Source organism: Rosa rugosa, chromosome 2 (assembly GCF_958449725.1).
Source record: "Rosa rugosa chromosome 2, drRosRugo1.1, whole genome shotgun sequence".
NCBI classification, from domain to species: domain Eukaryota; kingdom Viridiplantae; phylum Streptophyta; class Magnoliopsida; order Rosales; family Rosaceae; genus Rosa; species Rosa rugosa.
In genome coordinates, this window is record NC_084821.1 from 29,164,346 (window position 1) to 29,308,524 (window position 144,179).

General features: G+C 38.6%; 1 protein-coding gene across 1 annotated transcript; it reads right to left on the minus strand.

Moving 5' to 3' along the window:
* Positions 1-98,475: 98,475 nt before the first annotated feature.
* LOC133731261 (villin-3-like) lies at positions 98,476-99,007 on the minus strand. Its single transcript, XM_062158678.1, has 3 exons — positions 98,913-99,007; positions 98,726-98,794; positions 98,476-98,609 (listed from the first exon to the last, which is right to left on the minus strand). The coding sequence occupies exons 1-3, from the start codon at positions 98,985-98,987 to the stop codon at positions 98,481-98,483; spliced, it is 273 nt and encodes a 90-aa protein (XP_062014662.1). The 5' UTR covers positions 98,988-99,007; the 3' UTR covers positions 98,476-98,480.
* Between the last annotated feature and the right edge of the window lie 45,172 nt (positions 99,008-144,179).

The following is a 144,179-nucleotide window of genomic DNA, read 5'->3' on the forward strand; positions in this document are numbered from 1 at the left end:
TTTTTTGTTTATCTATCATTGATATGTTGAGCTCGATAGTTGGGGTAGCTATTGGTTATGTTTAATTAGCTGTCAGCTCCATTGAGTATTGGGTGATATTTCTGTTTTCTGCATGATTTTAGGAATTGTTAATTTGCTGAGCATTTTCCTTCTAGTATTACCGATGTTGGCTTATCATCTCTTGGTTCAAGTATCTACAAGCATTTGATATGAGTGGCTAAGCCTGTTTTGATATTCTGACTCTTCCCGCGTTTGACACCCTAGCTGAACCAGTGGGGCATTTCATGATTTTCGAAAAACCTATACTTCTTGTTTTACTCTCAGTTTTTGATATCTTAAAGGAGACTCTTCAATGATCATTTTGAACATGGTTTTGTGAAAAAAGGAGTTAAAATGAGATACTTATGCTATTTTGAAGTTACTGCACTGTTTCAGGATTTCTGCAAAATTCAGCATTTCAGTCACTTTGGATTCTTGTTTGACCATCCATTTGAACTGCGAATAGCATGAAACTATGAAAAATAGTAGCTTTGCATGTCTACTTGAAATATGGAAAGTTGTGCTTAAAATCACTGAAAGAATAGTTGTTGGTGAATTTTTCTTTCTTGTTACCAGATTTCTGAAACTGTCTCAAGCTTGCAGCTTATTGTTACTCTTAGAATGCTTATGAGTATGTTTGTAGGATTTTGGGTATTTCCGGCAATTTTTATGGTTTTAGTTCGTGTTTTTTCAACTTAGAAATCAAACTCTTTTGATTATTTTTTGTATAACTGTTTTAGATTTGAAAGGGGTTTTCTTGGTCTTCATAGATGCATTTAAACACGGTGCATTTTTAGATGTTCTGGTGCTATACTTGTGGAGTTCAGTTTGTTTTCCAAATTATCCTTTGTACTATAAATGAAATTTTAATCATTCATGCTCTTTTTTTCCTAATGAAATTACCTTCTACTAATGTTTACCTTTTAATATGTTTTGGTGCATTTTTGGGTTTGTACCTTATACATGTGTTATAAATCAACTTCACTTGACCCTAAATCTAATGTAAGTTAAGCGCTTTCTCTCTCATGCTATTTAGATGATGCACTTTTCCTTCTCTATAGATAGAGAAAAAGTTGATGGTTTGATACTGACTTGTGTGTTGCTTTCTTTGCAGATCATATTGTTCAAATAAAGGATGGTGCATAGTTGGTGCTGGGAAGGTAGGTGGAGAGCTAGATTTGATCCCACATCCCACCACTTCCTGATATTAGTCCTGATTTCTCTCAAGTATTATGTACCAATTCATTATCAAAGTACTAGGTCGATCATTTTACTTTTGGGTTTAGTGAACATATGCCACTTTGGATTTTAGGTTTCATGATTTTGTGGAACAATGACTAATATGAATGCATCTTGGTGGATCCATTTGATGATTTGCAGTGTGTTTTGTTTCCAATTGATCACTGTTCATTAGGTAAAATGGAGCTATGCTCAAAATATAGCAAATGAAATTGATCGTACAACAGTTTTATAGTGTGGCAATCCAACGTTGTCTGAATACACAAAACTGGCCATTCACTCAATGCATTCTTTACATATCACACAATGGTTTTAAAGAAAAAATGTCTTCTCATTTTACAATCACACAACGATAAAAACTGAACTAATGTTGTCCAAAACCAATTCACACAACAAACAGACATTAAAACTGAAATGTGATAGTATATCAGACGACGATGACATCAAAGAACACGTTGTCTGACTAGGCTTTCCAACAACAGTTTGAAAACAAGTTCTGTTGTATGAATGATGCACCTGCCATGCTGTGCAGCAGCTCTGCCTAGCATCTGCCGAGAGAAGATACAACGGTGATAACGAAAATCTGTCGACTGATTGCATATCATACAACGGTGTTGCACCGTTGTGCAAATTTTAAACACACAACGCTCCGATACACAACGGTGAGCGTCCAAATCAGACAACGAATTTTACCCGTTGTCTGTTTCATTTTTTGGTGTAGTGAAACAACCGGAAAACTACATTGATGTGTACTTGCAGCCTTTAGTTGATGATTTAAAAGCTTTGTGGGATGGGATAGATGGAGTGTATGATGCATTTAGAGGAGAATACTTTAAACTCAAAGCTGTCCTGTTTTGGACAATTAATTATTTCCCAGCTTATGGGAACTTATCAGGCAATGTTACTAAGGGTTACAATTGTTGTTCTATATGTTGTGAGAACACAAAACCTCATTGGTTGTCTCATGGACAGAAAATGAGCCATATTATTCACCGGAGATGGTTACCACGCCATCATCTATATCGGAGGTAGACTAAACAGTTCAATAACCTACCAGAGTTTGTTATGGCACCTGAACCTTTAAGTGGAGAAGAAGTCTTAAAAAGGGTCGAGGCTATGAATTGGCCATTCGGTAAAAAATACCCTCCTCCAAGTTACAAGGGTTTAGAAGATGAAACTAGACCATGCTTGAAGAAGAAGTCCATATTCTTTGAGCTTGAATATTGGAAAATTTCTTCCGTTTCGACATAATCTCGATGTCATGCATATTGAGAAAAACGTATGCGATAGTATTATCGGTATATTATTCAATATTCCTAGAAAAACAAAAGATGGAGTGGCTACTAGGATGGATATGGTGGAAATGGGTATCAGGACTGCTTTGGAACCAAAACCTGGGGGAAAAAAAGGACAAGGTGCCTTTGGCAAGTTGGAATCTGCTTCTAGAAGAGAAGAGAGCAATCTGCATGTTTTTTTTCAACATAAAGGGTCCTTATGGCATTTGCTCAAATATAAGGAATCTTGTTTCCTTGGATGACCTAAGGCTGGTTTGTCTCAAATCACACGATTGTCATATGGTGATGTAGCAGCTACTACCTATTGGAGAAACCAGTCCACATTGCAATCATTCAAATTTTGCCTCTTCTTCAAGGCTATATGTAGTAAAGTTATTGCCAAGTCCTATATTGCTGAAGAAGCAGTTGAATTTTTCTCAGACCGTGTACTTTCTAGTGAAGATACAGTTGGCATCCCATCAGTTGGCATATTTTGTGAAAGCTACATCAAACTCTTATCTGGTGCCACTACTACAAAAATTGAACACAACACTCATCACACAACAGAACAAAAATTTGTTGTTGTGTGTTAACATGAACTCTATCATACAACGGTACAATTCTGTTTATGTTGTATGAATGTAAGTAAATTGAAAACTTTTTTTTTAGGAAGCTATTGCACAACTTATTTAAGACGATTCTATTGTGTAAATGGGAGACCCAAAATGGAGGGAAATGAGAACATAGTTTCCTGCCAGAACGAGCTCCCTAAAATGGAATTTGAAATATCCACACAACAATTTTTTGTTATCTATTGTGTAACGAAGTGTTGTATGAACTTAAAGAAATCCTACTAGGTACACCTAATGCAAGAAAGCAAGATTCCAACTATGTACAACAGATTGTCATAGTTCTGTTGTCTGAGCACGAAAGCAAGTTGCACAGCGCGACAAAGTTTCAATTTTATGAAATCTATGTATAGGCACAGGCGGCAAATTTTCCCTTCCAACCTGCTTTATCATCATACACTCACACAACGGTCCTCTACTTATCCGTTGTTGGAAAAACTCAAAACAAATTGTAGTCTCCCACCAAACCCGACAACCACTCTTACTCCTTCCAAAACAACCCCATTTACTCCCTCAAACCAACAACCCATATGCTCGAAATCAAACCCTAACCCCTCTCTCGCTGTGCTCCTTCTCTCTCTCATTTCACTCCATGCTCTCTGTGATTCTCTAAGTCGCAAAACCTAACCCATCTTTTCTTCGAATCTGCGATTTTTAAATTTCAAGATGAGTGGAATTCTCCACATCCAAGGCGGCTAGTGCGGCACCCATATTGGAGCCAAGTTCTGGGAGGTGCTCTCTATCGAGCACGACATCAACGACGTCGGCAGGTATGAAGGCTACGCGCTTTAACTTGAGAGGATCAATGTCTACTATAACGAGGCCAGTGGCGCTAGCTAGGTTCATGCCCATGAATAGCATCAGACCTAGACCGTACATCCGGATCTTCAAGCCGGAAAACTTCATCTTTGACTTATACGCGCCGAGCACAACTGGGCTAAAGGTCACTACACCGAAGGGGCTGAGTTGATCGACCAAAGGTTTCGCTCCCAAACCCTATAGTTGGTCTAAAATCTTTTTATCTATCCAATTCATTACTTGAAATGAAATTGATGCTCAATTCTAACCTTTATATCTGCCTGGGTTTATGCTGAATATCTTGAAGTGAAGAGATTTAGGATCTTCTGTCTAGCATGGAGGTGGAGGCTTTGGGTTTGGATGACCTAAAGGAATGACTGCAATTCTAAGGTAATTTCATGCTCCGGGTCTCTCTCTAGCTTAAGTTTTTATGGGTTTTCATTAATTGTGCTTTTTGTTAGAACTGTAAGTTTGGATTTGGAGGTATTGGTTTTCATTAATTGTGCTTTTGTTTTGCTTCTACACCTCTCCAGTTCTAACCAGCAACCATATATAATTGAATATTGTGCTACTTGTTGTAAATAGTTATGGTTAATATCATGTAAATAGATGAAGAGTCATATATGCCTCTCACTATAGATTAGTGATTGATATGATTGTGAATAGGAGTAATTGACGTTGCTATTAAATGTTGCCTATTTGTATACATCATGTACTCCTATATAAACCCCCTCATGGTGAGATGAATAGACACACTCTATCTCCATGCGTCCAAACTCTCTCTTTTTCTGAAACACTTTTGGTTTCATTTTACAACACGTTATCAACACGATACTCTAACCCAAGCTCTAGCCAGGAAAAAAAACTCCCTTGCCGCAGCCTCCCTGCAGCCCCCACTGCCCTTGCAGCATCGTCGCACGCCTGCTGCCCCTGCAGCACAGCAGCACGCTAGTTCCTGTGCAGATCAGCCTTTTTTCACGCCCCGAAACCTCTTGATCGGGACCTCAGATCAAAATCTTTCCTTCAGAAAAGTTGTTCGTCTCTGCCTCTTCTATCTGACCTCCAAATTTCAACCCTATTGGAGTCGTTTTGAGACCTGTACACCATTCGAAGTGGGAGCTGTCCAAAAGAGGCGAATAGCTCTTGGATTGGCTGAGAAGACAACATTCTTAGTTCTGCACACATAAGCTGAAGATTCATCCGTCCTTCATCAAGTAATGTTTTCCAAAACCTAATTTTATATTCATGCTTCTTGCTTATTGAGCCTATTGATTGAATATGAAAAATCACCATAATGCATGAACCCTAGCAAATCCTACATGATTTATTTACTTGGTATACGTATTTGTATATATTTGTTCATATGTTTGGGATTGTTTGATTGGAAAAGAAAAGAGAAAAATTTATGGACTGCAACTATATATCTGTAGTACATGGTCCAGTAGTACCAAATCAATATCAGTAACATCAATTCAACAAGAAAGAAAAAAAAACAGATTGTGCAGTTGCTGAGGTTCGAACCCAGCTAAAATAGGTACCAACTCAACATGTTGTCCGCTGTACCACTATGGCAAGTTAGTATGTATTAACACTATTTAGTATTAATTCTGCCAGAAGCAGATTTGAGGCCAATTAATTGGTGATTGATCAATCCGTGTTTTGTTTTTGATTGATTTTTTTATCCAAAGCAATTACTATAGTAATTTATGCTCATTACCACAATCACTCCATAATTTATTCTTTCTTATTTCATTATTCATTTTAATAACGTATATTGCGTTTATTACTATAATGATTTTGTGGTGTTACTTGCTTATCTATTTGCTCATATTAATTATATGAATATTTTAGTGGCTTAAAAAAATTCCTTGCACTAGAATATATATGAATAGAATGCAGGTACTTAATGAACCAGAAGTTCACACATAAATATTGAACCAGAAGTTCATACATAAATATTGAACCAGAAGATCACACGTATCGAACCCGTAGTTTCGATAACATTGAAAGGTTATGAATCTTTCCAAGTAGGCGCACCCAATTCGATGTGATGTCTAGGCAAGATACAATGAGGCTGTGTACTTAAGAGAGCCTCGCTCCACCCAAACCTCATACTCTTACCTGGTTGTATTTAATTGGAGTTACCAAAAGGGTTGAGTAATAACTTTTCATTCCTTGGCAGACCAGCTTGAGCCCAGCAGGCCCACTCTCCCTCTGCGGGACCTAGCAGCCCAGCATGCCTCACACACCATTTGAATTACGCATGAAAGGCCGGGTCACAAGCCCGCAGACTAAGCCCGATAGGCTTCACTATCAAGCCCACTCCTTTGGTCCAGCAGAATCAAATAAAAGGAAAAATGATTTAATATTGTAAATAGATTCACCATATTTAATATGTGTAATTAATTGCTAGAAGCATTTATTCACATAATTGTGTGATAATTAATATGTTATTTTACTAGCATGCAATTAATATCTCAATTGATTTGTGATTTTTATTTATCCAATTTGTGAGATTATTTCAATTTGCTCAATTCAATATTATTGTGTTACTTGTCTAAATTTTCGCACTAGAATATATGTGTAGGAAATGCAGGTACTCAATGAACTAGAAGTTCTAAATGAACCAGTAGTTCATACATATATCGAACTTGTAGTTTCGATAAGTTTCGATAATGCCGTTTTAAGAAACTTGAAGTTTCCTTCATAAATTCACCACACACGATAAAACCAGTAGATTTTACATGTCTAATCCGATTTTTCATACCATGTTATAGAACCTGAAGTTCTTATTACTTGCTTATGGATGATATTACCCAAAGCACTAATATTATTTGTTCATTTCCTGTAAAAAATGTCAAATCTCAACATGTTTGACTTTGTTGCTTTGGAGGTCTCCAGAAGAAACTATCTAAAGTGAACTCAAGATGTGAAAATTCATCTGATTGCAAAGAAGATGAGATCAACAATCAATGCTAACAATGTCGTCATTGAGGCTTTTAATATGAGTGCCATAATTTTCAAAGGAAACATATGGAGAAAACACTCCAAGTTGAGTATCCGATGAAGAGGATACACAGACTCTTTGGGTCGCTCTAGAAGAGCACTTTCACCATCAAATGACCATTTTCTTGCTTGAAGCAAGACATGATTGGCAGAACGAAATTAGCCCATATGTGATAGGAGCATTTTAATGCGACGTTTTACTTGCTTTTCCCTACATTTCTTGCGTTATTTCCTTATTAAAACCCTGTTTAGGAAAGTTAGGAAAGTTTCCATTCTTTGATTGGGAAAGTTCCTATTTGTAGAAAGTTTCTATTTTGTAGTTTCTATTTTTCATTTTTAGAAAGTTTCCATTTTCAGTTTAGGAAAGTTGCCATTTTTCATTTTAGGAAAGTTTCTATTTTTCTTAATAGTTTCTATTTTCAGGACCTCGGAGCTAAAAAGTGGAAATGAACTCACAAATGGAAAGAGGAGCTTGCAAACGTTAAGAGGAGCAAAAATGAGGAACAATGGACCACAGAAATGAGCAGAAATGAAGAAAAGAAGTTTTCCTGTTTCAACCAGGAAACTCCGCTCAGAAGAGGAAACCCTGCCAAAACAAGACTCTTGAGCCAACCAAGAAAGGAAATCGGCAAAATGATGTGTCATGGCATGAGAGAAGCTTCTTGAAGACATTTGATGATGACATGGCATGAAGGTGGCGCATGGAGGCCCAAGAACTCTCAAGAATGACTTGGATTTTCGGCAAATGGATAAAAGCCCAAGGAATTAGGGTTTTGTGATGCATGTGAGATATTTTTGGAGACCTAAGCCATGTTGCCGTGAAAACCTAAGAGGAAGAGAGAAAGTTGGCGTCAAAATCAATCAAGATAAAGGTGATTGACGCCATACAAGGAAGGATATGTCTTGGAGATATTCTTGGAAGATTTAATTGGGAAATTGCTGTGTAAATGGAGAGAGAAAAAGGGGAATCAACGTGAAAATCAAAGAAACCCTAAGAAGATGACGCCAAGAGAGATTCAAGGGAGAAATAAAAGGAAAGAGAAAAAGGTGGAGACCACGAAAAGCTAAAAAGGTGTCTAGGTTCATTCCTACATTCTCTAAAGGAAGTTTGGCCGAAATAAAAGAGAAAAATCAGAATATTTACAAGGAATTTCGGCAACCATATATTAGAGAATTAATTTGGAATTTTGTGATTAGTTGGACCACATCATAGGGCTTATGTGGCAAGCTCGCATTGGAGGAAACTATGTGGCATTTTCAGATTAATTCCATGTGGTTTACACGGCTTGGAGACCAAGACTTGCGTCCCCTATATATACTCCTTCATTCTCAACGTTAAGGGGTCCTCTCCCATACAATTTACACATTAGAAAAAATCAGAAAAGTCCTTAGCATAGCCGTGAGTTTTTCCATCCTCTAGAGCAAGCCACGAAGTTCAAGCAAGGAAGAAGAAGAAGAAGAACCAAGCCGTGAGCATCACCTTCCATTCTCCACCTTGAAGCTTGCTTTCGAGATTCAAGACTCCATACGTTTTATCCTTCATCCCCATCTCCATCTCACGGTGTAATTCAACCTCTTTCTTTGTAACCTTGTTTGTATTTCGTTGGTTTTGTTCTAGTTGACATATGTGTTTGAACAAATATTAATTTCTTGAATTTTTATGATTAATTGAGAATTTTCAGATTCTATTATTGTGATTCGAGAGTTGCTTATGTGGGTTTGTTTAATTAAATTTGCGTTATAGATAACTTTTGTATTTTAATCTTATGTGGTTGCAAACACTTAGGGTTTCGATATGAATGGTGCTAGGTTTAAGAACATGAAATCAACTTTTTGTTTTGTGTAAACTTGAATCAAAGTAGTAAGTTTTGGACAAAGATCGAATTTAATTCAAGAGAATTGCAATTAGGTGGACTTTTCCATAACTAAGTTGTACACTTGAGTTGATAGCCTTTCTATGTGTTTTATGCGTTGAACATGTCATGATTGACTAGCTTTCTAGGGCTTGATTACATGTTTAATAGGATTGATCTAGGTGCTTTCGGTTAGGTTAATTAGCATTGAAAAGTAAAATATGGGAAATCATTTGCTTTCGAATGTTTCACATGATCAACTCCTTTCTCATGACTTAGATGAACAATATTAGGGTTTGAATCAATTTTAATCATAGTTTCGGTTTTGATCTTTGTTCTTTCATTCCATTTGTTTCCTTATGTTTTTGTGTTTTAATTGTTTTCTTTACTTAGTTTATTTTTCGAAAATCAAAGCAAAATCCCCCCTAATTTCGTAAATAATGTCTATACTTGTGAATATCTTTGTGAATATTATACTTTGTTTTAATTTTAATTGTTTAATTGTTTGACAATGACAGGTGTACCCTCAATCCCCGGAATAGAACGATCCCTACTTGCTTATACTACTATGATATTTTTAGGGTTAAATTATGCGCTTGCTACTAGCGTATCAATTTTTGGCGCCGTTGCCGGGGATTGAAAAATCATTTGCCATATTGTGAATATTTGTTTTGTTTTGTTTATATTGTGACCGAAAAAAAAAAAAAAAAATTTACTTGTTAATTATTTTGTAATTGTCGAACTTAGTTTAATTACTTAGGTTGTTATTTATATTATTGAACACGAGTTTAATTGTGGGTTGTAAATTAAAGAAGGAATAGGTGAAGTCGTGTTTATTAATATTGGCCTAAACCCCTTATTGGTACCTAGTTCAGGTCCCTTAAGGTTGAGGGCGGCCTTTATTAACATTCATTGAACTGTCTTCACACTTAGGACCTTTTATATCCAAGTAAGTATAGCCTATGTGAAATGGTGTCTAGGAAGGGGACAACGTTCATAACGGGTTCCGGATTTAGAAGTGCTTACAAATGGGCGTAAACCACTATGTGGGAGTAGCCTATGCCAAAATGGATCCTACCTCTTGTGTTCGTCCTCCCCTACCTGGCCATTTCAGTAAGGTTGCCCAAAGGATGTAGGAGGGACTTAGTGTCTAGACGATTATACTTGGGCCGCACGTCCACTTGATTTACCGCTTGGAATTAGATTTGATATCAATAATATTTATGACAAAAGAAAATGTAAGAATATGTTGTGATGTATTAAGGTATATTGGATTAAACATAATCTTGGAAAGGTAGCTGTTACAGCCCATTACACTCCAAGATTCCCTGTTCCCGTACTTAAATGTTGAAAATATTTGTAAAATAAAAGAGAAAAAGAGAAAAGAAAACGAAAAAAAAAATGAAGAAAAAAAATGTGAATTGTGACGTTTTGTGATTTGTGTGAAAATTTTGTATATTTTTGTCTAATTATACTTGTAAAGAATTAGAATTAAAGAAAATAAAATGGCGTTATGAATTTTGTTAAATACTTAATTGTTGTGAGTGTGTAAAATCGTATGAGTAGACAAGGGCCCTTTTGTTAATATTGGCCTCAACCCTTCATTTGTACCTTTCTAAGGTCTTATGAGGTTGAGGGCGGCCTTTATTAGCACTTGGAGAACAGTCTAACACATGAGTTAATTTCCAAGCTGAGTAAGGGGCAATACAGATGGTGTCTTAGGTTGAGACCCTAGGTGATGGGTTCAAATTGGATCTCAGAGGTACTATAGACTGTGCGTAAACCACAATGTGGAAGTAGCCAATAGGGGCGTAAACCTCAATGAGGGAGTAGCCTCCGTAGTATCACCAAAATGAGTCCTCCCTCTCACTTACCTCTTAATCTGGCTATCTGGCCTTCTGAAACAAAGGAAAGTAACTTCTGTCTAGGCGACTATCCCTATATCGTAGTTCACCAATAGTAGTGGTTTCTATTGGGCTCGACTTACAACTTGGAATCAATTGAGATATTACTATGTTTATAACAATTCCATGTAAAAGTAAAATACTTGTACATACCCTTCACATGTAAATTGGTTCGTTTTATACTTTTCTTACTTGTACAAACTTTTCTCTTTTGTATATTTGTGATTTTTGTGAAAGTTTGTACATTTTTACTTCTAATTATACTTGTAAAAAAAAAAAAAAAAAAAGTGATTGGTGAATAGTGTCGTTTTCTTGTATAAAAAAATTAACTTGTGTTTCTTGTATTTTGTAAATGGATTAAATACTCGTTACTCCTCATACTTTTGCATGAAAAACAGTTTAGTCCAAAATTTTAAAATTAAACAGTTTAGTCCTTATTCTTTCTAATTCTCACACAACAGGTCCTAAAATGACTATTATACCCCTCACTTTTTATTTTTTTTTTCTCTTTTTTTTTGTCTCTCTCTCTCTCTCTCTCTCTATATATATATATATATATATATATATAGAGGCCAACAAATAAAAAATAAAAAGAGAGAAAAATAAAAAAAATAAAAAGTGAGGGGTATAATAGTCATTTTAGGACCTGTTGTGTGAGAATTATAAAGAATAAGGACTAAATTGTTTAATTTTAAAATTTTGGACTAAACTGTTTTTCATGCAAAAATATGAGGAGTAACGAGTATTTAGTCCTTTGTAAATTACTAACTTGTGTAAACTTTAATGTTGTTCAGGATTTCCATGAATGATCGAGCCCTCTAAAATCCCTAGTGCACGAGAGATTAAAGAAAGACTTGCTCGTTTGAAGAATCCTCCACAACTCGAATACAGAAGACCTTCTCCTTTGCAATTCAAGCCATATACATTCAACGAGCAAGGGAAGAGAATCTTAGATCCTTCAGAGGAATCCACATCACCTACACCAACTCCATCTCCACCACTTTCACCATTACCTTTGATTTCGCCTAACTTACCATCACCACAAATCACACCACCTCTTTCACCTTCACCACCACATTCACCACCACCTGAAGAAGCCAAGGAAGAGAGAATGGCATCTATTAGGGAACTCTCTACAGCAGCTATCCAAGGAGGACCCCCTACGAGCATTATATACCCTGCCCCTGCAGCAGGAAGACAGGCAGAGTTTGAGCATAAGAGTGGATTGTTGCACAAGCTCCCTATGTTCCATGGCCTTAATATGGAGGACGCTAACAAGCATATCAGAGAATTTCAGTCTGTGTGTGCAAACATGCAACCACAAGGAGCAGATGAAAACATTCTCAAGATGAAGGCATTTCCTTTCTCCCTAGCTGACAGAGCCAAAGATTGGCTATATGAGATTCCTGCTGGACGTATCACTTCATGGGAAACAATGAGGAAGGCCTTCTTGGAAAAGTACTTCCCAGCTTCGAAGGTCATCACACTCAGAAAGAAGCTCAGTGGGATCAAGCAAGCCCAAGATGAGTCCTATGCTGCCTACTATGAGCGGTTCAATTCCTTACTTGCACAATGTCCTCAACATCAGATGAGGGATGAGAACCTACTTACATGCTTTTACGAAGGACTCCTACCTTTAGAGAGGCAAATGCTTGATGCTGCAGCTGGATGAGCTTTTGTGGATAAATCACCTGCTGCTGGGAAAGAACTGATTGATAATCGTGCCTTAAATACTCAATAGTATGAAGGTGTGAGACAAACCACTCGTAGGGTAAATGAGGTGAGCACTAGTCCTGCTATTGTGGATCAATTGAACAAACTCACCCTTTGTTAACGTTAGTGACCGAGGGGGTCTCTAGTTAACTTTAGAGAGAGAGAGAGACACACACAAGCGAAGTATAGTGGTTCACCTCCCGCCTTAGCGGGAGACTACGTCCACTTGAAAGCTTAACTAGTGTGTGTAGAGCCTTGCGGCTTAACAAGATTACAAAGTGTGTTGTAATGGAGTGGTGTTTAAGTGGGAGGAGGCATTCCTTTTATAGGTGAAGGAATGCTTCTCCTTTACATGGTTTTCGATGTGGGACAAGCAAACAACTATTCTAGTATAGAAATGCCATATTGTGGAGGCAACTTGGCAAGGCCGGAAAGGTGGCTTCCCGGCGACGGATTTGCCACTTCCGGATACCGTAGCGTAGCTTGAACATAGAGCTACAAGATGCAAGTAGCGGTTGTGCCTCACCATGTCTCGTGGGTGTCCCAAAGTGGGTGTTACTTATGCTTGGTGATGTAGTAAATACGCCATATTGTTGGAGGTATGTACAAGTCCCCGAAGTCCCCAAGTAAGAGGAGCTTCTTGGTTGGGGAGTTATAAGCATGAAGTCATCAAGCATAAGTAACCGGGCGGTACGGAGCCCCTACAAGTCCCCGAACTCCGTCAGCAAGAAGGGACTCGTTTAATCTTGCACAATGAGACAAAAAGAAACGTGCATATGTAGAATGCTTGTTGTATTGGTTACCGTTCGTATTAATGGAATGCGAAAAAAATTTGATTTTTAGTGAGCAACAAATGGTAGAAGAATTCAATATTCCATTAATATGTATGAACATGTAAAATGTTGGTAGTTGTATATGTGGATCTTATGGTCATATAACACGCACAATAGATAGTGGCAAGTGTAATGCGTGTCCATATAAAATTGTGGGAGTAGTCCCGGTGACATCGTATGAAGCGTTTGTGAACTTGGGGCTTAAGTAAAACATGTTGGACATGATCGAGCAAGTTGGGTGTAGTTGAGTGTGTAGGCGCTGTGCGAGCATGCGAGGCGTGGCCCAAGCGCAAGTCGTGGCCATACTCGATACCCAAGCGAGTCGTAACCCGAGCAAGTTCTGTATCCGAGCATGTTTAATTAAGTCGTAAGTGTCACAAGCTTCTAGATGAATGTCACATGTTTATTTAATTGAATTGCAATTAAAATAGAAGCATGACATATGTGTATAGCATGTACTCGTAGTAAAGTTGCTAATATAATTTTTGCACTTTTGTAGATATGCTTTAAGGATCATTGAGATCGGTATGTGAAGCATGGCATATCTAGTATGTGAGATCTAGAAAGTGTGGCCAAATCTACGAAATGTTGTTGGCATGCTCAAAAGTTTATGGAAGCATGTAAAAGCATATCAAGTGTGATATATTGTAGGCATGCTTAGAAGTAGTAAAAGCATGGTATTGGCATGGTAGTAGCTCTAATTGCAAGAGCGTAAAAGATAAGATATAGTGACTTATCTTATGTCGAGCATGACGGTCCATGTAATCAATCGATGACCACAAATAGCCCGCTTTGGCCTTGCTCTCGTGAAAGGTTGTCCGGTTGAATGAATGTTCATGTTTCCTCCTAACAAAATAAATGATTAGTATTTGGTTGAAATAGTTTAATTTAACCAAGAAAGATTGGCTTCTTTGTACGTACACATAGATCAACAAAGAAAGAGTGCACACCATATGATGATTACTTGTGCCTCAAAATTAAATTTTGAATTAGCAATGAAACTTGGAGAAGCATTGAATGATTTGAATAATAATATAGGTGTACCGGAGCTTACATGTAGAGTGTTATGAAGAACTAACTTCTTATGCAAGTTGGTTTTTGGGAGAAAACCATTGACCAAAGGTAAGAATGCGGTTGAAATATAAAGTAGAAGATCATGTGCTTTATTAACCCAGTTAGGTCATACACATCAAGAGATTTATAAGTACCTCGTAAATTTAAGCAAAGTATGGAAGCCATGTAGTCAGTTAACCACATACATAAATCTGTTTTGAATTTCAAGTTGGTTGAATGAATGTTCATGATTCATTTGTGTGATGATGATACCGGAAGCACAGCAACTATGCATGAGCCATGAGCGTGTCAACTGTATATGCCATATCACATGTGAGATAGTCACATGATGTATACATGCAATAGCTAATCTCATGCAAAAGCGTATTCAAGAGTAGCGTTAACAAAAGGCATGTGTAAGGCATTGTACGTGTGAGAAGACGTGTGTATCATGCACTTGATATGTGGCGGGATAGACACTACACAACAAGTCAAGATGCCCTGAGGTCATGCTTCACAGTTTAAACAAGTATACGAGGCATATAAAGCATGTTTCTACTTTACACGAAGAAGGCTGAAAAACTTATCTCGTTGTCAGCTTGGCTGAAATTCTTTGAAGAGCTGTCTAATGGTTCGAGGACGAACGCCCGGATGGATGTCAAGGCTAGTTGCAGCTAAATCAAGATCCTTCTTCTGTTTTTGGTGAGTTATGATAGCTGGGTTTGCTACAAAAGTGTAAATGAATGCAGTGCAGTGACCAGAGCACAGCGGGAAAGCTCAGCGGGGGTCGTCCGGAGGAGAATCTCGGCGGGGGTCGTCCGGAGGAGAAGCTCAGCGGAGGATCGTCCGGAGTCATTCCCAAACTGTGGGGACGTGTGGTGGAAGGAGCCTTGCTCGGCGGAAGATATGGCCGGCGGAGCGGAGGTGCCAGAACTAATGGCCAGTGCATCAAGATTGCCTTGAGGTTGTGTTCCGCGGTGCTGTGTCCGACAGAGGTGGAACTGCCCAGCAGTGGATGCCTTGGTTGGCGGTGACGCTATCCGACGGAGCGGAGCTTTCGCTAGCGGTGGTGCTCGGCGGAGCGGAGCCTTGGTGAAGCTCAGGCTAGCGGTGAAGCTCGGCGGAGATATGCTCAGCAGTGCTCTTGGTCAGCGGAGGAGTGCCAGCAGAGCGTGGTTTTTGCCAGCGGCGGCGGAGTTTTGGTGCTCAGCGGAGGAAGGCTATCGGAGTTCTTGAACGTCGTGGGGGCTTGGTCAGCGGTTGTAGAGCTTTTGGCCGGCGGAGGAGCTTGGTCGGAGGTTGCCAAGCGGAGATTGTCTTGGTGGGCGGAGGTTTTGCCGCTGGTGCTCAAGAGTCCGGCGGAGACGGAAGAGTTCGGCGGTGGCTGAAGAGTTCGGCGGATGCTCAAAGTGTGGCGGAGACGCCGAGTTAAGCGGAGGCTCCAGTTCGGCGGGGCACCAGCTCGGCGGAGGAGTGCAGCGGAGCTCTGCAGCGAGCGTGCAGCGAAGCGGTGTGGCCGAGCGAGCTTGCAACGGAGACACCTGGCGGAGATGGTTCCCAGCGGAGGAGGAGTTCTGGCGGAAGTGGCTGGGTGCCCAGAGCAAATCTCTGGGTGTCCAGAGAAGTTTGCCGCCAATTTTTCAAATTTTTTTTTTTTTTTTTTTGGAGGTTCAGCGTTGACCCTTCTTTGACCAGCGTTGACCAAGCCTTGTTCGTCGTTGACCGGCCCTAATTTGATGTTGAACGAGCGTTGACTCGACACTTTCGGGTCGAAGTTCGTGGTAGGTGACGAAGCCTTTGTGTTGGCTTCCCACAGACGGCGCCAATGTTAACGTTAGTGACCGAGGGGGTCTCTAGTTAGCTTTAGAGAGAGAGAGAGAGAGACACAAGCGAAGTATAGTGGTTCACCTCCCGCCTTAGCGGGAGACTACGTCCACTTGAAAGCTTAACTAGTGTGTGTCGAGCCTTGCGGCTTAACAAGATTACAAAGTGTGTTGTAATGGAGTGGTGTTTAAGTGGGAGGAGGCATTCCTTTTATAGGTGAAGGAATGCTTCTCCTTTACATGGTTTTCGATGTGGGACAAGCAAACAACTATTCTAGTATAGAAATGCCATATTGTGGAGGCAACTTGGCAAGGCCGGAAAGGTGGCTTCCCGGCGACGGATTTGCCACTTCCGGATACCGTAGCGTAGCTTGAACATAGAGCTACAAGATGCAAGTAGCGGTTGTGCCTCACCATGTCTCGTGGGTGTCCCAAAGTGGGTGTTACTTATGCTTGGTGATGTAGTAAATACTCCATATTGTTGGAGGTATGTACACCCTTCTTGTGAACAAGGTGGCGACTACTCAAGGCCATGGAGGACCCTATGTTTGTGGGGTATGCTTTACCCAAGGACACCCTACGGATCAATGTCCTCAACTAAGTGAGAATGGTGGTTGGGAATCTGTGAATGCCATAGGAGGATACCAAGGAAATCAAGGATGTCCCCCACGTCCAAGTGATACGCTCAAAGCAAGCGCATAATTTAACCCTGAAATGTCATTAGTAGTATAAAGTAAATAGGGATCGTTCTATTCCGGGGATTGAGGGTACACCTGTCATTGTCAAACAATTTAAACAATTAAAATTAAAACAAAGTATATTATTCACACATGTACACTATTTACGAAAAAGGGGGGTATTTTTGATTTTGGTTTTTCGAAAATAAAACTAAGTTAACAAAACAATTAAAATGCAAAAACATAAAAATACAAATGGAATGCAAGAACAAAGATCAAAGTCGAAACTCATGATTAAAATTAATTCAAGTTCATCATTGTTCATCATAGTCATGCAAGAGGAGTTGATCATGTGAAACGTTAGAAAGCAAACAATTTCTCATATTTTACTTTTCAATGCTAATTAACCTAAGTGAAAGCACATAGACTAATCCTATCAAACATGCATTCAAGCCCTAGAAAGCTAGTCAATCATACATGTTTAACGCAATAAGCACCTAGAAAGGCTATCAACTCAAATGTGCAACTTAGTATGAAAAAGTCCACCTAATTGCAATCTTCTTTGATTAAACTCGGTTTTTGTACAAAACCTTTACTACTTATTGATTCAAGAACACAAAACCAAAAAGTTGATTCATGTTCTCAAATTCGTAGCAACATTCACATAAAAACCCTAAATGTTTCGAACCATTCAAGATTATCATACAAAAGATTTCTATCATGCAAATTTAATCAAACACTCACACAAAAGCAACCATAAATCGCAATATATGAATCTGAAAATTAACAATTAATCATAAAATTTCAGAAACCAAAACTTGTTCAAACATATGTGTCAACTAAGGCAAAACCAACGAAAATACAAACAAAGTTACAAGGAGAATCGGATTACACCGTGATGAAGGTGAGATGAATGAAGTGATGATGTGGTCTCTTGAATTTCGAAAGCAATCTTCAAGGTGGAGGGTGGAGGTGTTCACGGCTTGTCTTCTTCTTCCTTGGCCTTGCTTGCACTTCGTGGTTGCCCTAGAGGATGGAGAGGAGCACGGCTAGGCTAAGAAGATTTTCTGATTTTTTCTAAGTTGTAACTTGTATGGAGTGAGGACCCTTTTGCGTTGAGAAGAGGGGAGAATATATAGGGAACGGCCCCTAGGTCTCCAAACCGTGCAAACCCTAAGAATCCTCACGGCAACAATGTGCTAACTTCACATAATTTCCTCCAATAGAATCTTGCCAAGTAAGCCCTATGAGGTGTTCCAACCAATCACAAAATTCTCCTTTAATTCTCTAAATAATCTTGGCCGAAATCCTTGAGATAATTTCTGATTTTCTGCTTTTAAATTCGGCCAAAACTCTTTAGGGAATGTAGGAATGTATCTAGACTTCTTTTGAGCTTTTCTTGGTCTCCACACATACTTTCTTTCCTTAAAACTCTCTAGAGGATGACATCTTGCCGAAATCTCTAGGGTTTCTTCTTTAATTCACGGCTCATTCCTTCTTTTCCTCTTGGCTTGGACGGCAAAAGATATTCTAGGGTTTATCTCTTGATGTATTTCCATAAAAATAGCCCTAGAAAATCTCCCTAGAAAATCTCCTTTTAATTTCTGATTTTTGGACGCCACTTCCTTGTTTCTCTCTTCATTTTGGACGGCAAAACTCCCCTAGGGTTTATTCATGCGTCATAAACCCTAATTCCATGGGCCTTGATCCATTTTGCCGAAATTCAAATCAATCCATAGAGTTCTTGGGCTTTGTTGCTTCATCTTCAAGCCTTCTTATTTTCCAACGCAAAACACTTCATTTCTTTCATTTCTTTTCATAGTTGCGTTGGAAACTTCATTGGTAAGCTCTCTTCCATTTCGCAGGGTTTCCTGGTTGCACTAGGAAAGCTTGTTTCTTCATTTCTGCTCAAATGTGTGGACCGTTTTCTCTCATATTCGTTCGTCTTGATGTTCGCAAGCTCCTCTTTCCATTTGTGCGTTCATTTCCACTTTTTAGCTCGGAGGTCCTGAAAATAGAAACTAGTATGAAAAATAGAAACTTACCTAATTTGAAAAATAGAAACTTACTAAAAATGAAAAATAGAAATTTGCCAGAAATGAGAAATGAAAACTACAAAAAATAGAAACTTTCTAAAAATAGAAAATAGAAACTAAGAAAAATGGAAACTTTCTACAAATAGGAACTTTCCCAATCAAAGAATGGAAACTTTCCTAAACAGAGTTTTACTAAGGAAATGACGCAAGAAATGTAAGGAAATGCAGTTAAAACGTCGCATTAAAATGCTCCTATCAAATTCCCCCACACTTAGCTTTTGCTAGTCCCTTAGCAAAATCAAACAAAGACACACACTAAGACTCAACGAAAATTAAAGACTCAAACAAACAAAGACTCTATTGCCCTTCAACTATTTGTCTCAGCAATCTCTTACTTTCACAACACCAAGATTAGCACTTCACCAAGAATCAATGTTTAGACATTCGAGAGTTAATTAAAACACATAATTCACATATACACAAGTAGGACATGGTTGTAACAATGGTGATGGTTTTAAGCTTAGCATGCTTCAGACAAGTATGATTCAAATCTCACAAGTATATCCCTCTTTCTTCTCTCAGATCATGGCAATGCTTAAAAGCTTATACACTCAAGTATATGTGAAAGATAGCAAGTATATCACATAATGCAAGAAACGAAAGCACAAGTATAATTTTCTTTAAGGATCTCATGAAGGATATCAACTACTTGCACGAATGGACTGCCATAGGTTCAACTCTTGTAACTCATCTCCACATCAAAGGCTGTCCCATCTTAAGGATCAAGAAGGTCTTCTCAAGGGTTGTAATGGGGCCAGGGCTCAAGGTTTAAAGAAATGAAAGGTAAGGATTTATCAAAGTGTCCTAAAAACCTAGCAGAGCTCATGTAAATGTAGAGACCTCGAAATATTCCACCAAGGCATTGCAAAAACGTCACTTTCCCCTAGAGGTAACATAAAAGGGCCAAATGTCTTCATGTTGGGCCCAATCTTCAATGTAAACTTCCCTTGAACTCTAGTGAAATGGACAAAGGCCAAATTTTTCTGTAGTGGGCCTTCAATTTAAAGTAAACTCCGAAATCACTAAGTATGGGGGACTAAATCCATAAACATTTCTTTCTTTTCTTTTCTAGCCGTATACATTTTTTTTCTTTTCATTTTTCACGGCTTTCTCACAATTTTTTTTTCTTTCCATGGACAAGTCTACCCCCACACTTGAACTTTCACCTCTTCTCAATCTTCATCCTTAGCGCCAAACCCATGTAGTATGTCTCAAAAGATAGCTCCACTAAGTTCTTAGAACAAAGGGTAAGGTTGTAACTATACTAAGCTTCATGGTTAAGGATATTAAGGTTGATGAATGAAAAGGCTTAATGTAAGCTCAAAGGGTCTTATCTAGGGGAGTCCCACGACGGGCACAAATAGGGACACAAGTTTATATGGCAATGGTGGTAATTCCTAGGGTGCCTCTATCCCTTCCAGAATCAGGGCCATGTATTGATATACGTCTCAACAAGCACAAGAGCGAATTCTAGCATTCTCTAGTCCATTAAACTTAATCTATGGCAAGCAGTCAATCAAGATGAAAGAATAATGAGATCATCAAAACATCGCCAAGAAATTAAGAATATATTTTTCATTCACTCCAAGAAAAGGGACATGGGCACAAGTATCTCACATGGGCTTATTAAATCAAAACTCATCTTAACCTGCTCATATTCTGTACCAAGGTCATGCAATCCATATCCACTACAAGGCATATATTTTTCATATATCTCAATTAACCAAAGAATACCATTTTAAGTCATCTCAATTTCGTGATCCTCTTTTAGTCATGATTTCAGAGATATAGAATCATCCTAGACAGTTGAAAGGGCATCCTAAGACTCAAAACAGAAACAAAAGCAACGAAATTTTTTTTATTTTTATGACATTTTTCGATTTTTTTGTATTTTTCAATATATGACTCAAAAATAAAAGACTCAAAATATAAATCTCTTCCCCCACACTTAAATATTGCATTGTCCTCAATGTAATCAATCCTAAGCATGCAATGAAACACTTAAGCATAGAGGGATAAAATTTACGAAAACAAAGTTCAAAGAAAAACAAAAGGCATAAAATAACGAAGTAGGGAGGAAAAAGAGCAAATCTGCGTTGAAGGCTCCTCCACAGCTACTTCTGAATTGGGTTGCCTCCCAAGCAGCGCTTAATGTTTATAGTCTTTCAGCCTAGACTTGTACCTCCTTTTAATCCTCAAGAGGTGGAACGTTTTGGAGGGGTATTTCCTCCACTTCGTGTTCCACAAACGCCTCATAGTAAGGCTTCAAGCGATGGCCATTCACTTTGAACTCGTTACCTGTTTGTTCACTCTTTATCTGCACAGCTCCATGAGAAAACACATTAGTGATAACAAAAGGTCCAATCCAACGAGAACGAAGTTTACCTGGGAAGAGTTTGAGACGAGAATGGAAGAGAAGAACTTTTTGACCCACAACAAAAGTCTTCCTTCGAATCATTTTATCATGGAATGCCTTAGTCTTGTCTTTATAAATGTTGGCACTTTCGAAAGCATCATTCCTAATCTCCTCTAACTCTTGCAACTGCAGCTTCCTATGAAGCCCAGCTTCATCAAGATCCATGTTGAACTGCTTCACAGCCCACCAAGCTTTGTGCTCTAACTCCACAGGTAAATGGCAAGGTTTGCCATAGACAATTCGATATGGGGACATACCTATGGGAGTCTTATATGCAGTTCTGTAGGCCCACAAAGCATCCTCCAAGCGTAGGGACCAATCCTTCCTGTTAGGGTTCACAGTCTTTTCCAATATCCCCTTGATCTGACGATTTGAGACTTCGGCTTGCCCACTAGTTTGGGGGTGATAAGGTGTAGAAACCTTATGTGTAACATCATATTTCTTCAACAAGGCCTCAATCGTCCGATTGCAAAAGTGGGATCCACCATCACTAATGAGGACTCTAGGCATTCCAAACCTGCTAAAGATGTTAGACTTGATAAAATCTGCAACAACCTTAGAGTCATTAGTTCGAGTGGCCTTTGCTTCCACCCATTTGGAAACATAGTCCACTGCAAGTAAGATATATAAACACCCAAAAGATGAAGGGAAAGGTCCCATGAAATCTATACCCCAGACATCAAATATTTCAACAGTTATGATATTAGACAATGGCATTTGATCTCTAGAACTTAGATTCCCGGTTCTTTGGCATCTATCACAAGTCAAACAATAAGCATGTGCATCCTTAAATAACGTTGGCCAAAAGAACCCAGACTCTAGCACCTTAAACGCAGTCTTTTTAGACCCAAAGTGACCCCCACATGCTTTAGAATGGCAAAAAGAAAGTATGGCATTATGTTCATGTTCAGGCACACATCTCCTAATCAGTTGATCAGAGCAATATTTCCACAAATAAGGTTCATCCCAAACATATTGCTTAACAGTTTTCTTAAGCCTATCTCTATGAGCACGTGACATGGTATCAGGAATCTTCCTAGAAACAATATAGTTCACAATATCAGCATACCATGGTTCACTTACCTGAAGTCCAAAGAGCTGCTCATCTGGAAACGTCTCCACCAGAGGGAGAGGGTCTTCTGCATGGACCAAACGACTCAAGTGGTCAGCTACCACGTTTTCACTACCCTTCTTGTCCTTGATTTCAACGTCAAACTCTTGTAAGAGTAGGACCCATCTGATAAGCCTTGGTTTCGCCTCCTTCTTGGTCATCAAGTACTTCAAAGCTGCATGGTCAGTATAAATAATCACCTTGGTACCAAGTAAGTAGGAACGAAACTTTTCAAGGGCAAAGACAACTGCAAGGAGCTCTTTCTCTGTGGTGGAGTAATTCATTTGTGCATCATTCAGAGTCCTTGAGGCGTAGTAGATGGCATAGGGTCGTTTGTCCTTCCTTTGCCCCAAAACAGCTCCAACTGCATAGTCAGAGGCATCACACATCAACTCAAAGGGCAAGGACCAATCTGGAGGTAGCATGATGGGGGCTGACGTCAACAACTCCTTAAGCTTGTCAAAAGCATCTTGACATTCCTTGTCAAAGTGAAACGGGACATCCTTCTGGAGTAGTTGGCATAGAGGTCTCGAAATCTTGGAGAAGTCCTTGATAAACCTCCTATAAAAACCTGCATGGCCAAGTAAAGAACGAATCTCTCTCACAGAAGTGGGAGAGGGTAAGTAACGCACAATATCCACCTTGGCCTTATCAACCTCTATTCCCCTAGCAGAGACAATATGTCCTAGAACTATTCCTTGTTTAACCATAACATGGCATTTCTCCCAATTAAGTACAAGGTTAGTTTCCATGCAACGTTTTAGGATTATTTCCAGATTATTAAGACAATCATCAAAATTCTTTCCAAAAACTGAAAAGTCATCCATGAATACCTCTATGATTTTCTCAATATAATCTGAAAAAATACTTACCATACACCTCTGAAAGGTACCTGGGGCGTTGCAAAGTCCAAAGGGCATACGTCGATAGGCAAACGTCCCAAAGGGGCAAGTGAAGGTTGTCTTCTCTTGGTCTTCATTGGCTATGGCAATCTGATTGTAGCCTGAGTAGCCATCCAAGAAGCAGTAGTAATCATGGCCAGCCAAACGCTCAAGCATCTGATCAATGAATGGAAGAGGAAAGTGATCTTTCCTTGTTGTGGCGTTGAGCTTCCTATAATCAATGCAAACTCTGTGGCCTGTGACTGTCCTTTGGGGCACCAGTTCGTTCTCAGCATTCTTCACCACAGTTACCCCAGATTTCTTGGGCACAACCTGAACTGGAGAGACCCACTTTGAGTCTGAAATAGGGTAGATCACCCCACAATCGAGGAGCTTGATGACCTCCTTCTTCACAACTTCCATCATAGGAGGGTTGAGACGACGTTGAGCCTCTCTAGTGGGTTTTGTCCCCTCCTCAAGAAGTATTCTATGGACGCAAGTAGTAGGGCTTATTCCCTTGATATCCGCCAATGTCCATCCTATGGCGGTCTTGTGTTGCTTCAACATCTCCACCAATCTCTCCTCTTGAGACGAAGTAAGAGAGGAGGACACAATCACTGGTAAAGTCTCCTTGCCTCCTAAGTAGACATACTTCAAGTGGTTTGGTAGAGGTTTAAGTTCGAGTTCTGGTGCCTGAACCACTGAAGGTAAAGTCTTATTAGCAGATAACTGAATGGACAAGGGTGAAGTAGACTTACCTACATAGGGTGAGGCTTCAAGGAATGAGACGTTTTCAATGATCTTTCCTTCACAAGTGTCCTTCAATTCTTCCTCTGAGATAAGGGCACCACCTTTCGTGTACCCTACTCCTTGTTCGAGTGTTGTGGCTAGGGTATCCTCATTCATGGCATCAAACATTTTCTGGGCAAGATCATCCAAAATGTCAATAGAATAACAATCATTTATATCAAGAGGATACCTCATGGCTTCAAAAATGTTGAAGCCAATAACGTCACCATCAAACTCATTGGTGAGAGATCCTGCATACACATCTATCTTCGTCCTAGCTGTCCTTAAGAAAGGACGTCCCAAAAGCAAAGGAGTGGAACTCACAGGGGAGTCCTCCATTTCCAACACATAAAAATCAGCTGGGAAGATAAGATGGTTAACCTGCACAAGCACATCCTCCAACAAACCTCTAGGGTATGCATTGGATTTGTCAGCTAACTGAATGATAACAATATCAGATTTAAGTTCCCCTAGACCTAGGGTTTCATACACAGAATAGGGCATAACATTAACAGATGCACCTAGGTCTAGCATGGCATTCTTAAAGCGAGAGTTACCAATAGTACATGGAATAGTAAAGCTTCCAGGATCCTTACACTTTGGAGGAATTTTCCTCTGAATCAAGGCAGAGACATTTTCACTTACCTTTACCACCTCCTTTTCACGGTTTACTCTCCTAGTAGTGCAAAGCTCTTTGAGGAACTTGGCATACTTAGGGACTTGCTTGATGGCCTCTAGGAGGGGTAGGTTCACTTGCACCTTCTTGAAAGTTTCCAAGATAGCTTGGTCACTCTCATCCTTCTTAGATTTGGCAAACCTGCGTGGGAAGGGTATGCAAGAAGAAGAGGGGTTAGCAATAACCGAATTTGATAAGTTAGAATGAATACCTTTAATTTCCGGTTTTGCCTTTGGTGAGGACGCCTTGGTTTCCTCTGTGGACGTTGCAGGGTCCTTCTCAATACCCAACTTGGTGGGTTCTTGGTCTTCCTCAATCTCTATGCTCACTTGGGCCTTCTTGGGTGGCTCAGGTTGATCCACAAATGGCCGTCCACTCCTTGTGGTCACAACTGATGCATTCTCCACATTACCCTTTGGGTTAGGTATTGTGACACTAGGGAGCTTCCCAGTCTCATGGATCTTGCTCATGAAGTCCACAACTTGGCCCATCTGCTTCTTAAGGTCTGCAATGTCCTTGGTATGGGTCTGTTGTCCTTGAATCAAAGCCTGAGTAGAGTTTGTCAAGGCTTGTGTAGAGCTAGTCAAGGCCTCCAACGTTTTATCATAGTGAGAGTGGGAACTTCCTGAATGCTGTTGAGGAGGCATGTAGGGCCTTTGAAAAGAAGATCCTTGAAATGAAGGCCCTTGAGGACGTTGGAAGTTCCCACCAAGAGTATTCTGAACGTTTTCATTGTTGGTCCACTTGAAGTTGGGATGGTCCCTCCATCCTGGGTTATACGTATTTGAATAAGGGTCATGCCTAGGACGTGAAGGTCCTCCTTGATATCCCCCTTGATATCCTCCAATAGCATTTGCAGATTCCCATCCTCCATTTTTATTGAGTTGAGGGCACTGATCTGTAACATGCCCTTGCATAGAGCATACCCCACAAGCAATGGTGGCACTTGGTCCCTTGGAAGTGACGACTTGGTTCATTAGGAAGGTGAGCTTATTCAGTTGGTCCTCAATGGCAGTATTCTTTCCCACCTCATGCACCTTTCGAATGGAGTGTCCTATACCCTCATATTGTTGATTGTTTAGGGCACGATTCTCAATAAGTTCCCTTCCAGCTGCAGGTGACTTGTCCACAAAAGCTCCTCCAGCTGCAGCATCAAGCATTTGCCTCTCTAAGGGTAAGAGTCCCTCATAAAAACATGTAAGCAGGGTTTCATTCTTCATCTGATGTTGAGGGCATTGGGCAAGTAAGGAGTTGAACCTTTCATAGTAGGCACCATAGGACTCATCATGGGCTTGCTCAATTCCACTGAGTTTCTTCCTGAGTGTGATGACCTTTGAAGCTGGGAAGTATTTTTCCAAAAAGGCTTTCTTCATTGTTTCCCATGAAGTGATACGTCCAACAGGTATCTCATATAGCCAATCTTGGGCTCTGTCAGCTAAGGAGAATGGAAATGCCTTCATTTTCAGAATGTTTTCATCTGCTCCTTGTGGTTGCATGTTAGAACACACAGCCTGGAATGTTCTAAGATGCTTATTGGCGTCCTCCATATTAAGCCCATGGAAGATAGGGAGTTGGTGTAATAGTCCACTCTTCAGTTCAAACTCTGCTTGTCTTCCTGCTGCAGGGGCAGGGTACACAATGCCTGTAGGGGGTCCTCCCTCGACTGTTGCTGTGGATAGTTCCCTAATGGATGCCATTCTTTCTTCCCTTACTTCTTCAGGTGGTGGTGAAGGTGGTGGAGTAGAGTTGGATGAAACTACAGGTGAAGGTGAGCGTGAAGGAGGAGATGGAGTAGGAGTAGGTGGAGTAGATTCCTCAGAAGAATAGACCCTCTTCCCTTGCTCGTTAATTGTGTACTCTTTGAATGTCAAGGAAGATGGTCTTCTGTACTCAAGTGTAGGAGGATTTTTCAAACGAGCAAGCCTTTCTTCAATCTCTTTCTTGCTAGGAAGTTTAGAAGGCTCGGACATACATGGAGATTCTGAACAACATTGAGATGTACAAAAGTTAGTAACTTACAAAAGACAAGAAATACAAGTTAATCTTTATACAAAAACGTCACTATTCACAAGCAACAAAAGAAACTTACAAATTTTGTACAAGTAAGAGAAGTAAGAAAACAAACCAATTTACATGTGAAGGGTATGTACAAGTATTTTATTTTTACATGGAAACGCTATAAACAAAGTTAATAACTCAATTGATTCCGAATTGTAAGTCGAGCCCAATAGAAACCACTACTATTGGTGAGCTACGATATAGGGATAGTCGCTTAGACATAAGTCACTTTCCTTTGTTTCAGAAGGCCAGATAGCCAGATTAAGAGGTAAGTGAGAGGGAGGACTCATTTTGGTGATACTACGGAGGCTACTTCCTCATTGAGGTTTACGCCCCTATTGGCTACTTCCACATTGTGGTTTACGCACAGTCTATAGTATCTCTGAGATCCAATTGAACCCATCACCCAGGGTCTCAACCTAAGACACCATCTGTAATGCCCCTTACTCAGCTGGGAAATTACTCATGTGTTAAACTATCCTCCAAGTGCTAATGAAGGCCGCCCTCAACCTCATATGACCTTAGAAAGGTACGAATGAAGGGTTAAGGCCAATATTAACAAAAGAGCCCTTGTCTACTCAGACGATTTTACACACTCGCAACAATTAAGTATTTAACAAAATTCATAACTCCAATTTTTATTTTCTTTGATTCTAATTCTTTACAAGTATAATTAGACACAAAACTTTCACACAAAACACATAAACAAAACGTCACTATTCACAATTTTTTTTTTTTTTCTTCTTTTTTTTTTGTTTTTTTTTTTTTTTTTACGATTTTTTTTTTTTTTTTTTTTATATTTATTTACAATTACTTTCAACACTTAGGTACGGGAACAGGGAATCTTGTTGTGCAATGGGACTGAAATAGCTACCCTTCCAAGATTATGTTTAATCCAATATACCTTAAGTGTCACAACATTTTCTTTACATTTTCTTTTGTTATCAATACTATTGATATCAAATTTAATTCCAAGCGGTAAATCAAGTGGACATGTGGCCCAAGTATAATCGTCTAGACACAAAGTCCCTCCTACATCCGTTGGGCAACCTTACTGAAATGGCCAGGTAGGGGAGGGCGAACACAAGAGGTAGGATCCATTTTGGCATAGGCTACTCCCTCATTTAGGTTTACGCCCATTTGTAAGCACTTCTGAATCCAGAACCCGTCATGAACGTTGTCCCCTTCCTAGACACCATCTCACATAGGATATTCTTACTAGGATGTAAAAGGTCCTAAGTGTGTTAGACAGTTCAATGAATGTTAATAGAGGTCGCCCTCAACCTTAAGGGACCTGAACTAGGTACCAATAAGGGGTTTAGGCCAATATTAATAAACACGACTTCATCTATTCCTTCTTTAATTTACAACCCACAATTAAACTCGTGTTCAATAATACAAATAACAACCTAAGTAATTAAACTAAGTAAATTTCGATAATTACAAAATAATTAACAAGTAAAATATTTTTTTTTTTCGGTCACAATATAAACAAAACATTTAACAATATAACAAATGATTTTTCAATCCCCGGCAACGGCGCCAAAAATTGATACGCTCAAAGCAAGCGCATAATTTAACCCTGAAGTGTCATTAGTAGTATAAAGTAAATAGGGATCGTTCTATTCCGGGGATTGAGGGTACACCTGTCATTGTCAAACAATTTAAACAATTAAAATTAAAACAAAGTATATTATTCACACATGTACACTATTTACGAAAAAGGGGGGTATTTTTGATTTTGGTTTTTCGAAAATAAAACTAAGTTAACAAAACAATTAAAATGCAAAAACATAAAAATACAAATGGAATGCAAGAACAAAGATCAAAGTCGAAACTCATGATTAAAATTAATTCAAGTTCATCATTGTTCATCATAGTCATGCAAGAGGAGTTGATCATGTGTGTAATACCCCGAAAAATCCAAATTAATTTCCGTGGATTTTTAGAAATGATTTCACGATAGTGGGAGCGAGTACGAGGCTTGGAGAAGTTATGGAATTAGTTCGAACGATTAATTTTCGAAAACGAACGTTATTTAGGAGGTCTCAAAAAGTGACTTTTTATACATTGGGAATTTGGGAAAACTTCATTCATGAAAGTTGTAGAGCGCGTCGATACGAGTTCGTGGACATATGGAATGCGAAAATCGGAGTTCGTATGAGAAAGTTATAAGCGATTGAAAATCGGGAAAATTCTATAAATACAAAAAAAAGTTCCGGAAATTGCATTGGAGGACAGAAATTTCAGAAACCTATATTTTCTCCCCAATTCTCTCCCGAGCCCAGATTTGTTCCTCTCTCTTCCACCGGCCATATCTCCCTCCACAGACCTCCGATCGACTTGATTCCAAAAGTATTTTCATTCGCCTTGAAGTCAGTTAAAACTTCCTAGAAGACATCAAAGTGAGAAAAGAACCATGGAAGGTGCTAGGAGGCCGAGAAGCTGCACAGCTCGAGCTGGAATTCGCCCGATGCTGCTCTTCCTTCACCGGCCGATGTCTCTCTCATCCAACCTCGAATCGAGTCGATTCCAAAAGGGATTTTTCTGGGCCTGAGCTATATTACAACTTTGTAGAAGACATCGAGGGGAAATAACCAACGTGGTAGCCGCTACAAGTCGAAGAACACGGTGCAGTCGAGCTGGAAATCACCTCCTTTCCCCACCGTCGTTCTCCCTCCTCCGGCCACCTTTTGCCGTGATTCTTGAGAGGATTCTGCACTTCTGAGGATGTAGATCATTTCCCCTAAGGTGGATTGCATCGATTTCATCTGTGGAGATCGAATTGGAACGAATTCAAAACTAGGGTTCTTCGGGTTTCAAACCTTATAAGGTAAAATTCTACTTTTTGGCTTATAATCTGACTTTGGTGTAGTTATGAAAGTTTCAATTCGAGTTAAGATGAAGAACTTTCGTGTTGGGAGTTTTGTCTAATTTTGACTTTGGATGGGTGGCGGTGCCGCCACTGTGATGGTGGTTTCCGGCGACCTCCGGCCACCCCAAGGACAGTTTCTGTCCATTTTTGTGTTCTACGTGTCGATACGATCGTTTGCATATATAATTCATAATTTTTGGATATCGTATGATTAAGTTATGAATTTTTAAGTTTCGATCGATTTCGATCGTTCGATTTGTGATCTGTGAAGATCAGACCGTCCGATGGACTTGTAGTTTTGTTATGTTGATCTTATGACTGTCCCAGTGGCTTTGTGTGGTCATGGGCGAAGATCCGACCGTTGGATCTTCGTATAATTGTGAAATAGTGATTCGGAAGGCGATTCGTGAGAATCTAACCGTCGGATTTTCGTATAATTTTGAGGAGATGTTTGTTAGAGTGATTCAAGAAGATCTGACCGTTGGATCTTCGTGATAATTTTGGAGGATGATCCTAAGGGCGATCCGTGAGGATCCGACCGTTGGATCATCATATAAATTCGATCTGGCCGTTGGATCATCATTAAATTAGAATCCGACCGTTGGATTTCCGTATATGTGTGGTTTATGAATGATTGCTAAGTTAAGATCGTATCTGACTAGGTGATTGACGGTTTGAGTTAGTGGACGATTGTGGATCGTATTTTGAGCGGAATTGAAGACGCAGCGGGATTATCGAGGTGAGTAAACCTCACGTGGTTCATATTACGAACCGAGTACTTTTAATTAATTTATTTTTTGTCGTCATTGTGTGAGCTATAGTTGGTATTAATGGGCATTCCTGTGTGAATGTCTATCTATATATATATTATTTATGTGAAATAATATGTATTGTTGAAATTGTGAGATATTATGTACTGTTATGGTTGTGTTGAGTTTATTGTTGAAAAGCAACAATATTGTGAGAGGTATTAAATTTATTGTTGAGAAACAATAAATTGTTGATTTGTTGAGATATATTGATCTGTGGAGATCAATAGGTCACGGGGGTGACCATGGCATCTATTAGTGAACCACGCTCTTGTACCGGGTAGGTGGAAACTAATAGCATTAAATCGTGAACCACGCCCTCGCGCCGGGTAGGTGGAAACGATCAGTTAGAGCTCTAGTCTGTCTGCCAAATGTTGAGTGACCTTATGAGGGTAACGGGGAGTGACTCATAAGTGTATAATATTTATATATATATATATTTATATATATATGAGAGTGAGAAAGTGAAGTGGTTTTGTGGTGATCATTGTAATTGTGATGTTTCTACATTTCTATACTTGAGTTAAAGGAAATGTATTTTATTAAATCAACAGTTCTTCTTGTTTACTCATACTGGCTGTAAAAAGCTTACCGGGTTTTGTGTTGTTGCAACTCCCGGTACACTATTCAAATTATGTAGCGGGTAATCCTACAGGACAGGAGAACCAGGACGGTGATCGTGCGGTTAGAGCAATTGTTAGAGTTTTACAGCAATTGTACGTTGTGAGGTGTGTTATGCTCATTTGAGCTTTACAATATTGCTTGTGAGAGTGAATTGTAATAATGAACTCGAAGTTTCGAGATTTGGATTTTGTAATTGTAATTATTCATGTTTCGGATTTGAATTTATTATTCAAAATTCGGGGCGTGACAATGTGAAACGTTAGAAAGCAAACAATTTCCCATATTTTACTTTTCAATGCTAATTAACCTAAGTGAAAGCACATAGACTAATCCTATCAAACATGCATTCAAGCCCTAGAAAGCTAGTCAATCATACATGTTTAACGCAATAAGCACCTAGAAAGGCTATCAACTCAAATGTGCAACTTAGTATGAAAAAGTCCACCTAATTGCAATCTTCTTTGATTAAACTCGGTTTTTGTACAAAACCTTTACTACTTATTGATTCAAGAACACAAAACCAAAAAGTTGATTCATGTTCTCAAATTCGTAGCAACATTCACATAAAAACCCTAAATGTTTCGAACCATTCAAGATTATCATACAAAAGATTTCTATCATGCAAATTTAATCAAACACTCACACAAAAGCAACCATAAATCGCAATATATGAATCTGAAAATTAACAATTAATCATAAAATTTCAGAAACCAAAACTTGTTCAAACATATGTGTCAACTAAGGCAAAACCAACGAAAATACAAACAAAGTTACAAGGAGAATCGGATTACACCGTGATGAAGGTGAGATGAATGAAGTGATGATGTGGTCTCTTGAATTTCGAAAGCAATCTTCAAGGTGGAGGGTGGAGGTGTTCACGGCTTGTCTTCTTCTTCCTTGGCCTTGCTTGCACTTCGTGGTTGCCCTAGAGGATGGAGAGGAGCACGGCTAGGCTAAGAAGATTTTCTGATTTTTTCTAAGTTGTAACTTGTATGGAGTGAGGACCCTTTTGCGTTGAGAAGAGGGGAGAATATATAGGGAACGGCCCCTAGGTCTCCAAACCGTGCAAACCCTAAGAATCCTCACGGCAACAATGTGCTAACTTCACATAATTTCCTCCAATAGAATCTTGCCAAGTAAGCCCTATGAGGTGTTCCAACCAATCACAAAATTCTCCTTTAATTCTCTAAATAATCTTGGCCGAAATCCTTGAGATAATTTCTGATTTTCTGCTTTTAAATTCGGCCAAAACTCTTTAGGGAATGTAGGAATGTATCTAGACTTCTTTTGAGCTTTTCTTGGTCTCCACACATACTTTCTTTCCTTAAAACTCTCTAGAGGATGACATCTTGCCGAAATCTCTAGGGTTTCTTCTTTAATTCACGGCTCATTCCTTCTTTTCCTCTTGGCTTGGACGGCAAAAGATATTCTAGGGTTTATCTCTTGATGTATTTCCATAAAAATAGCCCTAGAAAATCTCCCTAGAAAATCTCCTTTTAATTTCTGATTTTTGGACGCCACTTCCTTGTTTCTCTCTTCATTTTGGACGGCAAAACTCCCCTAGGGTTTATTCATGCGTCATAAACCCTAATTCCATGGGCCTTGATCCATTTTGCCGAAATTCAAATCAATCCATAGAGTTCTTGGGCTTTGTTGCTTCATCTTCAAGCCTTCTTATTTTCCAACGCAAAACACTTCATTTCTTTCATTTCTTTTCATAGTTGCGTTGGAAACTTCATTGGTAAGCTCTCTTCCATTTCGCAGGGTTTCCTGGTTGCACTAGGAAAGCTTGTTTCTTCATTTCTGCTCAAATGTGTGGACCGTTTTCTCTCATATTCGTTCGTCTTGATGTTCGCAAGCTCCTCTTTCCATTTGTGCGTTCATTTCCACTTTTTAGCTCGGAGGTCCTGAAAATAGAAACTAGTATGAAAAATAGAAACTTACCTAATTTGAAAAATAGAAACTTACTAAAAATGGAAAATAGAAATTTGCCAGAAATGAGAAATGAAAACTACAAAAAATAGAAACTTTCTAAAAATAGAAAATAGAAACTAAGAAAAATGGAAACTTTCTACAAATAGGAACTTTCCCAATCAAAGAATGGAAACTTTCCTAAACAGAGTTTTACTAAGGAAATAACGCAAGAAATGTAAGGAAATGCAGTTAAAACGTCGCATTAAAATGCTCCTATCACCAAGGTATGATCCATATTCGAATACCTATAACCCTGGATGGAGGGACCACCCCAACTTCAAGTGGACCAACAATGAAAATGTTCAGAACCCTCTTGGTGGCAGTTTCCAACGTCCTCAAGGACCTTCCTATCAAAGACCTTACATGCCTCCTCAATAGAACCAAGGGAATTCAAATTCTCACTATGATAAAACGATAGAGGCATTGACTAATTCCACTCAGGCATTGACTAGTGCCACACAGACTTTGATACAAGGACAACAGAACCACACCAAGGACATTGCTGACCTCAAAAAGCAAATGGGACAAGTGGTGGACTTCATGACCAAGTTTCATGAAACTGGTAGGCTTCCGAGCAGCACAATTCCAAACCCAAAAGGAGGCTTTGAAGGCCCACCCAACTGAGGACGAGAGGAAACCACGTCTAGGCTAGGAGACGTTAAACTCAAGCGCTACTTGGGAGGCGACCCAATACAAACAGATTTGCTTTCTCTCTCTTTATCTTTTATTTTTCCTTTTGTTTAATTGTTTTTCTTTGAACTTTATTTTCGTAAATTGATACGCTTTTTGCAAGCGCGCAATTTAACCCTGAAAAGATCGTTAGTAGTATAAGCAAATAGGGATCGTTCTATTCCGGGGATTGAGGGTACACCTGTCATTGTCAAACAATTAAACAATTAAAATTAAAACAAAGTATAATATTCACAAATATATTCACAACTATAAACATTTTACACGAAAAGGGGGGATTTTGTTTTTGGTTTTTCTAAAATAAAACTAGGTTAACAAAACAATTAAAATGCAAAAACATAAAAATAAGAATGGAATGAGAGAACAAAGATCAAAACCGAAACTTATGATTAAAATTGATTCAAACCCTAATATTGTTCATCTAAGTCATGAGAAAGGAGTTGATCATGTGAAACATTCGAAAGCAAATGAATTCCCATTTTTTACTTTTCAATGCTAATTAACCTAAGCGAAAGCACCTAGATTAATCCTATCAAACATGCAATCAAACCCTAGAAAGCTAGTCAATCATGTCATGTTTAACGCATTACACATAGAGAAAGGCTATCAACTCAAGTGTACAACTTAGTATGGAAAAGTCCACCTAATTGCAATCCTCGTTAATTAAATTCGATCTTTGTACAAAACCTTTACTACTTTGATTCAAGTTTACACAAAACGAAAAGTCGATTTCATGTTCTTAAACCTAGCACCAATTATATCGAAACCCTAAGTGTTTGCAACCACATAAGATTAAAATACAAAAGTTATCTATAACGCAAATTTAATTAAACAAACCCACATAAGCAACTCTCGAAGAACAATAATATGAATCTGAAAATTTCATTCAATCATATAAAATTCCAGAAATTAATAACTTTGTTCAATCATGAATGTCAACTAAAACAAACCAACGAAATTCAAACAAAGGTTACAAAGTAGAGGTCGAATTACACCGTGGATGGAAGATGAGGATGAATGATTTTCGTTGTGATCCTTGAAGCTTGAAAGCAAGTCTTCAATGGTGGATGGTGGAGGAATAGTCACGGCTCCTTCTTCTCCCTTCGGCCTTGCTTGAACTCCGTGGCTTGCTTTAGAGGATGGAGAGAAAATGGAAGAAGCTCACGGCAACAATATAATTTTTCTGAATTTTTCTAAGGGATGTGGAACCCCTTTCAACGTCAAAGAGGTGGGTATATATAGGAGCACGGCTAGGGTTCACAAAGCAATCAGAAATTTCCACATAGCTTCCACCAATGAGAATTCGCCAAGTAAGCTTTGTGATGTAGTCCAACCAATCATAGAATGCCAAGTAATCCGTGTGATGTGTTCCAACCAATCAAAATTCTCTAAAATACCTCCCTAATATTTAATTGCCGAATTTCCTTGGAATTATTCTGATTTTCTTCATGAATTTCGGCTAATATTCCTTTAGGGAATTTAGGGATGCACCTAGACACGTTTTCAGCTTTTCTTGGTCTCCACCTTTTTCTCTTTCCTTTTATTTCTCCCTTGAATCTCTCTTGGCGTCATCTCCTTGATTATTTCTGATTTTCACGTTGGCAATCACACCAAATTATTCCTCCAACAATATTTCCTTCCCATAAAAGTCTCCCAAGAAAATCTCTCCTTGAAATCCTCAATCAATCATCTTTGATTCCCATGTTGTCACCTTGTTTTTCCTTAAGTATTACACGGCAAATTTAATCCCCAAGGAAAATATATTTTCCTTTTTAAAAACTCTTCCTTGATTTCCTCTTCGCATTATATTTTCTGATTTTCCACGTCATTTCCTTGCCATGTCATCTTCATGAAGCTTCTCTTTCCATTTATGAACTCAATTCAGCTTATTTATTCCAAAGACCTGAAAATAGAAGCTTTCTAAAATAAGAAATGGAAACTTTCCTAAACTAAAATGGAAACTTTCTAAAAATGGAAAATAGAAACTACAAAACGGAAACTTTCTACAATTAGGAACTTTCCCAATCAAAGAATGGAAACTTTCCTAAACAGAGTTTTATTAAGGAAATAACGCAGGAAATGTAGGGAAATAGCAGTTAAAACGTAGCATTAAAATGCTCCTATCAAATTCCCCCACACTTAGCTTTTGCTAGTCCCTTAGCAAAATCACACAAAGACTCAACTAAGACTCAACGAAAATTTAAAGACTCTACACAAACAATGACTCTATTTCCCTTCAACTTTTTGTCTCAGCAATCTCTTACTTTCACAACACCAAGATTAGCACTCAACCAGGAATCAATGTTAAGCATTCGAGAGTTAATTAAAATATGTAATCCACACATACACAAGTAGGACTTGGTTGTAACAATGGTGATGGGTTGGGCTTAGCATGCTTCAGACAAGTATGATTCATATCCTCACAAGGTATATCCACTCTTTCTTCTCTCAGATCATGGCAATGCTTAAAAGCTTATATCACTCAAGTATATGTGAAAGATAAACAAATAAATCACGTATGAAGAAACGAAAGCACATATAATTTTTCTTTTAAAGATCTCATGAAGGATATCAACTACTTGCACGAATGGACTGCCATAGGTTCAACTCTTGTGACTCATCTCCACATCAAAGGCTGTCCCATCTTAAGGATCAAGAAGGTCCTCTCAAAGGTTGTAATGGGGCCAAGGCTCAAGGTTTTAAGAAACGAAAGGTAAGGAATTTAACAAAGTGTCCTAAAAACCTAGCAGAGCTCATGTAGATATAGAGACTTCTAGAAATCCACCAAGGCATTGCAAAAACGTCATAATCCCATAGAGGTAACATCAAAGGGCCTAATGTCTTCATGTTGGGCCCAATCTTCATTCTAAACTTCATTTGAACTATAGTGAAATGGACAAAGACCAAATTTTTCAATAGTGGGCCTTCAATTCAAAGCAAACTCCAAAATCACTAAGTATGGGGAACTAAAATCCATGGACATATATTTTTTTTCTAGCCATACACATTCTTTTCATTTTCTTTTTTTTTTCATTTTTCACGGCTATCACATAATCTTTCTTTTCATGGACAAGTCTACCCCCACACTTGAACTTTCACCTCTTCTCAATCTTCATCCTTAGCACCAAACCCATGTAGTATGTCTCAAAAGATAGCTCCACTAAGTTCTTAGAACAAAGGGTAGGGTTGTAACTATACTAAGCTTCATGGTTAAGGATTTTAAGGGTGATGAATGAGTAGGCTCAAAGGGGCTTATCTAAGGGAGTCCCACGACGGGCACAAATGGGGACACAAGCTCATTTGGCAATGGTGGTAATTCCTAGGGTGCCTCTATCCTTTCCAGAATCAGGGCCATGTATTGATAAAATGTCTCAACAAGCACAAGAGCGAATTCTAGCATTCTCTAGTCCATTAAACTTAATCTATGGCAAGCAATCAATCAAGATGAAAGAATAATGAGATCATCAAAACATCGCCAAGAAATTAAGAATATATATTTTTTTTCACTCCAAGAAAAAGGAACATGGGCTCAATTATCTCACATGGGCTTTATGAATCACAACTCATCCTAACATGCTCATATTCTGTACCAAGGTCACGAAATCCATATCCACTACACATGCATACATTTTTCATATATCTCAATTAACCAAAGAATACCATGTTAAAATCATCTCAACATTGTGATCCTCTTTTAGCCATAATTTCAGAGATATAGAATCATCCTAGACAGTTGAAGGGGCATCCTAAGACTCAAAACAAAAACAAAAGCAACGAAATTTTTTAATTTTTGACATTTTTCAATTTTTTTGTATTTTTCAATATATATGACTCAAGATAAAAGTATAAATCCCTTCCCCCACACTTAAATATTGCATTGTCCTCAATGTAATCAATCATAAGCATGCAATGAAACAAGTAAGCATAGATAGAAGGCATTTATGAAAACAAATCCTAAAATAAAAACAAAAGAGAAAAAATTGAAAAATAAAAAGAAATAGGGAAAGAGAAAGCAAATCTGTGTAGGTAGACTCATTCACAGCTACTTCTGAATTGGGTTGCCTCCCAAGCAGCGCTTGAATTTAACGTCTTTCAGCCAGACGGTACCTCCATTAAATAAAGTTAGTGACTATAATTAACTAAGAAATACAAAATATACAAACAAGTTTAACTATGAATTACAAACTACAAACAATTAACAAGTACATTGTACACAAGACACAAGTTAGGTACACAAGTGAGTAAAAAAAAAACATGAAAAATATTTACACAAATGTTTTTTTTTTTACCTTAGTGCATCACAACATTTTGTTACATTTTCTTTTGTCATAAATATTATTGATATCAAATCTAATTCCAAGCGGTAAATCAAGTGGACGTGCGGCCCAAGTATAGTCGCCTAGACACAAAGTCCCTCCTACATCCGTTGGGCAACCTTACTAAGATGGCCAGGTAGGGGAGGGCGAACACAAGAGGTAGGATCCATTTTGGCATAGGCTACTCCCTCATTGAGGTTTACGCCCATTTGTAAGCACTTCTGGATCCAGAACCCGTTATGAACGTTGTCCCCTTCCTAGACACCATCTCACATAGGATATTCTTACTAGGATGTAAAAGGTCCTAAGTGTGAAGACAGTTCAATGAATGTTAATAAAGGCCGCCCTCAACCTTAAGGGACCTGAATTAGGTACCAATAAGGGGTTTAGGCCAATATTAATAAACACGACTTCACCTATTCCATCTTTAATTTACAACTCACAATTAAACTCGTGTTCAACAATATAAAAAACAACCTAAGTAATTAATTAACTAATTTCGAGAATTACAAACAATTAACAAGTAAATTTTTTTTTTTTTTTTTTTTTTTTACGATCACAATATAAACAAAACAACATATATTCACAATATGACAAATGATTTTTCAATCCCCGGCAACGGCGCCAAAAATTGATACGCTTTTTGCAAGCGCGCAATTTAACCCTGAAAAGATCGTTAGTAGTATAAGCAAATAGGGATCGTTCTATTCCGGGGATTGAGGGTACACCTGTCATTGTCAAACAATTAAACAATTAAAATTAAAACAAAGTATAATATTCACAAATATATTCACAACTATAAACATTTTACACGAAAAGGGGGGATTTTGTTTTTGGTTTTTCTAAAATAAAACTAGGTTAACAAAACAATTAAAATGCAAAAACATAAAAATAAGAATGGAATGAGAGAACAAAGATCAAAACCGAAACTTATGATTAAAATTGATTCAAACCCTAATATTGTTCATCTAAGTCATGAGAAAGGAGTTGATCATGTGAAACATTCGAAAGCAAATGAATTCCCATTTTTTACTTTTCAATGCTAATTAACCTAAGCGAAAGCACCTAGATTAATCCTATCAAACATGCAATCAAACCCTAGAAAGCTAGTCAATCATGTCATGTTTAACGCATTACACATAGAGAAAGGCTATCAACTCAAGTGTACAACTTAGTATGGAAAAGTCCACCTAATTGCAATCCTCGTTAATTAAATTCGATCTTTGTACAAAACCTTTACTACTTTGATTCAAGTTTACACAAAACGAAAAGTCGATTTCATGTTCTTAAACCTAGCACCAATTATATCGAAACCCTAAGTGTTTGCAACCACATAAGATTAAAATACAAAAGTTATCTATAACGCAAATTTAATTAAACAAACCCACATAAGCAACTCTCGAAGAACAATAATATGAATCTGAAAATTTCATTCAATCATATAAAATTCCAGAAATTAATAACTTTGTTCAATCATGAATGTCAACTAAAACAAACCAACGAAATTCAAACAAAGGTTACAAAGTAGAGGTCGAATTACACCGTGGATGGAAGATGAGGATGAATGATTTTCGTTGTGATCCTTGAAGCTTGAAAGCAAGTCTTCAATGGTGGATGGTGGAGGAATAGTCACGGCTCCTTCTTCTCCCTTCGGCCTTGCTTGAACTCCGTGGCTTGCTTTAGAGGATGGAGAGAAAATGGAAGAAGCTCACGGCAACAATATAATTTTTCTGAATTTTTCTAAGGGATGTGGAACCCCTTTCAACGTCAAAGAGGTGGGTATATATAGGAGCACGGCTAGGGTTCACAAAGCAATCAGAAATTTCCACATAGCTTCCACCAATGAGAATTCGCCAAGTAAGCTTTGTGATGTAGTCCAACCAATCATAGAATGCCAAGTAATCCGTGTGATGTGTTCCAACCAATCAAAATTCTCTAAAATACCTCCCTAATATTTAATTGCCGAATTTCCTTGGAATTATTCTGATTTTCTTCATGAATTTCGGCTAATATTCCTTTAGGGAATTTAGGGATGCACCTAGACACGTTTTCAGCTTTTCTTGGTCTCCACCTTTTTCTCTTTCCTTTTATTTCTCCCTTGAATCTCTCTTGGCGTCATCTCCTTGATTATTTCTGATTTTCACGTTGGCAATCACACCAAATTATTCCTCCAACAATATTTCCTTCCCATAAAAGTCTCCCAAGAAAATCTCTCCTTGAAATCCTCAATCAATCATCTTTGATTCCCATGTTGTCACCTTGTTTTTCCTTAAGTATTACACGGCAAATTTAATCCCCAAGGAAAATATATTTTCCTTTTTAAAAACTCTTCCTTGATTTCCTCTTCGCATTATATTTTCTGATTTTCCACGTCATTTCCTTGCCATGTCATCTTCATGAAGCTTCTCTTTCCATTTATGAACTCAATTCAGCTTATTTATTCCAAAGACCTGAAAATAGAAGCTTTCTAAAATAAGAAATGGAAACTTTCCTAAACTAAAATGGAAACTTTCTAAAAATGGAAAATAGAAACTACAAAACGGAAACTTTCTACAATTAGGAACTTTCCCAATCAAAGAATGGAAACTTTCCTAAACAGAGTTTTATTAAGGAAATAACGCAGGAAATGTAGGGAAATAGCAGTTAAAACGTAGCATTAAAATGCTCCTATCAAAAATTCCATCTCTCTATGCTTAAGTGTTTCATTGCATGCTTATGATTGATTACATTGAGGACAATGCAATATTTAAGTGTGGGGGAAGGGATTTATATTTGAGTTTTTTATTTTTGAGTCATATATTGAAAAATACAAAAAAATCGAAAAATGTCAGAAAATAAAAAATTTTCGTTGCTTTTGTTTTTGTTTTGAGTCATAGGATGCCCCTTCAACTGTCTAGGATGATTATATATCTCTGAAATTATGGCTAAAAGAGGATCACAATATTGAGATGATTTTAACATGGTATTCTTTGGTTAATTGAGATATATGAAAAATGCATGCATGTGTAGTGGATATGGATCTCGTGACTTTGGTACAGAATATGAGCATGTTAAGATGAGTTTTGATTCATAAAGCCATGTGAGAAATTTGAGCCATGTCCCTTTTTCTTGGAGTGAAAATGAAAAATATATTCTTAATTTCTTGGCGATGTTTTGTTGATCTCATTATTCTTTCATCTTGATTGACTGCTTGCCATAGATTAAGTTTAATGGACTAGAGAATGCTAGAATTCGCTCTTGTGCTTATTGAGACGTATATCAATACATGGCCCTGATTCTGGAAGGGATAGAGGCACCCTAGGAATTACCACCATTGCCATATGAACTTGTGTCCCCATTTGTGCCCGTCGTGGGACCCCCCTGGATAAGCCCTTTGAGCCTACATTAAGCCTTTTCGTTCATCACCCTTAAAATCCTTAACCATGAAGCTTAGTATAGTTACAACCCTACCCTTTGTTCTAAGAACTTAGTGGAGCTATCTTTTGAGACATACTACATGGGTTTGGCGTTAAGGATGAAGATTGAGAAGAGGTGAAAGTTCAAGTGTGGGGGTAGACTTGTCCATAAAGAAAAAAATATGTGAAAGCCGTAAGAAAAATGAAAAGAAAAGAAAAAATTGTGTACGGCTAGAAAAGATAAGAAAGAAATGTTTATGGATTTTAGTCCCCCATACTTAGTGATTTTGGAGTTTGCTTTGAATTGAAGGCCCACTGAAGAAAATTTGGCCTTTGTCCATTTCACTAGAGTTAAAGGGAAGTTTACAATGAAGATTGGGCCCAACATGAAGACATTAGGCCCTTTTATGTTACCTCTAGGGAAAAGTGACGTTTTTACAATGCCTTGGTGGATTTCTTGAGGTCTGTACATTTACATGTGCTCTGCTAGGTTTTTAGGACACTTTGATAAATCCTTACCTTTCATTTCTTTAAACCTTGAGCCTTGGCCCCATTACAACCTTTGAGAAGACCTTCTTGATCCTTAAGATGGGACAGCCCTTGATGTGGAGATGAGTTACAAGAGTTGAACCTATGGCAGTCCATTCGTGCAAGTAGTTGATATCCTTCATGAGATCTTTTGAAAAAAATATTCACAAAGTGCTTTTCGTTTCTTATATATGTGAGCTATTTGATTGCCTTAAAATACGTTCTCTCACATATACTTGAGTGAATAAGCTTTTAAGCATTGCCATGATCTGAGAGAAGAAAGAGTGGATATACTTTGTGAGTTTTGAATCATACTTGTCTGAAGCATGCTGAGCTAAACCCCATCACCATTGTTACAACCAAGTCCTACTTATGTATGTGCGGATTATATGTTTTAATTAACTCTTGAATGCGTAAACATTGATTCTTGGTTGAGTGCTAATCTTGGTGTCGTGAAAGTAAGAGATTGCTGAGACAAAAAGTTGAAGGGCAATAGAGTCATTATTTATGTAGAGTCTTTAATTTTCGTTGAGTCTTAGTGTGTGTCTTAGTGTGATTTTGCTAAGGGACTAGCAAAAGCTAAGTGTGGGGGAATCTGATAGGAGCATTTTAATGCGACGTTTTACTTGCTTTTCCCTACATTTCTTGCGTTATTTCCTTATTAAAACCCTGTTTAGGAAAGTTTCCATTCTTTGATTGGGAAAGTTCCTATTTGTAGAAAGTTTCTATTTTGTAGTTTCTATTTTTCATTTTTAGAAAGTTTCCATTTTCAGTTTAGGAAAGTTGCCATTTTTCATTTTAGGAAAGTTTCTATTTTTCTTAATAGTTTCTATTTTCAGGACCTCGGAGTTAAAAAGTGGAAATGAACTCACAAATGGAAAGAGGAGCTTGCACACGTTAAGGGGAGCAAAAATGAGGAACAATGGACCACAGAAATGAGCAGAAATGAAGAAAAGAAGCTTTCCTGTTTCAACCAGGAAACTCCACTCAGAAGAGGAAACCTTGCCAAAACAAGACTCTTGAGCCAACCAAGAAAGGAAATCGGCAAAATGATGTGTCATGGCATGAGAGAAGCTTCTTGAAGACATTTGATGATGACATGGCATGAAGGTGGCGCATGGAGGCCCAAGAACTCTCAAGAATGACTTGGATTTTCGGCAAATGGATAAAAGCCCAAGGAATTAGGGTTTTGTAATGCATGTGAGATATTTTTGGAGACCTAAGCCATGTTGCCGTGAAAACCTAAGAGGAAGAGAGAAAGTTGGCGTCAAAATCAATCAAGATAAAGGTGATTGACGCCATACAAGGAAGGATATGTCTTGGAGATATTCTTGGAGAATTTAATTGGGAAATTGCCGTGTAAATGGAGAGAGAAAAAGGGGAATCAACGTGAAAATCAAAGAAACCCTACGAAGATGACGCCAAGAGAGATTCAAGGGAGAAATAAAAGGAAAGAGAAAAAGGTGGAGACCAAGAAAAGCTAAAAAGGTGTCTAGGTTCATTCCTACATTCTCTAAAGGAAGTTTGGCCGAAATAAAAAGAAAAATCAGAATATTTACAAGGAATTTCGGCAACCATATATTAGGGAATTAATTTGGAATTTTGTGATTGGTTGGACCACATCATAGGGCTTAAGTGGCAAGCTCGCATTGGAGGAAACTATGTGGCATGTTCAGATTAATTCCATGTGGTTTACACGGCTTGGAGACCAAGACTTGCGTCCCCTATATATACTCCTTCATTCTCAACGTTAAGGGGTCCTCTCCCATATAATTTACACTTTAGAAAAAATCAGAAAAGTCCTTAGCATAGCCGTGAGTTTTTCCATCCTCTAGAGCAAGCCACGAAGTTCAAGCAAGGAAGAAGAAGATGAAGAACCAAGCCGTGAGCATCACCTTCCATTCTCCACCTTGAAGCTTGCTTTCGAGATTCAAGACTCCATACTTTTTATCCTTCATCCCCATCTCCATCTCACGGTGTAATTCAACCTCTTTCTTTGTAACCTTGTTTGTATTTCGTTGGTTTTGTTCTAGTTGACATATGTGTTTGAACAAATATTAATTTCTGGAATTTTTATGATTAATTGAGAATTTTCAGATTCTATTATTGTGATTCGAGAGTTGCTTATGTGGGTTTGTTTAATTAAATTTGCGTTATAGATAACTTTTGTATTTTAATTTTATGTGGTTGCAAACACTTAGGGTTTCGATATGAATGGTGCTAGGTTTAAGAACATGAAATCAACTTTTTGTTTTGTGTAAACTTGAATCAAAGTAGTAAAGGTTTTGGACAAAGATCGAATTTAATTAAAGAGAATTGCAATTAGGTGGACTTTTCCATAACTAAGTTGTACACTTGAGTTGATAGCCTTTCTATGTGTTTTATGCGTTGAACATGTCATGATTGACTAGCTTTCTAGGGCTTGATTACATGTTTAATAGGATTGATCTAGGTGCTTTCGCTTAGGTTAATTAGCATTGAAAAGTAAAATATGGGAAATCATTTGCTTTCGAATGTTTCACATGATCAACTCCTTTCTCATGACTTAGATGAACAATATTAGGGTTTGAACCAATTTTAATCATAGTTTCGGTTTTGATCTTTGTTCTTTCATTCCATTTGTTTACTTATGTTTTTGTGTTTTAATTGTTTTCTTTACTTAGTTTATTTTTCGAAAATCAAAGCAAAATCCGCCCTAATTTCGTAAATAATGTCTATACTTGTGAATATCTTTGTGAATATTATACTTTGTTTTAATTTTAATTGTTTAATTGTTTGACAATGACAGGTGTACCCTCAATCCCCGGAATAGAACGATCCCCACTTGCTTATACTACTATGATATTTTTAGGGTTAAATTATGCGCTTGCTACTAGCGTATCAATATGACCGTCTGCCACTTGGTCAAAGCCCAAGAGGCCATGTAATCAGGCTCCCCGTGGCCAAGGCCCACGTGGTAGGAACCATGATGCCATAACTCATCAAGCCCGAGTTGAAAGGAACACTGGTCCGGCCCGCTGCCACAAGAATCAGCATGATCTTTGTTATCAATGTGGAGGAATTGACTGCTGGTCCCGGACCTGTTGTGCGATAGCCTAAGCAGTAGAAGAGTATTACGCCGGTCGCAGAACTCGAAATACCAACTTTATTAAAGGGTCATTTTCTATCGATTCCACACTAGAGATCACGGATTTTCAGGCAGTTACTGAACATACCAAGGATTAGAACTCGAAGACATGGGTATAATTGGCCCCTTGTGCCATATCTATTTCATCTTAATGAATGAAACATCTTCAGATTTTGGTGATTTATGTTTTCAATTATTTTGGATTATAGAAATGTGGTTATGTTCGAATATATTTAATTCAATAAACTTATTCATACATGTGATCCATTGAATTAAATAAATGATCTGTGGGGAAGTTTGTTGTCTGGTTAAAAGTGCTATTAAGCACACCATACTCCCAGATCGGAGATATTTTTCAAACTTATTGTCTATTCATACCTATGTGACAACCGTATCAGGCCAATCCAACCTGATAGAGGGTTATGGCAAAACCCACTATATGTTGTCCAATGGTACTGAACCTACCATTAATGAGGCCTTATAATCTCCACATTTCAGAAGAACGTTATTGAGTATTAAGGATATTTGAACCAACGGTTATCACACTGAAACCACTGAGAAAAATGAGTGTAATATCTTTGCATAACCTCCAAAGTGTGTGGCCAGAAGTGTACATTGGAGAAATTGGAATCTGTTAGCTAGAAGCTAACTAATTCAAGCAACTACTTGCTATGGCATGACCGTTTGGGAGACCCAGGTCAAAGTATGATGCACCGTATCCTCAATTCATCGCAGGTGCATCCCCTTCTGAATAAGGGTCTTGTATATAATGACACGCTATGCCATACTCGTTAAGAATATTTAATACTAGACCATCATATGCAAAGACTAGTACATACACCACAATTTTTCTGAACATTTTCTGCACAGAATGCAAGGGAAATTTGTGGACATATCCAACCACCATGTGGACCAGTTAAATATTAATGGTTTTGGTTGATGTATCGACAAAGTGATCACATGTTACACTATTGTCCGCAAGAAAACGCTGCTTTTGCTAAACTCTCACCCAGATCAAGAAATTGAGGGTTCGCCACTCGGATTATCTCATAAAGTCTATAAGACTTGATAATACCAGAGAGTTTACATCGAAGTCTTTCGATGATTATTGCATATCCCTTGGGATTGATGTTGAACATATAGTTCCCTATGTTCACACCCAAGATGGTCTCGCAAATAGAATCTTGGTAATGCGCACCAAGCTTCTAGTTTTTGCGTGGGGCTATGCAATCTTGCATGCAGCTATGTTGGTCCCGTTGAGGCCCACTGCTACCCAACCTTACTCCGCATTACAGTTGGTGACTGGGTACGAACCTGATGTTTCGCACTTACGCGCATTTGGGTATGCAGTCCGCGTGCCAATTGTGCCATCACAACGTACAAAATTGAGTCCTCAACAAAGGATGGGCGTGTATGTCGATTATGAATCCCATCCTGTTAATGCTCAAAGTCCGGCGGTAGCCGAATCTTGGTTTAATGCGGGTCCGGTGGGCGGACCGCTACTCTGTGGACTCTGTGATCTTCGCTAGCTGTCAAATGAAAGACAGGGCGTCAGAGGGAGACCGCGTTGGGCGGTCTTCACTTCTCCGATGCCTAAGTCATTCGATGCATATAGACAGCATAACAATAAATGAGTAGTAAATGCGTAATTATTGAGGAGAGAGGAGAGAACCTTTTATAGGTGAGGATAAGACTGATCTTTTCCTTGTTTTCGATGTGGGACTGATATGCTTCAGTTCCCAGCGTCAGGAGCTTCTGATGCTATCTTAGCACGGCGCGTCGGTGGTGATCTGGGGGCGATCCGAGGCTCAGGCGGTAGCCCTCCTGGCTGTGTATCCGTAGGCTACTCCTTTGGCGGGAATCAGTACCTCTGGCGGTACCATGAGCGTAGCTCATTATAGCTAATTATGCTTGTAAATGTACATGTTTGTACACATCCATTATGTGCTCTTTAGAGCCCTTGACAGGCGATCTCTTTACCGCTAGATTTGCGGATTGTCACTTTGATGAGACAGTCTTCCCGCCGTTAGGGGGAGATAAGAACGTCACCGTTCCTGATGAACGGCGTGAACTAACATGAAATGTCCCCACTATGTTTCATCATGATCCCCGAACCGCACGAAAGTACTGAAGTGCGGACAATTCTAGATCTATAGAGTATAGAATACAATATGCCAGACGCTTTCTCTGATCTAGCTAAAGTGACGAGATCACATATACCTGCTGCAAATGTGCCTGCAAGGATAGATGTCCCTGTAGGACACGTCGCCCCAGATGGACGAGGTACGACCATGGCGGCTAACCAGTCACATGTCCCTGCCCAGAAGCGAGGTAGACCACTAGGTTCGAAGGATTCTTATCCCCATAAGAGGGTAAAACTGGCACAAACCTATCCACTAGACATCGCGATCTCAACTGATCCATCTCACGAGACAATTCCGGATTATGGGTCCGTCCTAGAAGAGACGACATTGGGGGACACTCCAACGTCTGAACCCACTCCCGAGAATAGAGAAATCTCGGTAAATTATGCATGCTTAAGTGAGATCTGAAATCGGAATGAGATTATCATCGATGATATATTTGTATTCGCAGTAGCTACCAAAATTATAAATAGCAATGACATCGAACCTCGCTCCGTTGATGAATGTCAACGTAGAGACGACTGGCCAAAATGGAAAGAAGCAATCCAGGTCGAATTAGATTCCTTGACAAAGAGAAAGGTGTTTGGGCCTGTAGTTCCCACACCTCCCCATGTTAAACCTATAGGATTTAAATGGGTATTTGTAAGGAAGCGTAATGAGAAAAACGAGATTGTGATACACAAGGCTCGTCTAGTGGCGCAAGAATTTTCTCAACGCCCTGTGATTGATTACGAGGAGGCATATTCTCCCGTAAAGGACGTCATAACGTTCTGCTACCTTATCAATTTGGTAGTTTCCGAAAAACTGAATATGCAGCTTATGAATGTGGTCACAACTTATCTCTATAAGGATCACGATACAGAGATATACATAAAAGTTCCTGAAGGACTTAATATACCCGATGCAAATAGTTCTAGACCACGGAACACGCTCTTCATTAGTTTTGAGGCGTTCACTTTATGGATTGATGATACGCTAAAAGCAAGCGCATAATTTAACCCTGAAATGTCATTAGTAGTATAAAGTAAATAGGGATCGTTCTATTCCGGGGATTGAGGGTACACCTGTCATTATCAAACAATTAAACAATTAAAATTAAAACAAAGTATAAAATTCACAAGAATTATTTACAACTATAAACACTATTTACGAAATTAAGGGGGGATTTTGTTTTTGGTTTTCTTTTTCCGAAAATAAATACTAAGTTAACTAAATAATTAAAATGCAAAAACATAAAAAACATCAATGGGATGTGAGAACAAGGATCAAAGTCGAAACTCATGATTAAAATTGATTCAAGTTCATCATTGTTCATCATAGTCATGCAAGAGGAGTTGATCATGTGAAACGTTAAAAGCAAACAATTCCCCATATTTTACTTTCAATGCTAATTAATCTAAGTGAAAGCACATAGACTAATCCTATCAAACATGCATTCAAGCCCTAGAAAGCTAGTCAATCATACATGTTTAACGCAATAAGCACCTAGAAAGGCTATCAACTCAAATGTGCAACTTAGTATGAAAAAGTCCACCTAATTGCAATCTTCTTTGATTAAATTCGGTTTTTGTACAAAACCTTTACTACTTATTGATTCAAGAACACAAAACCAAAAAGTTGATCCATGTTCTCAAATTCGTAGCAACATTCACATAAAAACCCTAAATGTTTCGAACCATTCAAGATTACCATACAAAAGATTTCTATCATGCAAATTTAATCAAACACTCACACAAAAGCAACCATAAATCGCAATATATGAATCTGAAAATTAACAATTAATCATAAAATTTCAGAAATCAACACTTGTTCAAACATGTGTGTCAACTAGGGCAAAACCAACGAAAATACAAAGCAAAGTTACAAGGAGAATCGGATTACACCGTGATGAAGGTGAGATGAATGAAGTGATGATGTGGTCTCTTGAATTTCGAAAGCAATCTTCAAGGTGGAGGATGGATGGTGTTCACGGCTTGTTTTCTTCTTCCTTGGCCTTGCTTGCACTTCGTGGTTGCCCTAGAGGATGGAGAGGAGCACGGCTAGGCTAGAGAGAGTTTTCTGATTTTTTTTTCTCAAGTGTCTAACGTAAAGAATGGGAACCTTTGACGTTGAGAAGAAGGGAGTATATATAGGAGCACGGCAAACTTGGTCTCCAAGCCATGCTCTCCTCAAAAGTCTCACGGCAATTACTTGTTAATTCTTCATAATTTTCCTCCAATGCTTGCTTGCCACATAAGCCCTATGATGTGTTCCAACCAATCACAAAATTCCAATATTAATTCCCTGAATATATTATTACCGAAATATAGAGATATTTTCTGATTTTCTTCACCAATTTCGGCAACAATATCTTTAGAGAAAATATTAGATGAATCTAGACTCCTTTTTGGCCGTTTCTTGATCTCCACACTTTGGCTTTCCTTAAAACTCTCTAGAGAATATCTCTTTGCCGTCCAAAGCTAGGGTTTACGTTGCCTCCCTTGTTTCTCTCTTCATTCTTCACGGCAAAATCTTCTAGGGTAAGTCTCCAAGTATATTTCTTCCCATAAAAATAGCCCTAGAAAATCTCAACCGAAATCTTCTAGGTTCTTCTTAATTCTCACGCCACTTTCCCTTGTTTATCTCTTGGGATTTCACGGCAACAACATCCTAGGGTTTATTCCATGCGTCACAAACCCTAATCCCTTGGGCCTTGATGGGCCATGATCCATTTTGCCGAAAATCCATAGAGTTCTTGGGCCACGTTGCTTCATCTTCAAGCCTTCTCATTTTTCAACGCAAAACACATTATTTTTCCATTTCGTTTTCATGGTTGCGTTGGAAACTTGCTAGGGAAGCCTTCCTCCATTTCGCAGGGTTTCCTGGTTGGACTAGGAAAACTTCTTTTCTTCATTTCTGCTCATTTCTGTGGTCCAATGTCCTTCATTTTTGTTCCCCTTGATGTTCGCAAGCTCCTCTTTCCATTTATGAGTTCATTTCCACTTTTTAGCTCGGAGGTCCTGAAAATAGAAACTAGTATGAAAAATAGAAACTTACCTAATTTGAAAAATAGAAACTTACTAAAAATGAAAAATAGAAAGTTACTAAAAATGAAAAATAGAAAATTTCCTAAACTGAAAATGGAAACTTGCCAGAAATGAGAAATGAAAACTACAAAAATAGAAACTTTATACAAATAGGAACTTTCCCAATCAAAGAATGGAAACTTTCCAAAACAAGGATTTTTCAAGGAAATGGCGCAGAAAAATGTAGAGAAATGCAGTTAAAACGTCGTATTAAAATGCTCCTATCAAATTCCCCACACTTAGCTTTTGCTAGTCCCTTAGCAAAATCACAACACAGACACACACTAAGACTCAACGAAAATTAAAGACTCTACATAAATAATGACTCTATTGCCCTTCAACTTTTTGTCTCAGCAATCTCTTACTTTCACAACACCAAGATTAGCACTCAACCAAGAATTAATGTTTAAGCATTCGAGAGTTAATTAAAACATATAATCCACACATACATAAGTAGGACTTGGTTGTAACAATGGTGATGGGGTTAAGCTCAGCATGCTTCAGACAAGTATGATTCAAATCTCACAAGTATATCCACTCTTTCTTCTCTCAGATCATGGCAATGCTTAAAAGCTTATAATCACTCAAGTATATGTGAGAGAACATATTTTAAGGCATTCAAATAGCTCACATATATAAGAAACGAAAAGCACTCTGTGAATATAATTTTTTCAAAAGATCTCATGAAGGATATCAACTGCCTGCACGAATGGACTGCCATAGGTTCAACTCTTGTAACTCATCTCCACATTAAGGGCTGTCCCATCTTAAGGATCAAGAAGATCTTCTCAAGGGTTGTAATGGGGCCAAGGCTCAAGGTTTAAAGAAATGAAAGGTAAGGATTTATCAAAGTGTCCTAAAAACCTAGCAGAGCTCATGTAAATATAGAGACCTCAAGTAATCCACCAAAGCATTGCAAAAACGTCACTTCCCCTAGAGGTAACATAAAAGGGGCCTAATGTCTTCATGTTGGGCCCAATCTTCATTGTAAACTTCCCTTGAACTATAGTGAAATGGACAAAGGCCAAATTTTCTTCAGTGGGCCTTCAATTCAAAGCAAACTCCAAGATCACTAAGTATGGGGGACTAAAATCCATAAACATACATTTTTCTTTCTTTTTAGCCGTATACATTTTTTCTTTTCTTTTCATTTTTCACGGCTTTCACATATATTTTTTTTTTCTTTATGGACAAGTCTACCCCCACACTTGAACTTTCACCTCTTCTCAATTTTCATCCTTAACGCCAAACCCATGTAGTATGTCTCAAAAGATAACTCCACTAAGTTTTTAGAACAAAGGGTAAAGTTGTAACTATGCTAAGGTTCAGGTTAAGGATTTTTAGGGTGATGAAAGAAAAGGCGTAATGTAGGCTGAAAGGGGCTTATCTAGGGGGGTCCCACGACGGGTGCAAATGGGGACACAAGTTTATTTGGCAATGGTGGTAATTCCTAGGTTGCCTCTATCCATTCCAGAATCAGGGCCATGTATTGATATCACGTCTCAACAAGCACAAGAGCGAATTCTAGCATTCTCTAGTCCATTAAACTTAATCTATGGCAAGCAGTCAATCAAGATGAAAGAATAATGAGATCATCAAAACATCGCCAAGAAATTAAGAATATATTTTTTTCATTCACTCCAAGAAAAAGGGACATGGTTCAAATATCTCACATTGGCTTATTAAATCAAAACTCATCTTAACATGCTCATATTCTGTACCAAAGTCATGCAATCCATATCCACTACAAGGCATATATTTTTCATATATCTCAATTAACCAAAGAATACCATTTTAAGTCATCTCAATTTCGTGATCCTCTTTTAATCATGATTTCAGAGATATAGAATCATCCTAAACAGTTGAAAGGCATCCTATGACTCAATAAATAAAAGCAACGAAATTTTTGTATTTTTATGACATTTTTCGATTTTTTTTTTGTATTTTTCAATATATGAATCAAAAATAAAAGACTCAAATATAAATCCCTTCCCCCACACTTAAATATTGCATTGTCCTCAATGTAATCAATTAAAAGCATGCAATGAAACACTTAAGCAGATAGAGATGGAATTTACGAAATTAAAGTGTAAAGAAAAACAAAAGGCGTAAAATAGAGAAGTAGGGAGGAAAAAGAGCAAATCTGCGTTGAAGGCTCCTCCACAGCTACTTCTGAATTGGGTTGCCTCCCAAGCAGCGCTTAATGTTTATAGTCTTTCAGCCTAGACTTGTACCTCCATTTAATCCTCAAGAGGTGGAACGTTTTGGAGGGGTACTTCCTCGACTTCGTGTTCCACAAATGCCTCATAGTAAGGCTTCAAGCGATGGCCATTCACTTTGAACTCGTGACCTGTTTGTTCACTCTTTATCTGCACAGCTCCATGGGAAAATACATTAGTGATAACAAAAGGTCCAATCCAACGAGAACGAAGTTTGCCTGGGAAGAGTTTGAGACGAGAGTGGAAGAGAAGAACTTTTTGGCCCACAACAAAAGTCTTCCTTCGAATCATTTTATCATGGAATGCCTTAGTCTTGTCCTTGTAAATCTTAGCACTTTCGAAGGCATCATTCCTAATCTCCTCTAACTCTTGCAATTGCAACTTCCTATGAAGCCCAGCTGCATCAATATCCATGTTGAACTGCTTCACAGCCCACCAAGCTTTGTGCTCTAACTCCACAGGTAAATGGCAAGGTTTGCCATAAACAATTCGATATGGTGACATACCTATGGGAGTCTTGTATGCAGTTCTGTAGGCCCATAAAGCATCCTCTAAACGCAAGGACCAGTCCTTCCTGTTAGGGTTCACAGTCTTCTCCAATATCCCCTTAATCTGACGATTTGAGACTTCAGCTTGCCCACTTGTTTGGGGGTGATAAGGTGTAGAAACCTTATGTGTGACATCATATTTCTTCAACAAGGCCTCAATCGTCCGATTGCAAAAATGGGAACCACCATCACTAATGAGGACTCTAGGCATTCCAAACCTGCTAAAGATGTTAGACTTGATAAAATCTGCAACAACCTTAGAGTCATTAGTTCGAGTGGCCTTTGCTTCCACCCATTTGGAAACATAGTCCACAGCAAGTAAGATATATAAACACCCGAAAGATGAAGGGAAGGGTCCCATGAAATCTATACCCCAGACATCAAATATCTCAACAGTTATGATATTAGATAATGGCATTTGATCTCTAGAACTTAGATTTCCGGTTCTTTGGCATCTATCACAAGTTAAACAATATGCATGTGCATCCTTAAATAACGTTGGCCAAAAGAACCCTGACTCTAACACCTTAAATGCAGTCTTCTTAGACCCAAAGTGACCCCCACATGCTTTAGAATGGCAAAAAGAAAGTATGGCATTATGTTCATGTTCAGGCACACATCTCCTAATCAGTTGATCAGAGCAATATTTCCATAAATAGGGTTCATCCCAAACATATTGCTTAACAGTTTTCTTAAGCCTATCTCTATGAGCACGTGACATGGTATCAGGAATTTGCTTAGAAACAATGTAATTCACAATATCTGCATACCATGGTTCACTTACCTGAAGTCCAAAAAGCTGCTCATCTGGAAACGTCTCCACCAGAGGGAGAGGGTCTTCTGCATGGACTAAACGACTCAAGTGGTCAGCTACCACGTTTTCACTACCCTTCTTGTCCTTGATTTCCACGTCGAATTCTTGCAAGAGTAGTATCCATCTAATGAGCCTTGGTTTCGCCTCCTTCTTGGTCATCAAGTACTTCAAAGCTGCATGGTCAGTATAGATAATAACTTTTGTACCAAGTAAGTAAGAACGAAACTTTTCAAGGGCAAAGACAACTGCAAGGAGCTCTTTCTTTGTGGTGGAGTAGTTCATCTGTGCATCATTCAAAGTCCTTGAGGCGTAGTAGATTGCATAAGGGCGTTTGTCCTTCCTTTGCCCCAAAACAGCTCCAACTGCGTAGTCAGAGGCATCACACATCAACTCAAAGGGTAAGGACCAATCTGGAGGCAACATGATTGGGGCAGACGTCAACAACTCCTTAAGCTTGTCAAAAGCTTCTTGACACTCCTTGTCAAAGTGAAACGTCACATCCTTCTGGAGTAGTTGGCATAAAGGTCTCGAAATCTTGAAGAAGTCCTTGATGAACCTCCTATAAAAACCTGCATGGCCAAGGAAAGAACGAATCTCTCTCACAGAAGTGGGAGAGGGTAAGTAACGCACAATATCCACCTTGGCTTTATCAACCTCTATTCCCCTAGCAGAGACAATGTGTCCTAGAACTATCCCTTGTTTAACCATAAAATGGCATTTTTCCCAGTTTAATACAAGGTTAGTTTCCATGCAACGTTTCAAAATTATCTCCAGATTATTAAGACAATCATCAAAATTCTTTCCAAAAACTGAAAAGTCATCCATGAATACCTCTATGATTTTCTCAATATGATCTGAAAAGATACTTACCATACACCTCTGAAAGGTACCTGGGGCGTTGCAAAGGCCAAAAGGCATACGTCGATAGGCAAACGTCCCAAATGGGCAAGTGAATGTTGTCTTCTCTTGATCTTCATTGGCTATGGCAATCTGATTGTAGCCTGAGTAGCCATCCAAGAAGCAGTAGTAGTCATGTTACACCCCACACCCGATTTACCCCTTTTACTGAGTTGCACGAATCACTTTTTGTTTTACCATTCGTGGTTATAGTTTTATCTTTTAGGGGGGTGGCTAGAAGTTGACTTTTTATGGGTTAACAATTTGAGAAAATTTCCTTCATGAAAGTTGTAGAGGACGTTAAACCGAGCGCGGGCATATGTGGTACGTAAAAATTGGAGTTCGTATGCAAAAGTTATGAGTGAATTACGAAAATTACTGTTCATGGTAAAAATTTAATATATATGGAAAGTTACCCGGGTAGGTTTCCAAAACCGGAAACCCACCCCTTTTTCTCTCTCCTCTCCCCCGACTCTTCTCCCTTCCCTTCGGGTTTTCTCTTCCTCCCTTCGATTCCACACTTTCCGGCCACCAACCGGCGTGCAGCCGGCCACCACAGGAGCGCCTCTTCCCTCTCTAGACCCTAGTGACCTGGGATTTTGGAGATTTGGTCGAGAAATTCCAGATCGAAGCAAAGTTCGCTCCGGCTGCAGTTTGGGGTTTCGCCGATTTCCGGCAATTCCGGCCACCTCCGGCCACCAAGTTAACGTCGGAGGTTCGGTTTTTGATGGAGATCATTTCCCCTAAAGTATTTCATTCCAATTTGCATTGTAGAGGTCGAATTAACGATTTGCATTTCTAGGGTTCTTGAAGCTTCGGGGCTTTCCTTCACCGGCTTGATTCGACCACTTCGAGGTAAAATTGGTTAATGTTGTAGTTGGGAAGTTGATTGGGCTTGTTGTGTAGATGCTATTGCCGGAATTTGGTGGTCATCGGAGGTAGTGGTCGCCGGCGCGTGGACCCTACGTGCCGCCACTGTAGGTGGCGCGTGGTGGCGCGTAGAGCAGCGTTTTAATTATAGTTTTAGTTCCATAAATCCTATGTTGATTGTAGAATTTGATACATGAAGTTTGGTGGAAATCGGAGGAATTATGAATTGAGTAGAAATGGTTTATTATTGATTTACGTGAATTCGATCGCCGAATTTCTTTCGAATTCACTTTAGATCTTACATCAATGAATGATTAATGTTGGAGTATTAAGGATGGATATTGTGGAGAGTTGAGGAGTTGGATTTTTGGAAGGGGGATGTTTTGAATTTCCATTTCTAAGTATCGTAAAGTTAATTTCCGTCCTGTGAAATATATATATATATTTATGAATGCTATTCGTACAGGACGAGAGGAGTCTCCATACGAGGAAAATCATGAGCGACGTCAGGATTGACCGCATACTGTGAGTGAACTTTTATTTTTAAGAATGATGCATGCATTTATTTTCATGAAATAATAATTTATTTATCATTTTATTATCGAGCATAATATTTTGTCTTGGATTATAATTTTGAGATTGTTTTTCCATATAAATTTCGGATACGAATTTATTATGCTCGGAGTTTGATTTACTTGTTTTCGGGAATACGATTAAATTTTTGAAGATTAATTATGAGTTATTTTCAATTATGATTCGGGAATGGATTTTGAGCCTTTGATAAGTATCTCCGATATATGGCTTTTATTTGAAATCATGATTTAAGTGATTTTCGACGAATTACTTTCCGATGTGATTTCCGGAATTTATTAATATATTTTATTCGTCGATATTGAGATTTTTTGGAATATTTTTCGAAAATGGGATTTTCGATTGAATTATTTTATCGATTATTTCTCGCCTAATGGTTTATGAATTCTAAATATTTTGGCGTGCGGGGCCACGTCATTGGAGTATATATTTTCTTGAGATTTTCCGAGTATGGATGGGATTCATACTCGTGTTTTGTTGCGAGGTTGGGGAAGCCTTACTGATTTACTGGTTTTCGATTGTTTTTCCTCACCATACTCGGGTCATTCGATTAGGTCTCCTCCTCACTTACTTTGTGTTTGTGAGTGGCAGTTGAGGTAGTTTATTCTCCTCCTCACGTGGGTGGCAGTCGAGGTTATTAGTTCTCCTCCTCGCACAATCTATGTGTGAGTGGCAGTCGAGGGTAGGTAGAGCCTGAGAGGCTCCATTCCCGTATGGTGAATTCTCTTCCCCGTATCCGTTTATTGTTGTTCTTGACTAGCGGGGTCTAGTCCGATTTCTGTTTAACCAGCGGGGCTGGTCCTATTTCTCGAGCATCGGAATTTATATTCTTCTTCGTGGTTATTTATGACTAGCCCCATTTCTTGAGAGGAACTTCTCGTGGCTTGTTTTCATAATTATTGCATGCATCAAAAGTTTTTAATGAAATAATTGTGGGAAAGTATAAAAATCCATTTTGTTTAAAATTTGTTTATTTTTGTCCACTCACGCTAACGTTTTTATATACTTTTCCCCTGGGCCCTTCGGTTTCAAATGCCCAGTTTTCAGTGTTGCTGCTCGGCGTTCAGGAGTGAGCCATAGTGACCGCATCCGCTTCCATCATCATATTTTGTAGGTTATTTATTTAGCCTACGGTACTCTATGTTAAACTTTATTCCTAGAATGCTCTGATTACTAAGGGATATATGACCCAAACTTGTATGAATTATATTTGAGGTCTATGACCTAACTTTGGTGATTGTAGTAACTTGTACCCCTTTTGGATAATATGTTTGACGTTGTTAGCTTGTGATGGGATTTGTTGAATTTGGGAGCAAGGCGGCTCCAGGAGTTGTGGTTGGACTATTAGAAGTGAATTTTGTTTTCCGCAGGGTTTTGGGTTATCCATTTTTAAGGGAGGTTATGCCGAAATTTTTGGTAAATCTCCTTTAAAGGTGGGTCCCGCAGGGCCACTTCGGATTCCAGGGTGGGATTCGGGGTGGGTCTTGTCAAGTCATGTCCAGCTAGGCGCTCAAGCATCTGATCAATGAATGGAAGAGGAAAGTGATCTTTCCTTGTTGTTGCATTGAGCCTCCTATAGTCAATGCACACTCTGTGGCCTGTGACCGTCCTTTGGGGCACCAGTTCGTTCTCAGCATTCTTTACCACAGTTACCCCAGACTTCTTGGGCACGACCTGAACTGGGGAGACCCACTTGGAGTCTGAGATAGGGTAGATTACCCCACAATCAAGGAGTTTGATAACCTCCTTCTTCACAACTTCCATCATTGGAGGGTTTAGACGACGTTGAGCGTCTCTAGTGGGTTTAGACCCCTCCTCTAGAAGTATCCTATGGACGCAAGTTGTAGGGCTGATTCCCTTGATATCCGCCAATGTCCATCCTATTGCGGTCTTGTGTTGTTTCAGCATTTCCACCAACTTCCCTTCTTGTGGAGTCGTAAGTGCAGAGGACACAATCACTGGTAAGGTCTCCTTGTCCCCTAAGTAGACATATTTCAAGTGGTCTGGAAGAGGTTTTAGCTCAAGTTCTGGTGCCTGGACCACTGAAGGTAAAGTCTTGTTAGCAGATAACTGAATGGACAAAGGAGAAGGAGACTTACCTACATAGGGTGACGCTTCAAGAAAGGAGACGTTTTCAATGATCTTCTCCTCACAAGTGTCCTTCAATTTATCCTCTGAGATAGTGACGCCACCTTGTGTGTACCCTATTCCTTGTTCAAGAGTCGTGGCTAGGGTATCCTCATTCATGACATCAAACATTTTCTGTGCAAGATCATCTATGATATCAGTAGAAAAACAATCATTAACATCAAGAGGATACCTCATGGCTTCAAAGATGTTGAAGCCAATAACGTCACCATCAAATTCCATGGTGAGAGAACCTGCATACACATCTATCTTTGTTCTAGCTGTCCTTAAGAAAGGACGTCCCAAAAGCAATGGAGTGGAACTCACAGGAGAGTCATCCATTTCCAACACATAAAAATCAGCTGGGAAGATAAGATGGTTAACCTGCACAAGCACATCCTCCAACAAACCTCTAGGGTATGCATTGGATCTGTCAGCTAACTGAATGATAACATTATCAGATTTAAGTTCCCCTAGACCTAGGGTTTCATACACAGAATAGGGCATAACATTAACAGACGCACCTAGGTCTAGCATGGCATTCTTAAAGCGAGAGTTACCAATAGTACATGGAATAGTAAAGCTTCCAGGATCCTTACACTTTGGAGGAATTTTCCTCTGAATCAAGGCAGAGACATTTTCACTTACCTTTACCACCTCCTTTTCACGGTTTACTCTCCTAGTAGTGCAAAGCTCTTTGAGGAACTTGGCATACTTAGGGACTTGCTTGATGGCCTCTAGGAGGGGTAGGTTCACTTGCACCTTCTTGAAAGTTTCCAAGATAGCTTGGTCACTCTCATCCTTCTTAGATTTGGCAAACCTGCGTGGGAAGGGTATGCAAGAAGAAGAAGGGTTAGCAATAACCGAATTTGATAAGTTAGAATGAATACCTTTAATTTCCGGTTTTGCCTTTGGTGAGGACGCCTTGGTTTCTTCTTTGGACGTTGCAGGGTCCTTCTCAATACCCAACTTGGTGGGTTCTTGGTCTTCCTCAATCTCTATGCTCACTTGGGCCTTCTTGGTTTGCTTGGGTTGATCCACAAATGGCCTTCCACTCCTTGTAGTCACAACTGATGCATTCTCCACATTACCCTTTGGGTTAGGTATTGTGACACTAGGGAGCTTCCCAGTCTCATGGATCTTGCTCATGAAGTCCACAACTTGGCCCATCTGCTTCTTAAGGTCTGCAATGTCCTTGGTATGGGTCTGTTGTCCTTGAATCAAAGCCTGAGAAGAGTTTGTCAAGGCTTGTGTAGAGCTAGTCAAGGCCTCCAACGTTTTATCATAGTGAGAGTGGGAACTTCCTGAATGCTATTGAGGAGGCATGTAGGGCCTTTGAAAAGAAGATCCTTGAAATGAAGGCCCTTGAGGACGTTGGAAGTTCCCACCAAGAGTATTCTGAACGTTTTCATTGTTGGTCCACTTGAAGTTGGGATGGTCCCTCCATCCTGGGTTATACGTATTTGAATAAGGGTCATGCCTAGGACGTGAAGGTCCTCCTTGATATCCCCCTTGATATCCTCCAATAGCATTTGCAGATTCCCATCCTCCATTTTTATTGAGTTGAGGGCACTGATCTGTAACATGCCCTTGCATAGAGCATACCCCACAAGCAATGGTGGCACTTGGTCCCTTGGAAGTGACGACTTGGTTCATTAGGAAGGTGAGCTTATTCAGTTGGTCCTCAATGGCAGTATTCTTTCCCACCTCATGCACCTTTCGAATGGAGTGTCCTATACCCTCATATTGTTGATTGTTTAGGGCACGATTCTCAATAAGTTCCCTTCCAGCTGCAGGTGACTTGTCCACAAAAGCTCCTCCAGCTGCAGCATCAAGCATTTGCCTCTCTAAGGGTAAGAGTCCCTCATAAAAACATGTAAGCAGGGTTTCATTCTTCATCTGATGTTGAGGGCATTGGGCAAGTAAGGAGTTGAACCTTTCATAGTAGGCACCATAGGACTCATCATGGGCTTGCTCAATTCCACTGAGTTTCTTCCTGAGTGTGATGACCTTTGAAGCTGGGAAGTATTTTTCCAAAAAGGCTTTCTTCATTGTTTCCCATGAAGTGATACGTCCAACAGGTATCTCATATAGCCAATCTTTGGCTCTGTCAGCTAAGGAGAATGGAAATGCCTTCATTTTCAGAATGTTTTCATCTGCTCCTTGTGGTTGCATGTTAGAACACACAGCCTGGAATGTTCTAAGATGCTTATTGGCGTCCTCCATATTAAGCCCATGGAAGATAGGGAGTTGGTGCAATAGTCCACTCTTCAGTTCAAACTCTGCTTGTCTTCATGCTGCAGGGGCAGGGTACACAATGCCTGTAGGGGGTCCTCCCTCGACTGTTGCTGTGGATAGTTCCCTAATGGATGCCATTCTTTCTTCCCTTACTTCTTCAGGTGGTGGTGAAGGTGGTGGAGTAGAGTTGGATGAGACCACAGGTGAAGGTGAACGTGAAGGAGGAGATGGAGTAGGAGTAGGTGGAGTAGATTCCTCAGAAGAATAGACCCTCTTCCCTTGCTCGTTAACTGTGTACTCTTTGAATGTCAAGGAAGAAGGTCTTCTGTACTCAAGTATAGGAGGATTTTTCAAACGAGCGAGCCTTTCTTCAATCTCTTTCTTGCTAGGAAGCTTAGAAGGCTCGGACATACATGGAGATTCTGAACAACATTAAGATGTACAAAAGTTAGTAATTTACAAAAGGTAAGAAATACAAGTTAATATTTTGTACAAAAACGTCACTATTCACAAGCAACAAAAGAGACTTACAAATTTTGTACAAGTAAGAGAAATATACAACACACCAATTTACAATTGAAAGTTAATACAAGTATTTTATTTTTGTCATGGAAATGTCATAAACAAAGTTAATAACTCAATTGATTCCAAGTTGTAAGTCGAGCCCAATAGAAACCACTACTATTGGTGAGCTACGATATAGGGATAATCGCCTAGACATGAGTCACTTTCCTTTGTTTCAGAAGGCCAAATAGCCAGATTAAGAGGTAAGTGAGAGGGAGGACTCATTTGGTGATACTACGGAGGCTACTCCCTCATTGAGGTTTACGCCCCTATTGGCTACTTCCACATTGCGGTTTACGCACAGTCTATAGTATCTCTGAGATCCAATTGAACCCATCACCCAGGGTCTCAACCTAAGACACCATCTGTAATGCCCCTTACTCAGCTTGGAAATTAACTCATGTGTTAAACTGTTCTCCAAGTGCTACTAAAGGCCGCCCTCAACCTCATACGACCTTAGAAAGGTACGAATGAAGGGTTAAGGCCAATATTAACAAAAGGGCCCTTGTCTACTCAGACGATTTTACACACTCGTAACAATTAAGTATTTAACAAAATTCATAACTCCATTTTTATTTTCTTTAATTCTAATTCTTTACAAGTATAATTAGACAAAACAAGTACCAAAACTTTCACACAAAACACATATACAAAACGTCACTATTCCATTTTTTTTTTTTTTTTTTTATTTATTTATTTATTTTTTTTTTTCTTTCTCTTTTACTTCTTTTATTTTTTTTAAAATTATTTTCAACACTTAGGTACGGGAACAGGGAATCTCAGAGTGCAATGGGCTGTAACAGCTTCCTTTCCGAGATTATGTTTAATCCAATATACCTTAAGTGTCACAACAATTTCTTACATTTTCTTTTGTCATAAATATTATTGATATCAAATCTAATTCCAAGCGGTAAATCAAGTGGACGTGCGGCCCAAGTATAATCGTCTAGACACTAAGTCCCTCCTACATCCTTTGGGCAACCTTACTGAAATGGCCAGGTAGGGGAGGACGAACACAAGAGGTAGGATCCATTTTGGCATAGGCTACTCCCACATAGTGGTTTACGCCCATTTGTAGCACTTCTGAATCCAGAACCCGTTATGAACGTTGTCCCCTTCCTAGACACCATCTCACATAGGCTATACTTACTTGGATATAAAAGGTCCTAAGTGTGAAGACAGTTCAATGAATGTTAATAAAGGCCGCCCTCAACCTTAAGGGACCTGAACTAGGTACCAATAAGGGGTTTAGGCCAATATTAATAAACACGACTTCACCTATTCCTTCTTTAATTTACAACTAACAATTAAACTCGTGTTCAATAATATAAATAACAACCTAAGTAATTAAACTAAGTAAATTTCGACAATTACAAAATAATTAACAAGTAAATTTTTTTTTTTTTTTTTTTTCGGTCACAATATAAACAAAACATTTAACAATATAACAAATGATTTTTCAATCCCCGGCAGCGGCGCCAAAAATTGATACGCTAAAAGCAAGCGCATAATTTAACCCTGAAATGTCATTAGTAGTATAAAGTAAATAGGGATCGTTCTATTCCGGGGATTGAGGGTACACCTGTCATTATCAAACAATTAAACAATTAAAATTAAAACAAAGTATAAAATTCACAAGAATTATTTACAACTATAAACACTATTTACGAAATTAAGGGGGGATTTTGTTTTTGGTTTTCTTTTTCCGAAAATAAATACTAAGTTAACTAAATAATTAAAATGCAAAAACATAAAAAACATCAATGGGATGTGAGAACAAGGATCAAAGTCGAAACTCATGATTAAAATTGATTCAAGTTCATCATTGTTCATCATAGTCATGCAAGAGGAGTTGATCATGTGAAACGTTAAAAGCAAACAATTCCCCATATTTTACTTTCAATGCTAATTAATCTAAGTGAAAGCACATAGACTAATCCTATCAAACATGCATTCAAGCCCTAGAAAGCTAGTCAATCATACATGTTTAACGCAATAAGCACCTAGAAAGGCTATCAACTCAAATGTGCAACTTAGTATGAAAAAGTCCACCTAATTGCAATCTTCTTTGATTAAATTCGGTTTTTGTACAAAACCTTTACTACTTATTGATTCAAGAACACAAAACCAAAAAGTTGATCCATGTTCTCAAATTCGTAGCAACATTCACATAAAAACCCTAAATGTTTCGAACCATTCAAGATTACCATACAAAAGATTTCTATCATGCAAATTTAATCAAACACTCACACAAAAGCAACCATAAATCGCAATATATGAATCTGAAAATTAACAATTAATCATAAAATTTCAGAAATCAACACTTGTTCAAACATGTGTGTCAACTAGGGCAAAACCAACGAAAATACAAAGCAAAGTTACAAGGAGAATCGGATTACACCGTGATGAAGGTGAGATGAATGAAGTGATGATGTGGTCTCTTGAATTTCGAAAGCAATCTTCAAGGTGGAGGATGGATGGTGTTCACGGCATGTTTTCTTCTTCCTTGGCCTTGCTTGCACTTCGTGGTTGCCCTAGAGGATGGAGAGGAGCACGGCTAGGCTAGAGAGAGTTTTCTGATTTTTTTTTCTCAAGTGTCTAACGTAAAGAATGGGAACCTTTGACGTTGAGAAGAAGGGAGTATATATAGGAGCACGGCAAACTTGGTCTCCAAGCCGTGCTCTCCTCAAAAGTCTCACGGCAATTACTTGTTAATTCTTCATAATTTTCCTCCAATGCTTGCTTGCCACATAAGCCCTATGATGTGTTCCAACCAATCACAAAATTCCAATATTAATTCCCTGAATATATTATTACCGAAATATAGAGATATTTTCTGATTTTCTTCACCAATTTCGGCAACAATATCTTTAGAGAAAATATTGGATGAATCTAGACTCCTTTTTGGCCGTTTCTTGATCTCCACACTTTGGCTTTCCTTAAAACTCTCTAGAGAATATCTCTTTGCCGTCCAAAGCTAGGGTTTACGTTGCCTCCCTTGTTTCTCTCTTCATTCTTCACGGCAAAATCTTCTAGGGTAAGTCTCCAAGTATATTTCTTCCCATAAAAATAGCCCTAGAAAATCTCAACCGAAATCTTCTAGGTTCTTCTTAATTCTCACGCCACTTTCCCTTGTTTATCTCTTGGGATTTCACGGCAACAACATCCTAGGGTTTATTCCATGCGTCACAAACCCTAATCCCTTGGGCCTTGATGGGCCATGATCCATTTTGCCGAAAATCCATAGATCGGAGTTCTTGGGCCACGTTGCTTCATCTTCAAGCCTTCTCATTTTTCAACGCAAAACACATTATTTTTCCATTTCGTTTTCATGGTTGCGTTGGAAACTTGCTAGGGAAGCCTTCCTCCATTTCGCAGGGTTTCCTGGTTGGACTAGGAAAACTTCTTTTCTTCATTTCTGCTCATTTCTGTGGTCCAATGTCCTTCATTTTTGTTCCCCTTGATGTTCGCAAGCTCCTCTTTCCATTTATGAGTTCATTTCCACTTTTTAGCTCGGAGGTCCTGAAAATAGAAACTAGTATGAAAAATAGAAACTTACCTAATTTGAAAAATAGAAACTTACTAAAAATGAAAAATAGAAAGTTACTAAAAATGAAAAATAGAAAATTTCCTAAACTGAAAATGGAAACTTGCCAGAAATGAGAAATGAAAACTACAAAAATAGAAACTTTATACAAATAGGAACTTTCCCAATCAAAGAATGGAAACTTTCCAAAACAAGGATTTTTCAAGGAAATGGCGCAGAAAAATGTAGAGAAATGCAGTTAAAACGTCGTATTAAAATGCTCCTATCAAATTCCCCACACTTAGCTTTTGCTAGTCCCTTAGCAAAATCACAACACAGACACACACTAAGACTCAACGAAAATTAAAGACTCTACATAAATAATGACTCTATTGCCCTTCAACTTTTTGTCTCAGCAATCTCTTACTTTCACAACACCAAGATTAGCACTCAACCAAGAATTAATGTTTAAGCATTCGAGAGTTAATTAAAACATATAATCCACACATACATAAGTAGGACTTGGTTGTAACAATGGTGATGGGGTTAAGCTCAGCATGCTTCAGACAAGTATGATTCAAATCTCACAAGTATATCCACTCTTTCTTCTCTCAGATCATGGCAATGCTTAAAAGCTTATAATCACTCAAGTATATGTGAGAGAACATATTTTAAGGCATTCAAATAGCTCACATATATAAGAAACGAAAAGCACTCTGTGAATATAATTTTTTCAAAAGATCTCATGAAGGATATCAACTGCCTGCACGAATGGACTGCCATAGGTTCAACTCTTGTAACTCATCTCCACATTAAGGGCTGTCCCATCTTAAGGATCAAGAAGATCTTCTCAAGGGTTGTAATGGGGCCAAGGCTCAAGGTTTAAAGAAATGAAAGGTAAGGATTTATCAAAGTGTCCTAAAAACCTAGCAGAGCTCATGTAAATATAGAGACCTCAAGTAATCCACCAAAGCATTGCAAAAACGTCACTTCCCCTAGAGGTAACATAAAAGGGGCCTAATGTCTTCATGTTGGGCCCAATCTTCATTGTAAACTTCCCTTGAACTATAGTGAAATGGACAAAGGCCAAATTTTCTTCAGTGGGCCTTCAATTCAAAGCAAACTCCAAGATCACTAAGTATGGGGGACTAAAATCCATAAACATACATTTTTCTTTCTTTTTAGCCGTATACATTTTTTCTTTTCTTTTCATTTTTCACGGCTTTCACATATATTTTTTTTTTCTTTATGGACAAGTCTACCCCCACACTTGAACTTTCACCTCTTCTCAATTTTCATCCTTAACGCCAAACCCATGTAGTATGTCTCAAAAGATAACTCCACTAAGTTTTTAGAACAAAGGGTAAAGTTGTAACTATGCTAAGGTTCAGGTTAAGAATTTTTAGGGTGATGAAAGAAAAGGCGTAATGTAGGCTGAAAGGGGCTTATCTAGAGGGGTCCCACGACGGGTGCAAATGGGGACACAAGTTTATTTGGCAATGGTGGTAATTCCTAGGTTGCCTCTATCCCTTCCAGAATCAGGGCCATGTATTGATATCACGTCTCAACAAGCACAAGAGCGAATTCTAGCATTCTTTAGTCCATTAAACTTAATCTATGGCAAGCAGTCAATCAAGATGAAAGAATAATGAGATCATCAAAACATCGCCAAGAAATTAAGAATATATTTTTTTCATTCACTCCAAGAAAAAGGGACATGGTTCAAATATCTCACATTGGCTTATTAAATCAAAACTCATCTTAACATGCTCATATTCTGTACCAAAGTCATGCAATCCATATCCACTACAAGGCATATATTTTTCATATATCTCAATTAACCAAAGAATACCATTTTAAGTCATCTCAATTTCGTGATCCTCTTTTAATCATGATTTCAGAGATATAGAATCATCCTAGACAGTTGAAAGGCATCCTATGACTCAATAAATAAAAGCAACGAAATTTTTGTATTTTTATGACATTTTTCGATTTTTTTTTGTATTTTTCAATATATGAATCAAAAATAAAAGACTCAAATATAAATCCCTTCCCCCACACTTAAATATTGCATTGTCCTCAATGTAATCAATTAAAAGCATGCAATGAAACACTTAAGCAGATAGAGATGGAATTTACGAAATTAAAGTGTAAAGAAAAACAAAAGGCGTAAAATAGAGAAGTAGGGAGGAAAAAGAGCAAATCTGCGTTGAAGGCTCCTCCACAGCTACTTCTGAATTGGGTTGCCTCCCAAGCAGCGCTTAATGTTTATAGTCTTTCAGCCTAGACTTGTACCTCCATTTAATCCTCAAGAGGTGGAACGTTTTGGAGGGGTACTTCCTCGACTTCGTGTTCCACAAATGCCTCATAGTAAGGCTTCAAGCGATGGCCATTCACTTTGAACTCGTGACCTGTTTGTTCACTCTTTATCTGCACAGCTCCATGGGAAAATACATTAGTGATAACAAAAGGTCCAATCCAACGAGAACGAAGTTTGCCTGGGAAGAGTTTGAGACGAGAGTGGAAGAGAAGAACTTTTTGGCCCACAACAAAAGTCTTCCTTCGAATCATTTTATCATAGAATGCCTTAGTCTTGTCCTTGTAAATCTTAGCACTTTCGAAGGCATCATTCCTAATCTCCTCTAACTCTTGCAATTGCAACTTCCTATGAAGCCCAGCTGCATCAATATCCATGTTGAACTGCTTCACAGCCCACCAAGCTTTGTGCTCTAACTCCACAGGTAAATGGCAAGGTTTGCCATAAACAATTCGATATGGTGACATACCTATGGGAGTCTTGTATGCAGTTCTGTAGGCCCATAAAGCATCCTCTAAACGCAAGGACCAGTCCTTCCTGTTAGGGTTCACAGTCTTCTCCAATATCCCCTTAATCTGACGATTTGAGACTTCAGCTTGCCCACTTGTTTGGGGGTGATAAGGTGTAGAAACCTTATGTGTGACATCATATTTCTTCAACAAGGCCTCAATCGTCCGATTGCAAAAATGGGAACCACCATCACTAATGAGGACTCTAGGCATTCCAAACCTGCTAAAGATGTTAGACTTGATAAAATCTGCAACAACCTTAGAGTCATTAGTTCGAGTGGCCTTTGCTTCCACCCATTTGGAAACATAGTCCACAGCAAGTAAGATATATAAACACCCGAAAGATGAAGGGAAGGGTCCCATGAAATCTATACCCCAGACATCAAATATCTCAACAGTTATGATATTAGATAATGGCATTTGATCTCTAGAACTTAGATTTCCGGTTCTTTGGCATCTATCACAAGTTAAACAATATGCATGTGCATCCTTAAATAACGTTGGCCAAAAGAACCCTGACTCTAACACCTTAAATGCAGTCTTCTTAGACCCAAAGTGACCCCCACATGCTTTAGAATGGCAAAAAGAAAGTATAGCATTATGTTCATGTTCAGGCACACATCTCCTAATCAGTTGATCAGAGCAATATTTCCATAAATAGGGTTCATCCCAAACATATTGCTTAACAGTTTTCTTAAGCCTATCTCTATGAGCACGTGACATGGTATCAGGAATTTGCTTAGAAACAATGTAATTCACAATATCTGCATACCATGGTTCACTTTCCTGAAGTCCAAAAAGCTGCTCATCTGGAAACGTCTCCACCAGAGGGAGAGGGTCTTCTGCATGGACTAAACGACTCAAGTGGTCAGCTACCACGTTTTCACTACCCTTCTTGTCCTTGATTTCCACGTCGAATTCTTGCAAGAGTAGTATCCATCTAATGAGCCTTGGTTTCGCCTCCTTCTTGGTCATCAAGTACTTCAAAGCTGCATGGTCAGTATAGATAATAACTTTTGTACCAAGTAAGTAAGAACGAAACTTTTCAAGGGCAAAGACAACTGCAAGGAGCTCTTTCTTTGTGGTGGAGTAGTTCATCTGTGCATCATTCAAAGTCCTTGAGGCGTAGTAGATTGCATAAGGGCGTTTGTCCTTCCTTTGCCCCAAAACAGCTCCAACTGCGTAGTCAGAGGCATCACACATCAACTCAAAGGGTAAGGACCAATCTGGAGGCAACATGATTGGGGCAGACGTCAACAACTCCTTAAGCTTGTCAAAAGCTTCTTGACACTCCTTGTCAAAGTGAAACGTCACATCCTTCTGGAGTAGTTGGCATAAAGGTCTCGAAATCTTGAAGAAGTCCTTGATGAACCTCCTATAAAAACCTGCATGGCCAAGGAAAGAACGAATCTCTCTCACAGAAGTGGGAGAGGGTAAGTAACGCACAATATCCACCTTGGCTTTATCAACCTCTATTCCCCTAGCAGAGACAATGTGTCCTAGAACTATCCCTTGTTTAACCATAAAATGGCATTTTTCCCAGTTTAATACAAGGTTAGTTTCCATGCAACGTTTCAAAATTATCTCCAGATTATTAAGACAATCATCAAAATTCTTTCCAAAAACTGAAAAGTCATCCATGAATACCTCTATGATTTTCTCAATATGATCTGAAAAGATACTTACCATACACCTCTGAAAGGTACCTGGGGCGTTGCAAAGGCCAAAAGGCATACGTCGATAGGCAAACGTCCCAAATGGGCAAGTGAATGTTGTCTTCTCTTGATCTTCATTGGCTATGGCAATCTGATTGTAGCCTGAGTAGCCATCCAAGAAGCAGTAGTAGTCATGTTACACCCCACACCCGATTTACCCCTTTTACTGAGTTGCACGAATCACTTTTTGTTTTACCATTCGTGGTTATAGTTTTATCTTTTAGGGGGGTGGCTAGAAGTTGACTTTTTATGGGTTAACAATTTGAGAAAATTTCCTTCATGAAAGTTGTAGAGGACGTTAAACCGAGCGCGGGCATATGTGGTACGTAAAAATTGGAGTTCGTATGCAAAAGTTATGAGTGAATTACGAAAATTACTGTTCATGGTAAAAATTTAATATATATGGAAAGTTACCCGGGTAGGTTTCCAAAACCGGAAACCCACCCCTTTTTCTCTCTCCTCTCCCCCGACTCTTCTCCCTTCCCTTCGGGTTTTCTCTTCCTCCCTTCGATTCCACACTTTCCGGCCACCAACCGGCGTGCAGCCGGCCACCACAGGAGCGCCTCTTCCCTCTCTAGACCCTAGTGACCTGGGATTTTGGAGATTTGGTCGAGAAATTCCAGATCGAAGCAAAGTTCGCTCCGGCTGCAGTTTGGGGTTTCGCCGATTTCCGGCAATTCCGGCCACCTCCGGCCACCAAGTTAACGTCGGAGGTTCGGTTTTTGATGGAGATCATTTCCCCTAAAGTATTTCATTCCAATTTGCATTGTAGAGGTCGAATTAACGATTTGCATTTCTAGGGTTCTTGAAGCTTCGGGGCTTTCCTTCACCGGCTTGATTCGACCACTTCGAGGTAAAATTGGTTAATGTTGTAGTTGGGAAGTTGATTGGGCTTGTTGTGTAGATGCTATTGCCGGAATTTGGTGGTCATCGGAGGTAGTGGTCGCCGGCGCGTGGACCCCACGTGCCGCCACTGTAGGTGGCGCGTGGTGGCGCGTAGAGCAGCGTTTTAATTATAGTTTTAGTTCCATAAATCCTATGTTGATTGTAGAATTTGATACATGAAGTTTGGTGGAAATCGGAGGAATTATGAATTGAGTAGAAATGGTTTATTATTGATTTACGTGAATTCGATCGCCGAATTTCTTTCGAATTCACTTTAGATCTTACATCAATGAATGATTAATGTTGGAGTATTAAGGATGGATATTGTGGAGAGTTGAGGAGTTGGATTTTTGGAAGGGGGATGTTTTGAATTTCCATTTCTAAGTATCGTAAAGTTAATTTCCGTCCTGTGAAATATATATATATATTTATGAATGCTATTCGTACAGGACGAGAGGAGTCTCCATACGAGGAAAATCATGAGCGACGTCAGGATTGACCGCATACTGTGAGTGAACTTTTATTTTTAAGAATGATGCATGCATTTATTTTCATGAAATAATAATTTATTTATCATTTTATTATCGAGCATAATATTTTGTCTTGGATTATAATTTTGAGATTGTTTTTCCATATAAATTTCGGATACGAATTTATTATGCTCGGAGTTTGATTTACTTGTTTTCGGGAATACGATTAAATTTTTGAAGATTAATTATGAGTTATTTTCAATTATGATTCGGGAATGGATTTTGAGCCTTTGATAAGTATCTCCGATATATGGCTTTTATTTGAAATCATGATTTAAGTGATTTTCGACGAATTACTTTCCGATGTGATTTCCGGAATTTATTAATATATTTTATTCGTCGATATTGAGATTTTTTGGAATATTTTTCGAAAATGGGATTTTCGATTGAATTATTTTATCGATTATTTCTCGCCTAATGGTTTATGAATTCTAAATATTTTGGCGTGCGGGGCCACGTCATTGGAGTATATATTTTCTTGAGATTTTCCGAGTATGGATGGGATTCATACTCGTGTTTTGTTGCGAGGTTGGGGAAGCCTTACTGATTTACTGGTTTTCGATTGTTTTTCCTCACCATACTCGGGTCATTCGATTAGGTCTCCTCCTCACTTACTTTGTGTTTGTGAGTGGCAGTTGAGGTAGTTTATTCTCCTCCTCACGTGGGTGGCAGTCGAGGTTATTAGTTCTCCTCCTCGCACAATCTATGTGTGAGTGGCAGTCGAGGGTAGGTAGAGCCTGAGAGGCTCCATTCCCGTATGGTGAATTCTCTTCCCCGTATCCGTTTATTGTTGTTCTTGACTAGCGGGGTCTAGTCCGATTTCTGTTTAACCAGCGGGGCTGGTCCTATTTCTCGAGCATCGGAATTTATATTCTTCTTCGTGGTTATTTATGACTAGCCCCATTTCTTGAGAGGAACTTCTCGTGGCTTGTTTTCATAATTATTGCATGCATCAAAAGTTTTTAATGAAATAATTGTGGGAAAGTATAAAAATCCATTTTGTTTAAAATTTGTTTATTTTTGTCCACTCACGCTAACGTTTTTATATACTTTTCCCCTGGGCCCTTCGGTTTCAAATGCCCAGTTTTCAGTGTTGCTGCTCGGCGTTCAGGAGTGAGCCATAGTGACCGCATCCGCTTCCATCATCATATTTTGTAGGTTATTTATTTAGCCTACGGTACTCTATGTTAAACTTTATTCCTAGAATGCTCTGATTACTAAGGGATATATGACCCAAACTTGTATGAATTATATTTGAGGTCTATGACCTAACTTTGGTGATTGTAGTAACTTGTACCCCTTTTGGATAATATGTTTGACGTTGTTAGCTTGTGATGGGATTTGTTGAATTTGGGAGCAAGGCGGCTCCAGGAGTTGTGGTTGGACTATTAGAAGTGAATTTTGTTTTCCGCAGGGTTTTGGGTTATCCATTTTTAAGGGAGGTTATGCCGAAATTTTTGGTAAATCTCCTTTAAAGGTGGGTCCCGCAGGGCCACTTCGGATTCCAGGGTGGGATTCGGGGTGGGTCTTGTCAAGTCATGTCCAGCTAGGCGCTCAAGCATCTGATCAATGAATGGAAGAGGAAAGTGATCTTTCCTTGTTGTTGCATTGAGCCTCCTATAGTCAATGCACACTCTGTGGCCTGTGACCGTCCTTTGGGGCACCAGTTCGTTCTCAGCATTCTTTACCACAGTTACCCCAGACTTCTTGGGCACGACCTGAACTGGGGAGACCCACTTGGAGTCTGAGATAGGGTAGATTACCCCACAATCAAGGAGTTTGATAACCTCCTTCTTCACAACTTCCATCATTGGAGGGTTTAGACGACGTTGAGCGTCTCTAGTGGGTTTAGACCCCTCCTCTAGAAGTATCCTATGGACGCAAGTTGTAGGGCTGATTCCCTTGATATCCGCCAATGTCCATCCTATTGCGGTCTTGTGTTGTTTCAGCATTTCCACCAACTTCCCTTCTTGTGGAGTCGTAAGTGCAGAGGACACAATCACTGGTAAGGTCTCCTTGTCCCCTAAGTAGACATATTTCAAGTGGTCTGGAAGAGGTTTTAGCTCAAGTTCTGGTGCCTGGACCACTGAAGGTAAAGTCTTGTTAGCAGATAACTGAATGGACAAAGGAGAAGGAGACTTACCTACATAGGGTGACGCTTCAAGAAAGGAGACGTTTTCAATGATCTTCTCCTCACAAGTGTCCTTCAATTTATCCTCTGAGATAGTGACGCCACCTTGTGTGTACCCTATTCCTTGTTCAAGAGTCGTGGCTAGGGTATCCTCATTCATGACATCAAACATTTTCTGTGCAAGATCATCTATGATATCAGTAGAAAAACAATCATTAACATCAAGAGGATACCTCATGGCTTCAAAGATGTTGAAGCCAATAACGTCACCATCAAATTCCATGGTGAGAGAACCTGCATACACATCTATCTTTGTTCTAGCTGTCCTTAAGAAAGGACGTCCCAAAAGCAATGGAGTGGAACTCACAGGAGAGTCATCCATTTCCAACACATAAAAATCAGCTGGGAAGATAAGATGGTTAACCTGCACAAGCACATCCTCCAACAAACCTCTAGGGTATGCATTGGATCTGTCAGCTAACTGAATGATAACATTATCAGATTTAAGTTCCCCTAGACCTAGGGTTTCATACACAGAATAGGGCATAACATTAACAGACGCACCTAGGTCTAGCATGGCATTCTTAAAGCGAGAGTTACCAATAGTACATGGAATAGTAAAGCTTCCAGGATCCTTACACTTTGGAGGAATTTTCCTCTGAATCAAGGCAGAGACATTTTCACTTACCTTTACCACCTCCTTTTCACGGTTTACTCTCCTAGTAGTGCAAAGCTCTTTGAGGAACTTGGCATACTTAGGGACTTGCTTGATGGCCTCTAGGAGGGGTAGGTTCACTTGCACCTTCTTGAAAGTTTCCAAGATAGCTTGGTCACTCTCATCCTTCTTAGATTTGGCAAACCTGCGTGGGAAGGGTATGCAAGAAGAAGAAGGGTTAGCAATAACCGAATTTGATAAGTTAGAATGAATACCTTTAATTTCCGGTTTTGCCTTTGGTGAGGACGCCTTGGTTTCTTCTTTGGACGTTGCAGGGTCCTTCTCAATACCCAACTTGGTGGGTTCTTGGTCTTCCTCAATCTCTATGCTCACTTGGGCCTTCTTGGTTTGCTTGGGTTGATCCACAAATGGCCTTCCACTCCTTGTAGTCACAACTGATGCATTCTCCACATTACCCTTTGGGTTAGGTATTGTGACACTAGGGAGCTTCCCAGTCTCATGGATCTTGCTCATGAAGTCCACAACTTGGCCCATCTGCTTCTTAAGGTCTGCAATGTCCTTGGTATGGGTCTGTTGTCCTTGAATCAAAGCCTGAGAAGAGTTTGTCAAGGCTTGTGTAGAGCTAGTCAAGGCCTCCAACGTTTTATCATAGTGAGAGTGGGAACTTCCTGAATGCTGTTGAGGAGGCATGTAGGGCCTTTGAAAAGAAGATCCTTGAAATGAAGGCCCTTGAGGACGTTGGAAGTTCCCACCAAGAGTATTCTGAACGTTTTCATTGTTGGTCCACTTGAAGTTGGGATGGTCCCTCCATCCTGGGTTATACGTATTTGAATAAGGGTCATGCCTAGGACGTGAAGGTCCTCCTTGATATCCCCCTTGATATCCTCCAATAGCATTTGCAGATTCCCATCCTCCATTTTTATTGAGTTGAGGGCACTGATCTGTAACATGCCCTTGCATAGAGCATACCCCACAAGCAATGGTGGCACTTGGTCCCTTGGAAGTGACGACTTGGTTCATTAGGAAGGTGAGCTTATTCAGTTGGTCCTCAATGGCAGTATTCTTTCCCACCTCATGCACCTTTCGAATGGAGTGTCCTATACCCTCATATTGTTGATTGTTTAGGGCACGATTCTCAATAAGTTCCCTTCCAGCTGCAGGTGACTTGTCCACAAAAGCTCCTCCAGCTGCAGCATCAAGCATTTGCCTCTCTAAGGGTAAGAGTCCCTCATAAAAACATGTAAGCAGGGTTTCATTCTTCATCTGATGTTGAGGGCATTGGGCAAGTAAGGAGTTGAACCTTTCATAGTAGGCACCATAGGACTCATCATGGGCTTGCTCAATTCCACTGAGTTTCTTCCTGAGTGTGATGACCTTTGAAGCTGGGAAGTATTTTTCCAAAAAGGCTTTCTTCATTGTTTCCCATGAAGTGATACGTCCAACAGGTATCTCATATAGCCAATCTTTGGCTCTGTCAGCTAAGGAGAATGGAAATGCCTTCATTTTCAGAATGTTTTCATCTGCTCCTTGTGGTTGCATGTTAGAACACACAGCCTGGAATGTTCTAAGATGCTTATTGGCGTCCTCCATATTAAGCCCATGGAAGATAGGGAGTTGGTGCAATAGTCCACTCTTCAGTTCAAACTCTGCTTGTCTTCATGCTGCAGGGGCAGGGTACACAATGCCTGTAGGGGGTCCTCCCTCGACTGTTGCTGTGGATAGTTCCCTAATGGATGCCATTCTTTCTTCCCTTACTTCTTCAGGTGGTGGTGAAGGTGGTGGAGTAGAGTTGGATGAGACCACAGGTGAAGGTGAACGTGAAGGAGGAGATGGAGTAGGAGTAGGTGGAGTAGATTCCTCAGAAGAATAGACCCTCTTCCCTTGCTCGTTAACTGTGTACTCTTTGAATGTCAAGGAAGAAGGTCTTCTGTACTCAAGTATAGGAGGATTTTTCAAACGAGCGAGCCTTTCTTCAATCTCTTTCTTGCTAGGAAGCTTAGAAGGCTCGGACATACATGGAGATTCTGAACAACATTAAGATGTACAAAAGTTAGTAATTTACAAAAGGTAAGAAATACAAGTTAATATTTTGTACAAAAACGTCACTATTCACAAGCAACAAAAGAGACTTACAAATTTTGTACAAGTAAGAGAAATATACAACACACCAATTTACAATTGAAAGTTAATACAAGTATTTTATTTTTGTCATGGAAATGTCATAAACAAAGTTAATAACTCAATTGATTCCAAGTTGTAAGTCGAGCCCAATAGAAACCACTACTATTGGTGAGCTACGATATAGGGATAATCGCCTAGACATGAGTCACTTTCCTTTGTTTCAGAAGGCCAAATAGCCAGATTAAGAGGTAAGTGAGAGGGAGGACTCATTTGGTGATACTACGGAGGCTACTCCCTCATTGAGGTTTACGCCCCTATTGGCTACTTCCACATTGCGGTTTACGCACAGTCTATAGTATCTCTGAGATCCAATTGAACCCATCACCCAGGGTCTCAACCTAAGACACCATCTGTAATGCCCCTTACTCAGCTTGGAAATTAACTCATGTGTTAAACTGTTCTCCAAGTGCTACTAAAGGCCGCCCTCAACCTCATACGACCTTAGAAAGGTACGAATGAAGGGTTAAGGCCAATATTAACAAAAGGGCCCTTGTCTACTCAGACGATTTTACACACTCGTAACAATTAAGTATTTAACAAAATTCATAACTCCATTTTTATTTTCTTTAATTCTAATTCTTTACAAGTATAATTAGACAAAACAAGTACCAAAACTTTCACACAAAACACATATACAAAACGTCACTATTCCATTTTTTTTTTTTTTTTTTTATTTATTTATTTATTTTTTTTTTTCTTTCTCTTTTACTTCTTTTATTTTTTTTAAAATTATTTTCAACACTTAGGTACGGGAACAGGGAATCTCAGAGTGCAATGGGCTGTAACAGCTTCCTTTCCGAGATTATGTTTAATCCAATATACCTTAAGTGTCACAACAATTTCTTACATTTTCTTTTGTCATAAATATTATTGATATCAAATCTAATTCCAAGCGGTAAATCAAGTGGACGTGCGGCCCAAGTATAATCGTCTAGACACTAAGTCCCTCCTACATCCTTTGGGCAACCTTACTGAAATGGCCAGGTAGGGGAGGACGAACACAAGAGGTAGGATCCATTTTGGCATAGGCTACTCCCACATAGTGGTTTACGCCCATTTGTAGCACTTCTGAATCCAGAACCCGTTATGAACGTTGTCCCCTTCCTAGACACCATCTCACATAGGCTATACTTACTTGGATATAAAAGGTCCTAAGTGTGAAGACAGTTCAATGAATGTTAATAAAGGCCGCCCTCAACCTTAAGGGACCTGAACTAGGTACCAATAAGGGGTTTAGGCCAATATTAATAAACACGACTTCACCTATTCCTTCTTTAATTTACAACTAACAATTAAACTCGTGTTCAATAATATAAATAACAACCTAAGTAATTAAACTAAGTAAATTTCGACAATTACAAAATAATTAACAAGTAAATTTTTTTTTTTTTTTTTTTTCGGTCACAATATAAACAAAACATTTAACAATATAACAAATGATTTTTCAATCCCCGGCAGCGGCGCCAAAAATTGATACGCTAAAAGCAAGCGCATAATTTAACCCTGAAATGTCATTAGTAGTATAAAGTAAATAGGGATCGTTCTATTCCGGGGATTGAGGGTACACCTGTCATTATCAAACAATTAAACAATTAAAATTAAAACAAAGTATAAAATTCACAAGAATTATTTACAACTATAAACACTATTTACGAAATTAAGGGGGGATTTTGTTTTTGGTTTTCTTTTTCCGAAAATAAATACTAAGTTAACTAAATAATTAAAATGCAAAAACATAAAAAACATCAATGGGATGTGAGAACAAGGATCAAAGTCGAAACTCATGATTAAAATTGATTCAAGTTCATCATTGTTCATCATAGTCATGCAAGAGGAGTTGATCATGTGAAACGTTAAAAGCAAACAATTCCCCATATTTTACTTTCAATGCTAATTAATCTAAGTGAAAGCACATAGACTAATCCTATCAAACATGCATTCAAGCCCTAGAAAGCTAGTCAATCATACATGTTTAACGCAATAAGCACCTAGAAAGGCTATCAACTCAAATGTGCAACTTAGTATGAAAAAGTCCACCTAATTGCAATCTTCTTTGATTAAATTCGGTTTTTGTACAAAACCTTTACTACTTATTGATTCAAGAACACAAAACCAAAAAGTTGATCCATGTTCTCAAATTCGTAGCAACATTCACATAAAAACCCTAAATGTTTCGAACCATTCAAGATTACCATACAAAAGATTTCTATCATGCAAATTTAATCAAACACTCACACAAAAGCAACCATAAATCGCAATATATGAATCTGAAAATTAACAATTAATCATAAAATTTCAGAAATCAACACTTGTTCAAACATGTGTGTCAACTAGGGCAAAACCAACGAAAATACAAAGCAAAGTTACAAGGAGAATCGGATTACACCGTGATGAAGGTGAGATGAATGAAGTGATGATGTGGTCTCTTGAATTTCGAAAGCAATCTTCAAGGTGGAGGATGGATGGTGTTCACGGCATGTTTTCTTCTTCCTTGGCCTTGCTTGCACTTCGTGGTTGCCCTAGAGGATGGAGAGGAGCACGGCTAGGCTAGAGAGAGTTTTCTGATTTTTTTTTCTCAAGTGTCTAACGTAAAGAATGGGAACCTTTGACGTTGAGAAGAAGGGAGTATATATAGGAGCACGGCAAACTTGGTCTCCAAGCCGTGCTCTCCTCAAAAGTCTCACGGCAATTACTTGTTAATTCTTCATAATTTTCCTCCAATGCTTGCTTGCCACATAAGCCCTATGATGTGTTCCAACCAATCACAAAATTCCAATATTAATTCCCTGAATATATTATTACCGAAATATAGAGATATTTTCTGATTTTCTTCACCAATTTCGGCAACAATATCTTTAGAGAAAATATTGGATGAATCTAGACTCCTTTTTGGCCGTTTCTTGATCTCCACACTTTGGCTTTCCTTAAAACTCTCTAGAGAATATCTCTTTGCCGTCCAAAGCTAGGGTTTACGTTGCCTCCCTTGTTTCTCTCTTCATTCTTCACGGCAAAATCTTCTAGGGTAAGTCTCCAAGTATATTTCTTCCCATAAAAATAGCCCTAGAAAATCTCAACCGAAATCTTCTAGGTTCTTCTTAATTCTCACGCCACTTTCCCTTGTTTATCTCTTGGGATTTCACGGCAACAACATCCTAGGGTTTATTCCATGCGTCACAAACCCTAATCCCTTGGGCCTTGATGGGCCATGATCCATTTTGCCGAAAATCCATAGATCGGAGTTCTTGGGCCACGTTGCTTCATCTTCAAGCCTTCTCATTTTTCAACGCAAAACACATTATTTTTCCATTTCGTTTTCATGGTTGCGTTGGAAACTTGCTAGGGAAGCCTTCCTCCATTTCGCAGGGTTTCCTGGTTGGACTAGGAAAACTTCTTTTCTTCATTTCTGCTCATTTCTGTGGTCCAATGTCCTTCATTTTTGTTCCCCTTGATGTTCGCAAGCTCCTCTTTCCATTTATGAGTTCATTTCCACTTTTTAGCTCGGAGGTCCTGAAAATAGAAACTAGTATGAAAAATAGAAACTTACCTAATTTGAAAAATAGAAACTTACTAAAAATGAAAAATAGAAAGTTACTAAAAATGAAAAATAGAAAATTTCCTAAACTGAAAATGGAAACTTGCCAGAAATGAGAAATGAAAACTACAAAAATAGAAACTTTATACAAATAGGAACTTTCCCAATCAAAGAATGGAAACTTTCCAAAACAAGGATTTTTCAAGGAAATGGCGCAGAAAAATGTAGAGAAATGCAGTTAAAACGTCGTATTAAAATGCTCCTATCAAATTCCCCACACTTAGCTTTTGCTAGTCCCTTAGCAAAATCACAACACAGACACACACTAAGACTCAACGAAAATTAAAGACTCTACATAAATAATGACTCTATTGCCCTTCAACTTTTTGTCTCAGCAATCTCTTACTTTCACAACACCAAGATTAGCACTCAACCAAGAATTAATGTTTAAGCATTCGAGAGTTAATTAAAACATATAATCCACACATACATAAGTAGGACTTGGTTGTAACAATGGTGATGGGGTTAAGCTCAGCATGCTTCAGACAAGTATGATTCAAATCTCACAAGTATATCCACTCTTTCTTCTCTCAGATCATGGCAATGCTTAAAAGCTTATAATCACTCAAGTATATGTGAGAGAACATATTTTAAGGCATTCAAATAGCTCACATATATAAGAAACGAAAAGCACTCTGTGAATATAATTTTTTCAAAAGATCTCATGAAGGATATCAACTGCCTGCACGAATGGACTGCCATAGGTTCAACTCTTGTAACTCATCTCCACATTAAGGGCTGTCCCATCTTAAGGATCAAGAAGATCTTCTCAAGGGTTGTAATGGGGCCAAGGCTCAAGGTTTAAAGAAATGAAAGGTAAGGATTTATCAAAGTGTCCTAAAAACCTAGCAGAGCTCATGTAAATATAGAGACCTCAAGTAATCCACCAAAGCATTGCAAAAACGTCACTTCCCCTAGAGGTAACATAAAAGGGGCCTAATGTCTTCATGTTGGGCCCAATCTTCATTGTAAACTTCCCTTGAACTATAGTGAAATGGACAAAGGCCAAATTTTCTTCAGTGGGCCTTCAATTCAAAGCAAACTCCAAGATCACTAAGTATGGGGGACTAAAATCCATAAACATACATTTTTCTTTCTTTTTAGCCGTATACATTTTTTCTTTTCTTTTCATTTTTCACGACTTTCACATATATTTTTTTTTCTTTATGGACAAGTCTACCCCCACACTTGAACTTTCACCTCTTCTCAATTTTCATCCTTAACGCCAAACCCATGTAGTATGTCTCAAAAGATAACTCCACTAAGTTTTTAGAACAAAAGGTAAAGTTGTAACTATGCTAAGGTTCAGGTTAAGGATTTTTAGGGTGATGAAAGAAAAGGCGTAATGTAGGCTCAAAGGGGCTTATCTAGGGGGGTCCCACGACGGGTGCAAATGGGGACACAAGTTTATTTGGCAATGGTGGTAATTCCTAGGTTGCCTCTATCCCTTCCAGAATCAGGGCCATGTATTGATATCACGTCTCAACAAGCACAAGAGCGTATTGAAAAATAGAAACTTACTAAAAATGAAAAATAGAAAGTTACTAAAAATGAAAAATAGAAAGTTACTAAAAATGAAAAATAGAAAGTTACTAAAAATGAAAAATAGAAACTTTCCTAAACTGAAAATGGAAACTTGCCAGAAATGAGAAATGAAAACTACAAAAATAGAAACTTTATACAAATAGGAACTTTACCAATCAAAGAATGGAAACTTTCCAAAACAAGGATTTTTCAAGGAAATGGCGCAGAAAAATGTAGAGAAATGCAGTTAAAACGTCGCATTAAAATGCTCCTATCAATTGAAACAATCCAGACGGAGGTGGTATAACTGTCTAAGTGAATATTTAATCGGGATGGGATATGTGAATAATAAACTATGTCCATGCGTGTTTATTAAGGAAACAAGTTCCTAGTTTGGAATTGTGGCGGTCTATGTCAATGACATGAATTTGATCGATACTCCTGAAGAGATCAAGGAAACCGCAAAGCACCTGAAGTTGGAATTTGAGATGAAAGGCCTTAGGAGAACAAATTATTGTCTCGACCTGGAGCCCGAGCACAGTGCAGATGAAATTTTGGTCCATCAACCAAATTACATCCAGAAGATGTTAAGATGCTTTAATGAGGATAAAAGCAAGCACACCCATAGTCGTCTGAAGTCTAGAGAAAACCGTATCGTCCTACAGATGATAACGAAGAGATATTGGTGCTAGAAGTCCCATATCTAAGTGCCATAGGCACATTATTGTACTTGGCTCAATGCCCTAGATAGGACATCTCATTCGATGTGAACTTGTTAGCTAGATATAGTTTTGCGCCAACACGCCGCCACTGGAATGGCATAAAAGACATTTTTCGCTACCTTAGAGGTACAACGGATATGGGCTTATTCTACCCCTATGCATCAAGGAATGGATCAAACCCCCTTGATCCTCAACATGATGCTCGCCTTGTTGGATATGCTGATATAGACTATCTATCAGACCCGCACAAGGCACATTCCCAAACTGGTTATGTCTTGGATTAATTTCAGTTTACCCCCCTGAGGTTAGGGGATGTCATCATTTCACCCCCTCTACTTTCAATTTTGAATTTTTACCCCCTAAACTTTCCAATTTCAATCAGGCGTGTCCAATTTCTCATATTTCGTCCAAAGTCAACGTTAACTTTGACTTTTGAGGGGTAAAATGGTCATTTCAATATAAAAATATATATATAATAAAATAAAATAATAAAAAAATAAAAATAAAATCTTTTTTTTTTTTTTTTCTGTTTCTTCATTTTTAATTTTAATTTTTAAAAAAAATTTTATTTAATTTTTTTTTTCAACCTATACACCACAAGTTATAATAGGTTTATAAAAACAAAAAATTTCTTTAGGTGGTTAAAAACCGCTCGCTGTTCTACGATATTTGTGATATATCTCCGATAAAGTGAAGAATTTTAGGATATATCCCCAATAAAGTGAAGAAATATCTGTGTAAAATCATTTTCGGTCTACAATATTTGTGATATATCTCCAATAAAGTGAAAAAATTTAGGATATATCCCCAATAAAGTGAAGCAATATCTGTAAAAATGATTTTACAATTTATCTGTAAATATCTGTATATCCCCAATAAAGTGAAGAAATATCTGTGTAAAATCATTTTTTACAGATATTTATTTACAGATAAAGTGTAAAATTATTTTTTACAGATATTTCTTCACTTTATTGGGGATGTATCCTAAAATTCTTCACTTTATCAGAGATATATCACAAATATCGTAGACTAGCGAGTGTGTAAAATCATTTTTTACAGATATTTATTTATAGATAAAGTGTAAAATTATTTTTTACAGATATTTCTTCACTTTATTGGGGATATATCCTAAAATTCTTCACTTTATCGGAGATATATCACAAATATCGTAGACCAGCGAGTGACTTTCAACCACCTAGAGTATTTTTTTTGTTTTTATAAACCTATTATAATTTTTGGTGTATAGGTTGAAGAAAAAAAATATATAAAAAAAATGAAGAAATAGAAAAGAAAAAAAAAACTAAGAAACAGAAAAAAAAAAAAAAAAAAAAAGATTTTATTTTTATTTTTTTATTATTTTATTTTATTTTATATATTTTTTATCTTGAAATGACCATTTTACCCCTCAAAAGTCAAAGTTAACGTTGACTTTCGACGAAATAGGAGAAATTGGACACGGCTGATTGAAATTGGAAAGTTTAGGGGGTAAAAATTCAAAATTGAAAGTAGAGGGGGTGAAATGATGACACCCCCAAACCTCAGGGGGGTAAACTGAAATGAATCCTTATGTCTTTACCATTGGGAATACTGCAATTTCTTGGAGGTCTACGAAATAGACACTTGTTGCTACCTCTTCGAATCATGCTGAGATACTAGCTCTTCACAAAGCAGTATGTGAATGTACATGGCTAAAAGCCATTACAAAGCATGTTCGAAGCACATGTGGACTGCATTCCACCACTAATGAACCAACCATTATCTACGAGGATAATTCTGCTTACATAGAGCAGATAAAGATGAGTTTCATCAAAGGAGACAACACCAAACATATTGTACCGAAGTTCTCCTTCAATTAGCAACAACAGGAGCATCAGAAGATTGAAGTTAAGCATATTTGATTTGAAGACAATTGTGCAGACCTCTTTACCAAGTCACTACCAAAGTCTACATTCCAGAAGCATGTTCAAGGTATTGGTCTACGTAAACTATCTGAATTACCTAACATGTAATTTTCAGGGGGACTCGAAATCAGGGGGAGTATCCTGAAACATACCCACTTGACCATCGTGTACTCTTTTCGTCCTTCGTCCAGGGTTATTTTTGTCCCACTGGGTTTTGTTACCTGGCAAGGTTTTGACGAGGCACATCTTTGGCATGGTCACCCCACTTACTGCATCCTGAAGATGCTTTGATTTGACATATATGCATTTGCTCATCTTTTCCCTTCGACCACGGGTTTCTCCCACTGGGTTTACCGGGCAAGGTTTTGGTGTAGCAACTTTAATGCATACCTGTCGTAGACATACTATCTACTTATGGTGCTGATAAGAAGACTTCACCTATCTCTGTTGTGATACGACTACTCCACATTCACGCGTGTTGTGCTCTTTTTCTCCTTCGACCAAGGTTGTTTTTCTCCCACAGGGTTTTTATTACTTGGCAAGGTTTTTGACGAGGCAACTTAGAAGCGCTCAGCCTTGGCAACACTATTGACATGAAATATCCAAGGGGGAGTGTTGTAAATAGTTATGGCTAATATTATGTAAATAGATGGAGTCATATATGCCTTTCACTACAGATTAGTGATTGATATGATTGTGAATAGGAGTAATTGACGTTGCTATTAAACGTTGCCTATTTGTATACATCATGTACTCCTATATAAACCCCCTCATGGTGAGATGAATAGACACACTCTATCTCCATGCGTCCAAACTCTCTCTTTTTCTGAAACACTTTTGCTTTCATTTTACAACACTACTTAGCTTTCTTATATATGTTTCTTTTTCCAATTTGTTTGGCATGTAGATGACTTTGAATTTTCGAGGTTTGCAGAATTTTGAGCTGCAATATCCGGTGCAAACAAATTGCAGTGACAACAAGTGCTTAAAGAGCTAGAAGCAAGTATCGGTCAATCTTGCTGGGGGTTTCTATTTAGTCAAAATTGCACTTACTTTTGATTAGTATATATTTGTTGGATTTGATCATCTGCTACAAGCTTGGCCAGATATTGGAGACTTCCTGTGAATATATGGGGACAACATCATTGCTGGTAATAAGGCGGAAGTCTGGTGCACTAGTTCTTCTTGTTGTTGTCGGGGACTAGTGAGCTCACTCTTTATTTTGAAGGCGAGGTTTATGTGTTTTTTGCTGTTACGCCCTAGAAGGTCACTCTCTATTTCTTTCTTGATTTGAGCCCTATTTTTATTTACTTTTCTCATTCAATAATGCCCACAGGTCTAATTCTCATCTTTTGCATACTTTGTAGAAAGTATTCCTTAAGACGAGAAGAGGATTTGTTCGCATAGCCATGGAGAATGGCTATCCCCTGGTTTCAGTTTTCTGCTTTGGTCAGGTATCACCTTCTTATTATCTAGTTTTTCATGGTATACCTAGAGAGTTATTGGTTTCAATTCTTGCTGCAGTTGTATTATAGTTGTTTTGCATTTCTGCCTTTTGTTTTACTGGTCTAACATGTATGGATGTCAATAGTTACATAACTATTAAGAGCAGTTTGTTGTAATTTCTGCTTGGCCACTTGTGTTCATTAAAGGGGTGCCATAATGTTTATTAGTTGGGCTAAATACTAGTTAGTACCCTGTGGTTAAGGTCCAAAATCAATTCAGTCCCTGGACTTCTAATTTCATCAAAAACACCCCTGCACTTTCAATTTTGATCTAATATGTCCAATTCGTTAATATTCTGTTATGGGTTCAAGTTATAGTTGGATTATTTGTTGAAAAACTATTTATTTTTAATAGTAGGACTCACTCCTAAATTGACTATGCAGACCACCTCGACACCACATCATAAAACATAGGCCATATATGAGCCACATTAACAAGTTAAATAACTCAATTGTCGGAAAACTAACAAATTGGACCTATTAGATAAAAATTGAAAGTGCAGGGGTGTTTTTGATGAAATTAGAAGTTCAAGGACTGAATTGATTTTGGACTTATACCACAGGGTAGTAATTTGTATTCAGCCCTTATTAGTTCTTTAGTGGTTGAGTTATACTTTCCTTGTCTATCTAGCATTTCAACTCTCAATGAGATGATGTTCTCCTTTTAATCTTATGATCTATGCAGCAGTCAAATGTTTATAAGTGGTGGAAGCCAAGTGGGGAGTTATTCCTGAAGTTTGCTAGAGCTATCAGATTCACCCCTATTATCTTTCAGGGAATGTTCGGGTATGTATTTAGTTGTTTGATATTGTATTATTTACTTTTAGTGTCTCTTTTTTTTTTTTTTGCCTACTTTATCAAGGGGAAACTCGAAACCATTTTGGAGTGTTAGCCAATGCATAGTCTCAAAATTTCCAACTATCATCAATTTCCAACAGTTTATGTATACTCACAGGTCTAATGCTCATCCTATATTTTATCCTGCCATTTACTTCTTAGTCCTTACTAGTGGTGTTGGATAATCCCTTTTGTGATATGAAACCAAGTAAATTGTTTATATGTTTCTGCCATCTATAATTTGATGATTAAATTCACAACTTCTGTCTGGTAATGTGCGTTTCCGGGTTATTTATACATAAATTGTTTATATATACTCTCTTCTTATTTAGTTATTTTGTCAAAAGGTCTGGTTCTATTTTCTGTTGCTGAAAGTTCCAGTTTTCTGTCAATACTTTCGACACAGTCATTGTCAATTTGTGTCCATTTGATCCCACCTTCCTCAACTTTGTTTATTTGATTGGACAAGAAAGGCATCTGGCTATCTCTAGCATGATCCCAATTTCACATGACCTTTGTATCTTCTTAGGTCCAAATTGTCTATTCCAAATTGCTTTCTTTCTTGTTTTCCTTACTATTTTGCTTTGCTGATATGTGTGGTTTCTTTTTGTTTAGGCTCGCTTCTTTTTCCAGCTCCTCGCTTAAAAATATGTGATTTTGGGTACTCAAAGATATTATTCTATGTTTTCTAATAGAAAGAAAAGGAGCTCAGAGCTGGTCAAGTTGACCTTCTAATAGACCACTTGTTTCTATATCAATTGCCTTGATGGATTACCGTAGCTAAGCCAATCCCCTGGACCAATGTCTTTCTTGTTAGAAACTTAAGGCCTACCTGATACCTGTCTCATCATTTCTTTTATAACTCTGTGCACTTTGATGGGATCGATCCTGTTAAGCTAATCGTTTTTCTTTCCACGAGACATACGGATCGGATCTGCTATAGCAGGAGGAGCAAATCATTTCTTTTATAACTCTGTGCACTTTGTTACTTATTCTTTTCTTTTATATTCTCCTCATACGCAGGAGGAGCAAAAGCAGTTCATATACCAACAAAAGTTGAATGCTTGGCTGGAATCACCATTAGGATGGAAGCTTTGGGATCAGAGCACTCAATGGCTGTTACTGGTATAGTTTAAGACACCTTAAATAGCGTTAAAAGAGAGATCAGGCTGTGCATCAGAATTTCAGTTGCATAGAGTTGGTTCTTCTAAAAAATTTAATTTGTCACCATAGCAATCATTAGATCATTTGATGTTCAGAAAGTTCAGAGTGTTAGTTTACTCTAGCATTTGTTTTGGATTACGTTTGATTTTTCCACTTTTTTTGTCCCATAATTCATTTATTTGTGCTGCTTGAAACCAAAAAGTGTGTCATACTTATGATTCTGGGGGATTTGAATACATAAGTAGATTTTTCAAAATTGTTGAATCTGATCATAAAGACTTTGAATATGTGAGTGGTCACTTTTGATGGCTAGTACAAGTTTAAACTGCAACTAAAAAGGTGTTCGACTGTTAAAGAAAAAGCAATTACCTTTATTACACTTGAATAAAACTCTTTATCTTGCATATCATCTTTCTTGAAATCGTTCAGTTTTATTTTCATATGTATAAAGTTGAAGTTTTTTAAGAGTTTCAACTAATGTAGTTTCTATTGTGTTTTTGTGTTAAAATGTTGGACTACAGATGCATGGTCATATGGGGTAACTTTATATGTGATGTTGATGGGATCATATCCTTTTGAGGATCCAAATGAACCAAAGGATTTCAGGAAGACTATACAAGTATGTCATTTCGCCTTATCACTAGCTAATGATTCTTAATGTAAATAGCATGGGTCAAGCTGTCAAGATATATCATCTACATAGATTCTTAATTATGGGATCATTTCTCTCAAATGCTGCATCAATGACATATATATGCATCACCATATATAACATTCATGAAAGGACATATTGTATATTCTTCTTTTCAAAGATTTTCTTCCACATATTGGTCTCTCATTTTTAACAGTGCATAGTGGGTTCTGCTTTTCTCTTGGACAGTGACGGTGCAGCTGCATTAGTGATAGTGAGTGGGGAGAAGGCACTTGAACTTGGGTTACATGTTCTTGTTCTTTGATACAGCATTTTGATAATGCAAAGTGCTTTCTCTTAAAAAGAAGGTAATATCAGTCTATGCATCTTTGTATATCTTGCATCTTTGTATATCTTTCTTCAGCAACCATTAAACCATGTTGTGCCTAATGCAGACATTGTTGAATTTCTTCAAATCACTAAACAAGTTTGCCCCAACGTACAATTAAAGCTTGTTTATTCTGTTTGTGCCCCAACGAGCTTTTTATGGTAATTTTGACTTGGGTTACTTGATTTTTTTTTCAGTGGGAGAGGAGAAGCAACCATGTTTATACCCAAGTGGATATTGATGAGATGAGGAATGAGTGGGCTAGGTTTGTGGTTAATAGATACGTGTAGAAGCCATCGCATATGTTTTTGGAAAGCATGATGAATTTTTGCTTGTGCTGATAGATATCACATATGAAACAATTATCAGCTTTTGATTCATGCATGCATTGGTCTAGCTAGACTAGGAATGCTTTCTTTGTTTGTTTGGTAGTTTAATTATCTACTTTGGATGTTTAGTTGTACTTGACAAATTCAACTTATATAGTTACACTAATGATATGGATCAATGTGGCTTTATATGTATTAATTGTTCATTTGGTAATATGTACTGTTTTTGTGGTAATATACATGCAGCATTGGTTGTGCAAAATTGTTCCAGCTAGTTAGGTCATGATTGAACAAACAACAGTTCACAACCAAGTTGTGAAAACCATGCTCAAACAACAGACCCTAAAATAATCACACAACTGGTTTATAATGCTCACACAATGGTTGGTAAAAAGAATATGTTGTCTGAGTTCTCCTCGCACAATTCGATAAGGCAATCTCAGTTGTCCAAGGTTCAGTCATACAACACAATGCAGAATAATATGTTGTTTGACTGTAAAAGGATTCAAAATTAAGGCTTCTCAACAACAGTTACTAGATGTTAGCCAATTCGATTACAATATTCACACCACAGTTAAAACAATATAGCTGTTGTGTGAACTAACAACCAACAACAGAAAATAACAAAATTCTGTTATGTGAGATTCATAACACACAACAGAAATAAAATTATCCCTGTTGTCTGAATCAATCAACAGACAACAGATATCATTTCATTGTAGTTGTCTGTTACTTATCTCAGACAACAAAGAACAAATTATATCTGTTGTGTGTTATGAATCTCAGACAACAAATAAACAATATAGCTGTTGTGTGTTATGAATCTCAGACAACAGCTAAATTTCATTTTCTGTTGTTTGAATGGCCATGTCAGTGCTGAGGCATCCCCGCGCATGTCATGCCAGGCACATGCCTGCGCAGAATTCACACAACGGAAATAATTATCTGTTGAGGAAATGAATATTGGACAACGGTGAAATCACCGTTGTGTGATTCTTCAATCACACAACACTCGTTTAGACCACAGTGAGGTTGGTCATCACACAACTCCAAATATCTGTCGTCTGATTAACTTTTTGTAGTAGTGTGCTAATGTTGTATCTATCTTTGGAAGGGAGTTGGAGCTAGAAAACCTTAATGTATTACAGAATACAGAAGAAGCAAGACCATACTTCCAGTAAGTATTTGTACACATTTCAGCTATTGTTTATTTTTTATTTATGTGTTAACTTTAAAATTTTAGTACTAATCAGTATATTTGTGTTTGTAGAGAACATATGGAGCTTTTGAAGCATATGTATCCTAAGTTAAAACAAAAATGAAAAGTGGCTGATTGATAAGCAAAATCTAACTTTTGCTAAGTGGATAAAAGATAGGGTAAGTGTTATAGACAGAAGTACGTACCAATCTTGATTCCAAATGCATATTAATGATTATTACTTCAAAGTGGCTGTGTATTAATTTATTTATAAATTTTCACAAGTTCTCAAAGAATTGGGCGATCCTAATAATGGTATCTCAGAAACGTTGAGGTGGATTGCAGTTAGAGTGAATTCAGATGTACCAACATTTTCTAGTTACATGGTCCGTTTCAATACTAAGGACCTAGATGATGTTAGGAAAGTGCAAAATAGCGGTGTTTTTCTACATGCACATGCTTTACAAGTAGGCTAGTGCAATGGACAAAAATCCTAAAAGTGATGACATGCAGTTTTATGGAGTGATTACATCAATATGGGAGATGGACTATCAAAAGTTCAGAATTCTATAGGGAAAGCTGGTAAGGAAATATAGTCATATATTGGGGTGTTAGCTCGCAAGAAGATTCCAATCTCGATACCTACATGGAAGGATGTGTTAATGGAAAACAAAATCAAAATCTGGGAAGGCGTTGGGGTATGGAAACTAGCCTTTTTTTTATTATTCTTTTTCTATCTCTAAAATGATGAATATCATATATATATGCTTTCATGTTCAGGTAATTATATCTTGTTTTCCGCTATTTTCATGTATGCAGTTGCCATTTTTGTTCCGTCCAAAACATAAAAAAAATAGTTTTATAGTCAGCATCCTAGAAATGGAGAGAATTCAAGAGCCATTTGACCACTCACTACATTCTCCCATATAGGGATAACCCTAAACTTATCGAGCCTCATCCAGATGACTATCTTTTCGTTAATCAACCTGATTAGGAGATTTTTGTAATATATAGGTTGTCTGACTCATTCCTGGTAAGTTAAGTAACAACTATTATATGTTAATGTTTGCTTTTGCATTTAGTGTTTAGAAGTTAAGCTTTAATTGACTGGACATTGTTGTGTAGGAACTGCATGAAAAACAAGAAAGGAAACGAGCTTTAAGTAAGTATCCTCATAGGATGTCGCGTAAAGGATACACTGGATTGGAGGAAGAACTAGTAATCAACTTTAATTTTCTAGGTTTGTGCTTATTTGATTTGTCCATGTAAATGTAATCTACTCCTAGATATTGATTTAATCAATTTTATAGTCTGGAACCATGGATGAATCTGAACTTCATCGTGCAACAATGTGGAAAAAAGCATGTCAAGGTAAGAACTGTAGGTTTAAAGATCCTTCAGTAGAGGAGAAAGCCAAAAAAATTGTAAGTATATTTGGTTCGTGAAAGGCATTCTGAATTTAATGATACAACATCACTATCATCTGATATGTCACCCCAATCACTTATATTTTTTCAGGCTGAATTGAAGAAAAAAGAGGTTGAGGGAGAGATAGGCACTTGTGGTGCAGATGATGTGTTGACATTAGCATTAGGCAATCTTGAACATTCTGGAAAAATAAGAGGAGTAGGAGCAAATGTGTCACACCCCGAATTTTTTGAAATAAGGATTCAAATCCGGAACATGACTAATAACAATACAAATAACGTTCTGAATTTTTCTCTCAGAAACAACCACTAGTTACACCTCTTGATATTACATAAACCAAATCCTCAAGCTACTTATTACAGCACACTCTCACCAAATCAAATAGTAAAACTCAAATGAGTATAATTCTCCTCACAAAACAAATGCTGTAAATCTAATACTAATACTCTAAACCGCACGATCACTGCTCTGATTCTCCTGACCTGTGAGATTACCCGCTACACAATTTGAATAGTGTACCGGGAATTGCAACAACACAAAACCCGGTAAGCTTTTGACAGCCCGTATGAGTAAACAAGAAAGAACTGTTGATTTATTCAATTATATTTATTATAACTCAAGTAAACAATCAACACAGTCACACGGTAACTCCAAAAATCACATAAACATAAAAGCAAATATATTCTCGATACTCTCTTTTAAAACTCAACATTTGACTGATCACAACCAACAACTATTGCAACATTAATATGTGAAATAACATTAAAGCAAAGCATGCTTGATTCTCTTTTCACTAACACCTTCACATATTAACAATATATCACAGATAGATATTTGATCAAAATAATATAAGTACACTTTTCATTTTAGTGAATTTTCGGATTAACTGGTATCAATTCATAAATCCACGTATTAGAGTCCATAATACCAAAACACGGGAAAGCCAGGTTGACTGGTAACAATTCATAAATCCACATGCTAGGGTCCACTATACCAAAGCACGGGTAAGCCGCAGCATACTCAAGGTCCACTATACCAAGGTATGTATACTCAAAGTATGCACAAAGCAACCGTATGCACAAAGCAAGGTTCCTAAGAGTATAATAGTGCACTATCTGTAGGGACTAGGGCCCAAGGCTAACTTCCACATAACACCAAAACACATTTACCAGTAATTCACTTAAGCACGGGGTTGTTGTAATCACCCGGCTTCACAATTGTACTTTTCAGACATAATCAAAATCACAAAATACAATCTTTATGATTTATAGATCGTATATATGTATATGTACACCCACATAAAGAGACATATTATTTCAAGATAAATCTTTATTTCTTAAAATAATTTCCACATATTCACAATTGGGCATATAAAACAGCTTTCACACCACATGATCAACATTTCATTATTCAACAATTAAATGCGAGATTAATAACTTGAATAATATCCAATCCAGTCTCAATCATTTCATCACACCAATCACACGTCAACCAATATATATATTCCACATAAATATATATATACGTAATCATCCGCTCAGGGATGACCACTAATACCAACTATAGTTCAAGCATAAAAACCGTGAAATTCATTTGTATAATAAAATCATTTTACTTACCTATGGACCGTAGTTGATCAAGTCCATATGATTTAAAACAAATATTTATTCCATAAATATTTTCACACAATTGCGACAAAAATAAAGTAATTAAATTTATTCAGTTCGTAATATGAACCACGTGAGGTTTACTCACCTCTAATCCAGCTGCGTCTTCTTAACAGCTCAAACTACAATTCCACGAATCGTCCGCCAAATCAATCCATCGATCACCTAATCCAATAATGATCTTAACTTAGCCAACAACTCATAAACGTATTTAAACGACGATCCAACGGTCGGATTCAAATTAAATGATGATCCAACGGTCAGATCCTCACAGATCGCCTTTAGGATCATCCTCCTAAATTATCATGAAGATCCAACGGTCTGATCTTCCTGAATCGCCCTTCCTAATATCTCCATAATTTTATATGAAAATCCGACGGTCAGATTCTCACGAATCGCCTTCCGAATCACTATTTCACAATTATACGAAGATCCAACGGTCGGATCTTCGCCCGTGACCTCACAAAGTCATCGGGACAGTCATACGATCAACATATCTAAATTTGAAGCAAAACCGATGGTCTGATCTTCGCAGATCGTAAACCGTGGATAAAACGTAAAAACCGTAAATAGTAACGTAAAAACGTAAATCCACTATTTATCAACTTTTTCTAACATGACCATGTTATATATCAAAACGTTCGTATGGATGCGTAGATCATCGCCTAGATAATAAAAACTCAAAATATGGTCCGACGCGCCGCCACAAGCGGAGGTCAGACGGCGGTCAACGTGGCGGTCAACGACGGTCAACCACCTCCGATGGCAAAGTGACCAACTACAAACTGGTTCAAAATGAAGAGTTGATCGTCTTTCATACCTGGAGCTAAGTCTGGTTTGGCCTAAATCGTCCTAGATCAAGCTTTGAAGTTGGATTAATCCGGAGCGTCTGATCTGATTCCAGATTGAATCAGAGACGTCGAAATCTTCAACTCGTGATCTTTCACTCCACACTCAAAATCGTCGTGCAAGGCTCATATGGGTATGATCAGGGGGAGAAGGACAACCCAAAACCGAGAGGATCGGTTGAGGTGATGCCGGAAAATAGGTTTTCCGGCCGGGTCACCGATCGGTGGCTGGGGTGCTCCGATCTCCGTCTGGGGGCAGCGGCTGGGCGAGGGAGCAGCACAGGGCGGCTGGGCGTGAAGAGACGAACACAGGGGAGCCCGGGTCCGGGGCCGGAGGCGCCGTTTTCGGCCGGGTCGGGTCGACTAAGACCCGTCGGGTCTGAGGGTCGAAGGAAGAGAGAGAACGGAGAGAGCTGGGGGACTGTTCAGCAAAAAATGAGATTTTTTCGTCCTTAATGAAAAATTCTGATTTTTCTGCTATTTATAGAAAAATCTCAATTTTCAAATATTCATAACTTATTCATACGAACTCCGAATATTGCGTTCCACATATGTACGAGATCGTATCGACGAGCTCTACAACTTTCATGAAGGAAGTTTTTCCCAAATTTCGTACGTATAAAAAGTCAATTTCCACGAGCCCCTAAATAACGTTCGTTTTCGAAAATAAAATCGTTCGAACTAATTCCACAACTTTTCCAAGCTTCGTACTCGCTCCTACGACTGCGAAATCATTTCTAAAAATCCACGGAATTTAATTTGGATTTTCCGGGGTATTACAAAATGTGCCTAAAGCTGCATACTTTCACCTCCCAAAACGCCGAAAACAAAGTGTTGAACAGAATGTTAGGTTCAGTGTTCAAAAGATAATGGAACAAGATAGAGAGAAGATTTTGGCTGAAGAACGAGCAATATGTGAGGAGAGGTTTAAGAGGTTAAAAGCAAAGCTTGACAGGAAGGTTGTGGAAAAAGATTTGCCCAAAATTTCCACCATTGACAAGCAAGTCGGTTATGGACAAGGAAGTTGTCCACATTTGCATGAGAAGGGTGCCAAGGCAAATGAAAATCTTGTTCATAGCATTGTTAGAAAATGTTTGGAGTTAGAACAACCTAAGGAGCTTCTAAAATATGTGAATCCCACTGATGGTGTGGACTTGAATTCTACTAAGAAGCAGGATGGTTCAAATTGTGCCATAGTTGATCTAGAAATCGAGAAGGCTGAATTTCAGGTAATTGTAAATGTGTACTACATTGAATTGTGTGTTATGCTGCCATGTTATATATTCAACTATCTTATAGTGTCTCACTTAGATGCCACTTTATCTACTACATATTCTTACCCTCTTAGCCCTCATATTGACCTTGTAATAATTTTTTAGGCACAGACAAGTGGGACAGAATGCCAATTGGCTTCGGGTTCAATTAATAATGTTGTAGCTATTGCAACGATTATAGAAGTCAATGCTTAGAGCAACAACTAGCTTCCATTTCCAATCAAAGATGAAATAATGACTGTTCATGATGCTATCGGGACTTATGTAGCCTGGCCTAAAGACTTGATAATTTTTTCACCACAGAAGCTAACAAATTCTACTTATACCTTGATTTAAATTCCCCTATATTGACCTCTTAGAAGAGAATGCTTATACAAATTCTGTCTTTTTTCATTACATAAGGAGATGGCAGCAAAGACTAAATCTATAAAGAAGAGAAAAAGGGCAGAAGAACATGATGATGAGGAAGATCTAGACATGGCATCATTGGCACTGCAGATTCCTGCATCCCTCAAATAGTATGCATATGGGCCGTAGAAACACTGACAAGTGGGAAGACAATTACCTGCACCTTTGATGAAAAGATTTTTGGACGTGCATTGAAAACTTTTGTTGCTAAAAATGATATTAATAACTTTGTTACCATGAAAGAAGTATCGGGGAGAATCATATGCATCTGTATGAGGTAATTTACTTGGTTCAGTTGGAATTTAAGTGCATACATGTCCTAAAAATTGGTGTTAATGTTATATATTATTTGATTTGTAGTTACCTTTATGGTCTGTTGAAAAAATCAAAGATGGTGGAGATGGTAGGATTTATGAACACTACAGATTTTGGTCTCATTAGGTGTGGCAATCCATTTGAGCGTTCTCGTGCAATAGCCAATGGGAAAAAACGCAAAACGTGGCCAGCTTTTTTTGTTGCCATATAACTTTGGGTATGTAATCTTGATATATTGTATATATGAATTTTTAAATTGATAAGTTGCTGGAATATGGCCATTTGTATATAAGCTCTATGAATTTTGTTGTTTTTTGCTTTTAAAGTTGTCATTGGATGCTCACCGCAATAAAGCATGACGGATACACTGTCTACTTCATGGATCCATTGAAGATGAGGCTCATTACAGAAGAATGGAAGAACATTGTGGACAAGTTAGTTTTTAGCAAGTCCCACTGTTTCATATCATGTTTTTGGTTGCATAAATTTTGTTCTTTAACATAATTTTCTGTTAATATTAAAGCGGCATCAAAATACATAATGCTCAAGTCACAAATCAAAGCCGAAAAGCAACTACTTGGAAAAAGTGTGTGGTACAATGTATGAAACATTTTTTTTATAATTTTAGTTTTAAGTAGTTGACTATTCTCAAATTTTATTTTTTTCATAGTTGGTATTTAATATATATACTGTTTTTAGGGTATTCCGGAGCAAAAGACTAAAAAAGATTGTGGATATTTCATAATGAGATACATGACGGATGTAGTGGAGGATAAGAACTTGGACTTTTTCAGCAACGTAACTAAAACTGCTTGAGGTTGCTTGAATTATGTTTATTGAAATTGTGGATTATGCTTATTAAAATTTTGGTTGCTTCTAGCTGAGATACTTACTTTACTCATTGCTGCATGTTAAGAATCTGTATTATATTGGTATTACTTATTTTGGTTGCAATAGCTAGTTGTATCATGCAGAATTTTTCAGAATTTGCATAGCTAGCTGTATTGCTGCATGTTAACAATGTGGACTCATTGCTGTAGTGTTGCAATAGCTAGTTGTATCACATGTTACTGCATTGTTTCATAGCATTACTGCATTGTCGCATAGCTAGCTGTATCACCTATTGTTGCATTGTTTCATAGCAATTTTGAAACCAATTTGTGGTGGATCAGTTTAGAGCTTTGGAATCTATTTGAGTTAGTAGTGATTTTGCTTGTTTTCTAGTGGATATATTGTCAATATTAGATACTAAGTGCAAAATCATTACTTAGTTTGGAGAAGTAGTTTGGTAACCTTGATTTTACAAGATACATTACTTGCTAAAATTGAGGCTACTTTTGGTTGGGATGGCTGGATTGTGATGTCTACATGAATTTGTAGTTTCGGTATGTTTTGGATATGGCAATGTATGAGAATGATGTGATATAGCAGCTATTAAATGATGTTGGAACTGATTTGTACCAAATTTTTCACATCTCCCTATTTTTAGAAATCAGTTGTGCCAATTTTACTCAAACAACACATATAAGACAAGTAACTGTAGTATTCATAGTTATCAGACAACACAATGGTTCACAAAAAAGAAACACACACACTACTAGAAAAAATGGATTTAAGGACACTAAAAGTGAGTCCTCTGTTACATTTAAGGACACTTCAAAAACGTGTCCTCTATCCGGGAGTCATTGTAAGTCACATACAAGGACACCCAAACAGAGTCCTTGTTTCCCTATAAGGACACGTAAACTGTGTCATAAAAGCAAAAAAATCAGTGTCCTTATATCTATAAGAGGACACTTGAATTGTGTCCTTATATCATCAAAAATAATGTCCTTGTAACTATAAGAGGACACTTGACTTGTGTCCTCATATCATCAAAAACAGTGTCCTTGTATGTATAAGAGGACACTTGAGTCGTGTCCTTACATCCGAAAATAAATGTCCTTAAATATGATAGAGGACTCATAAACTGTGTCCTTCAAACTAAGAAATTGTCCAAAAAAAATATATTGAAAATATCATCCATTCTCCAATTCAAGTCCATATCACAATACATATGACTCTGCCAACCAAAAACGATCTTCATACAAGCAATATTCAGTTCAATAAAATCTCAAATCTTCCAGCTATACTCAATTACAAATGAGAATAATTCAAGATATTGAGTATTTGGGATAGAATATATTAGCACTCTAATTATTTATGGTATATTTGATTTCCTGAATGTGAATGGTTCAGATAGAAAAACCATGTTGTGCCCCCTGGATTGACTGTAGCTATACTGTCCTCTCTTGCAGGTACTGCTTCATCGTACAGTGCTGTGCAGACATGCAAAACTAGGGCTGATCGCCAATACTTCATTCACTACCTGATACAATTGCCAAAAGGCCAAGTATTTCAATATTCAAATGAAGTCATTCTTTAAGACAGGTATATTATGCATCATGGTACCAAATTAATGCTGCATGCCTGATCTGCTACAATACCAAAGAAAAGAAAGACAAAAACTGGAAACAACTTACCTTGAAAAGCCTTTGATACACTATCAATAGCAGCCTACATATCTCCACTGCAACATAACTACAACCAATGAGAAACGTACGTTAATACACAATACATGACACATGATTATTGAAAACTCATGCCCTTCACTGACAACATACATGGTGGTTCATGTCCAAAGATAGCCCTTCCACATGTACATCGGTCTCAAGAAATTTCCACCAGAACCAAGTACAGTTATAGGGAAACAAGAATACATATAAAGTTTAACACAATCAAGTATAAAGTTATAGGGAAACCTGAAACAGTACCACTTTATACTCAAATCATACAGGCATATGTAATTCAGATACTGGAGGATCAGAAGTCAAGAAACACACTTTCATTGACTAGAAGCTATTGTACATCAGTAAAATGCTAAAACAAAATGGAATTACAGAAATTTTCATTATAAGATAAACTCTCAAGAGAGAATTAAGGCTTACTGTATCAACTTAGATGGCCTGCTTGTCGTTAGGACTCGTCCCTTGAACACGAAAAAGAGCTGTCTTGCTTTCATCATAAGTTTCATCTGCAATACCCTTTTCTGCCACAAACTTCTTGTATCGTTGACTCCTGTCTCCCTACAAGAAAAGCAAAAAAATTTCAGAAGATGAGACACTATCAACATTAGATTAATCTGAAACAAAACCAACATTGGATTAGGAAAAGAAAAATAAAAAAATAGAGAGGTGTAAACCTTAAAAACAATTAATGTCTGTAAAATTGAAAAAAATTGAGATGGCTCCTTGTTCTCCATAATTTGAGCCTGAAAACATAAGTCAGGGAAATCTAATTGGCATGAGTGATGCAGTTAAATGAAGAATTCAATCAACTATATGAACATGGAAACTGTGTATTAAACAAGCTATCTTAACAGAACTTACCACAACAGGATTCCCCCTGCTTGACTCAACTATGGCATTCATATGAGAGATAGTATTTGTTCTATCTTCCTGCATGCAAAACAAATAACAATTAAAGAAGAAGATTGAAGTTCACTAAAGGCTACCAGAAGCTGGGTAGTTGCTTCAGATACATAGTAACTCGGAACTTAAACAGCTTTTCCCAGGTAAAGTAGTAATTTATATGGTCTTTTATTTTCTTCTTTTCCCTCCAAGATGTCATGACTAGAACTATGAATAAATCTCACAAAGCTACAACAACCTATCAATACCGGTCATAACAGTCATGGTTACCAACTCACCATTACAGTCCCACCACCAAGCCTTGCATAAAATAGATTCTCATCCCTTTCGTTGCCAAGATATGTATATTGCAGAATGTAGCAATCCCCACTGAAAAGCTTTCTTTGTTCTGAGGCTGGAACAAGGGACAGTCTATCACCATCTACCCACCAAACCAGAAATGTTATAGATTGCATTAGCATAAAGGAACGCAAGCTTAACACACAGTTTAAATGAGTATGACATTTTCAGAAAAGGGCAGACATACACAATATTAATTCACATCATTAATAATAGAATCGTAATTACCTCTCTTGGAAGAGCCCTCATAATAGTCAAATAGTCATATCCAAAACAACTCGAGCGCCTGCTGTTGGTTTTTCTTTGTCCACTTTACTGCAACAACCAAGAAACCTACTGCCCAGAAACTACATCAACCAAAATTAACAGCTAGGACACAAAATCGACTGAATTGAAAATCGGAATCGAAAACCCTAGAGCAAAAAGACTAAAAATTGAACAAATTGAGAACATTTGTAGTTGGATAGAAGAGGGTTTGGGGGCGAATCTGACCTGCGCGAACTCGGGAGTCGATCTCCTTGTGCTAGAGTGACCTCTTGCGGTAATCGGTGATGGCGGTGCTACGTCGTACGGCGTCCTCCCTCTCGGTCGCCGTCATCGTAGCGGTGCTGGGGAGGAGAAATGGGGTCAAAAGGAACGAGGGTCTGGACTCTCGAAGTTTTTGGGAGAAGAAAAAATCTGAGAGCTGCTGCGTCTAATAAAGCTTCTTTTACTTTTTATGGGAGGGAACTGAAAATTGGAGGAGGGAATCTGAAAATTGGATGAGGAGGGAATCTGAAAATTGGGGAGCCAAAACGAATGACTTCTTTGGACCGTAGGTGTCCTTGTTGCCTTGTTGGTATCCTTTATTTCACGGTCCCGCTTTCATTCAAATGAAGGGTGTCGTAAATAACATTTAAGGACACTAAATAAATTGTGTGTCCTTATTGAGAGTCCTCATAGCCATTTTTTCTAGTAGTGACATTGTCTGACATCCATTCAGACAACACATTCAGGAAGTAACCATTGTCTAAAACTACTTACAACAATAGAAACAAATTGTAAATCTTATCCCAACTACATTCAGACAACACATATACTGAACAAACTATTGAGTGAGGTTCTAATAACATAACAGAAGATAATTGTAGGTGTAGTCTGAGTATATTTCAGACAATATATGCAAACAACACATTGTTGTTTGCCATTCAATTCAGACAAAAGAAGTGAAACCTACTCATAGAATAAATATTTGGGACAATAGATTTCTAAAACCATTGATGTCTCAATTACATTTGACATAACGATGACAATATGTACTCTTGTTTGAGATTCATATCAGACAACACAACTTTCATAAAGTTGTTTTCTCTCACATACTTCATACACCAATCAATTAAGGAAGGGTTGTTGGATATGCATCACACACAACACATTGCTGAAATTATTGTTGTACTGAAGTTCTTTCAGACAACAGGCTATTAATAAATTGTTATCTGAAATGATACTCTATAACTGATTAACCATATTATCAGCCATTTGGAAAATTCAGACGACATATTTTCAGCTAAACACGTAGTTTGAGTGAGTATCAGACAATAGTTTTTTATTGTTGTCTGATTAAGGGCCATCAAACGACACGCTATTAGACAATGGCACTTTTTTCATTCTGACAACAGTTATTTGACTATTGTCTGATTCACATTGTGTAGTAGTGCATTCATCCTTTAGTTACATACATACATATGAATCCTACAAAAAATTATCCAAATCGAAAAATGTTTAACCATTTGATTAACACAATATTCATTTAAATTTTATCTAACAGACCACATGTGTATACACAATTTTGAATGACCAAATGATTATGGATTTGGTTGATTTTTTGTAGAAACAATTCTTGCATAGGAATCTAAAGGATCAACAGTTGAGATCATTAAATTAGGTCACATACTAGTGTAAAATAGTGAAAATCTTCAAGTTCTTAAAGTAAGGAGATCCTCCCTAGAATGGGCCTATATATATATATATATATATATATATATATATATATATATATATATATATAGGCCCATTCTAGGGAGGATCTCCTTACTTTAAGAACTTGAAGATTTTCATGCAAGAAAGACTTTGGTTCTCATTTATTGGATTTTCTTTAATGATGCACTAAACAAATAAGTACATTGGTAATTGGGTAAAAGTACCGGGGGAGGACTAAGGCATCATTGGTAAAGTATGGTATGGTGTAAAGAACTTATTTATGCAAGTGATCGCTAGAGAGTGGGCATAGGAAACTTTGTAAAAATCTGACCTGATAAGTGGTTATCCTCCCAATGGACATTCAAGATTATCACATCAAAAATTTTGGAGGCAGATGAAACGGTCAATTAGTGATAGGACTATGAAATGCTATGTTTATAATGTTAAACTCTCTACACTCTGCTTAGTTATTTTTCCTATTATATAGTTTTTAACTTTATTTTATTATTTTAGGTGTGTTTTCGAAGCAATGAGAAAATATTGGAGAAAAGAAGCATGAAAGGCCATATCAGGAAATCTACCTGTACATATCAGTCAACTTCGATAGAGCACTGAGAGCAGCTCAGAATGAACTAGATGATGATCTTTATATTTTGGAAAGCATCGAATGTCTAGTTCCATAACTTTTTACGGCTTATCAATATCATTTTCTAAAAGAAGTTATGGCTAATTTAGTACAGGAAGGTCAAGCTGCACATGAATCTGACTTTTGACGGGAATTTCTATTTTGAGGTCCAAATCACTTCGGGAAGCCCGTGGACAAATTTGTACTTCATTTTCCAACTAATATTGCACATGTGCCGTCCATAGAGGTTTCTATAAGATGTTGGCATCATCTTTGGAGAGTTTTAAGGAGTTTACAATCAAAAAAGATGAAATAAGGACCGGATACATTCTTGATTGCATAAATCTTTTATTTGCCAAAAATAAGGAGTTAAAATCAAGAATATATTCTGCAATATTTCGGCAATTAAACTCTTAGATTCATGGTCCACATTTACTTGCTTTTGGAGGCTTCTCATTGGCTGGATGATGCAGCATTGCTGACGTGGATTTATTTGATTGGTTTAAGTTGTGTGGACCAATTAGATAATTCCTTGAATTATTAGAAGAATGACAAAATACTGTTTACTCCCTAAACTTATATGGAGTCAACGTTTCAGTCCCTGACATTTCAATTTCATCTAAAAACTCCCTAAACTCTCCAATTTCACCTAATTGGTCATTGCCGTCAACTTTCCATCAAAAACTCAGTTATCTTGCTGACGTGGCATTTCTTTCACACTAAAATGTATGTTTACCCTCGCTGACCAAAAGAAGAAAAAAAACTTTATTTTTTTTTCTCTCTCTTCCTATTTTCTTTTTACTTCTTCTTCCATCTCTGCTCTTTGGCCTTCTCTTACTCCTCTCTGATCTCTTCTCTTTGTAAGACCGTGGCGATTCCATCTTAGATACCGACCTGGTCTTCCTCCAATTTGACCTCCTTGAAGAGGGAAGAATTCTGATACTTTGATCATCCACAAAATTTGCCGGAGTTGCCGGTAAAACGAGAAACCCGTCGACTGCTACAGTAAACTCCTTGGCTTCGATTCTCTCTTCTCCGGCCAAATTTTCATGACCCACTACTATAGGCTTGTGGAAGAGGAGAAGGTGGTTCTAACAAGACCGGTGGCTCGCTGTTTTGTGGCCGCACGGCGGCGAATCGACAGAAGAAAAAAAAAACCAGGAAACCCGAAGAAACGGCGCTGCAGTGACTTTATTCTCCTTGCTGCACCTTCCACAGTCCATAACAAGCTACCAAAACACAACAAAATTGAAGAGGAGGAAGAGAGCTTTCCAACGATACCGACGGCGTCAAAATCCGTTGCCGGACGGAAGAGATATGGCCGGAAGAAGGTGAAGAGGTCGGGGAGAGAGAAAGAGGGAGGAGAGAGAAACGGCCGGGTAAGTTTCTGAAATGGAAACTTACCACATTAACTTTCTCTATATATAGAAAGTAACCAAGAACAGTAAATTTAGTTTTTTGGCTATAACTTTCACATACGAACTCCGATTTAAGCGTACCACATATTCACAGACTTGGTTTAACGTCCTCTACAACTTTCATGAAGAAAATTTTCTCAAATGATGAACGATACAACAAGTCAACTTTTAGGGCCCCCTAAAAGATTGAAACAGAGTAAAAAAATAAAAATATGTGTCGTTTACAGTCCGAAAAACTTGTAAACTAGTAATTTGAGATCCGGAACGTAACAATCTTAGAGAGAGAAGAAATCAGAGAGGAGGAGGAAGAGAAGGCCGAAGAGCAGGGATGGAAGAAGAGGTAAAAGGAAAATAGAAAGAGGAGGGAAAAAAAATTAAGTGTTTTTTTTTTTTGGTCAGTGAGGGTAAAACAGACTTTTTAGTGTGAAAGGGAGCCGTCCACATGCAGGTTCCATTCTGACTGTAGGGGAGCTGCCTCCTCAACGGTTACCATTTCTGGTCCGGGTTCTGGCTCAGTACCGTGTTCTGGCTGACGCTTGGTGAGTTCAGCGATGAAATCCGCCACTGCCTGGCCCTTCATGGCGGTTCTTGGCTTATATTCTATGTCGAACTCGCTGAGCTCGATGGCCCATTTGCTGAGGCGCCCCGAATGTTCGGGGTTCTGCATCACTTGCCGCAGCGGCTGATTGGTTAACACATGGATCGTGTGAGCCTGGAAGTATTGGCGGAGGCGTCTGGCGGCAACGATAAGTGCGAGGGCCAGTTGTTCCAAGGGAGGATATCTTGTTTCTGCTCCGTTCATGCCTCTGCCGGCGTAGAATACTGGGAGCTCATCTTGGCCTTGCCTTCGGACAATTGCGCAACTTACCGCCGATGCGGATACCGCTAGGTATATGAATAGGGTTTCTCCTTGCACAGGGACAGAAAGGAGAGGGACTGCCGCAGGTATTCCTTCAGGCCCTGGAACGCCGCCTGACATTCTGGATTCCAGTCGATGACCTTCTTGTGCGTTGTTTTGAGGAGTTTGAAGAATGGGGCACACTTATCAGTGAGTCGAGAGATGAATCGAGAAAGGGCGGTTAACTTGCCCTGGAGGCACTGGACGTCCTTCTTATACTCAGGGTCCGCCAGGTTAAGGATGGCCTGTACCTTGTCTGGGTTAGCCTCGATGCCCCGCTCGCTGACGATGTATCCCAGGAATTTGCTAGCGGTGACCGCAAAGAAACATTTTTCTGGGTTGAGGCGCATACCATAGGCCAAGAGAATGGTTATTATGATCCTGAGGTTTGTCACATGTCCGCTGGCCTTTATGCTCTTAACTAACATGTCATCCACATAGACCTCGATGATTTTTCCCAGATGCTCAGCGAACATGGCGTTCATCAACCGCTGGTAAGTTGCACCGGCGTTCTTCAGACCGAAAGGCATGACATTGTAGCAGTAGAGGCCCTTGTCGGTGGTGAAGGTGGTGCATTCCTGGTCGCTGGGGTGCATTTTGATCTGATTGTATCCTGAGAAAGCGTCCATCATGCTGAGGAGCTCATGTCCGGCGGTTGAATCGACCAACTGATCAATACGAGGTAGCGGGAAACTATCCTTTGGGCATGCCTTGTTGAGATTTTTGAAGTCAACACACATCCGCCACTTGCCGCTGTGCTTTTTGACCATTACCAAATTTGAGATCCACTGGGGATAGATGACTTGGCGGATGAATCCAATGTCCTGGAGTTTGGCGACCTCCTCTCCGATTGCCCGGTATTTTTCCTCATCGAAGGCCCTCCGCTTCTGCTTGATGGGATAAAAGGAGGGTTTGATGGTCAATTTATGAGTGATAATTTCAGGGGAGATACCTGGCATGTCCGCGTAGGACCATGCAAAGACGGCGGCGTTATGACGTAGGAATTGAATGAGTTCTGCCTCCACTTCTGGGTCTAGTTGGGCGCCTATGCGGACTGTCCGCTCAGGGTGCTCGTCTGAGATGCAGACAACTTTCAAGGATGTGTCCGGGTTGACCGGCTCCTTCCTTACATACTTCTCCTCCTCATCCCTAGGGTCCTCGAAGATATTTGGTGGCGGTGCCTGGTTTCCCACTGTCAGGATATCATGGCGGCGCATTGACCGCGCTATAGTCGTTGAATAACATTCGCGTGCCAACTGCTGGCTTCCCCTCACACTGCCCGTGCCATTAGGTGTGGGGAACTTCATGAGAAGCATGTATCCGGCGATGATGCACTTAAGCTTGTTGAGCGCCGGTCGTCCGAGGATGGCATTATACGAGCTGAGACAATCAACGATTATGAATTCTGTATGTACCTTCGCCATACATGGACTAGCACCAATAGTCAACCGCATGTAGTCAGAACCGAGCGGTTGTGTGACGTCACCGGAGAAGCTGAGCAGTGGCTCATGGTCCTGGAGCAACTTGTTATTCCGCTTGAGGTGGCTGTAGCAACCGCTGAAGATGACGTTGACAGCGGACCCGCTATCCACCAATATTCTCCCCACTGAGAATCTGCCAAGAATGGCGTCGACCAAGAAGGGGTCATCATGGGGTAGATGCACCCCGCGCTCCTCCTCCTCTGAGAATGTAATAGGTTCCCAACCCGCCTTTGGGATTTTGGCGGATCTCTCGTAGCGGATATGGCAGACTTCCTTTGGGTGATTAGCGCGTGCATAACGCTTCCTTGCTCTGTGAGACATGCCCGTGATTGGAGCACCGCCGTTGATGGTGTTAATGCGGCCCAAGGTCTCTATATTGGCGATCACAGGTGGCGGTTGGCACACCTTGAACTGCTCCATCTTGCCTTCACGGTATAAGGTCTCAATGGCTGTTTTCAGTGCGTTGCAGCTGTTGGTATTGTGGCCGCTGTCTTCATGGTACTTGCACCACCTGCCGGTGTTTCTAGGTTTGCCCGTCTTTGGGTATTTTGTTGGGGCTGGTGGCGGGATTTGATCCTTGCACTGATTGTATATTTCCTTGTACGAGGTCGTAAGGACCGTGAACACTGCATACCGCTGAGAAGACTCCGTTTGCTTGTTGCGGTTATCCTCCTGGGTTCGGCGGTTGCCCTTGTGGTATTGGTCCTTCTGCCGCTTGCTCTGGTAGTGGCCCTGTTGCCATTCCCTTTTCTTGTCAGTTGGCGGTGCGGTGGGTGCTTTATTAACGGTCTCATGATGACCGGAGGTGGGCTGTGTTGTCTTTGCTGGCGTTGCCGGTGGCGGTGGGGCTTCTCCATATGTAATGAATTCCGCCTGGGCGTGAATGACCGGCTCACTCATGATATGGTCATATGCCGCGTTTGGATGGTTGTAGTTGAGGTGATAGAGGAACGGCCCCTTGAGGAGTCCTTGCTTGAAGGCCGCCGATGCCATCGATTTGTCAAGATCGCGGCACTGAGATGCTGCCGCTCGCCACCTTGTGACGAATGCCTTTAGTGATTCGTCTTCCCCCTGCTTGACGCTAAACAGCTGACTTGTGTTATGATGTCCGGCGGACAATAAGATGAACCGGGAGAGGAAGGTATGTGATAGTGCATGGAATGAGTCAATGGATCCCGGCGGACACTCGAAGAACCAATTCATTGTCTCTCCGTCCAGTGTTTCGCTGAACAAGTGGCACAGGGTGGGGTCGTCAAATCCTTTGTTGTTGGTGACCTTCTTGAAGGTGTCCATGTGGACGAAGGGGTCGGACGTACCGCTGTAGTGTCACATCTTTGGAGTTTTTGCGTACGCCGGCCTGATAGCTTGCAGAATTGCAGCGGTGAAGGGCCCTGGTCTGGACGTGAAAAGTGGACTTTGAGTTGGCGCCGGGGCGCCCGACTCCGCCCGTACCAACCTCTGTTCCAACTGTTGCATCCTCTCCAGAATTTGGGTTGTTGCGTCGCCGGCGGATCCGGCATATGTACTCCGCTGAGCCTGCCTACGCCTTGGCGCAGGCGGATTGCCCTCAGTTCTTGCCCTAGCTTCCGAGCGGTTGGTGCGCGGCACTGACTCCGCCTCCTGCTCCAACATGAGCTGGGGGATGGGCGGTGGTCCCATCCCCAATAGTTCAGGTGGGTCCAGCGGAACCTGCATCTGTATGACTGGTCCTGGTGCTAACGTGCCAGTGTTGGGCTGACTACGCCTGGTGCTGTGTGAATGCTCGCTTTGCGCTGGATTGGCGGTTCTTTCCAACGTCCTTTTCAGGTCGTCAAAACGTGACATCAGCGTAGCCACCTGTTTTTGGGCCTCAGTCTTCTCTCTGCTCTCCTCTTCACGCTCTCTGTTTGCCTTGTGAAGGTCTGCCAGTGCCAGCTCGTACATGGCGGCGAGGTCCTGGCCTGGTGGGCGACTGCTGCTTGGATTTGCCTCACCGCCGGGGTTGGCCGGGGTGGTGAATAGTGAGCGGTTAACGCCTACCGCTGGATTGGAGGGTTGGGGGATGGCGGATTGGTCTGCCTGCTCCTCAGCGTTTCCCCCGCTACCGCTAGTCATGGTAGTTGTGATGGGATGACCTTTTGTTCAAGGGGTTCCCACAGACGGCGCCAATGTTAATGCTCAAAGTCTGGCGGTAGCCAAACCTCCGTTTAACGCAGGTCCGGTGAGCGGACCGCTACTCTGTATACTCGACGATCTTCGCCTGGCTACCAAATGAAAGACAGGGCGTCAGAGGGAGACCGCGTTGGACGGTCTTCACTTCTCTGATGCCTAAGTCAGTTAACACATATAGGCAGCACAACAATAAATGAGTAGTAAATGCGTAAAAATGAAGAGAGAAGAGAGGACCTATTTATAGTTGAGGAGAGGTCTGATCTTCTCTCTGTTTTCGATGTGGGACTGATATGCTTCAGTTCTTAGTTTCAATAGCTTCTGACGCTGTCTTGGCGCAGCGCGTGGCGGCGCGTCGGCGGTGATCTGGGGACGATCCTGTGCCCAGGCCGTAGCCCGCCTGGCTGTCTATCCGTAGGACATTACTTTGGTGGGAGTTGGTACTTCTGACGGTACAATGAGCGTAGCTCATTATAGCTAATTATGCTTGCAAATGTACATGTAGGTACATCGTGTTTAGATCATCATGTCAAGCATGTTATCTAGAGTAGCACATTAGTGATTTGAGCCCCATTCATATGAATTTGCATCTAGGTAGATTAGGATAACATCAGTACCGAAATTGCCTAGCTTTATTCATAACCTTTTTGTTCTTAATGACTTTTGACTTGAGAGCTGTGTGAGAACATCACTCTAGGTGTTAAACGGCGACAAGCGTGGCTCGTGGTCCACTATTGTACCGATATTGTCCCAACTTAACCACCTGTTAGGTGTTGGGTTTTTAATTACAAAAGGCCTCGGTACAATTGGGTGAGATCCACCCACTTATAAGTTATATTTTATTTGTCACTTTTCCAATGTGGGATCTTTCCTCTCCAACACTAGGTTCCATGTTAGAAGCTAGGTTAGGATGCAGACATCATGCACTTAACATATCAAGTATGAAAGGTTAATAGGTTAAGTTCAACACATCATTAACTTAGCTTGAGTAAAGACATTCAATTGAAAAGAGGCATATAGTGTTAACAAATCTTAGGTGAAACATGGTCTAGTGGTGTATGGTTGTTCCTAGCTATTGTTTATCTCATCTATTTTAAAACCCAAAAACAATTCTCTATTTTTGTCACTTTCTGTTCTCTGTTTTTATTTATTTATTTAGTATAGTAAATTAAATCTGATTCCCCTGAAATTTTGTGTGAGTCGTTCTTAGTGTGGCTAATTCGTGTCTGTAAATGTTCATAATTTTTCGTTGAGTATAGATAGGGTTTTTAATTTCGTCTTTATTAGAGGTCAGTTTTAGTGTTTTGTCTGTTTTCGAGTCTAGATTTGCATATTAAGCACAATCCTCTACGGGAGACCCCTTCTTTCCTCTACTACGATTGACTAATATTTGTGATTATAGGGTTAAATTATTACGCCTATTTTAGGTGTACCAAATTTTGGCGCCGTTGCTGCGGATTATTTTCCTTAATTGCTAATCTAGTTTATTTTGTTTTTGTGTTTTTGTGTAATACTAATTAGTTTTTTTTTGTTTTGTTTTCAAGATGCAATACCCACATTGTTACTTCGAAGAAGGTAACATGACGTGGGGGGATCCATACTCAAGTGTCTATAATCAAGGATGGGGCGATCCAAATTCTTCATGGCTCTTCAACTCATGGCAGCCTTATCAAGCTCCTATGAATAATCCCAATCGTCATGATTTTTCATAATTTTTCGTTGAGTCAAGATAGGGTTTTTAATTTTGTCTTTATTAGAGGTCAGTTTTAGTGTTTTGTCTGTTTTCGAGTCTAGATTTTCATATTAAGCACAATCCTCTGCGGGAGACCTCTTCTTTCCTATACTACGATTGACTAATATTTGTGATTGCAGGGTTAAATTATTACGCCTATTTTAGGTGTATCAGGTTTCTTGGTGGATTTGGAAGGATAAAAACAACGAGAACCATGGGAGAGCTATGCTGGAACCACATCCACTTCTGTTGCACTATAAGGAGTGGCAAAGTGGATTTGTCAAAGTGATGGAAGCTAAACTTTTTATGATTGAAGGGAAGGACATGAATGGGTAGAGGATAGGTGTGCAAGCGGGGCTGCAGAGTAGAGTTTTGAGGGAGTTAAATTTCATTTTGATGGGGCCTCTGATGCAGCCTGTGGTAAAGTGGGCTTGGGTGCATTAATCACATATGCAGTAGGAACCTTGTTTGGTGCTCTGACTATGTTGGTTTGTGTTCCTTTAAACCGGTAGTGCACTATCTAGCTTCATCTAATTTGGATCTAAATGCAACTAGAGGTGTGCTCGTTCGATCATTAATGTGCAGAACAAACACAACCGAGTTGCTCATAAGTTAACAAGACATGTTTTGAATATGGTGCAACCGTATAGGCTATGTATTACAAAGTAGGGATGGCATTTTGAGCCAAATGGGTCGAGCCAGCTGAAATCCGGATCGAGCCAAGCCGACTTCAGCCGATCTTTCGGCTCGGCTGAGCCGTACCGAGACTAAATTTCAGCTCGACTATGGTATGACAACTTACATACCGACGGTATACCGTACCGACCATATATGTATACATACCGCGTGCCAAATTTTATATATAAAAACTTTGCAAGAGAGGAGTGTCGAACCCCTCACCTATTACTAGAATGCTTGGATCTCAACCACCAGACCACAAGTGATTCTCAATATATAATGTCCATATCTTATATTTACTCACTTATGGGATATAACTCAAGTGAGTAGACCCTTCACGACCTCACCCTCCCTTATCCCCTTTACTCTCTCTCTCTCTCTCTCTCTCTCTCTCTCTCTCTCTTCTCTTCCTTTCTCTGTTCTTTATGTTTCTTTTTCTAGATTATCTTCCTCTTGTTTTTGCTGATAGAAGCTTGGCTTGTGCTTCCTCTTCTTCTTTGTGGGTCAATAGCTACTTTGATTCTTTATGTAAATTTGAACGATGGTAAATTCCTGTGTTCTAATCTCCATTCTCTATGCAAGCTGTGATATAAGCTTTTCATTCTTAATCTGCTATATGTGACTCACTTTTGGTTTCCAGATCTTCCCCTCATAAAATCATCAAATCAGCATCATCAGATCTTCCTCATCTCCATATGGCTACATCATCATCGATTTCCATATTTGGCTATAACTCAAATTCAAGCCGAACTATCGATATACCGATATGTCGGTAATAGACGGCGGCGGTTTGGCTTTGGTTACAGATTTGGGAAGCTGGTAGTCAGAATTTGTGGTCGGTTTCTTACCGAATCCAGCCTTATTGCAAAGTAGGGCCTCATGGCTTTATGAGTTAATCAATATAGACTAGTAGTGGTTGTATTGGGGGTTCTTTTTTAGAAATTTTTTATCTCATTTGATGTACTCATTTTCGAGTTAATAAAGTTATTATTTCAACTCACGCTCCATTAGACAGCTTTACCCTATTTGATGTACTCATTTGGTTAAAGAAGTATGTTGCCCTTTAGCTACGTTTCATTTTGGGCGCCTAATCTGGTGAGTTTAAATAATGACTTTATTAACTCGAATACAATGTACTTGTGATGACAAGATCCGTCCCGGAATTCACCCTGAAATCCGAAGCGACCCTGCGGGGCCCACCTTAGCAGAAATTTGTCAGAACTTCCCCTAAAAGTGGACTACCCAAACCTATAGAAAGACAATTACACTTCTAACAATCCACTTTACTCTGGAGCCACCCTGCTCCCATAAACCAAACTACCCCACAACCAACCAAACAATAACATAACTCAAGTACCAAAATTCCAACAAAAGATCCACAAATTAAGTTACAAGAAATCCTCATAATTGGGTCATAACCCTAAATAAAGAATACCACAAATTTACACAACAACCCTAAGGTGATCAGAGCAATCTAAGATAATAAAACTGAAATGATAATGGGTAGGTTAAACAGATAACCTACAACGAGATGATGGCAGCAGAGATGATGGGAGCGGATGCGGATACTATGCCTCAACGGCTAATATGCCAAACATCAACACTGCGAACTGGGCATTTGAAACCAAATGGCCTAGGGAAAAGTATTTGAAAATATTAGAGTGAGTGGACGAAATAAATAACTAAATCAAAATAAATAAAATAAATAATTTAATACTTTCTCACTTCAAAAACGCTTTCAGAAACCAAGCATGTGATTCACCATAAAAAGAAAAGCTTTAAATCAACATTCATGAAAACAAGTTTATCAGAGAGAGAAGCCAATAATTCAAGGCTCACACATATATTTACCCAAGTGTACAAAAATAGCTCAAAGGGTCCACAAACATACTTGTATACATCATTACATAAATATCCGAAAATGACAATCATTATCTAGGCCTCCAGTACATCCCCTCTCTCGTGGAGCCACTGCTACTTCTACAACAACCAATACATCCCCTCTCTCTTGGTATCTCCATTTGAAGACCACTAGTTCATCCCCTCTCTCCTAGTGTCTCCAACTCAACTATATAGCTACCAGTACATCCCCTCTTTCCTGGTGCTACACTCCTATAAGACCAATAGTCCATCCCCTCTCTTGTAGTGGCTCGAACCACATAAGCCACAATTCAACAAACAAATAAATATACCAAGTCTAACAATAACTAACATCATCATAGTATCACTTAGTTCTCATAGTCAAACTAATTTTAGAATCCAACATACCATTTATCGGAGATAAGTCGTCGGAAGCTCAAAGTCAAATAAATGGTAAAACGAAATCTCCCGAAAGTCAACATAAAAAAAATCACAATTAATTCTCTGAAATCATCATATGCTCAAATTATAATCCAACACCAAAATTATAATATAAGATCCAAAATCATTTTCCAAAATATCCAAGAACCATTTCACAAATATTTAATTCTGAATACTTAGAATCGCATGCAATTCAATTTAAAATAAATGTCCACTCACCGTATATAAATAGCTAAATCCGTCAAGTGTGGGTATCCTCGTTGAGTGATGGGTCTGTACGTCGTCCTGAACAAATGACAACTCGTAAACCACAATTTAATATGCTCGACAATAAAAACAACTTGAAAACGAAACCCGGACACCCCCTTGTAAATTAAATTCGTCAAAAAACCGTCGGATTCAACACAAACTCCCAGAGTTTCACCAACTTAATTATTTTAACATTCCAATGAGTATTGGAGACGATTCAACGATCGGATCTCCTCGAATCACAACCCGAAAATCCAAAACTTTGGAAATCCTAATCAATATCAAACTTCTCCAATTTCCTCTAAAATCCTATCGACAAATTCTACAACTCTCAATTAATGTATCTAACCAAAAACAGCAAAAAAGAATCTGCCCTACATGCCTCCACACGCCACCCACAGTAGCGACGAGTGAGCCCTACGCGCCGCTGGCCAACACTAATCCGGGTTACCAAACTTCATCAACATCATCATTTCAACATTCCTAACATCTTTCTCAACTACGATAATGCCAGAAAATGGTTGGCCGGAATTGAAGCAAAACCGCAAGAACACCAATATGAATAGTGAAATCTTCAAATCGTCGATTCTCCTTCCACACCTTAAATTGGATTATGAAACTTGGAGGGATTCATCAGTGGAAGATGGGCTTTCCAGAACGATCAGAATCGTCGAAGATGGTGGCTTAAATCGGAAGAAATCGCCAAAATTGTCAAACTGCTATAGTGGAGGTTTTTGGCTTCAATCTCTCTTCTCCGGCCAAATCGCCAAGAACCACCCATATAGGCTTGAGCGGGAGGAGGAGGCTGTCCTATCAACACCGATGGCGCGCCGTCAGGTGGCCGGATGGCAAAGAAGCGCCGGATAACAGTGAACTGTCGGAGAGAGAGAGAAATTTACCGGGGTGGGTTTCCAGAAATGGAAACCTACCACAGTAACTTTCCCTATTTATACAAAATCACCATGAACAGTAACTTTAGTTTTTCGATCATAACTTTCACATACGAACTCTGATTTAAGCGTACCACATGTCCACAGACTCGGTTTAACGTCTTCTACAACTTTTGTAAAGAACATTTTCTCAAAAACTTACCCGAACAAAAACTCAACTTTTTGGGTCCACTAACAGTATCGACACGACAGTAAAAGTGAAAGAAATTGTCGTTTACCGTCCAAATGACTAGTAAACTAGTTAATTGAGATACGGGACGTTACATGTGAGGCCAAACCAGATTAGGCACCCAAAAAAAATTTATAATCGCTCACATGTGTAGTTAAGTGTACACCATGAGGGATTGCATTCTTTGGTCAACCCACAAATGCACAAATTGATTAATGCAAATTATTCCAACACAAAAAAAGAATGTGGATAGAAGGGTTATCAGTTTCGAAACTAGGGACAACTTTAACGAATGTCCTATAGATTAGAGTGCGAGTTGAGCATTGAGTCAACATCACATTCATTCATTATCTTTTGATTTTTTTTTCTTTTTTTGAAAACTTGACTGTTGACATGTAGTTAGGAAGAATTGAAAAATATCTGACCCTACTGAGCATAAGCTCTTATAGAAAATTTGTTCACGTGCGACAAAAGAATCAAAGGACTAAGGCCATCTCGAATAATTGGGTTCAAATGGCCAATTTCTAAAATATAGTCTCTTTTTTTTTTATCTCCAACAACAAATTAGAAGAGGACCAAAGGGCCTTAAAAGGGTCATAGAGCTTATTAAAGGGCCAAACTTAGCCCTTTGGCTAGCCCATTCCAAAATGTTGGGACCATAAAAGTAGATGAAGAAACCAAACGTGCATGCATTTGGGATGATAGAAGAAGACAAAATAATGGGCAACTGGCAGCTTGCATTGATTGAATTAAGTTTGAATTTCTTCCCGAAGGTCAAATTGCATATCAATGGTCTTCAATTAAACATTGCCCAATATAATTGCAATCAATGGCTAGGATTATATCGCCGTTACTTAATAACGGTTTTTTTTTTTTTTTTTTTTTTACAAAACAATACAATTTTCAAATTAAATATCATTTTCTCAATAAATACAACCATAATTTCTCTATAATTTCACACCTTCTATTTTCCTTCTACAATTCACCTCAACAAATTTCTTCTATTTTCATATTCTCTTTGCATTGTGTTCATGAAAGTGTCTGAAAACTCCAACAAAGGAACAAGTTGTTGGTATATATACCTTCCAAGAACAAATATCGGAAGCACAAGACTCACTAGCCACTTAAAACAACACCAATAATGCCCAGACATGATGCCGATACCATATACTGACAGTATCGGGTAGGCCACACCTAGGCCCACATTGGAAACAAAGGGGTGACAAGCCCTAACCCACACTATAAATACATGCCTCTCATCTTATTCAAGGTAAGCCACAACTCTCCACTTACTCCTACCTAGGCTACATTCTTACATGTATCTGACTTAGGCATCGGAGAGTCGAAGGCCGGCTAGCCCGGTCTTCCCTCTGACCTCTGTTCATGGTTGACAGGTACGGATCTCGGAGATGGCAACTCTGATGACCACCCAATTTCTTACACAGAAACACAAGCCAAAAAGAGAACGGCATTTGGAAACAAGTGGAGCGAAAGTTCATAGAATTTTTCAATGGCACTCCTCCGAATGTTAGAAATTTTGAGAGTTGTAAATCTCAATGGCAAAAATCCTCTTCCCACAATTGAACAAATGTCATCAATGCGTCGAACGCGGCAAGAGGAGGACTCATAGTGGAGCTAATCAATCCAACCAAGCAAGACTTTGTAAACACAGAAATCTGTAAACCAATGACAAACAGACACGTGTACAAAATAATAATTTTTATTAATATTGAAAGTGCAAGTTACAATCTTTGTAAGTAGATCCTCTTATTCTATCTCCAGACTTGTGTTTGATTTAAGGGTGTCGACCACTTGATCTTGAATCGGTTGATGTTCACAAGGGCTGCTACGTGGATTGGTGTTCCTCGATTTTGGTGGTGAATGAATCGACTCTTCTGATAACTTGATGATTCTTCACGGATTTTAGTGGATTCTGAGCTTTCTTGTGTAGTTTAGTTTGGAATGTCCAAAAGTTCTCTTTTCGGACTTGAACTAGGGTATTTATAAGGTTTGTGAACAACTCACCCTATTTTGTAACTCCCGAGCATTGACTCGGGTCTTAATTTGGCTTTAATTATATTAACATACGTTTCAACGTAATTTAATCCTTACTGATTATGGCATAAAACCAATTAATTTTGGCCTCATTGACTTAATCACAATTTAATTTAAATTTCTCCATTATCACGTTTAATTGACCTAATTTAATATTTAAATCAAAACCAATTACAGATAATCAATGCTCTCTTTATTGGACTTACATCAAAGGTTTACATTTTCAGACGTATGTCACCTTCGTGGACTACTCTAGTTCGACGACATAGAGTCCACGTATAGTTTTAGGAATTTACTAACTTTATTAATTTTCTCATGTCTACAGAATGCCCCCACATCAAGGTGCGTTGTAGGCATGGGCTTGTCACTTGCCGGAAGTGTGACTTGCAGTCCATTTTTCTTCCGCCTCTTTCTTTTTTTTTTGCACTTCCCTAGACTGAAACGGGAAGGTAAAGATTTTCCATGAAACTATGATTTGATATTCAATAGTCTCCAGATTCATATGAGCATCGTAAAACCACAAACTGGCAAGTATATGTTCTTCAATTCATGTCTTTTAGCACTGAGCCTGAAAAGTGGCACATAATGATTCTTCTTAAGACTTTTACGTTGACAATTAAGAACAATCATAGGGCTTGAAACTAGTGATTATAGACAATCCCTTCAACTCATGCCTTTTAGAGAGAGTTGAAAAAACAGATTTTCCTAAAAACTTTAGTTGACAAGAAAAATCATGGAATCCCAAACTAGTAATCATGCATATTTCCCTCAATTCATGCATGCCTTATGGGGATTAGAGTGGTTAATTGGTTGATAAATTTTTCCCTTATAAAAAGAGAACAAATCACCAAACTCTCTACACAACTCTCCTTCTACTCTTCATCTTCATGCTCTTTGCTAGTTGCACTCAGCAACTAAATTCGTGTGTTCCCATGATCATCAAATCCTTTATACACACAATATATTTGCAGGTCATTAACGCCGACTTATTGCGAACAAATCTGCTGGCTATAACAAAGTGAGCCAACTCCTTGATGTATAACTTCATCTCCATGGGAATTAAGATTCCTTTTTTTTTTATATAGCATTATCAAAACATATCCCTTGATAGAGACGTCACTGTCTTGCTATCTTTTTCGAGAATTTAGACTTTATACGTTACTTTCGTGAGTTGGTAGAAAACTCTGAATTCTTGTGACTTATAGGGTTCGAATGTTGCGCAGGGCTTTGATTCTCATGTTTCTTGGGAATTCGGGCTTTACACATCATTTCTATGACTTGGCGGAAAACCGTGAAATCTTGGGACTTATAAGAATCTTGCCCTTGCCCGGCTTTTTATCTTGCAACTCTTGGGAATTCAGACTTTACATGTCATCCTTACGATTTAACGGAAAACTCCGAAATCTAGAGACTGGCACATTATTTTTTTCTTATTTCTGTTTTTTTTTTTTTTTTACTGATTCACTTCATGACCTATGCAAGTTGCGTCATCATGGTTTTCTTCAAAAGCTTCAAACAACACTCCATGACCATCATTGAAGAAAATGAGGATTTGATGCAGCAGAGTTTGGGGTGATTATGACTAGGGTGAGTTGGGGAGTGCTGAGAGACTAAGAAAGCAGAAAGATTTTAGAAGAAACAGAGGGTATTAGTTGTAGAAGGGAGAAATATAATGAGGGAGGTTAGGGGAGAGAAGCCAAGGCACCAAGCCTTCAAAAAGATTCAATTTTAATTCATTCCAATATGATTTGGCTTACAATAGATAACCATATTTATAGGCTTCAAACACAACCCTTAGACTCCTAGCACACCAAAAGACTACTAAAGCCTTATTAATAATAAGACTCTTCAATACTTATTAAATAGACATAAAGACACACTCAAGACCCTTGAGTACTCACCCTAAGATTTTAATAGACTCACCCTAGGCTCATAATTATTCTGCATAAAACTGAAAATTAACCTGGCAAGACCCTTAGACTACCATGGAGACTTTCCTATGGACCAAAATGGGGTGGGCTTAGTCTTAGGCTTCCAAAGTGGATATTTCTTTTCTAACCAAGTCATTGCTGCTGCATTAATTCTCCCCCTCTGAAAAGAACTCGACTCAGTCGAGTTTGGAATTGGACCAAGTATAGAATCATCACTTTCGGTTTGTTTAAGAAGGAACGTGTCAGCTATCTTCTTCAGCTTTATAGTTGACAAAATTTTAGTTGGTACGAACCTAAACTCAGAACTCCCATCTTTGAAGGAATATGTGTTGTTATAGCCATAGTCTTGCACCTTCTTATCATACAACCATGGTCGGCCCAGAAGAATATGACACACTTTCATGGGTAGCACATCACAGGTCACGCTGTCAACCAATTTTCCATTAGAGTATGTCACCAAACAACGATCATTGACCTTGCGATTTGTGTTATTTACCCATGCCACCTTGTAAGGACTTGGATGTGGTTCAGTAGGCAACCCAAGCTTGTGAACAGCTTCCTCATAAATGACATTAGATCAATTCCCTCCATCTATGACTAGGGTACACAACTAACCATTGCACCAAACAAGGGTCTAGAAAATGTTACTCCGTCGCCAATCTTCCTCATGCTCTTTCTGCATAGTGAGAACCGGACGTAGTACTAAGCATGGGTCATACACTTCTACCTCCACCTCTTGCTCAGCTTCCAATTCAACAACTTCATTTGCCTTTTGTTCAAGGTTGGCAGATGCAATAGGAGCTTCCTTATCTGTAAAAGCAACTAACCGATTTGGGCATTGTCCCATCAAGTGTCCAAAGCCTTTACATTTCCAGCATCTAATTTCATTCCTTGTATTAGAGGCCAGACCAGCAGCCTTTTGTGCACTCTTGAGAGTAGAATTCACTAACTGGTTGGAAGATGAGGAACCACCATGAGTTTTCTCATCTGAATCGCTAGTTGTAGATGTGAATCCTCCAGAAGATTTGTCAAGTGTTTTCCCTTTGCTTGAAATTAACATGGATGATTTCTTCTTATACTCTTCCTCCATTTGATATGCAATCTGGACAGCATCATTCATAGTATAAATTCGACTTGCTGCTAATCCCGAAGAAATATAAGGATTCAAGCCCTTGCGATACATCGATATTATGATGTACTAAGGAACTTATTTGTATACTCTTCCACTGATAGGCTTCCTTGCACCAATTCTACGAATTGCAGGTGTACCTGTTGCTTGTAATTAGGTGGCACAAAGAAACGTGTCAAAGTCATCTTCATGTCTTCCCAAGTTCTAGTCACCGCAAAATGAGTTTGTTGGTATTTTTCCCACCAAACTCTAGCTATCCCTTTCAATTTAGCTTCTGCAAAAGAGATTTTTCGCTCCTCTGCCAATTGATGCCATATGAAGTAACTTTCCAAACTATGTAGCCAATCAAGGAACACTGTACCTCATGATTGCTGTCTCCATTAAAATCAGTAACATCCAGTTTCACACCCTTTTCTGAACCAGATTGTCTTGAGTCTTCGTGTCTAGAATTTGAAAATGAATTCTGGCCTATGCTTCTTTCACCTTCTTTTGACTTCTCTTTAACCAAAGCAGACATAGATTGAAAACCATGTTCCAAGGGATTCAATTTTTCAAGCACCTCTTTGAACATCTTCTTATAACCTTCAGATTCTTGAGACAAACTGTCCACTTTGGATGAAAGCTCTGCGTTGGTAACCATTGTAGATTTAAGTGTAGGGATATGAATGAGCAGTTGGGATGTTTTGCTCTGATACCAAAACCGATGCAGCAGAGTTTGGGGTGATTATGACTAGGGTGAGGTGGGGAGTGCTGAGAGACTAACAAAGCAGAAAGATTTTATAAGAAACAGAGGGGTATTAGCTGTAGAATGGAGAAATAGAATGAGGGAGGTTAGGGGAGAGAAGCCAAGGCACCAAGCCTTCAAAAAGATTCAATTTTAATTCATTCCAATATGATTTGGCTTACAATAGATAACCATATTTATAGGCTTCAAACACAACCCTTAGACTCCTAGCACACCAAAAGACTACTAAAGACTTATTATTAAATAGACATAAAGACACACTCAAGACCCTTGAGTACTTAGACTACCATGGAGACTTTCCTTTGGACCAAAATGGGGTGGGCTTAGTCTTAAGCTTCCAAAGTGGATATTTCTTTTCTAACCAAGTCATTGCTGCTGCATTAGGATTATATGGAGCAGGGGACCACCTTAACTGTGTGCGCACCACTGATAGGCCTTCGAGCTTGGAATGCTTTATGCTAAAGATCACTCATTACATGTGTCATGCTGGTCTCTCCTCGGTTACTGGGCAGCTTCCAACCTTCACAAGCTACAAGCGAGAGACCCAAGAATATCTTTTTATTGAAATCTTCTCACCATAACTCAACTATTCCTCGAGAGTGATTTCTACTTTTTAGTGAGCGTATTAAGCAAGGCCCATTCGAAAAAGGTTACTTTAGAGTTCAAAAATCAAAGGCAATCTGACGTCAAATCCACCATCGCTGATGTTTCATCTATTTACTTAGTTGATGCTAGCCACCATCATTCCCTACTTGCTTCTTTGGAAAGTTAAAACAAGAGCGGTAGCAGTTGGAGACGTTGTTAGCCAAATAGCCACCCTCAAGTATAAGAGGTACAAGTAATAGTATAGGGATTTAAAAAAGGTTGTCGAACCCACAAGGATTGGATTCCTTTCACTAGCTAGGGTGTTAACCTAAGGAGAGCTAGAATATACAAATGTACGATCACAATCCTAAATTCACAAGGAAATCTAGGCTCATGGTAAGTATGTGCATTGTGGTGGTAGTGAAATTGTTTGTTGGATAGATTGGAGAACCAAATTAAAATAAAATGCTCAAATGTAAACAAAACTACTCTAAACTAAACTAGTAATAAAATTGATGAAGTTATGAGTTGGATTGTTTACCATTGACCTCCCTTGGAAGTATTGAAGTTCAAATACAAATGATGATATTCTAATTTCCCAATTACCCTCTTTGCATCCGGATAAGATTACACAGGCTTAAACTCCTTTAATGTTATCAATTTCAACCGGATAAGTCTATAATTAACTACCTAACAAATCCTATTACCGGTTAAGTCTCAATTCATTGTTCCTAGATGGATAAAGCTTGTAGTTTAGATAATCATGCAAGCAAACAATCCAAGATCTAGGTGATTTTAACTCACAACCTTCACATGCACATAGAGGTGCTATCATGCTATCAATGCTTAAGGTTAACTACTCCCTAAACATTTTTTCATGAGATGACAAACACAACACATTCAAAGTAGTTAAGTTTGAATGAATGCATTCACTTCTTGAATTAGCATATGAAGATGAAAATAACAAATAACATCAAATGTAAATTAAAACATCAATTCATACAAGTTTGGCTAGGGCTGTCAACCCTAGCACCAACAAAGTAACTACTCACTCATAATCATACAAATTAGCATCAAATCTATAAAGTACATCAAAGTAAATTTAAAGAGTTAAGGAAAGATCTAATGAACTAGTTGAAGCTTGACAAATCAATGGGTAGCTTCTCCTTCATTTTCCTCCTTCAATGCTCCTTGAATCCTCCTTAATGGTGGAAGGGAAGTCAAATATAACGAAAAACAAGAGATAATTTTGACTAAATAACTCAGATATTTCATTCACCTTACAAGAATGAATTATATACAAATTACAATTGTGCCTAATAAGACAAGTACTACTCCTAAGGCAAGTAGTAAACCTAATAATACTACAAATATTACAAAATATTACAGATCATGGAATATTACAGAATATCTACATAAATAAGGTCAGTATGACTCACGCCAACACTCCCCCTCAAGTTGGCGCATACAGATCACGAATGCCCAACTTGTCAAGTGAGTCATGAAATGTCTTACTCGATACTACCTTCGTGAGAACATCAGCTAACTGTTCTTCTTAGTGGACAAAAGGAAAAAAGATAAGCTTAGCATCGAGCTTCTCTTTAATGAAATGTCTGTCAACCTCAACATGCTTAGTTCTGTCGTGTTGAACTGGGTTGTGAGCAATATCCACCGCTGCCTTATTATCACAATACAAATCCATGGCTCGTTTAGGTTTAAATCCCAAATCACGAAGTAAATTTCTCAACCAAAGTAATTCACAAACTCCATGAGCCATACCTCTATACTCTGCTTCAGCACTTGACCTGGCCAAAACCTTTTGTTTCTTACTTCTCCAAGTAACAAGATTACCACCTACAAAAGTGAAGTAACCAGACGTGGATTTTCTATCTGTAACACAACCTGCCCAGTCTGCATCTGTATAACCACTAATATCCAGATGATTATGCTTTGAAAACATCAAGCCTTTTCCAGGTGCAGACTTTAAATACCTCAGAATACGGATCACACCTTCCATATGAGTTTCACTTGGATTATGCATGAATTGACTCACAACACTAACTGCATATGCAATGTCTGGCCGAGTATGTGAGAGATAGATTAATCTGCCAACTAACCTCTGATAGCGAGCCTTCTCTGTAAGAGTTTGATTAGCGTACTCAGCCAGTTTATGATTCTGCTCAATAAGAGTATCAGCAGGTCTACACCCTAGCATTCCTATCTCTGTCAACAAATCAAGCACATATTTTCTCTGGCACAAGAAAATTCCTAAACTCCCCCTGGCGACCTCAATGCCCAGAAAATATTTAAGAGAACCAAGATCTTTCATCTCAAACTCTGATGCAAGCAGATCTTTTAATCTTTCAACCTCCTATGAATTATCACCAGTAATTATCATATCAACAACATAAATAATCAAGGCAGTTAATTTACCTTCACAGCGTTTCAGAAACAATGTATGGTCAGAGTTGCTCTGCTTGTACCCAAAACGACGCATAGCTTGAGTGAATCTTCCAAACCAAGCTCGTGGTGATTGTTTGAGTCCATACAAGGACTTATTTAACTTACACACAAATCTACTTCCTGTGCTTGCCTCATATCCTGGTGGTAGATCCATATAGACTTCTTCAGATAGCTCTCCATGTAAAAAGGCATTCTTCACATCAAACTGTTGCAAAGTCCAATCTAGATTAGCTGCTAGAGACATCAACACTCGAACAATATTAATCTTTGCTACTGGAGCAAAGGTCTCCTCATAATCCACGCCATATGTTTGAGTATATCCCTTTGCAACAAGTCTTGCTTTATACCTGTTCACTGAACCATCTGCATTGTGTTTGATAGTGTACACCCATCTACATCCAACAACTCTCTTTCCTTGTGAAGGTGGCACCAACTCCCAAGTATTATTCTTCTCCAATGCCTCCATCTCTTCATTCATCGCTTGAGACCATTTGGGATCCTTGAGAGCATCCTGCACTTTACTGGGAACACATACAGAGGATATTTAATTCACAAAAGAAGCATGGGATTTGGATAACCGATGGGTGGATACAAAGTTAGCTATGGCATACTTAGACTTAACATCTAAACTTGGTTCATATTGACGAGGTGTTTTACCACGGGTGGACCTAGGAGGCAAAACATACACACTATCACCAATATCAGAGTTAGAAGAAACACCACTAACCTCAAGATTGGGACGCTCCTCAGGGATTGGTTGACAAGGGTTATCTGCATCTAAGAGGGGTGGAGGAGCTTGGCCTTCTTGGAGGGTAGACGATTCGCCAATTGTATTTTCTATTTCGGAACTCGCAATGCTCTGTTCAGCAGTTGCATGGCGAAGGGTAGACGATTCAGCAATTGCCTTTTCTGTTTCGGAACTCGCAATGCTCTGTTCGGCAATTGCCTTTTCTGTTTCTGCAGGAGTGTCGTTGGTTTCAATGGCCTAAATTTTAATCCCACAAGACGTCTCTTCCAAAAAAGTGTGTTTCTCCCCCTGAAGTGAAGGATTGATGGGACAAAAATAACATGCATCCTCATAAAAGGTGACATCCATGGTAACAAAAACTTTCTGTGTAGGAGGATGAAAACACTTGTAGCCCTTCTGATTAACACCATAGCCCACAAAAACACACTTTAATGCCCTGGCATCGAGTTTGGACCGTTGATTCTTAGGAACATGGATGAACACAACACACCCAAAGACACGAGCAGGGAGATTAGAAAACGAAGGGACAGACACATGATGTGAAAGGGCAGCATAGAGGGTTTGACCATTGAGAACAGAGGAAGGTAGCCTATTGATGAGATGACAAGCAGTGAGAATTGCTTCTCCCCAAAGATACTTAGGCATATGAGCACTAAATAGAGGAGACCGGGCTATGTCAAGAACATGACGATTCTTTCTTTCTGACACCCCATTTTGTTCAGAGGTTTGAGGGCAAGTAGTTTGATGAATAATCCCATGAGAATGAAAGAATTGGTGAAACTGAGAATTGACAAACTTCCCCCCATTATCAGAACGAAAGACTTTAATATTGGCTCCAAATTGATTTTGAACAAGAGCAAAAAATGCTTGGAAAGCAGAGAAGACTTCATATTTGTGTTTCAATAAAGAGACCCAAGTAAGACTGTTATAATCATCAATAAACAAAACAAACCAATGTTTGCCAGACAAGGTTGAATCATGGGAAGGCCCCCATACATCAGAATGAATAAGCTCAAAAGGAAAAGAACTCCTAGTAGTACTCAAAGGATAACTAGTACGATGACTTTTAGCTAAGACACATGACTCACAATGCAACTTAGACTCATCAATGCCCAGAAACAAGGATGGCATAGATTTCTTCATTACACTAAAGGAAGGATGTCCCAATCTCCGATGCCATAGCCATAATTCTTCAACTTTATTAGTAACCCCAGTCGAAATCAAAGCTGCTTGGACTGCCTTCTTCGGTTTCATTCCGGCGAACATGCAATCCAGATGAAATAGTCGACCCCTCAGATAACCCCTGCCGATTATTTCCCTGGTGAGGAGGTCCTGAAAAATCACATACAACGGAAAAAAATGTTACAGAACACCGAGATTGAGTATTAAGCTGAGGTACAGATATAAGATGATGAGAGAGATAAGGGACATAAAGAAAATCATGTAGTGTCAAAGAAGGGGTGAGACGAACAGACCCTATTCCTAAAACAGGAAAAGAATCACCATTGGCATTGACAACAGAGGAAATAGACGGTGGATTGAGAAAAAGAAAGAAACTACGATCATAGGTCATATGGTCAGATGCTACAGAATCAATTATCCAAGTATTGTCACTAGTAAAGCTAGAAATTTTTAAAGCAACTCCAATCTTCTTCCAGGTTCGGTAATTAGAGCCATTGAGCTTGACACCTCCATAACTACTAGTTGAATCATCTTTAACGGAGACAGAAATTTGGTTGGAACGATGAGAAGTCTCACCATCTCCATCTTGCTTGATCACGGTCGAAACGTCTTGATCTTTCACCATGGTGAATACGCAGCGGAAGGAAAAAACAACAACAAAGTACTTGGAAATATAAGAAGGTGATAGGAGCATAAATGCGACGTTTATAATGTTTAAACCCTATATTTTGCTAAGTTATTTCCTTTAACTTGATCAATTTAACTTAGTTAGTGTTTTACAGGTTAAATGGCTAAGGAAGGCACAAGTGGCCAAAAATAGCTAAGGAAGGCACAAGTGGTGCAGAAATGGAAAGAAATGAAGAAATTGAAGTTCTCCCAGTTTGACTGGGAAAAGGAATCCCAGTTGGAGTAGGAATCTGAAGCTGACTTCACTACTAAAAAAAATTGCAATTGCTTCGCCTTTTTACTTCAGCAACAATTGCCGTCGCAATTGAGACTCTATTGCTACGGAAAATGTTCCATCGCAATTAAGTCTTATCATTTGCGACGGAAAATCTTTGCCGCAGTAAATTTGTAATCAATTGCTATGCCTTTTCCTCTTGCCGTCGCAAAACTTAGTTCTATTTCCCCTCTAACATCTCCATCTGTAGCCCTAATTAACCCAAGCTCTCTCTGTCTCTATCTCACCCAAGCGCGCTCTCTCTCTCTCTCTTCAGAACTTGGGTTTCTGTCTTCGTCCAAACTCAGGTTCCGCAAGGGCCTGAGGATCCACGACAACCCTGCTCTCGAGCACGCCTCCAAGGCCTCCAATTTCCTCTACCCGGTCTTCTTCATCGATCAGCACTGCATGAATCCCGACCCGAAAGTACCCTCGCCCGGGTCCTCCAAGGCCAGCCTGAACCGAATCTGGCTTCTGCTCCAGAGTCTGGTGGATTTGGATTTGAACCTCAAGAAGCTTGGGTCCAGATTGTTGGTGCTTAAAGGCGAACCCAGCGAGGTCATCGTTCATTGCCTTAAGGAGGTTACTAACTCTACTTTTTTCTTAATCCCTAATATATTTTTCAATTTCAAGAACTTCTACTTTCTGTTAAATTCCAATTCTTAAAGCTATTCAAGGTTGTAATGGAATGCACTTTTGATTATTACGTTTTGGTAAACCCATGAGGATGGATAGGACTGGAAAAGACCAAAGTTCAATTACTGCACTCCAAGTGTTTGATGTTATGCCTCAAAGACAACACCCAAGCTGAACCAGTGGGCTATTCCATGATTTTCGAAAAACCTATACTTCTTTTTTTACTCTCAGTTTTTAACAGCTTAAAATAGACTCTTCAATGATCATTTTGAGCTTGGTTTCAAGAAAAACGGAGTTATAATGAGATACTTGTGCTATTTTGAAGTTACTGCACTGTTTCAGGATTTCTGCAGAATCAGCGTTTCTGTCAATTTTAGATTCTTGTTTGACCCTCCATTTGAACTCGATTAGCATGAAACTTTGCAAAATAGTAGCTTTTCATGTCTACTTCAAATCTGGAAAGTTTTGCTTGAAATCACTGAAAGACTAATTGTTGGTGAAATTTTCTTGCTTGTTACCAGTTTTCTGAAATTTTCTCAAAACTTGCAGCTTATTGCTACAAACAATTGATTTGAGAACCTTTACACTTGTTTTCTGTCCTCGATCTTCAGTAAGTTAGATTAGAGATGCAAAGCATGCCCTGGAACTTAACTTCAGTTCGAAAGCCTTAGAAAAGGTTTTGTCTTTGTTCGAAAGTGACTACAAACCAGTGTTTTCTATGCATTCTGATCAATGCTTTCTTTTCGGAATAAGCCCACACATGGTGAAGCTCTAGCTATTGCCCAGTCTCTAATTGAGTGATTTAGTCTAAGGGAGAAATGTTATTAGGACTGATGGTGGTTTACATGTTCATTATAGGATCAAGGACTCAAGTGAATTGAAGAGTGGTTCTGTGGTACTTGCTGGGAGTTACACATCAAGGATTCCAGGTAGGGGGTCTTCACTAGTTAGAGCTTTTCTTGAAAGAATTTCTATGTTTTTGTGCATACACACTGCATTGTTTTTAAGTGGTGACCTGAGAGTGAAGGGAGCAAAGTGACTACCTTGGGTTTTGATCCCCTAAACCTCCGGAGGGGCTATACGGACTGGAGGATGTCTAACATCCTTTGAGGTGTGGCGTTACTCCTAGGTGGTATGGCGTAAACGGCCACTCTCGCTACTTCTTGCTGGTTGTTTGTGCATTTACTTTAGCAAGTAAGTAGTTGGCATTAAGATAGGTCATCGGTTTGTAGAAAAATGGGTACCCCTTCATGCATACTTTCACTGGAAACTCTCATACAAACTTTAGTTTTCTGCTACTGTTTTCTAAAGCTTTATTGGTACCAACTTCAATTAGTTTTCAAACCTGGCTAGCGTTACTTTCTACTGAGCATATGAACATAAGTGATGCTCACCCCTACTCATTTCAGGTACTGTGCACGAAGTTGAAAGGGAGCAAAACTGAAGCGGTGGCTTTTGGCATTTTGCTGCTTATCAACTCCTGCCTTTTGAGGTCTTTTATCCTATTTTGAAACCCTGATGTTCTTTGGTGTTTTTTGCCTTTATTTTGCTGGAACTTTTGTTGTGGAAAGTTGAACTCAGTATTAGTACCCAGTATTACTTGGAATGGGTGCAAGGCGTTGTACCCAGTATTACTTGGAATGGGACCTATTTGCTGGAACCTATTACCCAGTATTACTTACTAGAACCTATTTGTACCCAGTATTACTTGGAATAGGTGCAAGGCGTTGTAGCTGCTAGCCAAGGATCAAACCAAAAAGTGGAATTGAAGGACATCAAAATTGTTGTGGTTAGTACATACATATTCATTATGTTATCTTTATTACTTCTATAATGTTGTATTGCATGTGCTTGCATTTTTGATGTTGAAGAGTTGTATATTGTGTTGCTTGCATTTTTGTTGTATTACTTCTATGATATTCAGAGGCTAATTTTCAATATGAACTGAACATAAATGCTCATAAAAATGACTAGAATAAAAAGCTTAAATTATTCAAAATTATATGGGAAATGAGGAATTGTTTGGGTAGTAGCTTTTTGTTTATTGTGCTTCTCTAATGAGAAGTAACACTCATATTTTATTTTCTGCAGCAGAGAACACCATCCATTAGTTGAAAAGGCAGCTCATCAGCAAGTCAATCAGCAGTGAAGAATCTAGAGTTAATTTTGGCAATCCAAAGCCAAGAGCTTGATATTAGCAAGTTAGTACTTCATCCCCATTTTTGTATTTCTGTTGTTTTCATTTGTTATGGAAGAAGTGCTAAGTTTCTGTGTGGCAATGTAATATGGCTATGCTTTTATTTTTTATTTTTTTATTGATGTATAGTAATATCTTTCTTGCTTGCATTAGTTCTTGGTGTTACAATTCTGATCTTGTTACTTCTTCACTACATACGCATCTCACCTACGTCATATGCTTATGTTCAGATATTGAGTCTGCCAAAGCATTGAGACAGCAGCTCAAAGAAGCCAGAAAAAAAGCTAAAGTTTCCTAGGCATAAGCTTGCATACAGTTACTTTGGTGCTGCAATTCTTTATCCTCCTGAACTAGTACATAGGTTTGGTGCTGCAATTCTTTATCCTCCCGAACTAGTACATAGGTGCCACAATCTTTATGTATGAAGAAATTCTAATCAATGTGCCACAATGGGCTTTAGTTATTTATTTAGCTGATATGAGGTTGTAATTGTTGGTTGGTTTAGTTATAATGGATTTGATATTGTAGTTTAACTTCAGATGCATGTATAATAGTTTTTATCTTTGCATGTTCTTAGAATGAAAATATGGTGCAATTAGCACCATATTTTTAAAAAAAAAAAACAATTTCTTTTTTTGCGACGGCAACCTTGCTGTCGCAAATACATCCACATGAATTAACTTGAAACAGACATTGCGACGGAAGTCACCGTAGCAAATGGGCCGTCGCAATTGGAAAAATTTGCAACGCAAGAGAAAACCGTCGCCAAAAAGTATTTTCGACGGAAAATGGCCGTAGCAATTGGATTTTGTGACGCCACCTATTGCACCGCCTGTTTTGCCGTCGCAAAAAGCTCAATTTCCCGTCGCGAAAAGTTTTTTCCGTCTCAAAAGCTCAATTTGCCGTCGCAAAATAGGCGTCGCAAAAGCAATTGTTTTTAGTAGTGCTTGGACTAGGAGTTCTACTTGAACAAGGAAACCCAATTCTACTCAGATAAGGAAACCTAGTATGACAAGAAGTCCCTGTTGGATAAGGATTACTCAAGAAGGTTCTGGAAGAGTCCAAAATATTTCGACAAAAGGAAGCAGTATTTGACTAGGAAACCTACTTGCATATGGAGTTCTACTTGCACTAGGAGACCTCTGGAAGCTAGGAGAAGCCCTTGGAACGTTCATGAAGCATCTAGAAGTCTCAAGAAGATCATATGCCGTGCACATGAAGAGGAATACACTTTGGATTCGGTTTTGAGAGAAATATGGAGTTGGAATTCGAAGTGGAAAAGGATTTAGAATTTCCGTGATATTCTTGAAGGTTCTTGACGTTTCATCTTCAACCAAGGCGTGGAAGACATGTGAGAGACATGTGATGGCAAGGAAAACCTAATTGGACACAAGTTATGCTTTAAAAGTCAAATCCATTACAGATTCGGAAAACTGCCTGTGCAGATCAGTCAACTTCAACGGAGTGCCAAAACTATCTCAAAGCTCAGAAAATTATGATCTTTATATGGTTGGAAAGCTACAGATGTCTAGTTTCCAGATATTTTTACGTTTTGTCGATATCTATTTTCTAGAGGAGGTTATGGTCGTTTTAGTACACTGAGGTCAATCCTGCCGGAAATCTGTTTTGTGTCAAAGAAGTCCTAAATCAACACAAACTAAGAGAAGTCAAGTAGAAACGAATTGGGAGAGCTTTGAGACGTCCTCCTTTATATACCTAGTGTATTTGACGTCTCGAGGTTAACAACTTTCTCCACAATTTCGATTTCTCACTTGTTCTCTCTAGAATTTTCAGGTTTTGCAATCTTCAAGGAGCTTTGCCGTGACCATCCACCTTCCCTAGCAGTGATCAACACTTGTGCACCACCTTGGAGCTGCTTTGGATCTTTGGGACGTGATCAAGGGTTGTTCATACCACCATCTTCTGATGTATTTTCACGGTTTAGTCTTTCTTGTAGTTAGAAAATCTGCTTTGGAATTTTTGTTGTGTAAACCGAAACTATGATGTGACAAACTGATTTTTGGATTCAATTTAGATGGTTCTTTTCATATTTGATGTGTTTATGTGTTCTTGATCTTGATTAATTGCCGAATTAATAGAATGATAATCTGGTCTTGGTGGCCAACGTAGGAATACTTGCTTGCAATGAGCTAGTAATTAGGTTTTATGCTTTGTAAACCCTAATTCGAATAAGTAGTAAAGGCTTGCTTTGAGTCAAAATCAGATTATGCATGTGAAGATAAGTTTTGACTTGCTTTTGAGTGCTTGGATTTGCATGTTTGTCAACTCTTTCTTGAACTTAATGATTTGAAAACGAATTTTCAACGCAATTGCTTTGATTGTGTGATGTCGGGTTTTCAAAATAGATTGCTTTGGTGCTTAGCTAATTCAATTGATTAAAGACAGAAAGTTAAAAGGGACATTGGTTGCTTTGATCTTTGTGTCTTGGTTGATGGCGTTCTTTGGTGATTAATAAAGATAAAGATGCATGAATGAATCGATTTTGGTTAGTTCTTGATGAATTGTTTTCCAAAGATTCTTCTTTTCCCACCTTTGGAAATAAAAACAATTTTATTCTTTTATTTGTTTTCTGAAAATTTCGAATTCAATCTTAAAACCCCCTTTGTTCTTGTTTCTTGATGTTCTTGTATATTTGTAAATAAATAAAATTAATTTAGTTTTTTTTAGGTAGCATGTCACGTAAATAGTAAGTAAATAATCTGAAAATACATAGTAAAATCGTAAATAATTAAATTGTAATTGTTTTTGGCCGAAATTATACTTAGGTGTTTTCTAGGAATTATTTTGGTGGTTTTTACGAATTTGTTTTGTGTTTTTTAGGGATTTCTTTGGTGTTTTTTAGGAAAAGTAGTTAGAGTTAGTTTTAAACTTGTATTCCTTGTTTGACTTGGTTTAGAATTTGTTTTCTTGTAGATTAGTAATCCTAAGTAGTGTAGAAGTAGTAATCCTTGTTGTATGTGGATTTCTAATATAACTATGACTTGTAAAATGTGTATGTAATTATTGTTTTTGTGTGCTTTGTATGTTTGTTAATAAATTCATATAAATTTGTATATTCTCTTCCTAAAATTCGTTTCACATGTTAGCACCCTCAATCCCCGGTTTTGAACGATACCCTACTTGCTCTATACTAATGATGATTCTTTTCAGGGTTTAAATTGGCGAATGCTTTTGCACGTATCAGAAGGCAACGGTGATGAAAGGATCAAAGAACAATGAGTCAGAGTCCAGGATCGGATCTCTGCTCTGATACCAAGTCAAATATAACAAAAAACAAGAGATAATTTTGACTGAATAACTCAGATATTTCATTCACCTTACAAGAAGGAATTATATACAAATTACAATTGTGCTAATAAGACAAGTACTACTCCTAAGGCAGGTAGTAAACCTAATAATACTACAGATATTACAGAATATTACAGATCATGAAATATTACAGAATATCTACATAAATAAGGTAAGTATGACTCACGCCAACAAGGGATGGATGATGATCTTCTTGACGGTGATGATGAGTGGAATGGTGATGAAGATATGATGCTCCTTTGGCTACCTTTGAGTGGTAGTGATGGAGTAGTGGTGGTGGTGATGTAGTTATGGTAGTGGTGTTAGAGGTTGAGGAATATGAATATTATGGGTTTGGATTTTGGGAGGTGGAGGTTTTGTGGTGGAGATAGAGAGAAAGAAGATGTAATGGGGTGGTATGGGTGATGTCTTCTTCCTTGTGAGAAGAGGTGCTTAAATAGATAGAGAGAAGTGTGAAATGGTGATTAGAAGGCAAAGAAAACAGTCATAGCCTTATAAGAAGCACGAAGGTAGAGTATGAGAGTGGGTATAGATCCCAAAATTAAGTGAAAAAGAGTATGGGAGTGATGGTGTAGGTTAGGGTAGGTAATGATGGAGAAAAAATGGTGATTACACCCTAAAACATGGAAGATTTTTAGGTGATAATGATGGTGAACTTTTGGGTAATATGGAGAGTTGAGATGGTGTGGAAAAAGGGAAAATGGATGGAGTTTATTTTGAACCAAAAGGTTTGGAATTTGGTTGTGATAGAATGATGATGAATGGATGTAATGGAATAGGTACAATGATACTCCTCCTCCTTGTTTCTCAATGAATGTAGCCGGAAAATACATAGCACCACCATGAGTGGTGGTGGGCCGCCATTTGTGGTGGTTCGCCAGAATTTGGAATTTAACATTTTACTCCACATTTGACCGTCATTCTTTCTAGCTCCAATTCTCCACTTCAAAGCACAAAAATGATGTTTCCTTCATTCTTGCAATATTCCTAGATTAATAAGAAAATAATTTAGTGAAAGCTAAAATAGACTCAAAAAAAAGTTAAATTCAATATTTAGGGAAATGCATATCTATGTAAATTATGGTCTAACAGATGCAAGCAACCCAACTCGATATGGAGCTTTCGAATCATGATGCCAAGATTGCCAGCCTAGAGCAAGAGAATGCTGAAGTGTCAGAGCTTCCCGTTATGCCCCTTACTGATATGAAGAAATTAGTTGCCTTGGAGAACTCTCTTGGGGCGTGTTTGTTACATGGGATTGGATGGGATTGGACATCCTTATCAGCTTGTGTTACACTAATCCCATGTTTGGCAACAACCGAGATTGTTTTAAATAAGACTCTAGAGTCCTAAAATCTCTCTAACACCTTCTACCATAGAGATCCCAAAAACCATGGGATTGTGGAAGCCCTCATTCTCTCTACTCTTCGCTTCAGTGATCGATGAACTTTCACATCATTCTCACCTCCTCAAACCATGTTCGACGAACTCCCTTGAAAGCTTCTGCAAATTTCACCTCCTCAAACCATGTCCGATGAACTTCCTTGAAAGCTTCTGCAAATTGAAAGCTGAGAAGAAACCAAACTGGATGATTGGGTAGTAAGCTAATTTATAAAAGGTGTCAACTTTTCTTACCATATGTCCTCTGATAATTGATTGTTTTTGTGCTTGAATGAATAAATGAAAGATCATATTTTGAGAATTGTGTATTGGATGTTTTGTTGTTTGCTTAGATGGGTATTGATTGGAATTGCATAATTTTGGATTTGGGTGAAGGACTTCGATTCTGGAAGTAGAATTTTTCTGAGAAGAACTGCGGGCATCTTGGCTTGACTGGAAACCTAGATCCTTTGACGAAGAACGCGGGCACCTTTGCTTGACTGGAAGATAAATTAAGTATGGCTTTGATCTGAGAAAACTGAGAGAAATTGTTGATGGTGTTGATGGTGTCGCATGTCTGTGGTGTTGATGGAGTCCGGGTCCTCAGGTTGGTAGTTATTAGTCCTTCCAGCACCAAACATGAGTCTTTTTTTTCTTTTCTTTTTTTTAAAGAGTATCAAAGGATTTCACTCCTACCCCCATGGTGACTCGAACCCATGACTTCGTCATTAGGTAGTGGGTGCTCTAACCACTGAGCTAACATCACTTCGTCAAACATGAGTCAGGACATAGTATAGCATAAGCCAAGCTTGAGGAGTCCAGGATAGTTATAGAAATTAAGGCGGGGCATGATAATCCCAAGAAACAAACATGCCCTCGAGGTTTAGTGTTTAGTGTAACACCTTTAAGGGTCTCACCTAGGAATAGAGAATGTAATTTTTTTTGTCACTTGATAGTATGTTCTCTTCATGTAATAATCCAACTTTTGATTGTTGAACCATATGAATAAAAGAAAGACATGTTCTCTTTATGCAATAATTCAACTCTTGATTGTCGAACATATAAATAAAAGAAAGACATATTCTCTCAAACTTGAACTTTGAGCCATGAAGACATACTGACATACTCCTCATTTTTTTTTTTTTTTTGAAACCTGGTAAAGTGGGGGACACCCATTTTGGTTCTTTGATGTGACTGAACTCAAGATTACATCCCAAGCTGCCTTCATATCCTTCTAAATGAAGAAATCAAGTCAAATCACGTAGTTCAATGGGTTTGTTTTGTTTTGTTTCTTCTTCTTCTTTTTTTTCATTTTTTTTTTCATCTTAACTTTTGCTTGAGCTGTCCATTCGGGTTTTCAACTCAACGGCCTTTCTTCATCTTTTTTCTTTTTCTTTTTTTCTTTTTTTGCTTGAGCCGCCTTTCCGGGTTTTCAACTCAACAAACTTTTTTTTTTCATCCTAACTTTTTCTTGAGCCGCCCTTTCGGGTTTTCAACTCAACGGACTTTTTTTTTTTCGTCTTAACTTTTGCTTGAGCCACCTTTTTGGGTTTTCAACTCAATAGACTTTTTTTTTTGTGCACCATACACAATTTAGGCTCGTGTGGGGTAGGAGCGTTTCACACTTATTTTATGCATAGTAACTCTTCAAGCACTTGGTATCAGAGGACTCTTGGCACTCTGCCTCTTCTATTGTGACATGGTAAACTGACCGCATAGCTTTGTCCTCTGTTTTTCCTTTTCATCACAATGTTCTTCAAGTTGGTTGGTGAATATGATTGCACGTTGCTTGACTTTCAATTCACCACTTGACTCCACCTCTAATGTCACATGTCGCTTTATGCGTGATGGTATAAGACTATGAATCTCTTTGTTTTCTCTTAGTTCTTCACACTCTTTCCTCTTCACCTCTATCTGTTCCTTAGGGAGTTCAACTCTTTCTAAAGCTAACCTTCGTCGGACCAAGTTAAGTCTCTCATTTATTTTGTTCGAATGGACAAGCCTGCTAAACACAAAAGTTTGAGACATCGTTGTATCAACCTGATTAAATACTGATGACTGTAACATTGTCGTGCCCATACAGTTGAACACTGAAGCTCGAGGTCTTGATGAGTTGTAGGCTCAAGTGTCGAAGTCTCCATGGTTGGGCTGATTCGGTCAAAGGTTGAACTACGAGGAGTATCTTGAGTCTCCTTACTCTCTTCTTCCAGTTCAGCAATAATGTGTTGGACATCAGCAATCCTACCCTTCTTTTTGGTGGATATCTTGATTGGTTCATTTGAGACTAAGCCAAGGCCGACTCTCACCGGGTTGATTGGATAGCCTCGTTCTCTCAATTTCTTTTGCGTGTCATTGAGGTTGTGTTCTTTCTTCTCTATGACATTTGTATTGGAGCTTTTGGATGAGGAAGCAAAATCATACCCCTCCTTCGCAAGCAATTTGTATGCATTAGGGACAAAACCTTCTTTAGTCCTCTTTTTAGGGAGAGATCCATGTTTTGTACGACCCGGCAATGGTCTAACGAATCCACTTAGTGGACGCTTTGTTGTTGTTGAGTCGCCCACCTTAGGAAGAGGTATAATTGATGTCTCCTTCAATAAGTCAAGATCTTCTTTTTCCAACTTTCGAAGGTTGCCTTGTCTATTTGCTTCAACAAAAGGAGACTCCCCTTCCTTTCGTTGAGACTTAGGAACATAACAAAGGACTGGAGTACAAGACTTGGGCCCCTCTTTTGAGGTTGGCGCGATTGTTCTGGTAGACGTATGTTGGAGCTCTTTCTCATCATACTTTCTTGCAATTGACGTACACAAATTAGTGTACCAATTTAAAACCCTATCAATGTAGTAAGAATAAGTAGGGATCGTTCTCAACCGGGGATTAGGGCCTAATTAATTCCTGAAAAATAAAACGTTAGCAAAACAAATTAAAGAATATATATACGTAATATTTACGAAAATAAGAAGGGGGATTTGGAATTTAATTTATCTAACAACTAAGTAATATACACATGTGACACATCAAAACCAATAATCAAATAGAATTAAATGAATGGAACGAAAATAATATGTAATTAACTACTATTAACATGTTGGCAAGGTTTCAAACATCAAATCACGAATCAAAATAGATCCAAGCATAGAATCGATCAAGAACAAACCATGAACGCATGCATAAGTTCTTATTACTTCCCTTAGTTAAATTAACTAGATGAACGCACCATAGTTAACCCTATTAATCTTGCAATTACTAATGGTAGCTAATCACTAACAAAAACAATCTTAACGCACTAAACACATTGGAAGTTTGATCAATTCAAATCAAGAACACAAGTTAGAACGCTAATCAAGCATGCAAGACTCATTGTTAATTTACCTAAGTAATTATAGGTTTTCCACCGAAATAATTAAAGCCTAGAACGCTAGCACCTTAATATGGATTCAATTACATGTTTATCAACCTAAGTATGCATCCAAAGATCAATTAACACATAACAATTGGGATTGAAGTTCGAAATTAACAATTATGCAAGAACACGTAGAAATCGCAACTTTTAATTTGAAAACCTAAAACCGAATTCATGCTTCATAGTATTTGGAAATCACATAACTAAATTCAATCTTTCATCCACCTTAGAAATCGCAAATTATCAATCCAAGAAAGAAAACCAAAATCGAAATTTAATAAAACCCGAAATAGAATTCTTATACAAAACCGAAAACAAAGTATGGTGTTCATGGTTACACTTTTTGATCTTCAAGGACGCAAGAATCTTCAAAAGGTGGTGGAATGGATGAATGCTACGGCAAGGATACTTGAATGGAGAGGATGGATGCTCACGGCCTTGAACCTTGGATTTCTTGAAGTTGCCAAAACTTGGAAGAGAAAGGGGTGTGTTTGTGACTTTTGATTCTGAATTTTGTGGTCTCTGGAATGTCTTCACAAACTCCCTTTATATATTGAACGGCAAGGGCTAGGGTTCCCTTGAATTTCTCTTGAATCACTTCGACCAATAGAAAAATAGCATATGAAGTAGAGAGCAAGTAACCTTTCTTTGGCCGAAATCTTCCATGTATCTAGACATATTTTCGGCCTCCCTTGTATGTAGAGTCATAAATCAATACTTATTCCTCTAATTTCTCTCATAAAATCCCAAGAAAATCTAATATAATCCCTTAAAGATAATTGCCGAAATCTTTTAGTATTCCTTGTAATTCTCACGGAAAAAGCATGTAGAATGGGCCTATGACTCATCCAAAACGTCAAGAAGGATCTAGAGCATCATGTGCAAGTCACATGCTTCAAACTTCGGGCCAAACTCTCCCAAAATGGCCCAATTCGAAATTAATTTATATTGTTGCCAAAATTCTTCTTTATTCTAGAACATTCTTGAACTATCTTGATTCATCTTCAAGACACATCATCTCCTAGCACCACCAGGACTCCTAGTGTCATCAGGTTTCCTAGTCCAACTAGGACTCTGTCATTTCTTCATTTCCGAACACCATTTTTCCGAGCTCACTCCTTGTTGCATTAGGATTCCTACTTCAACTGGGATTCCTTTTCCTGGTAGAACTGGGAAAACTTTATTTCTCCTTTGTCATTTCTGCGCCTCATTTCCTTCTTGCCTTCATTTCCATCATTTCTTACTCTTCTTAGCTCATTTCTTGCGTTTGAAGCTCAAATGTACCTAAAAACACAAAACTAAGTGAGAAATGATATTGTTAAGAGAATAACTAAGTAAAATGTAGAAGAAATGATACTAAAAACATAGAAAACATTAGTCCGATCAGCAATGCTAAACTCAACTTGCTTGTTCGCCATCATTTCTGCCTTTCCTGTAGAAGGGACCTCGACCAGAAATACTTTTGTCATCACTTCACCATCCATATAGAACTTGGCGTCCGCAAAGTAAGACTCAGTTTCGGTGAATGGCTTAGTGTCGCCTGTTACTGTTTTCACTCCACCTCGATAGAATCTAAAGCATTAATGTAGGGTTGAAGGTACAACTCCATTTTCCTGAACCCAGGGTCGTCCCAAAAGTATATTGTACGACATCTTTGCGTCGATTACATGAAACAATGTGTTTGACTTCAACTCTCCGATCGTCATATCTACTCTAATCATGCCAATAGCTCTCTGCCCTCCTTGGTTGAAGCCTTGAATCATAAGACGACTTCGAGCCAACTCCTCAACATTGATTCCAAGTTGTTTCATTGTCAATTTAAGCATGATATTTACCGCAGAACCTCCATCTATGAGCATGCGATTTAACTTCTGCTCTCGCACATACCCTATTACAAAAAGAGGCTGATTATGAGGTTTAGAACCCAATTGAAGGTCTTCATCTATGAAATGGATTTTGTCACAACATGTAGCGCACATTGAACACTCTGTCGGCTTCAATTTGCCTACTTCCTTAATCTTCGTAGCATACTTGCTAAAGTTGATTAAGACTTCGACCAATGTACATTTAACTGGTTATGGTAATTGCAGCAACTCATAGATGTTTAAGTGTAATGGAAGACTTTCCAATTATTTTATCACCTCATTTTCCTCTACTTTATTATGTGTGGGAAGAGCGCTCATCTCACCTTTTGTGTAGTTGTCCGAGTTAACTTTGTAACCGGTCGTCATATGAGCGGTGCCCATTTCTTGCCTCATGGATTTCTTGAGGAAGTCTTTGCTCTTGTCATGGCTTCTTCGATTATCCTTAGTGAACTTTCTTAGAGTGAAGAGGTCAGTTTTCCCCTTAGGCACCTCTTTTGTTTGGCTTTCTTTGGGAGGTTGAAGACTCATTTTTTGTTGTTTCGTCCCCACTTGAGCGACTTGAGACCCTGGTGATGTATTTTTACGTGCCTTTCTTCGAGTGACAAGCGTCCATCCTTCTTCCTCATCCAGCTTAACCGCTTTCGTTCTCACTTCCTCATAGGGTAACCCCTGTGATTGATATAGTCGCCCTATTGGTGATAAGGATAACACGATGGGTTCAAATGTTACGAACATAATGGAGGTACAATGGGCCTCAACTACGTCATCGATATTTAGTTGTATCATCCCTTGCTTGGCGAGATTCATAATCAAATATTTGAGAATGAAACACTTCTTAACTGGGTGACTGACAATGCGGTGGTATTTGCAATACTTAGGATCATTGACCTGATGCATCTTCGCTTGCACTCTGGCAACTCGATCAATTTTTTGTCAAGAAAATCTTCCAACATGCCTACTACGTCAGAATCGGGAAAATGATAGGTCTTCTCTTCCAACTCCTTCAACGAGGGCTTTCGTTTCTCATAGTTGCTAGCTAGCTCTACTTTCTTGAACTCCTTTTTTGAGTCTCGGGTCGATATTTTGATGGGAGCTACATTAACTACCATGGACTCTTTCACAAGGTTTTTGATGGCTTTGTCTGCTTTATTTCGAAAACCTGATCTCTTCGCTGGTCAACAGCGAGCTCATTTTTCCTTTTGTGACTGGCTATGCTCAATTCCATGTCATGAACATGGGTAGACAATTCTTCAAACGTACGAGGCATAATCCCCTGCAAATTGTATAGTAGCTTCTAGTGCATACCTTGGATACACATCTCTAATGCCGACACTTCTGACAATCGATCTTTACCGTCCAAACTGAGTGATCACCATCTGTTGATATAGTCAACTGCTGGCTCATCCTTCCATTGCTTTGTATTTGTAAGTTTCATCATGCTTACTGTGTGTCTGCTACTATAGAAGTGATTCATCCCAGCTGTCAATTGACTCAAGCTCCAAATCAGTGTACCATTCAAATGCATTCCTTTTTAGAGATCGAACAAATTGTTTGACCAACTAATCACCCTTTGTTCCTGTTGTGAAATTTTAATTAAAACTCGCAAGTGCACGAATCGTCGTTAGTATAGTGTGCAAGTACGAGGTCGTTCCAACTGAGGATTGATAATCAATTTAAATCCTAACTCAATTAATCCAAACACAAAATCACAGAAACAATCAAACTAAAGAAGATAAAGTTTTCGACTAAACAAATAATGTGAAAATTATAGAAAGAAACAAACAAACAAATAATGATAAAACCTAGGGTTTCAGAATTAACCACTAACAATCCTATTTATGTTTCAATGCAATTAACAGATTCTTTTGTTTCTCTAGATGATAATTCCCGTATCTAAGTCCTTCTCAGGTACTCTAGACCATAGTTTTCCTTAAGTGTATGATGCTCTCCCTCTCGGGTAAAGATCTTATATCCTAACTATGCAGTTTATCCTTCTCAGGTATAAATTTAACATGCAAGACTCATTACGCTTTAGAAAACAAGGGAATCAAGCAAACCATTAGTCTTTCTCAAGTAATAATGTAATTTACCACACTTAATCACAAGAAGCTAATCAAATTATATTGCATCTCTGCTTCAAATTTGTCTTCCAATTACTATATGCAAAGCCCTAAGGTGATCAATCAAAGAATTTAAACACAAAGCATCAATTCAAATAGTGATTAAGCATTCATCATAAAGAAACTATAAATCCATCAATATATTATCAAAGTACATAAACAATCATGATAGGGCATCATCCTAACCCTAGAAAAGGTTTAACAAAAGATAACTAAGTAAAACATAGAAAAAACATAAAAAGAATGGAAGGGAAAAGATGGGGAAGATGGATGAGTCGTCTCTGCTCCTTAGGCGTCTACATTTTTCATGTGAAATTCGTGCTCCCTTATATAGGGAAGATTTCTGCTCATCTTTGGCTTCATGTTTCCTTGTAAAACTTGGGTTTAGATTCCTTTCTTCATTTGGAATGGGAAAACCTTAAAATCTCTTGTAGAAGTAAGAATAAGTTCATCATTTAATCCTCATCTGAATTAACTTCCTTGAAACATTAGAATTGAGGATCTTGTGCCACGGAACTTGAGTTCTCCACGAATGGTTGTAAATTTCCGAGCAGATTTCCTGTCTGACTAGCTTCACTAAAATAATCATAACTTTCTCCAGAAATATCGAAAACGAGATCCGTAAAATTCTACAGACAGTAGACATCCGTAGCTTTCCAATGATATAAAGCTCATTGTCTGATTCGATCTGAGTAACTTCCAGTAATTCTGTGAAGTTGGGTGTTCTGCAAAGACAGATTCTGGGACCTGGGTGTCTTTCAATCCTAGTTAGCTCATTTTAGCTTCTTTTCTTCTTTCTACGAAACCAACCTACAAAATCACTAAAAGATGTAAATGAATCATAAATAAGGAGAACTAAACATAAAAACCAAGATTAAGAGGCATAGAAATTAGGATAATATGAGCACATAGTTACAAGTCTCAACAAAGTGTGCAATGTGTTGCTTTGGGTTGCCTTTTTCCCTGAAATTGTTGAAACTTTGGTGGTTGGTACCCAACTGGCATTCTTAGGCTATCTACCTGTTTAGTGTACGGTGTAGAGTAAGTGAAATTAACATGCGAAGGGCCTCCATACTGGGCTCTAATAGTGCTTGTGATCATATCTTGGAGCTGTTGGATGGACAAAAAGCCTAGCAAGCCTTCACTAGTCCTTGACTTTGGATCAAAGGATTCTCCCTCCTTCTCCTTTCCTTTTTCATTTTTATATGGTCCCTTGGCAGAGTCCTCTACACGTTGAACTTCTAACCTGCTCTACAGCTCAGCAATCTGCACATCCTTCTCTTCCACAATCTTGGTGAGTTTTTCGATGCGGCAGCCATGTTGGTTAGCTGATCCTCAATCGATGCTGCTACTGTCATTAGAACTTGCATTGTTGTTGTGGGTGGTGCAACATTTGGCCACGACAATGAGAAGTCATTTTCTTCAACATAAGGTGATTCATGAAATGACCCCGTACTAGAGTCATTATCAGAAGCAGATGAATGAGATTGTTCCCTTGAATTTTTTGAGTTCGACACTTGCCTTTCCTCACTCCGAAGGACATGATCTCTCTCCCCCAAACTCTCTAGAGTAAGGAGTGGTTGGCGAGGTTTAGAAGGTAGTGCCACAAACGTTGTGGGCTGAGTCTTCGCCACGCTTCGTGTGACATGACCGAATGATTCGCTACTCGACTTTGAAGTGATCGGTAGCTTGGATTTGTTCCCCGTAAAAATTTGAGTTTTCATGGAAGCCATTGCTTGGTGTGAATTTGTTTAAACTTTGGAGAAAAGAGATGAGAGGCAAAGATGGTCCCACTAGGCGTGCCAAATTTGTAAACATGGAAATCTATAAATCAATGACAAACAAACACATGTACAAAATAATATTGTTTATTAATATTGAAAGTGCAGGTTATAATCTTTGTAAGTAGATCCTCTGATTTTATCTCCGGACTTGTGTTTGATTCAAGGGTGTCGACCACTTGATCTTGAATCGGTTGAAGTTCACGAGGGCTACCACGCGGATTGGTGTTCCTCGATTTTGGTGGTGAATGAATCGACTATTCTGATAACTTGATGATTCTTCACGGATTTTAGTGACTTCTGACCTTTTCTGTGTATTTTAGTTTGGAATGTCCAAAAAGTCCCCTTTTCTGACTTGAACTGGGGTATTTATTAGGTTTTTGAAGAACTCACCCTATTTTGCAACTCTCAAGCATTGATTCAGGTCTTAATTTGGCTTTAATTGGATTAACATACGTTTCCACGTGATTTAATCCTTATTGATTATGGAATAAAACCAATTAATTTTGGCCTCATTGACTTAATCACAATTTAATTTAAATTGCTCCATAATCACGTTTAATTGTCCTAATTTAATATTTAAATCAGAACCAATTACTGATAATCAATGCTCTCTTTATTGGACTTACGTCAAAGGTTTACATTTTCCGACGTATGCCACATTCATGGACTACTCTAGTTCGACAACATAGAGTCCACGTGTAGTTTTGGGAATTTTCTAGCTTTATTAATTTACTTGTGTCTACAGACTTCTTTTACATAATGACTTTTGTTTTTTAAATTTACATAGCACGGAATTGTAATATTATTTTTTCATGATCAAACTACTATTATTTTTTGTTATTGTTATTATATAATAAAAAATAAATTATAGCAACACTTAACCAAGGATTTCTACAAGGAAGATATGAATGGAAAATTTTTCTCCCATCAAAGTTGCTACAATTTGTGTAGCAATAGTTGGGTAACGTTTAATGATCCACCACAAGAAAACTTTCCTTGGAGGATGATGAAGATCCAAATGGATCTACTCCAATACTAACTTTGACTCTGGGGATTCCCTACCTAGACTAGTGGGATGAAATACCGCAAGAAGAAATCAATTGAAGGTCAAGGAAAAGGAGGAGAAAGTCTTTCAAAAAAAACTATTGGCTAACATAGAGCGAATGAGGGAAGAAAACATCAAGGCGGAAGAGGCAAAAGCCATAAGAGAGAATATGAAGGAGGATCGACGAGAGAGGGAGAGGGAAGAGGCCATTGTAATGATGCAAACCATTGATTTTACACCAAGGAGTAAGGCATATTTTGATGGGAAGAAGAGGGAAGCTCTTGAAAGGCTAAGCGCATGTGAGTTGTTTTCTAATTCTGCCATAACATCCAATGACTATCATCCACGTATGGTAACTGAAGATGACTATCATCAACATATGGCATTCGAAGATGATGAATAGTTTGGTTATTTTATCAATTTAAATTTGGATAGATCAATGTTGTCTTAGTAAATTGTTCAAGTTATGTAGAATTATAGGCAGTCGAATTTGTTTTATGTCAATGAAGCTTATTCAATTTTAATCTTATAAAATGAAATGGTTGGAACATGAAGAAAAATTAAATACAACTTTTATTCATTACAAATTAAAGTAAGCAACCACATAATTAAAAGAAAACCAAAACAAGCCACACAATAATAATAACATGAAAAAAAACATGAGGATTATGACATGACAATAAATTGTCAATTATTACCTCACCTAGCATAGATATTAAGGAATTATGAAAAACAGTAAG

Bases quoted from the DNA above. Each gene is read 5' to 3' on its own strand.
- LOC133731261 (XM_062158678.1), bottom strand. From the start codon at position 98,987: ATGCAGGAAGATAGAACAAATACTATCTCTCATATGAATGCCATAGTT. The intron at 98,795-98,912 runs GTAAGTTCTGTT...TTATGTTTTCAG, and splicing joins GCAGGGGGAATCCTGTTGTG to GCTCAAATTATGGAGAACAA. The intron at 98,610-98,725 runs GTTTACACCTCT...CTTTTCTTGTAG, and splicing joins AGACATTAATTGTTTTTAAG to GGAGACAGGAGTCAACGATA.